General features: G+C 51.7%; 2 protein-coding genes and 1 long non-coding RNA gene across 4 annotated transcripts in view; all 3 read left to right on the top strand.

Moving 5' to 3' along the window:
- The window catches only part of MFSD11 (major facilitator superfamily domain containing 11), an 18,205-nt gene extending 17,179 nt beyond the window's left edge, over positions 1 to 1,026 (top strand). Inside the window, exon 14 of the mRNA XM_068209443.1 lies at positions 1 to 1,026. This exon is cut by the window's left edge and continues 2,368 nt beyond it. The gene's annotated coding sequence lies outside the window, so the exon portion shown is untranslated.
- Positions 1,027 to 1,555: 529 nt separating this feature from the next.
- LOC137485322 (uncharacterized) lies at positions 1,556 to 2,702 on the top strand. The gene is made up of 2 exons (XR_011005271.1): positions 1,556 to 2,122; positions 2,275 to 2,702. It is a non-coding gene; the product is annotated as an uncharacterized lncRNA (long non-coding RNA).
- A 25,743-nt stretch (positions 2,703 to 28,445) lies between these two features.
- MGAT5B (alpha-1,6-mannosylglycoprotein 6-beta-N-acetylglucosaminyltransferase B) lies at positions 28,446 to 96,480 on the top strand. 2 transcript variants are annotated; one of them, XM_068209441.1, is made up of 17 exons: positions 28,446 to 28,702; positions 35,520 to 35,632; positions 54,039 to 54,183; positions 65,097 to 65,209; positions 66,269 to 66,342; positions 67,764 to 67,934; positions 68,702 to 68,866; positions 69,833 to 70,002; positions 78,563 to 78,694; positions 80,011 to 80,144; positions 81,613 to 81,743; positions 84,008 to 84,163; positions 85,151 to 85,297; positions 87,406 to 87,522; positions 94,012 to 94,086; positions 94,523 to 94,797; positions 95,862 to 96,480. In XM_068209441.1, the coding sequence occupies exons 1-17, from the start codon at positions 28,635 to 28,637 to the stop codon at positions 96,058 to 96,060; spliced, it is 2,385 nt and encodes a 794-aa protein (XP_068065542.1). In that variant the 5' UTR covers positions 28,446 to 28,634; the 3' UTR covers positions 96,061 to 96,480. The 2 variants fall into 2 exon arrangements, with proteins under 2 accessions (XP_068065542.1, XP_068065541.1); XM_068209440.1 differs by having other exon boundaries at positions 81,613 to 81,749.
- Positions 96,481 to 140,146: the final 43,666 nt, after the last annotated feature.

Raw genomic sequence — 140,146 nt, 5'->3', positions numbered from 1 at the left:
TGGTGATGAGCAACTTGTAAGTGCTTTTTAAACAATGTCATTTAATTGAGTGGCTTATGGCTCTCATGGAGTTGTAAATGGACCCCTTTTAATGATATGATGTTCATTTGCCATATAAGAATTGTATGAACGATTTTATTAGAAATTAAAAGTGCTAAAAAAAAAAAGCATTTTGAAACCACCTCAGAGGGATACTAATGAACAAGGACTTGTGGATTTTCAGTACCTCTGTGAATCTGATGCTTTACTTCTTTTCTTTTGCTCTGTTCTGGTCTGATTCAGTATCAGATAATCTTAGAAGGCTGCTCAGGACTATTTATAGGGTCATTAAAGGGAAGTATTATTGCTCTGTGACAAGTTTTTCAAGAAGCCATGACACTCTCCAAGCTGTATCATGGATAGCTATTCTTTTTTACTATTAACTTTATAATACTGCTTTTGACATTTGCTCTGAAGAGAGAGGCCTCAGTTATTCAGGCTGCTGATGACATATGATTGCTTTTCACTTATTCATATTTCTTTAATATGCCAAGAGGTGAAAAATCCTCTCCAATGTACACAGCTGTTCATTTGGTTGAAATTTTTGGTGTAGCAATATAAAGAACAGTAACACTGACATCCATTCATGATTCCATCTCTTAATCTGTTAAATCAGCATTTACCAGCCATGAGGCTGCAGCCCCTTCATTTCACCTCAGTGGCCTTTGAACAATTTCATGTTAATCTGAATTGGGAGCTCACTGTTAAATAAAGAGGGATTTGAAAAGAAGGATTTTGCTTTTTCTGTGGGTTTGTTTTATATTACAGATTTCATCTTTATAAGCAGAATTATACATGGAGTTGCTTTGGTTTATTAAAAAGTCCTCTTTCATTTTTTCCCCCTCGTTCTTTTAGGGTGTTGCTAAGGTTTAATATCTTGATTGCATATCACATCCTCATGTTTTTCAAACAAATGCTAAACAGGAAATGAAAACTGCTTTTCTTGACAACTGAGTGCCAAATAAGCTGCTACAAATTAGTCTTCAATTAATCTCATATAAGCATACCTGTATTTTGTCTTGCCAGTTGGTTTTCATTTTGATACATGGATGCATGGACTGAGAATTTCCAGAACTGTGTACTTCCTTCCTAATTAATGATGTGGTTTTACTTTTGTGTAATTTAATTACTTTTGTGTTAATTTAATTAGGTACAATCTATGTTAGCAAGCTGAGATAAGGAAGAGTACCATTTATAAAATAATTTTTTAAAATAATTTAAATTTATAATTTTCTGCGGGTATTGGCAAACTATTAAAGGGGTATAAAAAAATCCCAAACAACCAGAACCCCCAAAATTCCTTAACCAAGGTCCCTGTCTTTGCAGAAACCCTTCTGTGGTACAGTTATGAAAAACAAGAAATCTTGTGCTGGTAAGTTCTTCGAATGTTTGTGACCATTTTAAAATATACTGTAGAGAGAACTTTCTGGTGGGGTTTGCTGTGCCTTTATGGAAAAATAATTCAAGTGTTGAAAGCCAAAAATTCAGGACCACATGTCACTTAAGCAGACAAAGTTCCTCTGGACCTTCTTGGAATTCCACAAGTTTGCTTCAGCTGATGAATGTGGTTCCCTGGACTCCAGCCTAAGGGTCAGCAATTAATGCACAGAGTGGTGTGTGAACAGAGCACTAAATTCTGTATTTTAGGGCAAACATGAATTGTTTGCTGTCAGTATAAATAGGAAGCGCAATGTTCAGCATCATGCCAGGAGCCACAACACCCACCTTGGACCCAAACTTTGCCAGTGTGTTAAAGGCACGACCTTTCAACCACAACCATTAATTTTCCTGGTGAAATGTGTGTTTGAAGGATTTATCCACACCTCTGTTTTCCTTGGAGACCCACAAATGTTAATTGAATGGCAGCAGCAGTTAATACCATGTTTTCCTTGATCCCTGTCTAACATGCAGGTAGAAATAATAAAAAATGGGATCATTTAGAGATGGAGCTGAACTGGGAAGTTTGCTGCTTTACAAGGACCTTGCCCTTCTGATAGGACCATGCTGGTTCAAAAGCAAGATTGAGACTCTTGATTACCATGGATAAATTCACAATGGTGCCTTGATAAATTTATTTTCAGAGGTTGAGTTAGTACTACAGAGTAGCACCAATAACAGTGGGGAAAACATTAGATAAATTCATTAAAAACAATAAAATAAATAAATAAATTCATTAAAAACAATGAAAACATTGGATAAATTCACAATGGTGCCTTGATAAATTTATTTTCAGAGGTTGAGTTAGTACCACAGAGTAGCACCAGTAAGAGTGGGGGAAACATCCTTAAAATGCAATAAAGAGCAAATCTGGAAGTGATAATTAGTCTCAATGGGCACATGAAGGGGGTGCTTTGTTCAACTGAGTTGGTGCATTAGAAATTGAGATTTCTATTTAGTACATACTGCCTCTGTTAAGTTGGTTATCTCAGCTCTTGGGAGTCTTCCTCCAAGCTCTCCTTTCTCTTTTATTTACATTTTGACACTGTGCAGAAGTCCAAATGATGGCAACTTTTTTACCTTGAAAAGGTGTCCTTGGGTTGGAATTGGTGGTAATTGGGAGCCGGCTCACACAGCGATTATCCCTAATGGAACTCTGATTTCAAGTGAGTGTACTGACTCTTCCTTTCATGGTCACAGGCATGCAAATAAAAGCGAATTACAGACATTTTTTTGTTAACACACTCGTTAAATAGTCAGGATTGCTCTGGTCACTGTTTTAGGAGAGGGAGACACAGTCTGAACCGATGGCGCCTGGAAATGCTTTGTAAGAGCCAGCCTGGGGAAGTGTTTGGTTGAGGGCTAAGTAGACCTTTGGAAATGCTTCATTCTGGTTTGGACACACCAGTGAAGTGTCTCAGGGAAATCGGTGGCTGCTTCAGCCTTGGCCTGTTCCCTTGGCCTGTTTGAGAGTCCATCTTAAGGAAACTCATGCTGTTGTTGAGAGGAGAAGGGTCTAAATGTTGGTTTGGGTTTTTCTTTTGTTGGTTTGTTTCCTTTCCCAGTATCCTTTCCCACGATTTCTTTATAACTCAAGTGGTCTTGTCTGAAAGACTCCAGAAAATCAATCAGATTTGTGGAGTGTTTGTGTCCTGTTTATCTAAATTTAAATGTGGCTGTGGAGGGCTTTGTCCAGGCTCAAAGTCAGGATTCAGTGCAGGCTCCATCATGCAAGTGAGGGGAATGGAGGGAGCAGCAGGGAACAGCTCTGCTGCCTCTCATTTGGCTGGGTAATACGTGAAATAATTAAATTGCAGAGGTGAAGATGCTCAGGGTAACAAGGAGGAGGCCAGTACAGATGAATTCTGCCTGCTGCAGTTTTCCCTCGAGATTTAGTAATTTGCAGATGGGCCAAAATCCACTGTGGTTTCACCAGTGTGATCTTTGAATAGCCTTGTCGTTCTGATTTCTGAGGGAAAGAATCTGTATTCAATACCTGACTGTACAACCCTTTATCTGAACAAATAGAAAAGAACCTTGCAGGTTAACTTTCACTGTGCACAGCCCTTTGAGTCTTGGATAAAAGGACATTCAGGAGTTTGCACTTCAAAGTTAATCATGAAGGGAGGAAAAAATAGAAGGTTTGTGCCTTAAATGAAAAAAAAAATTAGTCATTCTGTCATATGAAAAGGAAATTGCTATTTAAGGTCACTTAGTGAAATTAGCTTCAATTAAGCATCCTTTCTAAATGCAGTGCTTGTTGTCAGAGCCACTCATCTTGTGGTAATGCCTGACCTACTGAGTTTATGATTATTAATCTGTGTAAAAAAACCCCTAAAACCAAACAGGTTATTATCTGTGTAATCAGCTGTTGAAAGGAGCTTTGCCACCATACATCACTATTTGTTTTGTGCTCACAAAATTGTGACTGACAGAGCATTTGTTTCACAGCTCCAGAGCTGAGTGATGGTGCTGAGGAGGTGTTTCCTCAGCTGGAAATCCCTCTGAGCTGAGTGCTGGGGGCTGAAAGCAGAGGCAGTGGAGAGAATCAGAAGCTGCTGGAGTGTCCCTGCTCTGTTCCCAATGTGTGACTGATGGAGGAAAGCACAGCAGGGAGTGCTCAGCCTTTTCCCTCACTGGAATCTCTCCAAATGCTCATCTAAAATTTGCAGGTCAAACTTCTTAAACTGCCTTTCTTCCCATTATACCTATTCCTATAAAATATCTGTTAAAAATACACCACTGTGGTGTCACTGTGCGCAGCCTGACACGGGGCAAACCCAACAGGCTCAGCTGCTGCTCCCATCACAGTGTTTTCTCTGTGTCTAGGTGACCCAGCCATGGAACTGGCTGCTCTTCCTCCCTGCAGGGCTGGGATTCAACAGGCACCTGTGCTGTAATTGGAGGTTTTGGAGAAAACAGGACATGAGTGAGCCTGAAAAATGAGTGTTCCAGTACTTGCATTCGTCTGCCACCCCTACCCTGCTGCAAGTGAAAGAGAGCAGCGATCACAGGCAGATCTTGATGACATTTATGAATAATTATAATAATTATACTTCATAAGAGCCTAATTCTGCTGGTTCTCAGATGTGTCAGTGAGACACGAAGCGCTGCCCTTCTTAGGGAGAGGCAGAGGCAGGGACAGGGCTGAGCACCCACAGGCTTTCAGCAGGATCAGTGTGGGACTGTCCCTGCCCACGCTCCCAGTTCCACAGATACAGGTGTCTGCTAAGGAAGGCAGGAGCCTCCCTTGAAATAGAAAATGCAAACCCTCTCCCTCTGAATTGTAATAATTTTGAAATTAAGAGGCTCTCAGGCAAAGATATGGGAGTAGGAATAACAGCTCTTTACTAGGAAAATTAAAAATACAAATGCAATGGTACAAAAGAGAAAACAAGCCACTGCCAGAGTCAGAGCAGGCCCTGGCAGCCTGTGGGTCAGGGTGGTGGCAGCAGTCCCATCCCATGGTGGCTCAGCCCTCCTGCAGTGCCAGCTGTGCTTCTGCTGGAGCAGGGATCCTGCACAAGGCTGGAGTTTTCCTCTGAAGCTCCAGGGCTGGTGTGGATGGGCCTGGGCTTCCTCTGGGAATGCAGTGGGGAAGAAAGCTGCTCCTCTGGGAATGCAGTGGGCAAAGGCTGCTGTGGTGCTGCAGGAGTCAGATTGGATCCAGGTAGGAATGCTTGGCTCCTCCCCTGGGCAGAGCCTCTCCCCATGGATGATGGAATTTTCTCAGCCATGCAGGGACACTCACTGGCCATGAACAGAAGAGATCTCCTGGAGGGAGGATTGGGTGTGGAAGAGATAAAGCAAACTGCCCAGTGAACCGACAGAACCCACCTCTGACAGATGGCAAATAAAATACACACATTTCTTACAATCTAGGACAATAGGAAGGAAAATTACTCCAAGGGAAAGAGAGGGCATTATGCACACAGGGCTTTACTTCATGCAGAAAGCAATTGGATTTTAAGTTTGCTAGCTGGTAGAAATGCTTATGATGTTGTGCAGCAAACAAATAAACAACCGGTGGTGGGAATTGCGAGGGGAGGATGGCTTAAAATGCTTCAGGGCTGAAAAGTTCATGTTCAAGACTTCTTCTTTGCTGGATAAAACACCTTTGTGCTGACGGACATCCTGGTGTGTTTGTAATGCTGTTAGTGAAGGTGCTTGTTTGGGTACCCTGTGCCCTTGCTGGGGGTGGCACAAACAGTAAAAATGGGCTGGTCTGGTGTTGGCCAGCTCCACCAGCCTTGGTAGCCAGGTGTGCTTGGAGAACCCGGTGGGTCAGGCTGACGGATGCATTCCCTGGGCTGGCACAAGGCCATGGACTACCAGACGCTTTTTTTACCCACTATGAGATTTTCTTTCACCAGGCAGGGGAGGTTTTGCTTGGCATTGGTGACTGGGCTGGTGAAAGGGTTCTGAGGGCATAAACTGGGCAGTTTTACACACCCCAGTCTGAACTGTGGGTGGAAAAAAATATATATAGATGGTCTTTCTTGGCTTTCCAATACCAGCTCACTGTCACTGTGGGTCTGGATTCACTACAGGATCAAAGCAAAAGATTTCAGTTTGCGAGGGAGCCAAAGGTTGCAGCAACATGTGGTCAGGGCAGGTTGGTAACAAGCCAGGTGAGAAGCAGAGGGGAGTGCTAAAATATGTAGGAGGAAAACAAGAGGATTATTTTTCATAGTCAGGCATCCAGGAGTTCTGAAATGATGATGTGATGATAGGTAGCAACACTGAGGGATCAGCAAAGCTTGGGTTCTGCTTGTCTGTGAGGATGAACCTGCGAGCCAGCCCTGTGCAGAGCACAGAAAGAGCTCTCTGTGTCTTCACTGCCTTTTGAACTCACAGCGTGTCATGGTGTGGTTTGGTTTTCCTCTGTGTGAACATGTGTCACTTCATTTGGAAGGGAAAGAAAGGTCATGTTGCTCCATTAAAAATTAAACTTCTTTCCAGCCGGTGGTGAAGCCGTAAGGTGGCAGGTGCTCAGGCTGTGGAATAAAGGAGTGGGAATGCCCTGGGTAGTTTCAAATAGCTGAAAGTGCAGTTTGATGGTCACTATTTTCCTGAAGGGCTACATTTAGCAAGAATGATAATGTTCCCAAGTCATTGACTGAAACTCTCAAAGGGACTTGCTTTGTTTCTGGTGGAATTAAAGACTTAGGATATTGATAATACTTAGATGTGGAAACTGGTCAATATTTTCTACTGGAAAATACTGCTGGAGAATACTTGATTTGTTTTTCCTCTATTAATATATTCCTTTCCCCAAAAAAACAACTTCATGTGGGAAATAAATATTGCAGAACAGGAAAATTTTGAAGCAGAAAGGCAGTGGTTGTGCCTAAGGCAACAAGCAGCCTCAGAGGAGGAGCTGGGATTAGCAGCTGGTTGCTCCCAGCTAATCCAGTTTGTAAATCCCCAGTCAGCACCGCTGTCCTGGGAGCTGCCCGGAGCTGTGAACAGCCCGGGGCTCTCCCACCCAAAGCCAGAGCCCACTCTAGGTCTGGGCTCTGCTTGTGGCTGCAGAGGGTGCTCTCTGCTCGTGTGGTGGCCGTTCCCACCCTCTGGCACCCTCCATGGGGCCTCCCCAAGGTGCCCTTTGGATCTCGTTCCAGCTGGCTCCCAATTAAATCCAGCTCAGGTCAGCTCTTGACAAGCAGCCTCCCTTGTAACTCAGGGAGGTTACCAGCCAGCAGATTCTTGAAATGCATCTTAAAAGAGAAAGGTTTGGGCTGTGAGCCAAGATGATTTTCTGCCTTTCTTTATATTTTTTTCCTCTCTCCCCCTTCCTTCTCTCCAGCAAGTATTTTGGCAGAACTGTGGCTCAGCTGGGAGGCTGTGAGGACCAAGAGCACAATGTTAATTAGCTGTTGTACCTTCCAGCTTGTAAAACCCTGATAGAGACCCAGTTGTCATAATTAATGACCACAGAAATAGCAGAAGGGCTCTTAGACCTTGTGCTGAGGGATGTGAGCCAATTCCTCGGCACTGGAACCCAGGAAGAGGCTTGAGTGAAGGCAGGTTGTCCTGGGTGTGTGCAAAGGGTGTCCTGCATCCTCCTGAAGTGCTCAGAACGGGATGTTTTGTGGGATGCAGCAGCTCCCAAACACGAGGTGCTCTGGTGGAATTTCTGAAGTTACCTCTGTGTCAATAATTATAATTGGTTTTCATTAATACATTGTTTGGTGTGGCACAGCAGAGATGGAAGAAGATGGGTTTAGTTTATAATTGAGTTCTCTGTAGCGTGTTTTGTACAGAGCAAAAGGAAAGGAATGGAGAGATGTTGCTTGCTTTGAGGCACTAAGTGTGGACAGTCCTGTTCTGCTGTGACAGGACACAGAGCAGGAGTTGCTGCTGTGCTGGGACAGCAGCTCCCTGTGAGGAACAAATACAGCTGCAGCAGCACCCAGGTGTGTGAAGGTAACTCCCTGCTCCAGCTAAGAGCCAGCAGGAGCTGCTGTCCCTGTCTGAACGGCTGTGGAGACTGCAGGTCCTGCGTTTGGGGTCAGCTCAGGTGGGACACCAAGGGAGGAGCTGGAAGAGCTGTAGGGCTGACCTGCTCTCTGCTGGGAAGGACTGGATTTTGGAGCAAAGCCTCCCAGCTGCAGAGGACATGTTTCGAGAGGGAAAGTGTAAGAACACAGAAAGGATGGGGAGATGTTGTGGATTTTGTTTCAGGAGTTCATGGCCAGCTGGAAGGGGATCAGTGGGCACGATACTGGTGTGATTGGGCATTTGAAGATGTCTTATGCTGGAAATGCAAGATGTGCTGGGGGTGTGTGTTCTATTCCCATCTGTCAGAGGTGGGGAAGTTCTCTGCTGTTCACTGGGCAGTTTTTTCTTTATCTCTCCCATACCCAACCCTCCCTCCAGGAGATCTCTTCTGTCCATGGCCAGTGAGTGTCCCTGCATGGCTGAGAAAATTCCATCATCCATGGGGAGAGGCTCTGCCCAGGGGAGGAGCCAAGCATTCCTACCTGGATCCAATCTGACTCCTGCAGCACCACAGCAGCCTTTGCCCACTGCGTTCCCAGAGGAGCAGCTTTCTTCCCCACTGCAGTCCCAGAGGAAGCCCAGGCCCATCCACACCAGCCCTGGAGCTTCAGGGGAAAACTGCAGCCTTGTGCAGGATCCCTGCTCCAGCAGAAGCACAGCTGGCACTGCAGGAGGGCTGAGCCACCATGGGATGGGACTGCTGCCACCACCCTGACCCACAGGCTGCCAGGGCCTGCCCTGACTCTGGCAGTGGCTTGGTTTCTTTTTTTACTATTGCATTTGTATTTTTAATTTTCCTAGTAAAGAACTGTTATTCCTATTCCCATATCTTTGCCTGAGAGCCCCTTAATTTCAGAATTATAATAATTCAGAGGGAGGGGGTTTGCATTTTCCATTTCAAGGGAGGCTCCTGCCTTCCTTAGCAGACACCTGTCTGTTCAAACCAAGACAGAAGCCTCTTCTCACTGGCTACCCCTGGCAATCAAACCCTGAGCGTGGCAGCATCTCTGTTCCCCAAGGAATTGTATTCCACCCAAGCCAGACCCGTGGCTGGGCTGGCTGAGCACACAGCACTGGTGTCATCCCAGCCAGGCTGGCTTTAGCAGCACTTGCTGGCAGAGTTCATTCCCCTGTCGGTCACATAGAGCTCCTGAAGCAGCATTTGGTTCCCTCTTATCTACAGGAAAGACAATTCCAGCCTCTGTAATGAATGGCTCTGTCCTGCCAGGGTCTAGGGTGAAGCATCAGCACAGGAAATTGGCTGGGCTAAGTGGTGCCTGTGCCTGGATCTGGGCTGCAAAGGCAGCCTCAGCCAGCTGAGATGAATTGTGGCTGAGTTGCCGAATTCATTTTTCATCCTTGGGTCTGACAGCAACACAGGAAGAGCTCCTGTGCAGCCTGGTGTAACTCGTCCATCTGCAGCCTCATTTGTTGCAGATATCCCATGAGCTGATGGAGATCCAGGGCTTGCTGGGCTCTGTCCCTGGGCATTACCTGTGCTGGGGTTTTGCAGTGGCATTCAGGGACCGGAGAGTCCAACACCACTCCTCAGGGAGATCAGGTTACAGGACAAGGGGTTAATTCTCAGGGAGCTGCTAAAAGGCAGCACAACTGCTCTGAGCTGACCTAGCACTTGGTGAATCACTCAGCTCTCCTTGAACATGGGTTCTGAGGTGCTGTCAGGCTCCCACACATGGTGTGCTCTGTATCCTTCCTCTCAGAAAAAGCTAATTTATTTCACCTGTAGTGAAGTATAACCATACACCAGGAGGCTCCTGCTCCTGTACACCCGTGCTCACCTGCTTTGCTCTCTCTCCTTTATTTTCCTTGCTTCTTGTCTCCCTCCTCCTTCAGTTTATCTCTTTCCCTCGCCCTTCCTTCCCCTGTAGCTCCTGCTTGGCAGGGAGCTGTGGTCACCTCTGTCCCAAAGGTTCAGCAGTGTCACCTTGGGCTGTGTCCAGGTGAATCAGTCTGGTGAGCTGAGCTTTAGATTTCTAATCCTGGTTCCTTTGCCTTAGGACAGGTTTTGGCTTCCTCACCTGCAGGGTGGGATTGTTGCTGAAACAGCCCGTGTCTGGGGCAGCGTGAGTGGATCAGTGCTTAGAGGATCAGGTTCAGGGGAAAACAGGTAAAAATGGGTTACTCAGACTTGCTGGCCAGCAACATGTTCTTCAGTTTCAGTACCTTCCCTGGGCTGGGAGGGATCCCTGCAGGAACAGCCCAGCCTTAGGCTGCAGATGGATACACTGGGGGCCAGGTAGGGCTTCCAGATGTGACCCCTGGCTCCAGGCAGCCCAAATAATCAGCCTTGCACCCAGGAGGGGACTGTGTGTGTGTGTGCCCTGAAGGACAGCTGGGAGCAGGAGATGCTGCTGGAAGCTCTCAGGTATTTTTGGAGGCTGTCAGGTAAGTGGGGAGCATCCAGTTCCTCCCCAGAAGCTGTGCCAAAGCCTTGCCTGCCAGGCAGACCCAGCTGCAACACCTCCCTGGGCGTGTCAAACACAGTCTTTCCCCTTACACAGACACCTTTGGAGCTCCCGTCTCCTCCCCAGCCCTGGGAAGAGCTGGGAGCCTGTGCCCCGTTGCCAAGAGCAGCCAGGAGGAGTTTGGCCCTGGGGTAAAGCTGTGGCAGTGCTGGGGATGCTGGGGACAAGCTGCACCTCCCCTCAGGTTCTTTTTCCTGGCTTTTAAGGCACTTATATTTGCTGTTGTTGGCACATAAGGGCTTTTTGGAGGCTGCTGGGTGGCTGAGGAAGGACAGCAGCATTTTCCCATTGCTGTGGTGAAAGAGCAGCTGGGAGGGAAGGAGCAGATCTGCTGGAGGAGGAAGGGTGCTGAGTGCTCTCACATGGGGTGGCTTTCAGCCGGTGCACATGAGAGGGAAAGTGCGTTTTGCAGGAGTAGCTTTTCCTGGCATTGCACTTCATCTTGTTAATAAATCTCTTATAATGCCTCCCTGCAGAGCCCCTCAAGGAACTGGCTAACCAGGAGAAAGTGGAGATCCAAGAAAAGCCTCCTAATCCATTAGCAGCAAATGCAATCAGACTCTCCATCTGCTATCCCAGGCCCCTGCAGCCCCACAACTGGGAGCCAGCCCCTGCTGCCTCCTGCACAGATGTTTGGTCACGGTGTGCCTTCGCTGCCTCTCTCTGGACTCAGCCTGGTGCCACCTCCGATTAGTGGGCTCGTGCTCAGAGGCTGTGCCTGCCCTCGGGAGGAGCCAGGTAAAGCTGACAGGCTGAGGCAAGCACACCTTGGCTGGAAAACAAGTGTATGCTAGAGGTTTGCACAAATGAGACAGGACTGCTGGGGTACCTTCCCTGGGCTTTACTGCAGCACCAGCCTCATTGCGTGGTTGAGACGACTGAAAAATGACAACAGCTCACCTGTTGCCAGCAGCAGCTAAAGATGTCTTTGTTACAGAGCATCTTAAAAGCTTTCTAGGCAATAACATATTGCTAAAGCTTATTATTTGAAGATAATTTGTTGTGCTAGCTCTCTGGTCACAGAGAGCAACAGACAACTTTCCCAGGCATCGTTCCGGAAAGGCTGTGAGAAGATCAGAGGAAAAAAAAGAGAAGCAATTCTTATCTTAACTTGCTACACCTAGTATTGTGAACATGTGGAATGTGTTATGGAGATTTGTTTACCAAAGGGTGGTTTCTTAATTAACCAATGGTGATAGTGTTTTAATTAAAGGACCAATCAAGTCAACCTGTAACAAAGTAGGGTATAAAAACATGGGCTTCCTAATAAAGATTATTATTAGTTTTCTGTAAATGCATAGAATCTATGTCATTTATTACCTGGTCCTGGCCCGTTGCACTAACAATAATTGTTCTAGCCAATCCCCAAAAACACAACTACACCTGCTTCACACAATGCTTGTTTATATGCTTTCTATTAACAATACACAATACTCCATTATTAAGCTTAAAACCTTCTACTATCTTGCTAAACATATTTTTCTACAGTCTTAAAGTCTATATTAATCAAGTCTAAAACTCAAACTATTGTTTCATAATTTAATTTCATAGTTATAAGTCCTTACTTGCTGTACTATTGTAACTTTTCTACTTTTAGACTTTGCAGCTACAGCTAGCTCTAAGTTCTGTGCTCTTTCTGTTTCTGAGGCCTACTTTCACATCTTTCTGAAAGTCTTCTTACCTTTACTATTTCCCACCCTGGTAGTTCATGGAGCCACGTTAAATTCAGTGCTGTGTGCTCCCGTGTGGGAATGAGTGCCTTGTCTTGACCAGGGTTGCATTGGAGAGAGTCTGCAGGAGGAGGAGACAGAAAGAGCCTCCTGTGGTGGATGTGTATGAAGGACACAGGTGGGAGTCCTTGTTTTTCCTGCCCCTGCCTCTGAATCACCGAATGATTTGGGTTGAAGGGACCTTAAGGATCATCTCATTCCTGCCCTGGGTGGGGACACTTCCAGCAGACCAGGTTGTGCAAGGGTCCCATCCCAGTCTGTGCTTGGACACTGACCTCAGGCCTGTTCACAGTGGAACACTGGCACCTCAGGATGAGTGTCAGGTCTGTAGGTGGTCACCCAGGGGACAGTCCCACCTTGGAGGAATCTGTGATCTAAGCTGGGGACCCTTCTTTGCAAGGAGGCCACAAAGGTGTGACCTGACTGCTCGATGGCACCTGAGCGTGGAGCCCAGATTTGCAGGCAGGGCTGTGGTGTGGTCCTACAACACCATCCCTCCTGCTCCTCAGGCTGGACATCACAGAACCCCAGAGGGGCTGAGGCTGTTGCCTCAGGTTTTAGCTTTTCTATTTTTCACATTCTGAGCTGCTTTAGTGTGTGGGGCTGAGCTTCATATGAGGGGATGGTGAGCTCTCTGCACAGAGCAGGGAGACAAAACAATTCCTTCTCCAGCTGGGCACCAAGGACAAATGATCCAAATCTCAGCCCAGGAGCACAAACAACGTGGGCTGGAGAGAGAAACACAAGCAGGATGGGACTGCATGGGCTAAAGCTGGAATGGGACAATGAACTCCAATGTGCCAATGGAGCAGAGCTGATCACAGTGAGAGCCCCCGGGAGCGCTCGTGCATTTTGGGACCATTTGGGTTCATCTTGGGTGCAGCCCTGGCTGGGCTCTGGTGCTGCCCAAGGTGGATCCATGGAGGAGATCCTTTTAATAAATCCCTACTTTATTCTTTAGCTGCATCCAGCCTCGGCTCTAGGTCAGCCTGCACAAGGCATCAGGTTGGAAAGGACCTCTGGGTGTTGCCTGGTCCAACGCCCTGCTCAAGGAAGGCCACGACCAGCAGGTGTCCCAGGACTATTCCAGTTGGATTTTAGACACCTCCAAGGATGGCAAACACCACCTGTCTCCCCTCAGGGGATGGGTTCACTCCATGCACAGCACAGCCGTGGGGTTCAGGGGGCTGGGCCACCTTTGTACCTGAGCTGGTGGCCCTGGTTTGCCTCGGTGGCAGTGCTGGGGCAGCAGAGGGGTGGTGGGATGGAGATCTGCCAGCAGAGCACCTCCCCCACGAGGACACATTTCAGTCTGTGCCAACCAAGCCATGCTTTGTCCACCAGCCCCATATTAACATCTGGGCATCTGCTAGCATTTCCTACTTTTCCTCTTTTTTCCTGTGTCCTTTGAAATATTCATTATCCAGGATAAAAATCTGTCCCAGGTAATTTCAGGATTCAACTGCACAAAAATGAGAAAAAGAGCCAAAGTAACAGCAGGTAAAGAATGGTTTAATTTAGTAACTAATTTTCTATAAAGTAATTATTTCTTTAAAAACCTGGGATTTGCTCAAAGTATCCCAATTACTTTTTTCATTATGGCTACAGAATGAAGTGCTTGTTTAATTGGTAAACATTTGGCATGCCTTTAAATAGGTTTTTAATTACATTAAAGGGACACTGTCAAGGTGTCTTTCATAATTTTTAATAGACCTGGATTTCTTTTTTCCCCTCGCAGTTGGATGCAACTCCTTAGGTTTGATTGGCTGTTCCAGACAAAAACTGGAGAAGCCATTTCCCTGGAAAAGATTAAAAAGAGAGCCTCATTTGTGGGTTTGGAGCTGAGCTGTGGTCTCTCCACCTCCTGTTTATTTAACTTGCTACCAGCAGGGCTTTTAGCCTCCTTTGCAGTCCAGAGGGTGACCCTGTGCTGAACACCCAGAGCTAAACCAGCAGCTTTTGCCCCCAGAATCTCCCTGTGCTGCTCCCTGGTGCAGCAGATGCCTGTTCTGCAGCCTCACAGCTGCTCCCAGGAGTAGCTCTGCTAATAAATCACCAGTGCTCTGACTGAACTTGATGCGAGCTCCTGGAGGAAATTTGGCTCCGGGTGAGCCCCCGGGCTCCTGCTTGCCTTTGGATCCGCAGCCTGCTCCTTCCCTGGGCTGGGAGTGCTGCTGGCAGAGGCCAGCCCTGATGGAGCTGCTGGTGCTGGGTGCCGCTCGTGCCCTGCCCGGCGTGGGGCGGCTGGACGTGCCCGTGGTCAGAGTGAGATGGCTCAGGCTCAGAGCAGCCCCCCGAGCGTGGCAGGGGACGTTTGTCTGTGTCCCCCCTCTCTGCTCATGGGAGCGGAGGCCTCTAGTGCATTTCTGGGGATGGTTCATTAATTGAGATGGATGGGAGTTGCTGCAGGCAGAGGCAGCTGGGATTGAGCAAAGGCTTCCTGAGGTGTCCCCAAAGGGAAAGCAAACAGAACCAGAGCGTGGGGTGTGTGACACAGGGGCTGCCTGGGGACATGTGCCAGTCCTTTCTGTCCCCTCTGAGTCGTGTCCCCGCTCTGCTCCACAATGGTTCACAGGCTGAACAAGCAGACTGAAATGCCTCTGGCTGAATTTCTGCCTGTGTTTCAGACAGCCTCGCTGTCCTCTGAGGAGCAGGAGCTGCAGGGTGTTGTAGATGTCGGCGAACCCAATGGGAAGAATGATGATGTCTGACTTAGTTCAGAAGGCTGGATGATTTCTTTATTATAATTATGCTATAATACATTAATATACTATATAAAAGAGGATACTAAAAACTACATGCTACTTTCTCTATCATATCTAACTAACTCACAACTCGTGACCCTGTTTGCCAGAGTCCAGCCACAGGTGGATCTGAGTGGCCATCAGGCCCAAACAATCCACCAGGATCCAACCAAGTGTTCACTCCAGGTAAACAATTCTCCAAACACATTCCACAAGAGAAAAACAAGGGGCAGAAATAGAAATTGTTTTCTCTTTCATTTCTGTCTGTGCACCTTTTTGAAAAATCCTGAGAGAGAGAGAAATGTGCTTGCCACAGCAGGGAATGAAAATATCCAGTGTCTTTGCTTTAGGATCATTGACTTTCTCCTCTGCTGGGTCCTGGCAGGCTCCCCTGAGGCCACACCTTCCTCCAGCACTCTCTGAGCACCTCTTCTTGGTTTCCTCAGATTTTCCCCTTACTCCCATCTGTTCTCCTCCTCCCTGTCCACCTCCTGCTTGTTCTTCCTCCTGCTCTGTTGGCTCTCCATGAAGTCCTTTGCTTTTCCTGCAGTGACTGTCAGCCTCCCATGTGGCACTGATCCCTCCTGACCCCAAAGCAGATGGAGATGTGGAGCACTGGGGAGCTGTGGGAATGGCTCGTACCCCTCCACAGCCTGAAGGATCCCTGGAAGGAAAGTGGCTGCCCTGATCAGCTCTGTGCCCTGTCCCCAGTGCCACAGGGAGCTGAGGTCCCTGAGGTGTAATTTCCACTCCAGCTCTCAGCACCCCTCACTGACGGAGATTTCTGGAAGGGAGCAAATGGTTGTGAGCATCCATGGCTTTGCAAGATTTCCATAAAATATGAATGCATGACAGCATCTGCATAAATTATTCAAGATAATCAGGATGGGGGATATTTCCCTGGTAATTTCATGGAGGCTCCTGGAGCTTGATTGCCCCACCCATGGGGTGTGTGCCAAGCCTCCCTAAGGCAGAAATGGAAAGTCCTGAGCATCCCAGGTCTCCCTGCTCCTCCCCTCGCTCTCCTCACATCGCCAACTGCTCTCCCTCCTGCCTCCATGTGCTTTCCCCCAGCTCCCAGTGCTATTAACACCTCTAATTAGAGCTGCTTATTGATGTACTGCTGTTTATCTAAGTGCAGCTGATCAAGGCAGAGAAGCTGTGGAGCTGAAGTGAATCACACCCTCCTGCAGCAGGCACAGCCAGCACGGCGTTCCCGGGGCTGGGGAGTGAGGAGAGCAAAATCCAGACAGGAGCAAGGGTGTGGTGCCAGCCTGCTGTGACTGGGCTGGTCCCTCTGCAAGTTACTCCAGGCAATGCTGGCATTTTCCTACAGGAGCATCCCTCAGGAGAAGGGTGTCCCTTGTGTCCATGCCTGCAGTCAGTGTTGTCCCATCCAGACTGCCTTGTGTCAGGAAAACCCCATTAGAACGGGGGGGTTCTCCATGGAGGAGGTGTTTTCGTCTTCCTGAGGGGTCAACCAGAGCAGATCCAGTGTGGATGGATGGGTGGATGGATGGATGGACGGATGGACGGACGGACGGACGGATGGATGGATGGATGGATGGTGGATGGATGAGGGGTGGATAGATGGATGGATGGTGGATGGATGATGGGTGGATGATGGATAGATAGATGGATGGATGGGGATGGATGATGGATGGATGGATGATGGGTGGATGATGGATAGATGGATGGATGGGGATGGATGATGGGTGGATGATGGATAGATAGATGGATGGATGGGGATGGATGGGTGGGTGGATGGATGGGTGGATGGATGGATGATGGGTGGATGGATGGATGATGGATAGATGATGGATGGATGGTGGATGGATGGATGATGGATGGATGATGGGTGGATGGATGGATGGATGGACGGATGAGTGATGGGTGGAGGGGTGGATGCTCACCACAGAACACTCATGAACACAGGCATCATATGGGTTTGAGCACTGAGGCAGGATCCAAACCCCCAAAACCAGCTGCACACGGGGTTTTACCCCACACTGATGTGCTGGGGGGCACAATCCTGCTCTCTGCTTCCAGGGCAGGGAATTGGGGGCCCTGTGTGTCTTCACTCCATAAAGCCACCCCCAGGTGAGAGCAATTCCTGGTGCCGAGGCAGGGCTCCAGGCACCGTCTGCTCCTGGTGCGAGCAGAGAGAGGGAGGATTAGCACAGCTCTGTGAAAACACACCCTTGGACTCTGCCAGTGGCTGTGCAGTGACCTGTGTGTGCTGAGCCAGCTTTCCTGACTCCCTCACTGGGTTTGGACCCGGCATCTCCTCCTGAGCCACCAGCACTGACAGAGGATGTTGTCACTCAGCTCCAGGAGGCAGGATTTGGCTGTCCCTAAAGCATGGCAGCCCCCTGGCACCTCTAACCAGCCATCCCAGGGACAAGAGGAGAGGCTGATGTGCACCAGGAATGCTTCCCTTCCCCCTTGCCATCAGGGTTTATTAATTCCTCACTCGGTGAAGTCTCTATTAATAATGGCTGCAGGATCTGGCTGGGAAGCTGCGTAATGAGATCCTCTGCTGGCTGTTCCTGGGCTGCTGTGATTGTGTTTGGAGAACAAAATTCTATGTGGATTAATTAAAATAAAAAACAAAAGGGAAAAAAAAGCAGGGCTGTTTGAATTATTTACTAGTTTCCAGGAGACAAAGCAGTAATTGCAAGCATCTTATTGCAGGTGTTTGGAGAAGGGATGCTCCCACCTCTGGGCAAGGAGCAAAGAATGGTTATTTACTGGTGTGGAGGAGACTTATCAATCCTCTTTAAGCCCAAGTGCAGCTCCAACTGCTCCTCAGTTTGCTGATTCTAATTTTCTCCTCTTCCTTTTGAAAACTCAAAAGACAGAGGCTCTGAGAGAGCTTTGATGTGGGTAAATGTGGGAACAAGCTCTGCCAGCAGTGTGCTCTGAGCAAGGCAATGGAGACAAAAAACCTCAAACCATTCTTCCCTGAGGAACTGCCTGTCCTCTGTTGGCTTTTCCCCCTGCCAGGGCCCCTCTGGTTTGCACAAATGCCACCGTGTGCTCCTTGTGGTGCCACTTTCTGGATGCCTGTTGTGCCTGAAGGAGTGGAACCACCCCATGATGGGGCCAAATGCCATTTGGGAATGAGGTCTTGTCCCTACTGGACACATCTGGGCTAGATCCAAGCCCAGGAAAAAGCCACCATGTGCTGTGTCCCAGCTGTCCCACGGCACTGGGGTGGCTTTGGCTGCGTGTGCCGGCCGTGCCCTGGGAAGGAGGGCTGGTACAAAACCAGCTGTTCAAATCCTGGCTTCCTTCACAGAGCCTCTTAGCTGATGGATCAGCGGCATTTTAGGGAATTGCTCTGTGCTTTTACTGCTCTTTTACTCAAGTGCTGCTCCCCTTGATTGCCTCCGTCCATCTCTTTTCAACCCAGGGCCTCGGGAGCTGCCTAATTGATTTCAAAGGGAACAGGACTTGCTGGAAATTGAGTTTTGCATTCCTCCCTGCCTCTGTGACAGAGCACCTGGCAGCTCCAGCCTCAGCTCCTGCAGCAGTTCACCTTCACTGGCTTGTCTGTAGGAGAAGAACTACAGAAAAGAAAGAAAAATGAGGGAAAGAGGTACAAAAAATTCTATTTAGCAATATAGGGCGTGACCAATATTCCTTTGTCTCCATATTCAAATTGTGATCCTGCTGAGCAGAAACAAGTGGAGCTGCCTTGTTGGAGATGAGAAGTTAATCTTTAAAGCCAATAAAGATTTAGGGCAGTGTAATCGCTTTAAGATTTGATGCTTAAGACTATTCAAACTTTAAATTTTTAACCAAAAGACCTGGATCCTTGGCAATGGAGATGAGATGAGGAGCAGCGACACCTTGAGAGGGAACCTGTGGTGCTGCTGTGTGGCCTGGGATGGGGACCCTCAGGAGGGACAGGGGACAGCTGGATGCTACCTGTCCCCAAAAGCACCAGCAGTGAGTGGAGAAGGTGAAGAGGAATGAGATGGGAAGAGGAGATGTTCTGTAGGAAAAGGGGACCAGCCCTTATGGGGGTGGCAAAGCCCATTCCCTCCCCTGCTGGATGGAGGGCAGAATTAAACCCCAGTCTTTTCCACTGTTGTGATTTTACAGTGTTGTTACAGGAAGGGAGCACATAAGGGATGAGGTAGATCATTATGTGCTTATATTATCAGCAGTAAAGCAAAGTCTCTTAATTCCTAATTCCACCATTGTCTGACACATCTCTTTGTGAGTTTCCTATTCATCCATATTTTTTCCCCCTTGGTCTTCACTAATAGAAATTGCTTTGTTGTTCAACTCAATTTCACTCTTGACTGAATTGAAATATGCTTATTTCCTTTCTAAAATAATAATAATAATAAAAATCTAAAATTATTTCCACTCATTGTATGTGAATATCGAACATTTCTCTTCATGAAGTCTCTCAAGTTTGAATGTCTGAGGGTTTCAGAGGTTTACTTTCTAACAGTCTAATTGCATGATCCCAGCCCATAGCTGGGGGCTTTCCATTTGTTTCATCATGAATTTGAATAATTCAGGACAGTTTAGGATTTCCTGGATTAATTTTGAATTCTTTGGCAGAGATGGGGCTGCAAAATGAGACTTCTCCCTCTCAGCCTCCTGACACAGCAACAGGGCTGTGAGTGCTGTGCAGCAGCCTCGACCCTCCTGAAGTAATTAAAAGGCCGGAGACCTCTTGCTCTTCTCACCCCTGACTTGATTTTCTTTAATTACAGCTGAAGCTTGATGTATCTTGTCCCTCTTAATTTGCCTAAACCTTCCTCCAGCTGGAGCACCCTGCTGCTCACTGCAGGGACTCGCAGCTCTGGCACTCCCCAGCCCCTTGCAGGGGGTGTGAGCCCTGCTGGGCTCATTTTGGGGTGTTGAAGTGAGCCCTGGGTTGCTGCGTAAGTCCTTGTGGATACAGGAGCCTGACAGGGGGGTTTCAGCTCTCCCTTCTTCCTTTCTTCAGCCCCATGTGGAGCACTTTTCACCTTGAGCTCCACCACGTCTCCACGCTGTGAATGGTGATGCCCCCAGGTCAGGGGGCAGGGGATAAGATCCATCCTCATCCTGTGGGCTGGCTTAGGGAGCTCCTGGACTCTGCTGGGTTTGTTCCCCAGGGGATAAAATCCATCCTCATCCTGTGGGCTGGCTTAGGGAGCTCCTGGACTCTGCTGGGTTTGTTCCCCAGGGGATGAAATCCATCCTCATCCTGTGGGCTGGCTTAGGGAGCTCCTGGACTCTGCTGGGTTTGTTCCTCAGGGGATAAAATCCATCCTCATCCTGTGGGGTGGCGTAGGGAGCTCCTGGACTCTGCTGGGTTTGTTCCCCAGGGGATAAAATCCATCCTCATCCTGTGGGCTGGCTTAGGGAGCTCCTGGACTCTGCTGGGTTTGTTCCCCAGGGGATGAAATCCATCCTCATCCTGTGGGCTGGCTTAGGGAGCTCCTGGACTCTGCTGGGTTTGTTCCTCAGGGGATAAAATCCATCCTCATCCTGTGGGGTGGCGTAGGGAGCTCCTGGACTCTGCTGGGTTTGTTCCCCAGAGGATAAAATCCATCCTCATCCTGTGGGCTGGCTTAGGGAACTCCTGGACTCTGCTGGGTTTGTTCCTCAGGGGATAAGATCCATCCTCATCCTGTGGGCTGGCTTAGGGAGCTCCTGGACTCTGCTGGGTTTGTTCCCCAGAGGATAAGATCCATCCTCATCCTGTGGGGTGGCTTAGGGAGCTCCTGGACTCTGCTGGGTTTGTTCCCCAGGGGATAAAATCCATCCTCATCCTGTGGGGTGGCTCAGGGGAGCTCCTGGACTCTGCTGGGTTTGTTCCTCAGGGGATAAGATCCATCCTCATCCTGTGGGCTGGCTTAGGGAACTCCTGGACTCTGCTGGGTTTGTTCCTCAGGGGATAAGATCCATCCTCATCCTGTGGGGTGGCTTAGGGAGCTCCGGGACTCTCCCTCTCCGGGGAGGCAGCACTTGCTGCAGGAGCTCAGGATAACGTGCTAACAAGCCTGGGAGGCTCCTCCAGAGGATTTTTCTTGTCCTTTCGATGCTAATCCAATGGGTGAGCAATGTATTGTCCTCCTGGGACCGCACCGGGCTGGGAAATGTGCTCAGCTGAGTGTGACAGAGAGGCATGGGGGGGAGGCAGACCTGAACTGGCAGCTCTGAGAATCTGCCTGGCAAAGGGGCAGATCCAGCCCTCGGGGCTGACTCTTTCCCTGGTCCCCTTCCCGGTTAGGGCTCTCTGGGATGTTTAGCCTCAAATAACCCTACCCAAAGGGAGGAAGGATGCTCTCTGCCCTTCAGGAGAGGTGGTTCAGCGTTTCCCACCCTGCTCTGCTGCTCCCCGCTGCCCTGGGCTCTGTCCCTTCTTCTGCCTCTTCCCTGCCTGGATGGAGCTGGGCAGAGCTGCCCAGTGAGGGAATTGTGCTTCCTTGGGGAGGGTCAGAAGCTGCCCCTTAATGCACTGCAGCGATCCCAATGCACCTCCCTTCTCTGCTGCACACATCTTCCCCTCTCTTTAATTTTTAATTGCTGCTCATGTTTCCTCTGAGCTTCTCCCTTTGCAGCCGGGGAGCCAGGAGCCCTTTGTGACCGATAAAGCTGGTTCAGGTTTTCCTTTCACCTTTTGTGTTTGCTTCTCGGTGAAGCCGGGGTCGTTGCTGGGTTTAATTAACATAGTAAGAAAAATGCATGAGTTTATTTAAGCGGGAGGAGAAAGGGAAATTCAGCTTCCCCGCTGCTCTCAGAACACATAATCCTATTGGGAGCTGAGGAGTGATCCCTACATCGATTATTTCCCTCTGCTGAATTAACGAATTAGCAGCTAATGGAAGTGAAGGATTCACAGTGCTGACAGGCTGGAAGAGCAGGAGCTTCTCAAATTCCCATGCCAGGCAGCGCTGACAGCCCTGTGCTGCCGGGAGCTGGAGAATCCCGTGTTCTACACCTGACCTGGCTGTGCTCCTCCAGCAGCACCTGAGCACAGGACGGGTCCTGGGCTGTGCTGCCAGCGCTGGGGGCTGCAGCATCCCTGGGGACCCAAGGGCTGGAATGCTCCTCCTGCTCCCCGGTGGATGCTCCCGTGGGCTGAGAGCCCATCCTGACTGCTGAGGGCTGAGCCAGCCCCAGCCCAGCCGGATCGGCCCCCGGGGATGCCTTCAGGCAATGCAGAAGTGCTAAACATCACCACTGGGCTCCCAGCTGCTGTCCCAGGGCAGGAGGGGACAGAGATCAGTGTCTGCCTGGTGGTGCACCCCAGTGAGGCCTCAGCCATGCAGCTAGCTCCAGGGAACAGAGAACAACTCCAGTGAACAGCTCCAGGGAACAGAGAGCAACTCCAGTGAACAGCACCAGGGAACAGAGAGCAACTCCAGTGAACAGCTCCAGGGAACAGAGAACAACTCCAGTGAACAGCTCCAGGGAACAGAGAGCAACTCCAGTGAACAGCTCCAGGGAACAGAGAACAACTCCAGTGAACAGCTCCAGGGAACAGAGAGCAACTCCAGTGAACAGCTCCAGGGAACAGAGAGCAACTCCAGGAAACAGCGCCAGGGAGCAGAGAACGGCCCCAGTGAGCAGCTCCAGGGACCAAAGAACAAATCCAGAGGCCAGAGAACATCCCCAGGGACCAGAAAACATTGAGAAGAGCTCCAGGAACCAGAGAATATCTCCAGTGAACAGCTCCAGGGACCAAAGAGCAGCTCCAGGGGCCAGAGAACATCCCCAGGGACCAGAAAACATTGAGAAGAGCTCCAGGAACCAGAGAATATCTCCAGTGAACAGCTCCAGGGACCAAAGAACAAATCCAGAGGCCAGAGAACATCCCCAGGGACCAGAAAACATTGAGAAGAGCTCCAGGAACCAGAGAATATCTCCAGTGAACAGCTCCAGGGACCAAAGAGCAGCTCCAGGGGCCAGAGAACATCCCCAGGGACCAGAAAACATTGAGAAGAGCTCCAGGAACCAGAGAATATCTCCAGTGAACAGCTCCAGGGACCAAAGAGCAGCTCCAGGGGCCAGAGAACATCCCCAGGGACCAGAAAACATTGAGAAGAGCTCCAGAAACCAGAGAATATCTCCAGTGAACAGCTCCAGGGACCAAAGAGCAGCTCCAGAGGCCAGAGAACATCCCCAGGGACCAGAAAACATTGAGAAGAGCTCCAGAAACCAGAGAATATCTCCAGTGAACAGCTCCAGGGACCAAAGAGCAGCTCCAGGGGCCAGAGAACAGCCCTGTGAACTGAAGAACTGCCCCAGAGAACAGCCCTGGGGAACAGAGAGCAGCCCCACGGAGCAGAGGACAGATTCTGGGACCCTCATGATCGGTGAATCTCCCCAGGGCAGTGGCAGGTGCCCTCTCACTGCTGCCTGTTAGCTGAGCAGTGTTTCTGGATTTCAGGTGTTGAAGGGAAGTGTTGCACCTTCTGCAGGCTGCGGTCACAGGGACTTTAATCTGGTGGATGGATCTTCAGCACTCACATTTACTGCTCTGGCAGCAGCAAGGCCACCCGTGCCCAGGGTTTTTGCTGATTCCTCTTGGTCCCTTTCAGCAGTCTCGGGGAGCTCCTGAGCATCCCGTGTGTGGGGATGCAAAAATGGCTTTAGGGCACTGCCATTCCCTCCCTGCTCTTTGCCCAGTGTTCTGAGGAGCAAATTTAGGGTTTTTTTTTGCTGCCCCTGGCTGGTGATGCTCCTGGCACAGGAGGTCCCTGGGGGCCTTTCTGTCCTGTTGTTACAGGGATGGGCAGAGGAGTGAATGCAGCAATTGAGGCTGAGCCAGTGGTGGAGCCGAGTTGTTTCGTGTCAATAAAAGAGCTCCCTGTCCCCAGAAACGTCGCCTGGGGGGACAGAGGAGTTACGGTGACTAATTGATCCTAATGCCCAAAGCATTTGGGCATTGCAGCTCCTGCAATCAAATTACCTCTCTTATCTCAAGGGCAAGGCTGCGTGCGGGAGAACTTAAGGAAGTGGCTTGTCACAGCACATTACAGCTCCACTGTTTGCTGTCATTTTCCCCCTCTGGGATCATTGTTTTTCCATGAAGACCAAGTAGCTTGAAGCTCAAGAGGAGACTCCAAGATGAAACATGGGCAGATCCAGCCCCCAGGCTTTGGAAAACACTGAAAGAGGGTCCTGGGCTGGAGTGAGGAGGCTCTGGAGGGTCCTGGGGTGCTTGTGGATCCCCAGCACATGGGCACTGCTCACCAAAAGCCCGGATAAATCCTGTCACTGTGGCTCCTCTGGAGGTGCCCCCAGCTGGGCAGTGATGCGTGTGTGTGTCTGTGACCTTTGCAAGAATGTATTTTAAGCTTTATTTCTGGTGGGTTACAGCCCCCCTGCATTTATTACCCCTTTCCTGCAGCTGTGGTGACCCAGTCCATGACGTTCTGTGCAGCCACGGCTGCTTAGGGAGCTTTGGGACTCGGGGCTGCACAATTACCAAGGATCAACTGAAAATTCCCAAGGTCTTTTGCCAGGTGTCCCAGGGTGACTTTATGATGCTTGTATCCCCAATTGTCTGTTCTGTTTGTGCTGGGTATTAAGTTCTGCACCCTTAAGATTGATTCTGAGAGCAAAGGGGTGAGAAGTGTGGAGTTTGTTAACAAAGTTTATAACAAAGTTAATAACAAAGAGTGGTTTGACACTCTTTGTTAAGCACGCTTATTTTTTAATAACAGAGTTAATAACAAAATGTGGTTTTCAGAAACTGCACTTGCTCCTCTGCATTCCTTCTCCTGGACTGTGTTGTCTGCAGCACGGACAGACAGCAGGACAGAGCTCTCCTTGGCTTTTAATTAGTCTTTAGCTGGCTGAGGCAGAGAAGTTCCCTGGACTGTGTTTTTTCTTTTTCGTGGGAAAAGAAGCCCTGCTCTGGACTGAAAACTCAGACAAACACTGTGAGCTCACACCTGTGGCCCACTGGGGCCTGGGATGCAGCATTTTCCAGCACAGGAGGGACTGATAAAGGGACTGAGCGAGCCCAGCCCACCCCATGACAGAGACTTTCTGAGTTCGCCCTCTCTTCAGAACAGCGAGAGGTTCCATTGTTTGACATTATTCATTTTCCATGTCTGTGAGTACTTTGCTTGTTAAATAAACAGTTTTTTTCCACTTCTCTCGAAGGAGGTTTATGTCTCCCAAACCAGTAGCAGGGAGGGGCCGCTTAATTTGCTTTCTACAGGGACCCCTTTCAGAGGTTTCCTCCCAAATTTGCCCTAAACCAGGACACTGGGCCAGTGGTGCAGGGTGAGTCCCATCTCCCAGAGGATGCTCTGGTGTCGGAGCTGGAACTTTGGCCCTGCCCCAGTTACAGGCAGAGCTGGGGAGGGGCAGCCTGGAGCCTGCTCTGGGGATGCTCCATGTCTGCCTCTGGGTGGGCAGGGGCTCTAATTGGTGTGAAACTGGTTTCTTTTGGGCCAGCTGGCTGCTGAGTTGGTTCTCTCCATTCCCTGCTGCTGCTGAATTCGGAATAACAAATGTGTGTGTGTGTGTGCAGTATAACTTCAGCATATTGATTTTTGGGGCTATTGCTTCTCAGCTGCCGAAGAAGATAATTCACTGCTTTATTACCATCCTTGGATTTTAGATTTATCCCTCTAAACAGCGAGCTGGTAGTTAATTAAGCTTTTGTTTCAAGCAGCAGCACAGGGAAAGGACTAGCTGCTGCAGCGCTTCTCCTCAGGGATGAGGGCCCTGGGGGGTGGGGAATGCCACATTCCCATCCCTGGGGTGATGGATCCTGCATGGCTGATTCTGGTGGGAATTGGGAGCTGCAGATGTTGCTCCCTGCCGACCCCAGCACCCTGCCAGGATGTGCATGGAGATTGACAAGAGCAGATTTCTGTATTTTATTTTATTTTATTTTATTTTATTTTATTTTATTTTATTTTATTTTATTTTATTTTATTTTATTTTTTATTATTTTATTTTATTTTATTTTTTCACTTCATTTCATTTTATATTTTATTTTATTTTAATTTCCTGGTCAGTGCTGCAGGTGGCACCTGGAGGAAGCCAAGATGGCTGAGCTGCCTTCTGCCTGCCCAAGAAACATTCAAACCCTTTGGGGGTATTTTCCAGCCCAGGATCAGCTCTGGAAGAAGGAATGGGAGGACACCATCCCTTTTCCCCTCAATGTCACACACCCTTAATTCTTAAATAATTAATGTGTGGTGCTTTTCCACACCCCAGGCTTTTCCTGCTGGGAAGCTGCTGCCACTGGGAAGAGCTGGATTGGTACAATCCAGAGCTTGTAGGATGCACAGAAGGACCTTGGCATTATCCTTATGGAGGTCAGAGGGTCCCACCCCACAGAACTGACCCCTCACTGAGCTCTGGTCCCCCCTGCTCTGCACTCCTGCCTGGGATGTTCCCTGTTCCTCCCAGGCTCTTGGGAAGGCACAGCTGGATCCTGGCACATGCTAGGCAGTGGCCTGGCTGCTCCACCACCCACTCCATGCAGTGTTTATGTGCACTAGGAAAGTTTCCAGCCCCACAGAGCTGAACTGATCTTGGAATGAAGGGCTCTGCCTCCTGCTGCCGGCTGGAGCTGGGCTCTGGAGGGCAGCACCAGATTTTGAGGTAGTTTTAATAGCTCAGGTGAGCATCAAGAATTCCTGTCAGGAGCTAGGAAAGGAGTGAGCGGGCAGGAAATCAGGGGCAGCAGGATCCCCACAGCACCTTCACTAGGCTGCTGCTCCCCTCCTTGCCCAATGGGCAGGTGAAGAACGCCAGGCGGCTTTTCCAGAGGAGGCCAGGTGCTCCCAGTGCACCTAAAATAGCAGGGACTGAGCACCCAGCTGGTGTTTGGGGTCTGTCCACGCACTGGGGCTGCCTGGTTGTGTCCATAAGGTCCCCACAGGATGGGCTCCAGGGAAGGGTGTCCTTGCCAAGATGAACTGAGGGCTTGGCTTGGCAGTGCTGGCTGCTGCTCCTGAGCCACACTTCCTGCAAATTCTCAGTCTGTGCATCCCTCTGCATCCTGCTGTGATCCCACCCAGACCTGGTGTGGCAATGACTCCTTCCCTGTCACCAACCCACGAAAAGCGTGGATGAACACAAAAATCCTCCTGCGTTGCAGAAGTCCTGGAGAATACGGTTTTGCCTCTCACTTCTGCTTGGAAAAAAAGTGCTGTTATATGGGGGAAAATTCTGGTTTGGGGTAAATTTCCAGCCGCTGTCCCTGAGCTCACTTGTGGCTGGTGCTGTTGCAGCTTTATGCTCCCTGGAGCTTTGCTGACCAAGGCCATCCCTGGTTTCCACTGGGGAGAAAGAAGCAGTGTGAGCATCTGGGGTGCCTATTGAAATGCTGTATCACAGCAGCATTTCCTCCTCCTCAGCCCCACAGGAAAACCCTGGGATTACGCGCAATCAGGGTTAGTTTGTAGAGGAGTGGGTGGCTGGTGCTGGGAGGGCATTGGAGTTGCTCAGCACTTGAGGTGCAGATCACTAAGCCAGGCCAGGCAGGTGGGGCTGGAGGGAGGTTTCTCTCTCTGGAGGAAAATGGGACGGAGAAAGGCTGAGGAAGACCGTGGAAGGACAGCATCCCACCGTGGGGAAGGCAAAGGGACAGCTGTCCCCCGGTGTAACCCTGTGCTTTATGGTACCCACGGTGGTATCCAGAGCAAAGAGGGGCAGCCAGCCATGGGGCCAGTGTGGCATAAGGGGGCTCTGTTGGCACCACAGCCCCCCAGACCATGGCCTGGCCCTGTCCTGTAGCCTGGCCAAGGGGGAACAGTGTTGTCCTTCCAGCCACTCACCCCGGGGTGCTGCATCCCTTCCCTCACCCCCAGTGGGGTGCACCCATCCTTGCTGGGGCTCTGTGCACACTTGGGAGCCCCCAACTTTTGGGAGGCTTTTTGTGCTTGTCACCTTCCACAGGAGATCCGGAAACACCTCTGCTGAGCTCAGCACTGCTTCTCCTGCCTCAGCTCTCACGGCCCTTTGTCTTCCCAAGGACACCGCCCTGGTCCTCTTGGCAGCACCCTGGAACACTCGGGGACTTTGGGGAGCCCCATCGTGGCTGTGACTGTGCCCCCCAGAGAGAAAACAGAGTGATGGGGCCGCAGAGCTGCAGCCTGGTGCTGTCAGAGGCTCCAGACCCACCTTTCCCCACAAGGGAGGTGTGTCCTGCTCCTAAACCCCCCCCAGATCAAACAGCACCCGGGCACGGTGCTCGGTGGCATTTCTGGTCTGACTGCCCCCGCCAAAGGGCCATCCCTGCCTCCCGAGGTCCCCACGCCGGGGGCTGTCACCTGCGCGGGGATGCTGCCGCCCTCTCCGCCCAAACCCGGTTATCCCTCCCCCAAAACGCCATCCCCTGACCTCGGGGGGCTGCCGCACCCCCACATCCCCTACCCCCCTGCCCGACCCCCCCTCTGCGGGGCCGGGTTGCCGCTAGATGGCACGCGGAGCCCGGCGGAGCCCGGCGGAGGCTCCGCGGGGCGGTGCGGGGCGGAGCGGAGCCGCAGCGCGGGGTGCGCGGAGCGGAGCGGAGCCGAGGGGCCCGGCCATGGGCTCGGCCGGCAGCGGGCAGGGGCGAGGGTAGGGCGGGGGGGACGCGTGCCCCGGTGCCCCCGCCATGCGGCCCCGCGCAGCCCCGCGCCCCGCCCGCTGAGCCCCGCTCGCTGCCGCCCTCGCTGCCGCTGGGGGGGTGCGGGGCCGCCCCCTGCCCGCAACTTTGAACGATGATCACTGTCAACGCGGATGGCAAGATAATGGTCAGAAGATGCCTCGTCACCTTGAGACCCTTTAGGTAAAGTTGGTGTTTCCTTCTGGCCGCTGCCGCCTCGCCCGGCTCCTGCGGGCGGGGAGCGGCCGGCGGGGCGTGCGTGGGGCGGGGGCTGCGGCCGGCCGGGCTCGGGCTCCGTGTGGGGTGTGCGGCTCGAGCCCCGCTGGGGATGGCAGGGCTGCGGGCAGGGCTGCGGGCAGGGATGCGGGCAGGGCTGCGGGCAGGGATGCGGGCAGGGCTGCGGGCAGGTCTGCTCGCGGGGCAGCGTGCGGCTCCTGCAGCTCTCGCTGCCTGCCAGCTCCCGGTTCGCCCCGCCGCCGGTGTCTCTGGGGTTATCGCGGGGCTGCTCGCCGCTGGCTTTTTTGAGAATGGTTCTCGGAGATGTTGGTATTCGGGGGGGGGATTCGGTTCCTCTGGTTTAAGCCTGCTGGTGCAGCTGGGGATTTCGAAACCCACCCTGAGCTGGCACCGGGGCTGGGGTGGATGTCCAAACCTGAACCCCTCCGGCTCCAGCACACCCGTACCCACCCAGTGCTTTTCCCCCTTGCTGTAACTCCCCATTTTCGCTTACATACATTCGCTTCCCTTCTCCAGCCCCTGCTCTCCGGCTTCTTTGATTTACTGGAGATGTGCTTGGGTTGCTCCCGAGCTTGAGACACACGGGAGATGTTGGCATGGTTTTTCCATGGGGAGAGGGACCAAAACCCCTTAGAGATAGCAGCGAACGTGCCGGGGGACGAAGCTCAAGGTGGGGCGAGCCCAGCCCAGCAGTTTCCAGCGCTCCTCGCTGTGTTTGGAGCTCTGGGGTCACCGGAGGGATCTGCTCGCTGCCTTTTTGCTTAGCCCAGGCTACCGCCCGGCGTCGGGAAAAAGGACAGGCTGGGCTTGCACCGCTGGCTTGCTCTCAGGTGTGGAGAGGTTGTCTGCCTCTCCTCGGGAGCTGCTTGGCTCTGCTTGCCTGGAGCGATTTCTGCTGCCCTGGGACTGGGGAACTTGGCCAAGGGGATGCCACAAATCGCTGGCAGAGGTGTGAGGGTTCCCACAGCTCAGGAGTGGAGCAGGGAGTGACTGCGAGAGACACGAGAAGGGCACACTCACCTCGGGGAATGCTCTTTGCCTGGCTGTTTGCTCTCTTAACTGGGTTTGAATTGCACAGTGAGGAAGTGACTGGCTGGAGCATCCCTGTGCCCTGGGCATCACCCCTGAGGCAGGGGGGCCCCATCTCCGGCAGTGACCTGGAGTCAGGGTGGGAGAGCACAGGGAGTGCATTTCAGGGTGATGACAAACTCCCATTAGGGATGAGGATGTGTGTGGATGAGGGGTTTGTGATGGCTGGATGGTCTCTGGTGTCCAGGTGGAGAACTTGCACTGTCCTGGCCATGTGCCCTGGGCTGGCTTCTGCTCTCCAACCAGTGCAGACCAGTATTGGTGCCACTGGAACCAGCAGGGTTACCTTGTTGTTAACAGGCTCTCCCTGTGCAAGAGGAGGAATTCCCAAGAGCCTCTCCTTACTGTCCCACAGTGTCCAGGACCTCTGCACCTCCTCCCTGCTGCTGTCATGCTGCATGTGACCCCCCCCATGCCACAGTCCTGTGTCACCTTGCTCCCAGCCCAGCGTGGGTGAGTGTTGGCACTGCCCAGCTCCATCCTTAACCCCGGTGCAAATCACCTCTGCTCTCCCAACATCAGCACCCCACATCCTCAGCTGCTGTGGGTCAGGGATAACCTCCAGCAGTGGGAGAAGGTCCTGGCACTCAGGATGGGTCCTGTAAATGGGCTCCCTGCTGCTGGCTGGGCAAAGCCTCGCTGCTCAGGGGAATCCCGTGGTGCAATCCCCTGCCTAATGTGGATTGCTGCCATCGGAGGAGAGGTGCCATCGGTAAACAGCACGCAGGAAACCTGATCCTGTGCACCAAAACATTTCATTAACCACCCTCCAGACACGCTTAGCAAAGCAATGCAGAGCCCTGAGCTGGGAGAGCGCCTGCAGAGAGGGAGCAGATCAGTCTGGAAAACCACAGGAATGTCCAAGGGTGGCTCTGACTTCATCCCAGCAGCAAAGGGGGTCTCACTTGTGATGGTGCTGGATCCAGGCAAGAATTCATTGAGGAGCCCTGGTCCAGCTCGCCCAGCTCTTGGCTCTGTAGTTCTGTTTGCCAGCTGGGAACCAAAGCCAGGCTTTCTGTGGGATGTAACAGTGGTCAGTGAGAGTTCACTCTGGTCCCTGCATGGATCACGGTGCCCATGGCTCAGCATCAGTCTGACAGCACCACAACCCTGTTGGGCTCTAAGCAAAAAGTGTTTGAGGGAGAGGAGTAGTTCATTAACCTGACCTCTGCTGGTAGGAATGGTGGCTCAGCTTTTGGGAGTTGAAAACTTGTCTAATAAAAGACGTTTCCTGACTCTGTAGCCTTGGTTTCCCCCTGCACCTGTGTGGGATTCTCCCTGTGGGGGCAGCTGGGTGATATGGCACCATGGGCACAGTCCCAATGTCACATTCCCAGTGTCACAGTCCCATCCTGCTGGGTGCTGCTGGCCTTCCTCCCCCCACCACATCCCAGCTCAGCACTCAGACCCTCTTGGTCACACCCAGCTTTCAGTTCCATGGGCCACAATCCTCCATGACTGGGGCATCACTTCCAATTTTCATTAAAGACTTGAGGAATTTCACTTTCTTTTCTTTTGGGCACTGAGCCAGAGCCCAGAACTGTGAACATTTCAGTTTGGGGAGGATGTGGAGAGGGACTTGGCACCAGAACTGTGCCCGAGTGATTAATTAAACATGACAGGCAAAGCCAGCATGCAGGATAGGTGTTATTTGGTCCTTGGAACTCCAGAGTCACCAGGGAGTTAGGTTTGATTTTAGGGGAGAGGACCCAGTGCATTTGGACCACCTGGGATCTGGTATGTTTTACCTACTTTGTGGTAAATTTGTTTTCTGTATAAGGCGTTTCCACTCAGATGAGTCTGGGCCAGGCAATTTTATTCACCTGGAGAACATCAGCAAAAGTAAAGGAGTTGGGGTTTTCAGGCTGAGAGTCCAGCCCTGCACCATCCCTGCTCCCTGGAGCACTGCTCTGGGCTGGATCCACCAATCTCCCAAGGACAGCAATTCCAGTAAGGCTCCAATTTCTCTCTCTCTCTTTTTTTAAATTTTTTTTTTTTAAGGAAAAAAGCATCTTGCATCTCCCCTACTCACTATGTAATCCAGTCAAAATGAAAAAGGTTTCATTTCCTAGGGAGATGGTAGAGCACAGATCACCTTTGTATCTTTTTCTTCTCTTCCCCTTTTTCTTTCTGCTCAGTGTTTAACGATCCCTCCTTGCCAGACTATAATTATGAAGATTAAAAAGCGTCAACAAGGTCTTGCATAATGATGAAGATATTGTCAATAGGAGGTGTAAGAGCAGGATCAGAGCTGAGTATTTTTTCAGGTGATGCTTTGTTAAAATGCCCCTTGGGGGAGGGGATACCAGGACAGGGCCTTGGGTGGGTTTTGTACCAGGATGTGCTCCCAGGCAGGACCCTGGGGTGCAGGACCTGCCTGGGCTTTGACCTCCTTCAGCTTGCTTGTTCTCCAGCCTGCTGCTGTCCTCTCCTGCCAGGGAAGTGCCATGGCAGACAGCATTCCCTAAGGGCAAATTCAGCCCTCCAAAGCCAAGCTGGGTACAACAATCCCTTCCAGAGTGTTCCTGAGAGCCTTTCCCAGAGCCAGCAGTGCACTGGGCTCAGGCTGTGAAAATGGCAGATAATGCACTAACGTCCCCAGATCACCCCCTCTCCAAGCTATTTATGGGACACCATGCTACTTTGCAGCATCAGGGACGCTCTGCTGCCTCCACAATCACCTCCCTGCTGGAGCTGGACCATGGCTCCCTGCAAACCCTTCTCCCAGGTCTGCTCTGGGGAAGGGCTGAGCTCTGTATCGTGTCTGTGTGCAGAACCCACAGCTCCATGGTTCATCAGCATCTGCTGGGGAGGGGGTGGCTCTGCCCCACTGCTTACTGCTTGTGGGGCTGTGTCTGTAGCCAGGCCTTTAGGGATGGGAGCCTGGATTAGTGAGTGCACAGTGGTTTATGTGTCTTGTAGAAACTGCTTTCCACCCCTCCAGGAGCAGCTCATTCGGAAATAAAGGGACCTGAGCTGGTCCAGGCTGCATGGGGATGTCAGTTTTAGTGATGAACTTCAGCATCCCCTCTCCCAAGTGGGTCAGCTCTGCCAGGTGTGTCAGCTCTGCCAGGAGGATCAGCTCTCCCAGGGGGATCAGCTCTGCCAGGTGGATCAGCTCTGCCAGGTGGGTCAGCTCTCCCAGGGGATCAGCTCTCCCAGGGGATCAGCTCTCCCAGCTGGGTCAGCTCTGCCAGGTGGATCAGCTCTGCCAGGTGGATCAGCTCTCCCAGGGGATCAGCTCTCCCAGGTGGGTCAGCTCTGCCAGGTGGGTTAGCTCTCCCAGCTGGGTCAGCTCTCCCAGGGGATCAGCTCTCCCAGGTGGATCAGCTCTGCCAGGTGGATCAGCTCTCCCAGCTGGGTCAGCTCTCCCAGCTGGGTCAGCTCTCCCAGGTGGTTCAGCTCTCCCAGGGGATCAGCTCTGCCAGGTGGGTCAGCTCTCCCAGGTGGTTCAGCTCTCCCAGGGGATCAGCTCTCCCAGGTGGATCAGCTCTCCCAGCTGGGTCAGCTCTCCCAGGGGATCAGCTCTGCCAGGTGGATCAGCTCTCCCAGGGGATCAGCTCTCCCAGCTGGATCAGCTCTCCCAGGTGGGTCAGCTCTCCCAGGCCAGCTCTGGTCTGGCTGCCAGGGAGGGTTTGTGCTGGTGCTGAGTGTGCTGCTGGCAGAGCTCATTAGTGCTGACAAGCCCAGGGTGTTGCTTTTCCCCTTGATTAGGTGGGAGGTGAGAAGGGGATGGGGAGCTGTGCTGCTTGTCCAGAGCCCAGGGACGGGGCAGGGCTGATCCATGGGGATGTGCAGGAGTTCTCTGCTGTGAGCAAGGCTGATCCTCCTCGGAGCAGGCAAAACAAACCCTTTGTTCTTGAGCTGGCTGCTGCTGAGAGTGAGGCTGCCCTGGATCTGGGCCTCAGGTGTGTGCTGTCTGTGTGACAGCAGCGTCAGAGCTGCCTGGATGGAGGTAGGGAGCTCGTGGGATCCCCTGTAAGTGCCGTGCCTTGCCCAGGAGTCTCTCCAGGCAAGGAAAGCCTGGCTGTGCTGGCTGGGACAGTAAGGAGTTGCTCTGGGAGCTCCTCCACTAGATCTCCCAGGGGAAGCCCAGCCCTTCTTGAGCTGCTTGACCCGGTACTTGAGCTCTCCACAACATCTCCAGTCACTAACGAGGGCTTTGAAGCAGGTCACTTTATTTGTTAGCCCTTTCCAGCAGCAGATAATTGCACTGCTGGCGTGCTGTAGCCCAGAGTTGAAGGCTGGTTCTTACTCCTCTGCCTTTTAGCTGTGTAGGAATGCTTAGGTGGAGGGCTGGGGGCTCCTCTGCATCTGGAAAAGCCTGGGTGGCTGTGCTGTGGCTGTGTGCAGCTCCTGAGCCCTGTGGAGGATGCTGTGAGCTTGCAAAGGAGAGCTGCAGGCTTCCTGCCCTCTGTGGTTTGCTTCCCTTTGGCTCAGGGATGCTGAGAGGCAGCGATGCCAGGGCACCCTGAGGGCTTCCTCCGCTCCCTGTCCCACACAGGATTTTCCTGTTGGAAGACAAACCTGTTGTTTCTCGAGGCTGGCTTGGGGTTGTCTTTTCTCTTTCTCCTCGAGATTTCCCCTGGGTTTGGTGGCTGAGCTCACGGTGCTGCTCCGGGAGCTGTCACACTGACACCTGGCAGTGGCTCTGCCAGGGCTTTTCCCTGTGGCTGCTGGAGGCTGCTGCACCTCCAGGGAGTCCTGGGGATGATGGCAGCGTCTCTGAGCAGTGGAAGGAGGCCAGACATCCATCCCTTGGCTCAGAGCACTCTGCTGTACACTCCCTGGTGCACAACGGCCAGGCTGGCACTGAGCTCTTGTCTTCAGCCCTTCCACCCCCAAAAGAGGGACTGGCCTGAACTTGGGTTGAGCAGGAGCAGGGCTGGGAGCTCCTGCCCCTCCTGGAGGTGACATCCTACCCAGTGTGTCCCCTGGGAGCCACTTCCCCCCCAGCCCCGTGAACAAAGCAGTGATGGGGTGGCCCCAGGCCACATGAGTGCTACCCTGCAGGTCCCTCCTTGTCCCGTTGTGCACAGGGGACACAATGGCAATGCCAGTGGCCAAGTTACGGGGGGAACAAAAGGCTTTGTATAAAAAACTAAAAGGGTTTTTTTTTAGCTCCTTTGGGAGGAAGGGAAGGTAAAGGTCTCTCTTTGCTCCTCTGTCCCAGAGGAACACAGGTATTGTTTATTGTAGTGGTTCCTGTGGTCTGGGTTGTTGGGCTGGACCTGGTGGAGCATCACAGGACAGCTGTGGTCTGGCTCAGCTTCCCCGCTGAAGATGCAAATCCACCACTGCCCCTTGAGTGCAGTGGAGGATTCCTCAAGGCCTGTCTGTTGGAGAGGCTGCTGGGATGTCAGAGGGGGTTTTCAGGCAAAAGCCCCCTGCTCAGTGCCAGGGTTTGTGTCCTGGGCTCTTTGTGAAGCACACGAGGGTCTGGCGTGGCTGGGGTAAGGCACTGGTGGGGCTGGGGCTGCACAGATGCTCCCTGCCAGGGCTGGGTGGGGTGGTGGGCCACAGGGATGGAGCTGGGATTGTTCCAGACACCTAAAGCCTCTCCTGCTGCTGTGCAAGGGGATTACCCCAGGGGCATGGGGTGGTGGGGCTGGTCCAGCAGGGAGGAGCTGGCTCCTCATCACACCTTGCTCCAGCTCTGATTTCTTTCCTGCAGGATTTTCGTGCTGGGCATTGGATTTTTCACCCTGTGCTTCCTGATGACATCCCTGGGAGGGCAGTTCTCAGCCAAGCGCCTGGGGGACTCCCCCTTCACCATCCGCACCGAAGGTGAGCACGGCTCCGAGCCCAGCCTGGCCCACTGTCTTGGTTTGAACAGACAGGTGTCTGCTAAGGAGGGCAGGAACCTCCCTTGAAATGGAAAATGCAAACCCCCTCCCTCTGAATTATTATAATTTTGAAATTAAGAGACTCTCAGGCAAAGATATGGGAGTAGGAAAAGAAACAGCTCTTTACTAGGAAAATTAAAAATACAAATGCAATAGTACATACAACAAAAAAAGAGAAAACAAGCCACTGCCAGAGTCAGAGCAGGCCCTGGCAGCCTGTGGGTCAGGGTGGTGGCAGCAGTCCCATCCCATGGTGGCTCAGCCCTCCTGCAGTGCCAGCTGTGCTTCTGCTGGAGCAGGGATCCTGCACAAGGCTGGAGTTTTCCTCTGAAACTCCAGGGCTGGTGGGGATGGGCCTGGGCTTCCTCTGGGAATGCAGTGGGGAAGAAAGCTGCTCCTCCGGGAACGCAGTGGGCAAAGGCTGCTGTGGTGCTGCAGGAGTCAGATTGGATCCAGGTAGGAATGCTTGGCTCCTCCCCTGGGCAGAGCCTCTCCCCATGGATGATGGAATTTTCTCAGCCATGCAGGGACACTCACTGGCCATGAACAGCAGAGATCTCCTGGAGGGAGGGTTGGGTGTGGGAGAGATAAAGCAAACTGCCCAGTGAACAGAGGATAACTGCCCCACCTCTGACAGATGGGAATAGAACACACACCCCTATTTCCAACCTAAGATCCTCATGTGGTGCCCCTACCAGCACGGTCCAGCTTTCTGATGAGTGGCAGGGATGCAGGAGGAAGGTGCTTGGATCTTCCATTCCCATGGGTCCTTCCTGGCCCTTTTTGGGATTTTCAGGATGGCTCAGGGTCCTTTGGCCTCTCTTGCCACGTGTGGCTCTGCCGTGTGGCTCAAACCCAGCTGTGCTCGCATCCAGAGATGTGACAGGTGGGGATGAGTGCTGGGGCGTGGACGCTGCCCCTGGCTTACAGCAGAAAAGGGGGAAGCAGCGGGATCAGAGCCTCAGCTGGCAGCGGTGTGGGTTGTGTGGGCTGCCCCTGGTCTGACGTGTGGAGGATCTGGCTCAGGTGCTTGGAGGTCTCAGTGGGTTTGGGCACTTGTGGTCTGCAGGGAGTGGGAATTGCTCCTTAGGGAAGGAAAAATAAAAAGCCTTTGTGGTTTTATGCAGGTACTGAAATGTAGAGAGAAATAGTCTCATTTTTAGCAAGTGTGTATTATGCTGCATTTAACACCTCTTTTGGCGAGACACGACGTCAGCTCAGGAGACACTTCTGTGGTGGGACAGTCATGGCCTGCCCCTGCTCTGGGAGGACACTGCTGCCATGGATTGAGCTTGCCCTGACTTTTTCTCTTGAGATTCCAGTCAGATGAAATGCACAGAGGGATCTGCCCAGCTTGAGCTCCCCTGAGCAGTGTGAGATAGGCTTGGTCAGGCCACTGTGGTCTTCTCCTTCTCTGTACCAAAGCCATGGAAGGATCTGATCTCCACAGCCTCACCTAGGATGTGATTTTGGAGCATTAAATCTGTTTCTTGAGATGCTGGAGGAAATTCCAGCTGCTTCCCTACAGGAGGAGAGGGATAAAGTGGTGGTTTCCAGAAGCTGGGTGGTGTTAAACCGCTTAGTTGGCTTTCCAAGATTGGATTTGCAGCCTGTGGCAGCTGGATCTGTGTTCTCCCTGTGGATGGAGGACACGGTGGCTGATGTTTCTCCCCCTCTGCTCCCCTAACTGTTCCCATCACCAGCTCCCTTAAAGCCCTTTCCTGAGGACTGGTGTTTTCCTGGTGGCCTCAGCCTGGAGCTGGTGGCAGGGTCAGAGCTTTTCAGTGTTTCTGCACTTGGGCAGGGTACGTGTCCCCGTGGGGAAGGTGTGCTTTATGTTCCTTTCCCCAAGCCAAGCACTTGGCTGGTGAGTGAAGTCTGGTTTGAGGGGATTTCTTCCTTCTTGGGATAAGAAGCAGCACAAGGAGAGTGGGCAGAAGCCCCCAGACCAGCACCTTCTCCAGAGCTTCTCTATACCTGGCTTTTGAGGAGATGGGTTCTGAAAAGATTGCTGAGTTTGAAATGAAAGCTGTCACTGTTACAGCTGCCCTGTGGCCCAGAGGACCCCCAGAGTTCCAGAAAAGTTTGTAGAGAACTGAAAGAAAGGCAGAGACACTGATGAGCTGTGGGGCCAGCTGGGGTGTGGCACAGGTTGTGCTGCAAAGAGCAGCAAAGGTTTCCAGAAACCTGCAGAAGCAGCTGGGGTCACCCCAGAGGGCTCTAAAGTTGGGATGAAATAATGGAAACCATTACTCAGCTCTTCACCCCCTTTCTGGATGCCTTGGAGTGGCTTTTCCCATCCTTATCCTTAATTTAACCCAGACCTTTGAATGCACTGACTGCATCCTTGCCTGTCTTGTTTCCTGGGAGCAGTGTCATCAGAGCCCTGGAGCTGCGTCAAAACAAATCTCCTTTTTCAGGCCCTACACCTCAAATCCTCCACATTGAGGGGTTCAGGTGATTAAATCAAGGTGTGTAAACGGGTTCACCCTCTTGCCTGACCCTCTTTGGCTCTGCTGAGGGCTGTGAGCCTTGCTGTTGGGAGAGATGCTGCTTTGCTCCGAGGTGGTGCAGGTTGAATGTTGCTTCTGGTAATGCCTGACTGGTCTCATTCAAAGAAGAAAAGAAGTAAATTATAACCTGGGTCCTCTAATTTTTCAAGGTTTTGGTCTCTTAGCTTTCTAAATGGGTAAGGCAAATCCTGCTTTGTTTGAAAGCTCAAAAATTCGATGCAAATCCATTTTTTTTCCCTATATTCAGTGGCTTTGCCAAACAAACTATTGCTTCCAGATGAATTGCTGCACATTTGGCTGTTGTTGTGCTTCTTATTGGGGAAGATGAGCTTCATTCATGGCCTCACACACTAGTTGTAAACATAAAGCATCCTCTCTCCTGTCTCTGGAGGAAGGTTGTGTTCATTGTCCCCAAAGCTTGGCAGGCACAGCCTGAGAGGCTTTTTCTCGCTTTTTAACACCTGGTTCAGGTTTTGGGGTTCAGCCTTTCCTGTTACACTGGTTTGTAGGGACTGGCTGTGCCCCAGGGTGATGTAGCTGTTCCCAGGTGTGCGTAAGCCCCAAAGCAGAGTGGGACCAAGGTTCAAGGAATGTGCTGGCCAGGAGCTGGCCAATGTCACCACAGACCTCCCTTTGTCACCTGGGAAAGGCTGTGACTGTTGGGGGGAGGATCTGATGGTGGAAGAACCAGCTATCCCACCCATGGCAAAGGCAGGAAGGGTGATGGATCCTGGGCAGCCTCCCTGGGAAATGGGGAGTCACAGCCTCTGGGGAGATGGGAAACTCCATCCCTGCAGACTCTGAGAGCACACCCAGCTGAGGTGAGGCTGTGGGCAGGGCTGACCCCTCTGCTTGGAGCAGGAGGCTGAGGAGGGCACCCAGAGGGCTCTCCTGGCTGAGGGGAGGTGCAGCTCACGTGGAGTGAACATCCACATGGGGAGGGAGGGAGCAGGAGTGGATGTGCCGCTTATTAGCGCTGTGAAGTCTCCAAAGGTCTGTTTGAATAACAAACTGGCATTTAATTAACATGTGTTCTGGATCCCAGGGAAGCCCAGGAAATATTCCTGGCAGTTATGGTGGCTGTTAAGCACACAGTGCTGGGCTGGAGGCGAGCTCAGAGGAGCAGGTTAATTGTGCTGGGCTGATGAGCTCTTGGTGTGATGAAGAATGGGAATCTGCTCAGGTTCATGGCCAGTGACCTGGGGAAGAGTTCCTGGGGTGTGGCCCCAGGTTTGCCATGCCCAGGCCGGAGTGTTTCCCAGGAATGGGCTCCTGGTGGGGAAGGAGCCTGGTCCCTGCTGCTGTTCCCTGCTCCACCTGGACTCCTGGAAGGGCCCTTTGGAGCATTATTCATTAACTGATGGATGTTGCAGGGAAGCTGCCAACATGCTCCTCCACACGCTCTGGGCTGGGCTGCCCTGCAGTGCAGCTGGGGTAGAAATGGGGTGGGCTTGTGGTGAGTGAGTGTCAGCTCCTGCAGTCCTTCCTGGGGCTGATCCCAGCTTTTGTGGCTGTTTGTGCTGCTCCTTGCTCCTACGTGTCCTGCCAGACCCAGCTGTGCAGGGGAAGCTGCCCCTGCCCTTCAGTGCCTGCGGCGTTGGGGTGGCTGCAGAGAGCTGGGGGATGTCAAAAAATCATTTGCTATAAAATCATCTGCATCCAAAAAATCCTTTGGGTTGTGGATGAATGCTGAAGTTCATGGTCCCTGGTGCAGTGTAGGCTGGGGCTGTTCCTCTTTCTCCCTGAGTGACCTGCCCAGCCCAGCCGTGAGCCTGAGCTATTGCAGTCCAAAGGGAGACATGAAAATGCCCCAGCCCTGCCCAGAGCTTTCCCGGCTCCTGAAGTGTGCGAGCAGCCAATCATAACCAAAATAAACATAGATGTGAGGCAGGAGCATGAACAGGAGAAATGGATAATGTCACAGTCCAGAAGTTAATCCCATTTAAAATTTGATTTTTTGTATGTGAATACCTTTCTCGGAGGTTCTCTCCAAAAGCCAAGTTTCTTGGTGTGTGCCAGAAATCATTCCTCAGATGGATTCTCTGCTTGGTGATTCGCTGCAGCAGAGGCTTTGCATCTTAACAATAAATAAGAAAAGCTCTTCTGAAATGCAAGTTATTTTATCCTAATCCACTGCTGTCAAGTAAACACAGACAAAGGTTCCTTTGTTTTGAAATGGCCACTGAAAGAATTTATTCTGCAAACAAAGATGTAGATAGAAAAGGGAAACAGAGAAGTCTATAAATTTTGAATGTGGGAGATGCTTTGGGAAGGGCTCTAGACTCAGGAGATTGAGTTTTCTGTGCCCTCTTCTCTCCTCTCATTTAGAATTTAATATGTTTGATGATCCCTTTTTCCCCCCAAGCATCTTTCTTGCAGTTGTTTTACTGCTGGAGTCAGGGGGCAGGAGGCTGCTGCTGAAAAAGCACCAAGTTCTGTAATCATGGTGCTGGGGAGGATTTGGCTTTGGTTCCTCAGCCCGTGGCTGTGCCCCAGGCTGGATTTGGTGGGATGTACATCCCGCTGGTGGAGCTTGCTGCTGCAGGGGATTAGCCAGGGAAAATAGGTTATTAAATGTTAAAACGTGATTAGATGTGGCTGGAATATTGCCTGCAACTGCTGTAGCTGGTTCAAAGAATCAAAAGCCTTTGGATTCCTCTTGCTGTTGATTCCTGCAGGGTTTGGTATGAGTTGCTGGAGGAATTGGCTGCAAACCCAGGGGAGGTGTAGGACAGGTCCAGAAAGGGCTGGAGCAGAGCTCTGCCCTCGTGCTGGGCGGCTGCTTCCCGCAAGAGGGGCCTGATTTGATTTCAGCTGACCTTGCTGGGACTTTGACAGAAGCATTTGAAGTGGTTCACAGGTATCTCTGTGCCTGGGGTCACTGCTGCAGCAGCGGTTCTGGTGCTGAGGTCCTGGAATCCTGCTGCTTTTGGGAAGTGGGGGTTTGCTGAGCGGCTGGAGTTGTGTGCTTGCTGTTCCCATAACTGTTTTTTCAATTTGTTTTTAAGTGTTTCCTGCTGCTCAACTGCAGAGATCAACACCTGCCTTTTCCCACCCCAGCATCTCCAGCTGGTTTCCTGTGGCTGACCACAACTGGGCTCCTGTGCTGTGTTTCCTCCACCGCTTTGGGAGCAGGATGGGTGGGAATGGGATGAAGGAAGGACAAGGGTGGGGGAGAGATGATTTTAGAGCACAAGTTGGAAAATGGAAGCAAGGAGAGGTGAAGCTCCGCCTCTGCAAGGCTGTTGCACTTTGTCCTGGGTTGCTGAGATGTGTTTTGGGGTCTGATCTCGGGGCTGCAGGATATGGACCCTGATGGGGTGATAACCAGCTTGTGGGCTAGAACAGGGGTTTTCCCAGTCCTACAGCACTGGGACATTGCAGCTGGGCAATGGTAACTCAACCTCGAATCTGCCTGGAGGTGGGCAGTGCAGCAGCCCCTGCAGGGACTTCCTGTGGTCTGTGATCCAGCAGAATTGCAGGTCACCAGAGAACAGCTTCTGCTGCAAAAATATCTGGTCATTTACATTCATTTTGGAGGGAATAAAAATAAATGTGGAAAAGAAAAGAAATGTGCAAGCCTGCCCTTGCTGGCTTGGGGTGTCTTGTCCCACATGCAGACCATGGGGAAGCTGAGCACTGGGGCTTGCTTGTGGTGTCAGAGTGGCTCTGGTTTGTCACATTGGGCTACAGGACTCAGGAGAGATCCAGAGCCAACAGCCAAGGCATGTTGTGCTGGAGATGGTGTGTAATGTCACCTGGCAGGAATCCTGCCCTGTTCTTCTCAAATCCTTTCAGCTCCTGGAGTGCTCTGCCTCTCCTGCTGCTGTTGCTTGCTCCAGTTCCTGGAGTCTCACCTGCTAAAATGATTTCTTCCATCAGTGAACACAGAAGAGGAGAGAGGGAGATGTTTAGGGCTGTGCAGCACAGCTGTGAGCTTTGGTGTTTGTGGCTTCTCTTTCTCTCCAGAGCAGGGATGTTGTGGAGGGGTGGGAATTGTGCTGCAGATGATAATGCTGAAGGTTGCTCGGGGTTTTGTAGGGCATTTTCACCATTTCAGAGGCACAGCACCGTGAAGCAACGGGATCTCATTTCAATGCCTTGGATTACTCCCTGAGGAGCGGAGCAGAGAGGCCAAATAGAAATGTGAGAACCTACATGATCTCCTCAGAGGGGTCCTTTGCTCCTGCTCCCAGCTCTGTTGCTTTTCCTTCTGCTCCAACAGCGTCCCAGCTGGGTTAACATGGCCAGGTAACATCACCATTTGTCCTCACAGAGGATGCAGAAAGGTCAAGCTCGGATTTGTTAACGATCAGAGTGAGCTTGAGTAACTCTGTTATCCCCCCTCGCAGTCAGCTGTGCCGGGAGGGCAGGAGGAGGAGGAGGAGGAGGTCTGTCCATGATCCTGACCCCCTGTGTACTCTCGTTGTGAGGGCTGACAGCAGAGGAGGGCACAGCTCAGTTCAGCTCCATCCTGGCTGCACTGAGATGCTGCTCAGCCCAAGAGAGCTTTAAAATAAAACACAGATGTGTTCACCCTCCCTCTCCCTTGGGAAAGGTAATTTTCAGGACCCATTTGCAAATTTGGGTCGCTGCCACTTGTGACAGATCCCAGTCAGCTTCTGGGCAGAGCACACAGTTCATCTGACAGGAGCTTGGGTTGGGCAGAATACCCAAAAGTTGCTTTGTGGCTTTGGGAATCCCTTTTCTTACCTGCTCTGGCTAGGGAGAGCACCCGGCAGAGAGGGCTTGGGCTGCTGCCTCCTTGAGACGGCCCACAGACGTGTGGTTCCAGGGATGTTCGTGTTCCCTTTGCTTTTAAGAAGTCATGTGAGTTATAAATTTATATCTTGCTGCCTGTAACGCTCAGCGGAGGCGACAGGAGAACCAGTTGTGAAGACTCGTGTAAGCAAGTGACAGTGACAGGGGAGGGAGGGAGCTGGGCGGGCTCTGCTCAGCAAACGGGGCACTAATTATTCCCAGTTTCTTCCTGAGTGAGTTATAACCCTCTCCCGGGCTGCTGGTGTCATGTTTTGATGTTGTCTGCTGAGCAGCCCTGGATAACCGCAGCGCTCATGAGCAGCTTGTCAGGATCAGCGGATGCTGCTCCAGGAGGAGGATGAGACTCTTCTCAGGGCCTGAATCCAGAGTTTGCTTAGGTAAAACTCCCTCAAAAGACAGCAGGTTCCCCTCTTGTGGGAAATGAATTTGTAGAAAATGTTTAGAACTCGATAGAAGGTTTATATAGCGTGTATTTGTATATAAATTTTAAGATAACAAATGTTATGGAATAGGATAAATATTGTTAAGCGTATTAAGAGTAACATTATTGTTAGTGTTTTTTAAACACCTCTCAGCTACTCCATCTCTAAAAAAAAACCAAAAAAACCTTAATCCAGCATGCTCTCCCATCCCCTCTCTCTGCCCTGCCTGTGGGGTTGTTATCCAGGCTGTTTTCCCAGGTGCCAGGTGTGGGTCTGAGTGTGGTGTCACCTCCTCAGCACCAGCTGGGACCTGCAGATCCTGCACATCCTCAGTGCTTCATTTTCCTGCTGCTGCATGCAGAGCTGAATTAGACTCTCCTGGAGCCTGTGGGTGCCAGCCAGGGGGAAGCCATGTGGAGGAGCGTGCTGGGCAGCTCTTCACTGCTTGGGGCTCACTTCCAGCCTCTCTGCATCCGTCCCTTCCAAAGCCACTCCATGAATCTCGGAGGCTGGAGCAGCCAGCTGATGCTGGAAGAAGTTGTCTGCTTGGTGCCAAGTGGAGCTGGCTGGCTCTGGGAGCATCTCCTTGGTGAGGAGCTTTGCTGGGAGCTGATGGGTTTTTGATTTCTCCTGGAGCAGCAGGGTTGGCTCTCGAGCTCCCCTGGAAATGCTGAGCTCGACACCATTCTCCTCCTTCCTTGTCCAAGCATTGGTGGGGAGAAAGGAGTTAGGGGAGACACCAAAGCCGGGCAGAGCCCAGCTGCAGGGTGAGGGCTTTCTGCCCCAAACATTGCCTTCTGCCAGCTCCTGCTGGATGCTCAACTGCCCCAAGGGCTCTTTGAGCAGGTGACACAACACCCACGAGTGCCATCAGCGTCACCGTGCTGGGGTTTCACCCCCATGGCCAACACAGGGGTGTCCTTAATCTGCATTTTTTTGGGAGCAGACCATTGTTTTTCCTGGGTGGAGAAAAGTTCTGTGATGGCTGCCCGGGGAGGTGGTGGAGTCACCATCCCTGGGTGTGTTTAAAACAGCCTGGATGTGGCACTGGGTGCCAGGGTTGAGCTGAGGTGTTGGGGTTGGGTTGGACTCGATGATCTTGAAGGTCTCTTCCAACCCAGAGATTCTGTGGAAATGAGGGTTGATTAAAAGCATGTGGCCTCTCCTCCTTCTGCTGGTGTCCCAAGCTCTGCATCCAGTGTTAGGTGCCCTGTGCTCCCATCCTTGACCAACTCGTGGAAAGGGAGTTTAAAATGGAGGTGTAAAACTTTACTGCCCTTATTAAATTAGTGCTGCGGGCAGAGAAATGAGAGCCATTGAAATAATGAAAATAAAGGCATCCCTGGGGCTTCACATGACACTGGAGGTTCCTGCCCACTTCTGTGGGGATGTGCTGGGGGAGCAAAATGCAGACTGGTGCTTTGCAGGGCACAGAGGGGTAAAGAGAAGTGTCAGGGCTGCTGTTGTAGTGGTTAAGGCTTAATTCGCCCTGGGAAAATGTCTCTTCCTGAAGAAGTGCCTGTTTCATGCAATTACTGCTCAGAATTGAACGCCTGCAGGCTTAAAGAGAAGAAAAAAAAAATTATGCCACCAAACTTACTGGAAAATGGAAGTGTGAATTCACACATCTTGAAGTGGGGCAGTGATGAGGACCTCGGAGCAGGGATGTGTGCTGGCCCCTTCCCTGCTGGCCCTGTGTCGGAGGAGGCGAGAGAAGCTTCCTGCTGCCCTGGCACTCTGTTATCTCCATAAGCAGGGACACCCAGGGAATGATTAAATCAATTAATTGATTTTCTATAGCTCATAAGGAAGTCAAATGGCATTTCCATCAACTTGTGATGAGCCAACACCCCACCATGGCCAGGAGGAATGTTAATGGCTCTTTATGCTTTTATTACCCCTTTTCACTCCTAAATCAAAATTCATCCTGAGCCTGGGAGGCAGCAGGTACTTCAGAAAATAAAACTAGCACAGTGGGAACCATAGCAGCCTCTGTAAAAGCTGGGTTTTCCCATTGATTTATTTGTTTCTCTGGCTTAAACGAGAGAGCAGGGCTCAGTTCAGCTTGAGAAGAGATTAGCTGAGGCTCATCCTGCAGCTCTGCCAATGCCCCCCAGCTCTGGGAGCCTGATTTGGGCTCTGCTGCTGCTTGGAGGAGTCGGCACCTGGGCTCGCTGGAGATTGATGGGTTTGGAGGAAGGTATGATTTATTTGCCCCTGGAAGCAAAGTGGCAGGATGCCCAACACTGTTTGGCCAATCTTCTTGGCTGAAGGAGAAAGGGTGATCGTTTTAGAAGTGGTAAATGAGTGAGTTCTGCTGTTCCTGAAGCTGAACCTTTCGGGGCAGCCGTGAGTGTGGCTGTGGGCTGGATGTGCAGGGCTGGAGGGTTGATGGGGGTGCTGAGCCTCCTGGAACCTTCCACTGGCTGGTCTTGGGCTGTGCGAGTGCTGGGTGCCATCCTTGCTTTCCTGCAATCCATGGGGCACTGGCTCCTGGCAGTACAGTTGTCCCTGGATGAGCAATGGGGAGCATCAGGAGGAGAGCCAGGTGAGATAAGTGCTGGTGCCCTTGGAGAGATGCCTCTTGTCAACACCAAGAACCCACACGAAGGTTGGTCCCTGGCTCGTGGGTCTGTGGAGTCACTCTGGGGTTGTCCCTGTCCTGTGGGACCTGTGTGTGCTGCTTTTCACCTGAAACTGGGGGTCTCAGCTGCAAGTCCAGGGTCCAGTTTGCCCCCAGTCCCAAGAGCATCCACCCCAGTGTGGGGTCCAGTCATGCCCCAGGAGCTCTGGTGTCCTTTGGGCTTTGCTACAGCAGCTGCCCTTCATCCATCCCTGTGCTGGAGCCCTTGTGTTTTAGGAAGCAATTTAAAATCAATGTTAATATTGTAATTTGGAAGCCTGTCCTGCAGTGCGAGGTGTTTGAAGTGCTGCAGAACAGCTTAAAATGCAATTTAAAATAGTGCTGGCTGGCAATAGAGAAGCAACTAAAAACTCCCTGCTGCTGCTTTTTTAGAAGAAAAAGTGAAAGGGGGGGTGAGAAGGAGGAAGAAAGATGCGTTAAAAGTTATATTAAAACAAATAAAAGCTGAACTGCAGCTTGCGTTGGGGTTGTGTGTGTTCATCTCTCCTTCCCCAGCTTCCCAACTCTCCCCTTCTCTGGGGGCTGTGGGGGAGAGGAGATGATCCAGCTGCCTTCACCTGCAGGGATGGCTCATGGCAGGGCTCCTGGGACTGTCCCCGTGTCCCAGAGGGGACATGAGGTCTCTGGTGTGTGTATGGCAGGGTAAGAGTCAATAAAGGTTGGGGAGAACAGCCCTGGGCTTTCCCTTGCAGCAATGAAACGCTCCTGGACAGGGAGTGTGTTTGTATTGTTCATTTTCCTGCTTTTTCTTATTTGTATGGAAATAGGGAGCAGACATGTTTGGGTGGAGCTGCAGGCTGCTCCTAAATGCTTTCCTTTGGGATGGGAGGGACAGAGGAGCTGCAGGGGTGGAAAAGCATCAGGACCCACTTGTGCAGGCTCACTTCGGAGTCCTGCAGCTGAGGGAGGGAGGAAGGAGACCCCAGAGCCAGCAGGGCTGGGACAGGGACACCTTGGGGTGGTTTCCTCCTCCAGGAAACCTCCTGGGGCATCATGCCAGCCGGAGAACCCGCAGTGTGAGGGGCAGGGGCTGCGGGAGGGGAGCAGAGCTGCAGCTCGTTGCTGCTGAAGCTGTTGGCTGTGCATCCCAAGGATGGCTTTGCCGTTGTTACAGATGAGTAATGAGGTGGTTGGCTCTCACAATTCAGGGGTAAATGGTATGTATATGTTAAGAGAAGTTTTGTAGATGTATAGTTACGTTACTGTGATATGTCCTCACCCCTTGTATTGTTATCATGGGATGGCCTTGGTAGTTGGGGCATTTGGGGAGGGTTGGCTTGTTGCTTTGGTAACACCTGAGCTCCAACCAAGGTGTAAAAAAGTGATCTCCACCCCTGGACAGCAAGGAAGGAGTCACTGACAGGAGTCCTAGAGATATAAAACGGGGAGCATGTATTTTGAAGAGGAGCACCTGGCTGGTAGTCATGGGGACTCCCAGTGCTGTAATTTTTCCTTATTTAGTCCTTTTGTTGTTGTTTTTGTTATAGTTTAATAAAATCTTAAAAAGTGAGCAAACATTTTTCACACTGTAACAGTCTGGGAGCGGGATGGGCAGAGCAGTGCCTGGCTGTAGGGTTGGCATGAGGCCTCCAGGAGAGATTTTTGGGGCTGAACTGGGTTATTTCCCACTGCTGGTGCTGCTTTGGGCAGCAGGGCACAGCTGGGTCTGGCTCTCAGCAGGGAACTCCCGCAGCTCATTTGTCCCCTGGTGCTGCGGGGGGCTGCAGGAAGGCAGGGGCTCTGAGCCCAGGGAAGGGTTGCAATTGCTGCTGTGACACGGCTGCACCTGCAGAGCCCTGGGTTGGGTTGTTGGAAGGGCACAGAGGGTCTGACAGGCTCTGCCTGCCCAGGGATGCAGGGAGAGGGAGGGAAAACACCCCGAGGCTGCCCATTGCCACAGCAGTGCAACAGGGGAGGCATAAATCCAGGAGTAGGTGAGAGCAGGCAGGTGGGACATAATCTACTTTACCAGGCAGTGACTTAAGGCTGCTTAATTTGGCTGATTAGCAGGGAGCTGCTTCGCTGCCGGCGCTTCCAGGGCTTGGCAGCAGATCGATGGTGCAGCTGGAGCTCTGCTGAAGTGTCCACTTCACCAGCAGCCCCTGAGCTCCTTCACGGGCACCTCCAGCTGCGTGGCAGCTCCCTGTGGGCCTCCTGGTGCTCTCTTCCTTTGGGACACTGGCTAAGCAGGTCTGTATTTTCTCTGTATAACTTAAATTAGTAAATCTGGAGCAGTTTAACGGCAGATGTGGGTGGATTTGCTGGCAGCAATAACTGGCTGGGAGCCCATGCTGGGGAATGGGTGCCCTTAAGGGGTGCAGCCACCCTGAGGGACATTGTCCATCCCTGGAGCAGCTTCCCCAAGGGGATGGAGACAGGAGGGGGCCATTGGTGCCAACCTGAGCCTGGCCTTGGGCTCTCTTGTTTCCAGTTAGAGCTGGGTCTCTGTGCTGTGATTGCAATGGATTATGTGTCAGAGTTAGTCCTTGGCTAGTTGGCTCTTTGGTCTTTTAATCTGCTTGAATCAAAATCGATTGTGAAAGTAAATAGAGGAACATCAGAGGGGCAGGCAATCGAAGGGCTGGGGCTCTGCTCCCTGGGAACGTGCCAGGGTGAGTGCCCTCTCGGGAGGATGGGATCCCCAGGACAGCCCTGGGTACCACCCCGAGGAGCTGGGCATGAGGTCTGGGTCTGCCTCAGCCCCACTGGAGATTCTCTGGTTTCCTCTGCAGTAAATCTTTCAAGACTGTGCTGCCTTTTTGAGGGGTTTAAGTAGCCTGGAGTCATCCTTTAAAGGAGAAAACCACAGCAAATGATGCTTTAGATAGAAATTAATTCAGCTGGTATTTTCAATGGACATAGGTAATATCTCACTCTGTCTGAGCTCCAGTGCCAGCAGGGGATTTGCTGTTGTGGGATGGCCAGGCAGGGCTGTGACAGGGAAGGGACCAACAGCCAAGCAGCCAGGTTCTGGATATTGGGAATACAGTGTGGGATTGCATTTTAAAGGAGACTCAGGGGTGACCTCATCACTCTCTGCAGCTCCTGAAAGGTGGCTTTGCCCAGGTGGGGCTGGGCTCTTTCTCCAGGCAGCACTGGCAGAACCAGAGGACACAGCCTCAAGCTGCACCAAGGGAAATACAGGTTGGATATTAGGAATAAGTTTTTTTACAGAAAGGTGATAAAGTTCTGGGATGGCTGCCCAGGGAGGTGGTGGAGTCCCCATCCCTGGGTGTGTTTAAAACAGACTGGATGCCAGGGTTCAGTTGAGGTGTTGGGGCTGGGTTGGACTCGATGATCTTGAAGGTCTCTTCCAACCCAGAGATTCTGTGAATTCTGTGATGCTCTGATCCTGTGGCTGGTGAGGCTGTCTCCTGCCCACAGAGCTGGGACAGCCCCTCTCTGAGAGGTGTAGAGGGGACATGGGGGCAGGAAAGTTTCTGTGATAGATAAGGGAAGATAAACAACCTTGAGAAGCTGATCCTACACATTCAGACTCCTTTGGCTGCACGGGCTGGGAAACAAGGACTTTTACACTCTCGGGGTCATCCTGACACACAGAGACACCGCAGACACCGAGATGCCAGCACCACTTCACATCACCCCTGCTGGTCCCAGCCCTGTGCTGGACTGCCCAGCAGGGTGTCCCCTGCACTAGAGATGCTCCTTTCTCAGCTGCTCTCCACTCCTGCATGGTCAGAGAACCGCAGAAACACAGAGTATCCTGCTCTGGGAGGGATCCACGAGGATCACCGAGTTCCAGTGAACTTCACCTTTGAGGTCAGGTTGGCACACGCAGCACAGCTCCCCTGAATGCTCATCCAGGCTCCCATTCTGGAGGTTCCAGTGGCAGGTATAGGCAGGGGGTGACGCCTGATCACGGCTGCTTTCACTCCAAGCAGGTATTTTAAAGACAAGTGCATCATTAGTGAATTCCCTAGGGTTTCAACCCATCCAAATTTGAGCATATTGGCTGTTGACTATTGCTCAACAACACTGCTAGTTTCACAGAGAAGCTATTCCTTCTTCCACAAGACATCACCCTTAGGGGTTGCTTTCCTTTTTTCCCCTGATTTCATCCAATTACTTAGCTGTGTGCTCTTCAGAAGCCCCATAAATAATTCTCCTCCCTCTGCTGTGTTTACCAGCGTGTCTCATGAAATCCGGTAAGATATGATTGATTGCAATCATTATTTCCTAGTGCTGCTATGAAAACCTCTGTCAGTTCAGTGATTGCCTGGAAAGCATGGCTGCCACTCAGGAAAACTGTCAAAACCTTGTCATACTTTAACAAACTCCAATTAATCTATCAGTTGGGTTTACTTGTATTTTCTGTCCCATCATTGCTGATTATCAGGGGAAATTAGAATATTTTTCCTTTCTAATTAGCAGCTTGGTGGCTTTGTTTTTTCCAAAAAAGTGGTTTTCAGCACTGTTTAATTTTTCAGAACTGTTGTACTGGGTTTTTGTGCTGTTAAAGTGGGTTTGGGTTTATCCTGGCTGCCTGCAGTGCTGTGGGTAAAGTCTCCTTTGGGGATCTTCATCACTGGCTTTAGGGAGAAGCCTGAGCTCCTGGCCAGGATCTTCTCCATCCTCTGGATCCCCATGCCTGGCTCAGGCAGCTGAGCAGCCCTGGGTGGGAGTCTGAGTCTCTGTTTCAGGTTAACAAATTAATCCTGGCTCTTGCATTTTTAAAAGAGTCGCTTCAGCACTTTTCCTCCTTTCTTCTGGTTTTAATGAGACACACTTTCCAAGAGATGTAATAATCATTGCCAAAAATGTCAAGTCGTTGTTAGCTTCCTTAAGCTGCTGGAAAAACAACAACAACAACAAAGACCAGGAACAGAAAGAGAGAGGTGTTGATGCGGAAGAGCTTCGACTTCATCTCCAAGTGCCAGGGGAAGGCTGGGGGAGATGTGTCCTGCCACAGCTCTGCTTTCTGGCAGGCTGCCCCAAAAGATAATGCAGGGAAAGCTGGGATTTTTTTTTTTTTTTTTTTACTATTTTTACTTCGTATTTGGGATTTTTTTTTAAATTTCTTTATTTGAGAAGGAATATCTCGGCTCACTGTTGACAGCAAAGCTCAGAGCTCTGCTCTCAAAGCATCCTGCAATGGCTCGAAACCAGCTGGGGATTAGATGTCGCAGTGACAGGAGGGGAGATCTCAGGGAAATTCAGGGAAGCCACTGGGAATGTCAGGGGCCAGGCTGGTGGTGGGTGCAGAGCTGGAGCTGTGGCTCTCTGGGATCCACAGGGAATGGATTTGTACCCCGATGGGAATATCCTCGTCCCTCATTAGTGATTTGGGAGCAGAGCTGTCTTGTCAGCTGTGCTTCTGTGCTGAAGCCTTGCAGCAGGTGTCCTTGCCTGGACTGCCAGGAAATCTCCATCTCCATTGCCTTCCCAGGCACAACCTTTGTGTATTCCCAGCAAACCATTGCAACCTCACCCCCCAAAACAAGCTGGGATCCAAATCCCCAGGCCAGGATGGACTCCATGGGAACCTGGGGGTGGTGGTTTCAGCCTTTCTGGCCAGCTGTAGGGGTTGGGTCAGGTCTTTTTCCTGACCTCCAGTCTCACCCACTGCAGCACAGGAGCAGCCAAGAGGGATTGGTAATCATTGTCTCACACGAAAACTGAATTTAAGGTCTAAGCTCTGACCTGCTGGTCATGCTGGGATGTCAGAGCAGAAGCAAATTCTGAGTATAAATCCCCATTGGGGGGATGGTCAGTCCTGGGATGGACAGAGGGTGCTGGGGGCTGCAACCCATGAACACAGCCCAGCTGTGGGAGGGATGTCACTGGAATGGGCTCAGTCTGTGGACAAACAAATAAAGTGGATTTTCTGATTTAAGCCCACGTCAGAGCTGTTGTGTTTCCCTTGGCTGTGCCTTTTCCTGTTTTGCTCAGCTGTGTTTGGGGCAGCCCTTGTCAAAACAGAGCTCCAGGTTCCAAGGTTCCACTTTTTTACCCCCCTATAGCATCTTTTAATTGCAGGCTCATTAGTGCTGCTGCTGTTCAGAGGGACAGGCTGTGACTTTGGTGTCACCCAGGGGACAGGGTGACCTTCCTGGTGGGTTGGGCACAGATGGCTCCTGCATTCCCAAACCCACCCAGGAAGGTTCGGGGCAGCACAGGACCTTGGGCACCCACTGATTGAAGCAGAAGTCACTGACTTCTTGCCATGGAACTGAGGGAATGTCTGGGGAAGAGCCCAGTTTCAATCTCCATGAATGGTGGTTTGTCCTCTTTCTCTGAGGAATTGCTTTGGCTCTCAATGTTTCTTCTGTTTTGTTAGATAGCGTCAGGAAAAGTAATGTGCTGCTGATAATCTCAGCCAAGCGTGGAAGGCAGCCTTTGGCGAGGTCTGGCTGGCCCAGTGTCAGCTTTTGGAGGGGTTAAGGGTTGGCTCATTACCCCGTGTTTGTGTGCTGTGCCACAGTGATCCGATGTTATCCCAGTGCCCACCGGGCTGAGAACCTGCCAGAGGGGCTGGAGCCTCCAGTTCAGCTGCAGTGCCAATGCTGCCTTCCCTGGGAAGCAGCCTTCCCAGCCCCTGGGAGCTCTGGCTGAAGAGTGGGTGAATTCCTGGGGAGTGGGGATGGAACCGGGGCTGCAGCTCTGCAGCAGCAGGAGCTGTCACAGTGCCCCTGATCCCACCACGGCCACACCCCGCTCTCATCTGAGCACCCAAACACCCACACCGAGGCCTCCGTGCTATTTCACGTCTTCAGTCAGCTCCTGTGGCGAGGAGAAGCCCGTGCCAGGCCTGTCCCTGGCACACAATGCCATTGGGATGCCTGATCCATCCCACCGCCCTGGCTGTGCCGGGATAGGGAATCCCAAACTCCCTCTGGCTTTGCAAGACTGGTTGTGCATCTCTTTGGAGGTGCATGAGGTGTCCCTAAGTCCTGATGGCCACCCAGGACATCCAGCAGCTGCTCGCCTTCCCAGTGCTGCCCCCCTGGCTCCTGCTGCTCCCTGAATTAAATATGTGCTGCCTTTTGGAAAGCACATGAGAGTGGAACGGCAGAGATAAGCTAAACGGGAGAGGTTCAGGGGATTATGCACTGATTAAGTTATTACCAATGTGAAATGAGCCGAGCTGAGATGAAACAGGAGCTTTATTTTCTGTTCCCTGGCTCCAGGCTCACTGCCTGTCACTAGATGGCAAATCAAGCTGGGAGCCAGGAGCTCCTGGATCCCCCTGTGCTTTCCATGTGGCAGCAGGTCAGTGCCATGCAAACCCATAGGAAACAGTGTTAAACAGGGCTGGGAATTGGGGCCTTCCATGCTGGGGGGGTTTCTGAGATGCAGCACTTGAGCTATATCCAGTGCTGGGTCACCCACCCCCATTGCATGGGGGGTGCATGCATTCCAGACATGCATGGTTGCCATGTCTGGAACCTGCCCATTGCAGATTTGGGCAGAAAATGTCTTCTTTTCTGTAACAGGAAACTCCAGTGCTGCTGGGAGGATGTGTTGGGGGAGCACCACCCCTTTGATTAGTGTCCCGTGTTTTTCCTTAAGCATCCTCTGCAGGCTGCTGCCAAAGGCAGGATGTTGGGCTAGGTGGAGGGTGAAAAGGAGAAGTGCCAAAGGAAAGGCTGTTAGCTTGGTGCTTGGGAATAAAGTCAGCTTGCCATAGGCCCTTGGGACAGGCTGGATCAGGTGCATAAGTCAGGAGTACATGCCTGGTGAGGGGGCGGGATCCAGGCTGAGATAACCACTGGCTATCCTGAGCTGGAGGAGCCCAGCTGGATTTGGGCAGGGATTTACCCTGCTTGGGCCCCTGATGGGGCTGTGGGGCAGAGCCAGGGCGGGGACATGGGGACAGCAGGGCACCGAGATGGTCCATGCACCACTGAGCCCACCCGTGGGCGTGGGGAGCACAGGACCAGGGGCTGGAGCAGGGGGCAGGGGGCCCGTGGGTGGGACGGTCAGTGCCAGGCGTGGCCGTGTCTCAGCTCTCTCTGTGTGCTGCAGTGATGGGCGCGCTGGAGTCCCGAGGGGTGCTGCGCAGGATGAGCGACATGCTGGAGATGCTGATGAAGAGGATGGACATCCTGGCCAGGCTGGAGAACAGCACTGACTTCCACAAAGGGGATGAAGCACGATTCCCTCTGGACAGGTCAGTCAGACCCTGTGGAGCAGCGCTGGGCGTGGGGGCTTTGCAGGAGCAGAACACCCCAATGTGCTGAGCTGCTCTGAGGGTGGTGGGACCCAATGGGACATGGGGCTTGGGGAGATCTTTTACAGTCTCATTTGCCATGTCTGGAACCTTTTCTTTTGGAATTTCTGAAGTGACTGTGATTCTTAGGATTAGTGGTCACACTCCCAAGCTTGTCAGAGTTCAAGAAGCATTTGCAGTACGTTCTCAGGCACACTGTGTGATTTTTGGGGCTGTCCTGTGCAGGGCCAGGAGCTGGACTCAGTGATCCTTGTGGGTGTTGTCTAACTTGGGATATTCTATGATTCCATGATTTGCTGAAGCAGCTGTCCCAGCTGCAGGTGTGGCAGTGTCTGCACTGCTGTGCTGTGGTGCAGCTGGAGGTGAGACTTGCTGAGCAGTACCTGGTGTCTGGGATGTGCTCCCTGAGCTCAGGACACTTGCTCTGTGCCTGTACTCCTCCTGTAGTAGCTGTGGAGCTGGTGATTGTTCGAAATCCAGGGCTGATGTGCTCAGCCTTGGAGCTGAGCAAGGTTTAAAATGTGCAGAAGGGCTTAAAATGATGCCCTGGCTCCCTGTGATGCACATCTCAGCTGGCAGTGTGAGAGATGCCATCAGCCTCCCTGTTGTGGCACACTGATTTGCTAAAGAGACATTTCCCTGTGCTCTGGGAGCCTTTAAACATTCATTGATACTAATTTGAGTGTCAGTGCACAAATGGTAACTGGTGGTGGGGGAACAGAGATGAAAAACCACAGCGGCAGCACTTGGGACAAATTCGGCAGTGTGGAAAACATGCCAGTGTGGATTTTGCTCAGGTGGAGCCTCGGGTGACACAGGAGAGGTGAATGGCAGGGATGTGACATGCAGGGGTCACCCCTGCCCTGTTCTGTGCTGACAGTACAGGAGCTGTGCTGCATCCTGCTGGATCCCTCATAACATTCCCACCTCCACCTCCTGCCGTCGCTGTGCTTTTCCCTGCTCCCATCAGCATTTCCATCCCTCTCCCTCGCTTTCCTCACGAGCCTCTTTTGTGCCTATAACAGAAAACAGAGCCAGTGAGCCTGTAATTAAAGGCTGAGCTCTGCCACAGTACCTGCACACCTGAGTTGGAGCTGCACGGGCAGCCATGGAAAGTGTGGTTCTGCCTTTTATGTAGCATCATTTCCAACAAGAGAAAATATAATTTGCCTCAGCCATGGTAGGTGCTGGGATTTTGTTGTTCGGAGGCTGGCTGGTACCCAAGCGAATGAGATCACCAATAATCCCAGAGAGGAGTGGACAGGACTATTACAGCCAGCCATTGGAAGGTGCTTGCTCACATTGAACGATTTTCTTGGCCAGTCTTGTGTTAAAAGAACCAGCAATTTCTGGTGATGGTTGTTTCTCTACACCAGCAGCCAAGAGAGAAACTTAAAAGCATTTCTGTGGGCTGGCAGCAATGGCTGCAGATGGGGATTTGGTGTTTCAGATCTGCTGCAGGAGTGATGGCTCTGGGGCCATCACCTGGAGAGAGGATGGGAGCTGATGGACCCACATCAAAAGAGCCTCAGGTTTTGTGTGTGTGCTCAGATGGGCCTGAGTGGTTGAGATCACAGATGTCTTAATTCGCAGGAACAGAAGGCCAGGGGCAATGAGTTTATCACCTTTTGCTCCTTATAAGTCACCCCGAAAGAGAAATCAATTCTCTTCACCTGATTCTGCATCCAAACCCATCTGTCTCCTCTCCTTGAAGATCCCGTTCTGGTCAGGGGGCAAAGCGTCTCCAGGTGGAGCAGCCACCACGGGGGAGTTCCTTGTGGGTGGGATTTTGCTGTGGCAGTCCCTAATGAAGCACTGGCAGCATTTGCCAACATTGGGAAGCATTTCCTGAGTGCTCCCTTCCTTCCCTGCAGCCCTGGGTCTGGCAGAGGGCTGTGCCAGAGGAGATGTGATGTGTTGGAGGTGTTACAGCTGTTCTGGGTCTCAGCAGGTTTGAGTGGCTCCACTGCTCCTGCCACACGTGCTGCCTCATCCAGGGTGACCTTTCTTGGCTTGTCCTGGTCCCTGTTGCCCTTTGAGGGGTGCGTGAGGCAGCTGGAAAGGTTCAGAGCCGTCCTGCTCTGAGCAGAGCCTGGCTCTGTGCTGGTCCCACAGGTCTGGATGCTCTCTGGAGCTGAGCAGAGCATCCCAGGGGGAATCCAAAAGCAGCTGGTGTGAAACCCTGTGGAGTCTGGGTGCTGAGGTCCCTGTCCCTTTGAGGGTAACCAGCTGCAGTCCTGGGGACCCCTGTGCTGAGGTGGGATTGGGCACCTCCAGCTGCACCTGGACCCAGCAATTGCTGGACTTGGATCAGCCCCATGGAGACACCCGGGTGCTGTTCCTTGTTAGGATCCTGGGATTGTCTCCTTCCCTCCCTGTCTCTGTCTCTTTGATCACCAGTGACTGAGCTGAGGCTGTCAGGGGAAGATAATACAATTAAAGGGTGGTAATTTCAAAGGGATTTTAGTCTTCAAAGCATCTCCCTGCTTGGCAAGGCTGCTGCCTTCATCTCCTTCTCACTCGGCACAGCTGCCAGCGTGGGCTTTGTGGTTCCAGTTGCCCAAAAGTGGATTAGTTCTTGTTTTTACAAAGTGCTCTCCTGCTTAAGGCTGGATCTCCAATGGAATCAGGAGGGCTGGGTTTTGCAGAGCTCCAGCTGAGAGGAAGGAGGTGAAGGCTTTGCTGAGCTTTATGGAATAATGTGTTATCGGTGCCGGGATGCCCGATGTGCGGGAAGAATGATGTCTGAACTCCAATGATTTCAGAAGGCTAATTAATTATTTTATTAAACTATATTATACTATAACTATATTACACTATATTACACTAGCAAGAACTATCACTCACTAGAAAACCCATGACTCTCTGCTGAGAGTCCCAACACAGCTGTTGGATCCAATTGGTCCTTGAATCCAAACAGCCATCACCAGAATCCAATCAAGCAATCACCTTGGGTAAACAATCTCCAGACCACATTCCACATGGGCACAAACACAGGCACAGATAAGAATTGTTTTCTCTTTTTCTTTCTATGCTTCTCCAGGAAAAAAACCCTGAGAGAGAGAATTTTGTCTCTCTGTTCAGAGAATGTGAATGCCACAACCTGTGAGCACTGTACCACTCCAGCAGAGGCTTGGGGTGGCTTTACCCCTTGGAAAGTACAAAGAAAATCTGTGTATGCAGGGTGGCATTAATGGCCTGCCTTGGAAAGCCTCCCAAGCTGCAAAAATCCTTTTTTTTTTTTTTCCAGGCTGCAAAATCTTTCTTGCTCCACTGGGGCTGTCTCATTGAATACTCCACAGGTGCCTCCATTTCCAGCCCACCAGCCCCTTGCAATGCTTTGGATAAAACTCTTGGAAAACCCAAATGTCCCACTCCAATTTTCTTCCCCTTAGAAGAGCTGCCCAAAGGTTCTGTGGGATGTCACACAGGCTGCACCTGTGAACCCCAGGGGTTGCTGGATCCCTTCTCCAGCCCTGCCTGGGCTCCCTGCATCCTGCCCACACCCTGCCCGTGCTGGGAAGGGAAGGATGGGTTCCCTAATGAGGGCGAGCAGGCTGCCAGTCAGCTGCAGGAAAATCAATACTGCTGTTAATTGAATGCAACCCTCGTAAATCATCAGAGGGGAAGGAAATTAGGAGTACTTATGGAAGCCTCCTGGAGAGCTGTTTACTGGGCAAGGGAAATATTAGTTTGCAGGAGAAGTGTCGATCTCTTGCTGAAAAGTGCTTAGGAGGGAGGGGAGGAGGGGGTGTGAAGTGGCTGACCCAAGCTGGCACTGTAACCCAGCAGTGCTGGGGCTTGGAGAAGCCCTTTTCCAGGAGCTGGGCTGCCCCTGCCCACCTCATCCCCCAGGGACGTGGCAGAGGGGGAGGCTGGGGACTGCAGCACTGGCATTCCTGGTCATCCCTCTCCCCACATGGTGGTTAGCCTGGAAAGGATGTTATTTGCTAACTCCTGATTAATCTTCAAGCTTAATTACTGCCAAGGCTCAGTTAATTTCCACACACTTTAAGTATTTGTTCTTGTAATCATTACATGACTCCATATTCCCCCAGTAATTAAAAGTCTCGCAATATGACACTAAATGGATGATGTTCCTGCATCCTGCCAGCCTAGCTCTATTAATTCCTGAATTGCTGCTGGTGGAGAGCTGGCTGCAGTGAAATCCCTGCCAATGCTGTGGTCTCCTGCTGCCCAGGTGAGCCTGGAGCAGTCCAGGACCCCTCTGAGCATTGTGTCCCCATCTCCTGAGGGGCTCAGTGGGGGCAAAGCTGTTCAGAGCAGCCCAGGAGAGCTAAGACCCGTCCTGTGGTCCAGCCTGGCTTTGCTGGGTGTTGGTCCTGCTGAGCTGAGCTCTGGGGGTTACAAGGCCAATGAATATCAACTGCACAGCTGAGCCTCCTGAGCCACTGCTGCCTCTCATGCTACACCTCCTGTGTTGGGATTGTCCCTGTCAGGGGATTGGGACGCAAATTTTATACAGAGCATCAGCCACCCAGTAACCCCCCTCGGTCTGTGTTCTGCCCTCTCCCACATTGGCAGGACATCCCTGGTTTCTGGATTTTTGGATACAAGCCATCTCAGAGAGGATGTGGAGATACAGACCAGGGCATGGATCTCCCAGAAATGTTTTTCTTCCAGCATGGATGAGTTTTACCAGCATTCTCTTATGTTAGTGGAGCAAAGCTTTTAATTTCTCCATCTTCTTGGGCATTTAAATGACCAAGCAGGGGTGCATCAGGAGACAGGAGCCTTCCTCCCCAGCACTCACCTTCCTCACAGGTCCCACAGCCCATTCGATCCTGGCAGAAGTGATGAGTTGTTTCTTGCCAGCTCCTGAGGATGTCTCCAACCTGGCCCTGGATGATTTCAGTGTTACTTGGAGGGATGGGCACACTGTAGGGACTCACTGCTGGTCTGGAGTCTTCTTGGACATTTAAATTATTTTTTTCTTGTTATTCAGCACTCGGATGAGGACTTTTCCCCACATCCCTGGGACCCCTCAGCTTTCCAGCCACTGAGTTGGTGACTTCAGAGTTGGGTGACTTGGAGTGTTTTCCATTGGAGGGGGTTGGGGATGAAGGGACAGATGGGTGGATGGAAAGAGCAGCCTGAGCCCTCAGGGTGACCTGCTGGAGATGCCCTTGGGGCTCATTTCTCCTGGAGATGTCCCAGCTGTTTGCACCTCACAAGCTGCAGCAGGAACCAAGAGGATGGGGAAGATCCTTTTCCCCTGGCATTCCCTTTCCCTTCCCTGTGGGATTTCAGCTCCCTGTCCTGGAGACTGAGGCTGCTGTGGGGTTGGATGTGATCTGTGTCCCCAGAGCAGTGAAACAGCAGCCCCAGCCCCGCTGCTTTCTGCTCTGCTTTGGGTCTTTGGGCAAAAAACTTAAAAAAATATCTAAAGAGGCAAATGGCAGCACAGACACTGGATGTCAGCAAGTGGAAATCCTTGGGTAAACTGCTCTGTGCAAATGCTGAATTTGTTGATGTATTATCTTCAGAACATCTGCTTTTCTCCATCTGTATTGGTCTTCCCAAAGCCATGGCTTTCACAAGTTAATAGCAAGAAATATCGGATGAGCAAGCAAATATGTTTAGGGCTTGTATTATGAAGACAACACACAAAGAGAAAGAGATTCATCTTTTCATAATGCCACTTTTATAAAAGGCAATAAAAATACAGTGGCTTGTAAAGGGATAAACAGGCTGAATCCGAGCTGGTGCTGCGGAGTTGGGGACAAGAGCAAAGTGAAGGGAACCAAATTAATGCATAAAAAAGTGACAGAAAACCCAACCTCCGGCTATATTCTATGGCAAATGATCTGTCAGTGGGGAAAGATACATCTTAATAGCAGTTTTTGAAAGGACATGAATGCTGTATACAGAGCATTATAAGGCACAGTGTGATCTGAATCTTAATCAACAGGGGGAAATATAAATCTGAAAATAATAAAGACGAAATCTATCTTGATGGTTAGGAGTAAAATACTGTATTTGCTGTAGTAAACGGTTTTAAGGTCCCAGGGAAAAAATTGTTCAAGGAAAGCTGTGGTAATTTAGTGTAGTTTCAATACCTGGCACAGTGCCAGCACATTTTGGTGGCATTTAGCGTGTCGCTATGGAAAAATTTAAAAAGCAGGAAGGGAAAAAGCACAAAGCTGCTCCCTGGGCAGTGGCGATGCTGGAAGAAGGGAGATTCTTTTTCTGCTGGGCTGGCAAGGGCTGTGCTGGCATCCTGGCTTGCATACAACCACGTGGAGGGGTATTCCTGCTCTGCTGAGCTGTTGTTGAGCAGAACACACCACTTACCTTGTCCTTCCTGGTGTCTCCAGTTACTAATAACACAGCATCGAACTCCTACGAGGCACACAGAACCTTTTCATACCTTTAAATGCCTTATTTTCTTGTCCCCTGCCTGGGTGACATATCGCTGTGCTGATAGTTGATGTAACTTATGCTTAACCTGCTTGTCACCTCCTTAATGCCTTACACGAAATTTGCTGCTCCCGTGATGGCCTTGTTACCCAGCAGATACAAACACTGGCACCCGTCACTGCTCTCAGCTGGGAGCGTGGCACTTCTCCCCAGGTGTGAAATCCCTCGCTCAGAAAAACCTCATGAGGGTTGGAGGCATCCAGTTTGACATGCAAGGGTGAGGAGCATGGGAGATCTGAGCCTGGTTCTGTTTTGAAGGAACATTTCTATCTTTCTCCTTCTCCTTTTGATGCCTCAGGTTTTGGCTTTTATATTTTTCAGATTCTGAGCTGCTTTGGTGTGTGGGTCTGAGCTTCATATGAGGGGAAAGTGAGCTCTCTGCACAGAGCAGGGAGACAAAACAATTCCTTCTCCAGCTGGGGACCAAGGACAAGTGATCCAAATCTCAGGCCCAAGAGCACAAACAACGTGGGCTGGAGAGAGAAAAACAAGCAGGATGGGACTGCATGGGCCAAAGCTGGAATGGGACAATGAACTCCAGTGTGCCAATGGAGCAGAGCTGATCACAGTGAGAGCCCCCGGGAGCGCTCGTGCATTTTGGGACCATTTGGGTTCATCTTGGGTGCAGCCCTGGCTGGGCTCTGGTGCTGCCCAAGGTGGATCCATGGAGGAGATCCTTTTAATAAATCCCTGCTTTATTCTTTAGCTGCATCTAGCCTCTGTTCTAGGTCAGCCTTCACAAGGCATGACTTTCATATGTTCCAGGAGTCATGGTGGACATTTTTAGTGTCCCTTTCCAGTAATCCTCTGTGTTTTGGGGAAAGCCATGTGGTGCTCATGCGATGCATGGCTTGTTTGGAGGACTGGAGTGTGATGCTCAGAAATACATTTTGTGTCTAAGGGCTTTAAGGTGAAATCTTTGTATTTGGGGAGCAGCTGTAGCTTCACAAGAGCTGGGCAAGCTGGCACAGAGCCTGGGCCAGCTCCACCAGCCAGCACTGTGGCTGCCTGGCAGGACAAGGCTGAGCTGGAAGAAAGCCATTTATTTAGGATAACAATCCTGATTTTTGTTTGAGCATTTTTGTGGCTGCCCAGTGCTCAGCCCTGGCTGAGCTAAAGTCTGGAGGTCATCAGTGAGGAGGTGGGGGCTGAGGTTGCTGTTGATTTTTAAGGCTCACCTTGTTCCTTGGGTGTTTGGAAGCAAGTGAGGATTGGGATAGCTTCTGGGAAGAGGCAGAAGCCGGACTGTGAACTAATCTAAGTTCTCTGAAGGGTGAGAGCACTGCTGCCGTGGCTTTGGTCATCCTCTCTCCTTGCCATGAGTGATGGAGAAACCTGGGGAGCATCTTCTCTAAGCCCAGATCCTTTTCCTGTTGCAAACAGGAGTTTGGGCTCACTGGCTCTAAATTCACTGCATCCATGTGATGTTTCCTCCTAAACTGCCCATCCCAGGTGTTTACTGAGTGCCTCTGCATCATCTGTAAGGTCTGAGGTTGCTTGCTGGTGGAAAAAGAGTTGCAGAAATGGGGGTTTGCGGGCTTTCAGACCAGGACAATTTTATCTCCTTGGAGCAGAGCTTTCTCAGGTTATTTTTGTGCCCATGTTTTCCCAGGGCCTCACGAGCAGCCTCCCTGCTGCAGCAGTTACAGCAGGATACCTGGGGTTTATTCTCTGCAAAGGTTGGAAGTGACTTGGGGGCAATGGTGTCCTCTGCATTTAATTATTATTTCTTAAAAGTCCAAGATCAGTGGCTCCCTGTGGAGATATGCACATTGAATATTGATGGTCGTAAACCATGCCAGAAGGAAAAATGTGGGCTGCTCGCTGCTGGCAAATGGACTTTAAATCAACAACCGAAGCAGTGTCGGTTAATAAAACCAGGATTTTTTTAGCCTTGAGGACAGAGGTACTTTAAATCCCAGCCTTCGGGTTCACTGATCTGCTGGAGAACAAACATAAAACTTCACCAGGAAGGACCTGACATCAGCACATATTTTTTGTGCCACGAGTATTCAAGGTAGCCCTTTTGGTTTTGCTCACTGCCTGTGACATTCCCTTGTATTAAAACGACCTCGGCGACAGCAGGAGGGAAAACTTATGACCCAAATATTGCAAAAGGGTAAATTATTTACTGGGATATCTCGTGGAGACGTGGTGGCTGTTTGTGGTGGAAGTGGCAGGTATCTTAGGCTGGAAATGCAAGATGTGCTGGCTGTGTGTGTTCTATTGCCATCTGTCAGAGGGGGGGCAGTTCTGTCTGTTCACTGGGCAGTTTGCTTTATCTCTCCCACACCCAATCCTCCCTCCAGGAGATCTCTTCTGTCCATGGCCAGTGAGTGTCCCTGCATGGCTGAGAAAATTCCATCATCCATGGGGAGAGGCTCTGCCCAGGGGAGGAGCCAAGCATTCCTACCTGGATCCAATCTGACTCCTGCAGCACCACAGCAGCCTTTGCCCACTGCATTCCCAGAGGAGCAGCTTTCTTCCCCACTGCATTCCCAGAGGAAGCCCAGGCCCATCCACACCAGCCCTGGAGCTTCAGAGGAAAACTCCAGCCTTGTGCAGGATCCCTGCTCCAGCAGAAGCACAGCTGGCACTGCAGGAGGGCTGAGCCACCATGGGATGGGACTGCTGCCACCACCCTGACCCACAGGCTGCCAGGGCCTGCTCTGACTCTGGCAGTGGCTTGTTTTCTCTTTTGTACTTTTGCATTTGTATTTTTAATTTTCCTAGTAAAGAACTGTTATTGCTATTCCCATATCTTTGCCTGATGGCCTCTTAATTTCAAAATTGTAATAATTCAGAGGGAGGGGGTTTGCATTTTCCATTTCAAGGGAAGCTCCTGCCTTCCTTAGCAGACACCTGTCTGTTCAAGACACAGGAGAGGCGTTGGAGTGGGAGGGCTTGCTCCTTGTCAAGGTTGGCAGGGCTCCACTGCTGATGGATGGAATTCTCTTTGCCTTTTCCAGCTTACACCAGGTTTTAATTGACACCCAGCCTCTTTACAGGGCTCTGTTTTCCTGTTCACACAGCATGTTCCTTAGATCAGTTCAATGGGGCTGTTCTCCCAGGATGGTGTTGATTCCACGTTTGATTCCATGGAGGCTCGTGCAGCAATCCAAGCTGGTGGGATCTGACCTCAAGCCTTGGTGGAAGGTGCCCGTGGGCTTTGCTGGGGCTGCAGACCCCAGCTCAGCCCTGGCTCCCTGTCCCTGCACAGCCCTGGCTGCTGCTCTGTGGGTGCCAGCCTGGTCAGGGAGAGAGAAACAGCAATTTTTTTCTCACAGGGGCTTGTGAGAATTTTTAGGGAGCTGTCAAAATGTGATAACTTGTTAGTCTAAACAATCTACAGGTGGTATTTTTCCACCTTGCTTTTCTGTTCCTCTCAAGGATGGTGTGTGAGAAAGATGTTTTTATTAACTAACCAATCGTACAGGTCTATTTAAGCCAAAGTTTTCATTCCATTCCGTTCCTTTCCATTAAAGGCTTCTTTTCCTTTTTGCGCTGCGTCTCTCGTCTGTTCTTGTGTCATTCTTGGCGCAAGGGTGACACTGCTCCTTGTTGGAAATCCACTCACCTGAATCTCAGAATCTCTGAGGTTGGAAAACACCTCTGATATCATCGAGTCCAGCCATTAACCCAGCACTGCCAAGCCCATCACGAAACCCTGTCCCTAAGAACCACATCTGGGTATTTTTGGGACACTTCCAGGGGTGATGATTCCACTGCTTCCCTGGGCAGGCTGTTCCAATGCCTGGCCTCACTTTCAGTGAAGAAATTTTTCCTGATATCCAATCTAAACTTCCCCAGGTGCAACTTGAGACTGTTTTGCCTGATCCTATCACTTGTTCCTCAGGAGGAGAAGCTGATCCTCGCCTTTGGTGGATGGGCTGGGCTGGCTCAGGACATTGACGTGTCCTGTGTGTTTTCCATCACTCTGCTCCAAACCCATAAACTTCCTCAGCCATCCTCAGTTTTACTTTATTTTCTCTGTATTTTTATTCTTTTTCTCCTTTTTTTTTCCCCCAGCACAGCTTCCTACTGCAAGGCCAATTATCACAGCAGAGGATTTTCAAACACAGCACATCTGAAATAAGAAAAACCATTTTTTTTCAGTCTATTTAATATTTTCCCCACATAAAATGCACAGGTGAATCCATGTTTAACAGCACACTTCAAAAAATGGCAGAATATGTATAAAACACTAATTTAAATAGGTTTTCAATCAAACCTCCTGGAAGGCAGTGACTTCTTTGCCTGTTAAATGCTGCACCAGGCATTCCCATGTTTCATCCTGGAGCTAAGTTCAATCTGCTGGCAGTTTCCAAGGGCATGGATTCTGCTTTGAGCACCTCTGAATGTCACCAGTGGGAGACATCAAGTTCTCAGGGTTAATTTGGTTTCTTTCCCAGGTTCCAGCCAGCAGCTGGGTTGATGGAGAGGATCCAGGCCATAGCTCAGAACGTGTCGGACATTGCAATAAAGGTGGATCAGATTCTCCGGAACAGCCTCCTGAATGGGAAAGGTCAGTGGCCCCGGGGCTCCCTGTGCTCCAAACCCCCTGGGTGTTGTGCTGTGCCCATGGGAAGGTCCAACCATGACAAATTTGGTAAAAGTCCCAGAAATGGAGGCTGATCTTGAGGCTGCCTTCCTTGGGAAACTCATGCCTGCCAGGGGGACAAATGGTGACAAATTTGAATGGCTGTCAGGAGTAAATGCCGGGGAATTAAATGTAAAATTAAAGGTGAGGAACAGGGCCAGCACAAGCACCTGGATAGAAAAATTTGGTGGTTTGGATCCAGATTCACAGGGGCTGGGATTCAGCACCAGGAGAGACATTCCCATCCCACCGTGGCACTGCTGGGAGGGCAGCTGGGCTTTCCATATGTCTCACCACATGCCTGCGTGGTTCTTGGGGGTTTAGGCTGAAGATCCTTCCACTGCCTCTTGCACCTCATGCTTTTCAATTATGGGCAAGGGAGGGCTTAGAGGGGGGCTGGTGGCTTTTATTGACCCAGCCATGAAGGGAGAAAAAATCCTGATGCCATTTTAACCACTTTATGGCTTATTCTGGAACTCAGCCTGGGGGCTGAATCTTCTTCCAGCAGCTCAGCAGGACAGTTTTTATTGCAAGTTTACAGCATAAAGGCTTTCAAGTACTTCCCTAGATCCTGCAGCTTGCTTACCAGAGTGGGGATAGGTGGAACTTGGGGTCTGGACCAGGCAGAGGGTGCAGGGAAGTGCTGGAAATGGATCTGCTGAGATTTAGGGAAAGAGAACATTCCCAGCATTGAAGCAGGGTGGTTTCCTCTGTTTCTTCCTTGATTTCGGAAGTATACGCTTCACAATTTGATGTCCTGCTCCATCCAGTGGGATGGGGTTGTCTCCCAGCCAGCTGTGGCACCAGTGAGCATGCCTGGGGGCTGCGAGCCCCTGTCCCATCCCATCCCATCCCATCCCATCCCATCCCATCCCATCCCATCCCATCCCATCCCATCCCATCCCATCCCTCCTCCTCACAGCATTTCTAGCTGCTCCTGTGTCGTGCCCCAGCTCTCCCCATGCCCCAATTGTCTCTCTGCAGTGATGGAAGGCAGGAGAGATCAGTGTGAGGTGCCCAGGGACCCCAAGTACCCCGACTGTGCTGGGAAGGTGGAGGTGAGTTGGGGTTCCCTGTCTGGGAGAGGGTGTCCAGCTGGGATGGAAGGGCCCAAAGCAGTGACCCTGGGGGTTAAACTGGGAAGGGGAATGGGGAGCGGGACGTTTTCCAGAATAAAATGTTTGTTCATGTTGGAAAGGTGCAGCCCATTGAAGGAGGAGGAGCAGAGCCAAAGGTGTGGAAAGCAAAGCAGGGCTGTGCTTTGAAGAGAAAGCACAAGGGAGGTGTCCAACCTTCTCTGGCAGCCTTTGCTACAAAAATGGGATTGTTTTCCTCCAGTAATACCTTCCCCAAATGTACCTTTAGCTGGAGTGGTACAAAGCACTGAAGCCACAGGCTGCAGCAGAATTCAGCTGTGACACCAGCTCTGCCTGCAGCTCTCTCTGCCTGCAGTTTGTGTTCAATGCCAGAAGCACAGCGAGGAAGAAGCTCTGTCACACCATCTCTGGATATCTGGAGCATTCCCTGGTGCCTGGGGAATAAGCCCAGCACTGCCCAGAGCAGCACCTCGTTCAGGTGGCCAGGACTTCCATCTCAATCGGCCCTGCCTGACCCCACCTGCTCTTCATACTGGAATGCAGCCTGGCACTTGGCCCAGAGCATGATGACTTTGTCAGAGAGCATATTTACATCAGCTAATTAGAAACATTGCCCTTTTCCCTCCTCTTCCCATCCTGCTTCAAGTTCAGGCTTCTGCAGGGCCCAGTCTCCCTGGAAAGATGTTGAAGGGTATGAGAAAATGATGTGGAGGGCTGGATTTTTCACTTCCAGGGGTGTTAGCCATCCTTTCCTTCCATGATTTGAGTAAATTCAGGATGTAATGCAATTGTGGAAGGCTGTAATCCCATCTCCCCTCCTGGTGATGGCTGTGCTTTACAGATTGGGCACAGCAACCTGTCCCTGAGCAGATTTGTTTTTGTAGTTGAATTAGGAAGAGGCTGGCAAGAGCCGTTGAGGGGGATGATAAATCGCTGCTCTGGTCCCTGGTTACTCTCCTCGTTTGAAATCATCCCTGGGGACTGCTGGCAGATCTGTCTCCTTCCCTGCTGCTCCAGGGGCGATGAGATCAGCAGCTCCCCAGCAAAGCCAGCCAGAAGAAACCCCTGTGGTGCATAATTTCATGGGGATTAATGGCTGTGCCCCCAGGGAAGGCTGGAACCAGTGCTAGAAACCCAGGGAGCCCCCAGCAAACCTTCCTGGCTCTTCCTCTGCCCCGCATTCCCTGGAGGCCCCGAGTGGGTGAACACCAGCCCTGTGGCACTGGGGCTGGGTTTGCAGCCCTTTCTCCACCCTCTGCCCTTCATTTTTATCTCCCAGACAGAGAAAGGGGATGGAGAACAGAGGTTTTCCATAGCAGGGGTGGCTGGCGGGGCTGGCACATCTCCTCCGTGAGCCCCACGAGTCTCTTTGCCCCTTGCAGTGGATGAGGGCCCGCTGGACCTCTGACCCCTGCTATGCGTTTTTTGGCGTGGACGGCACCGAGTGCTCCTTCCTCATCTACCTCAGTGAGGTCGAGTGGTTCTGTCCCCCCCTGCCCTGGCGAAACCGAACGGTGGCCATGCCCTCGCCGCCGCCGCCGCCACGGGCACAGGTAAGGTGGGCCCAGCGTGGCTTCTGCTGAGCCAGGGGTTTTGGGGGAAATAAACATTCAGTGTCAGCAGGGCCATGGTGCCTCAGGTGGGTTTTCACAGAGTCACAGGGTGCTTGGGGTTGGAAGAGATCTCTGTGGGCAGGGAACCTTGCAGTAGAGCAGGTGGTTCCAAGCCCTGCCCGACCTGGCCTTGAATGTTTCAAGGGATGGAGCATCCACCACCTCTCTTTGCAACCTGTGCCAGTGTTTTATCACCCTCACCACGAAAAGCTTCCTCTTCATATCTAGTCTAAGTCAGCTCTCTCAGTTTAAAGCCATCGCTCCTTGTCTTGTTGCAACAGGCCCTGCTAAAAATTCTGTCCCTGTCTTTTTATAAGTCCCTGTAAGTATTGAAAGGTTGCAAGAAAATCTCTCTGGAGCCTTCTGTTGTCCAGGCTGAGCACCTCCAGCTCCCTCAGTCTGTCTCCGCAGCAGAGATGCTTCATCCCTCTGATCATTTTTGTGGCCTCCTCTCCTCCACTCCAACACGTCCGTGCCTTTCCTCTGCTGAGGAATCTGGGTTCCCATGAGGAGCCCTGGGTGCCTCGGGGTCCCTCTGGGATTTGGGGTGTGAAGTGGAGGAGCTACCACAGCTCCAGGGGAGCAGGAAGGGCTCGGATCAGCTCTGCTGAGATGGACAAACCTCCCCCAGGCCGCGGGGCAGCCCAGGGGCTCCTCTGGCGGCCGCTTCCCCTACACTCACCGTGCAGAGCGTGCTCCTTCCCTAGGCAGCTTTCCGGAGGGACCTGGCTCGCCTGCTGGAGCTCATCGGCACGGGCAAGGAGTCCCTGAGCTTCATGAAGAAGAGGATCCGGCACCTGGCCCAGCAGTGGCTGCGGGCGGCGCGGCGCCTCGAGCAGAGGCTGGCGGGACGGCAGCGGGACCAGAAACACGTACGGGGCGTTCTCGGCAGCTGAGCCCGGGACAGCTGGGGGGAAAATTCATTTATGGGAGCATGTGGGTCTCTAGGGTTGGCCTGTTGTCCATGGACATGACTCCACAGGTATTTGGGATGTGGCAGGGCTGGTGTTGCTGAGCAGTGGGGTGGATTTTGGAAACGGGTCCTGGTGGGTGGAGATGGTGTCCGGCTGCCATTGGAGTGTGACAGGTCTCCTCTGAGGATAAGCTGAGGTTCCTGGCCCTCCTGTTGGTGTTTCTGTTGGGCCTTTGGCCCCTGTGTGCTGGGAAATCCAGCTCCAGCCCGTGGTTCAGACTGTGATGTACATGGAGAGCACGAGCCAGGCCCCGGGACACAGAGTGGCAGTCAAAGGGCCAGGCTCTGGCCATTGGGTCTGTGCTAATTGGACATAGATCATTTGTCTGCACACCTGACTGAGCTCTCTGAGTAATTACAGCCTGCAAAGGAGCTGGAGGGAATCAGGGACCATGAGTCATTCTGGGCTGGAAAACCCCAATTGTCCCTTTCCCCAGAGCTGAGCCCTCTCTGTGGCAGCACATTTCTCTCTCTCTCAGGATTTTTCATAGAGTTGCACAGAGAGAAAGAAAGAGAAAACAATTTCTATTTCTGCTCCTTGTTTTTCTCATGTGGAATGTGTTTGGAGAATTGTTTACCTGGGGTGATTGCTTGATTGGATTCTGGTGAGGATTGTTTGAGCTGATGGTCAATCCAATCCACCTGTGGCTGCACTCTGGAGAACAGGGTCACAAGTTGTTAGTTAGATATGGTTGTTAGAAAAGTAGGTTTGTAGTTTTAGTATCCTCTTTTATATAGTATATTAATGTATTATAGCATAGTTATAATACAGAAATCATCCAGTCTTCTGAACTGGAGTCAGATGTCAGCATCTCTTCCTGTTGGGTTCATCTGCATTTTACAATACCTCTCCTTGTCTCTGCAGATCTTGGTCCATATTGGCTTCCTGACAGAGGAGTCGGGGGACGTTTTCAGCCCGCGGGTGCTGAAGGGAGGCCCTCTGGGGGAGATGGTGCAGTGGGCTGACATCCTGGCTGCCCTCTTCATGCTGGGACACAGCCTGAGGGTCACGGTCTCCCTGAAGGAGCTGCAGAGGTGGGTGCTGGGTTGCATCGAGGTCTTGGGTGGAAGCACCAGGTCTGAGAAGGCTGGAGGAGGCTCTTTGCCCACCTGCATCTCAGACAGTGCTGGTGCTGTACTGCACCACCAATGTTGTGGCTAGGAGAGATCCCATACTTCTACATCCCAGGAAAGTGGGAAGGACTGGTGTAAGGTGATGCTTTGCATGGAGCTGATGTGGATATATCTGGAGCAGGGCTCTGCGGTATGGCTTTTGCTGGTGGTTGAGCAATTACTGTCCTTCCCTTCCCTTCCCTTCCCTTCCCCAATAAGAGATGGAAAAAGAGGGAGAAGCTAACAGCAGGCCTTGTTCCCCTCTGCTGATGCTGTTCTGTTATTACTGGGCTGACACTGCTGCCTTCTGTCACCTCATAAGGTTTACAAATTAGTTGGGTTATAAATCAAGAAGAGCCTGAAGCTGCCTCGGGGACCGGGCAGGCTTTGGGAGATGCTAAGCCAGCATTGGCCACAAAATGAGCCATACTGAAAAGGGAGTGAAAAAAACCCAACAGTCCTGGAGAAAAACAAGAAAAACCCCCAACCCAGCCATTGCAGCATTCAGAATTAATGGATGGAATTAAATCCTGGCTAATTAACTAAAAAAAAAATCCTGGTCCTAATGCAAGAGGCAGCATCTCCTCAAAGAGGTGGGAGTGACATGCTAAATAATACCCGTGCAGTCAAGGATGAAAGGAGTTAATGGCTGGGAGGGTTGTGTGGTTGTTGTTGTGTGGTTCTTGTTTGTGTTTTGTAATGACAAACCTCGTGGTGGTTGTTCAGGGAGGGGAAGGAGCTGCCGGCTCTCACGTTGTGCCTTTGCAGCACCAGTTTCCCTCTGTGAGTGACTCTGGCCAGAGCTGCCCTGCTGCCTGTAGTTATTTTGCCTTTGCCAGAAGCCTGGGAGCTTCCACGTCACTTCTCAGCGATGAGAGCTCCTCCTCTGACGTGGATTTGGATATTTGGATGTGTCCCTTGGGACGCCTGGGAACGGCAGCTCCGTCTCGGTAGCTGAGATGGGAAGTGAGCGAGCCGAGCTGGGGCTGCACATCTTGCTCTTCTCTATGTCCCAGAAACTGTCCCCACCTCCCCGAGCACGTGTCCTGTGCCTGGCTTTGGTGATGTTTTAAATGCTGGACACCCACATGGAGTGCTCACTTTCATGTTGATGGGCTGGGGTGAGTGGAGGCAGGAGCTGGGGATGTGACCACGTCCCCTCTGTCCCTTTGGAGACCCAGCCCAGCGCTTGGAGGGTCAGCACTGGCACCTTCGTGCAGCCCATCAAGAGATGGGTTAATGTGGGTGTCACGAAGGGGGCAGAGGTTTTGTGCCAGGGGAGGAACGAGTGGTGCCAGCAATCCTGGTGCTGGATCCTGCAGATCTCTCAGTGACATCCCTGCTGCTGGGCTGCTGCCTCTAAGGAGTGCTGGGAAAAGCTTTTGCCTGACCAGCAGCGAGTGGGAGGCTTAGCAGAACATGAGTAATTAGTCCTGAGGTGTGCTAAGAGTTAATCTTGGGCTCTTCCTTAAAGCCTGGAGGTGTTTTACCTGTAGCCACAGCTTTGTCAGGGGTTGCAGAGAGCCAGGGATGCACAAAGGGCTGGAGTTGGGCTGGAGGGATGCAACAAAGCTAAATCCCTGTCCCTGGGGAAGTGGCAACCCAGGCACTCTGATTCCTTATCCCTCCTGCCCCCTGCACCCTCCTGAAACAGCAAAGCTTTGCACCTCTGTTGACTGAGCCTGAATTTGTCTTCTTCCATCCTGGCTGTCTCTTGCTCACCTTGCAGCAGTGTTGGGGTGGGTTTGGGGATATTTGCTCCAGCAGTGTGAAACGTTGAATCCATCCTTGTGTATTTTTCTTTGGCAACCCCTGCTCTTTTCATGGCTGGGAACTGTAGCTGCTCCAGCCCAGCAAAGCCTTCACTGGAGCCCATAAATTATTCAGCACAGATTAACCTCTCTCCTGGTTTGTTTCTTTTTTTGTGGGTTTTTTTGGTTTTTTGGTTTTTTTTGGGTTTTTTTTTTTGTCTCTTCAAATTTCTGAGCTGATTTTTCTGCGTGTATTGATCATTGGCAAGGGATCACTGGAAGATTTGCCTGCATACACTTCAGCCAGTGGTTATCTGAGAGCTGTTCATGATTAGCATCTGTATTGATTGCAATGCAGCAGTGCCTGGAGGTGGTGTGGAGTGGGTCAGGAATGCTGAGGATCAAGAAAATGAAGGAGGAGAAGTAAGGCCCTGGTCAAAAAAGCTGGTGATGGAGGGCTGGGGGTGAAAACATGTTGGCCATGTGACACCCATGGGTGTGCTGGGCACCTCTCCCTGCCCAGCAGTGAGGAGGAGGGTGTCAAATGCTTCTTCCTCTGGTTTAGGGACTGATGCTAATCTGGAACAAAGCTAAGGAGCTCAGGGAATCTGCAGGCTTCATGCCCAGCTCAGCTTGGCACTGTCCAAATGTCCCTGTGAAGTCTGAGACCACAGACTGGTTTTTCAGGGCCAGTTTATTTGGGTTATCTTTTACCCACTACAGACTTTCAACATCTGTGAATTCCACTGCTCAGTCCTACCAGGGGCTATTTTTTCTCCTGTAGTTGCGCTAAGTGCAGGTGTTTATTCTCCTTTGAACTCCCAGTGAATTTGTGAGCTGCTTCTGGTGCCTCTGGAGAGGCAAGGGGTGAATCACGGGGTTATCTGTTCCCTTCCAACCCAAACCATTCCGTGATTCTGTGTGCATCTTCCCAGCAGGAAAACGAACTGCCGAGCTGGAGCAGGGAGCCAGGAGCTGTTTTCTCTCTGAGATTTGTGCTGGGTGGGAAGCCAGCAGCATTTTGAGCCTTGTCTTGAAGCAGGGAGGGAAGAAGCACCCCAAATCTGAACAGCAACACTTGATTCTTGCTGAAGACCCCTGGTGCTGTGTTGGTAGCCCAAAAGTGCTTTCAGGGAGGTGAGAATCCAGGCCAGTGTTGGTGGTGTTGCTTGCTAGGGGAGGAGTGGGAAGTGCCTGAAAGCTCTGAGCTGGGTTGTTAATGAGGCAGCTCATGAGTAGATGCTGGAAAATTACAAGCAGCACTTTGGAGCAATGGCTGTGCCCACAAAAAAAAAGCTTTAATAAACTGAGGCTTTTCCTCTGGAGCACCCGTGCCCTGGGGTCAGGCAGGAAGGATCCTCTCAGCCTTTTTCCCTGGGAGAAGCAGCACAAGGGCCACTCCTGGATGCTCCAGCTCCTACCCTCATCCTTGAGCCATGAGAGTGGTCATCTTGGCATGTCCAGCTGCTTTGCTGGGGCTAAGGGAGAGGCTGGGGGAGAAGGGGCTGCAGAGCTGTGAGCTGCTGGGGACTTCAGAAAAGCACTGAAAGGTGATTTTCTCAATGGTCCCCTTGAAATTAACTGCTCATAAAGCAGGACAGAAAGTCGAAGGAAATGGGATTTGATGCCTCTTGGGGTCAGGGCTTTACAAAGTGTTCCCGGAGCTTAATTGCTCCTGTGTCAAGATCTGGACTCTTAATTCTAGTCCTGGCAAAGCGCTGGATTTGAAGCACGTGCCTGTATCCTGTGCTGGCAGCTCTCTCCTGCTGTGGCCAGCATGTGGTTTGGGTGCTGAGCCACCCTCCCTGTGCTGGGGTGGGGTGGATGGAGCCTTGGAGCTGTGGTGGGACTTGGCTCTGCTCCCGCTGCCCCCATCTCCTCTCAGTGCCTGGCACACAGTGAGAGCTGCGATTTTCCTCTTTCCGTGCTCACTGAGGTGTGCTCAGGCTGCAAAAAGGGCTGTTCAGATGGAAACACGATGTCCAGGAAGCACATTGCTGATTGTCTCCTGGCAGATTAAAGCCATCTTTCAGTCTTGCATCTGCTCACATTAAAACCTGCACCATGCCCAGGCTCTGGCTTCACTCCCCTCGCCAGCTGGCAAAACCAGCCCTGCTGTTGTGTGGGAGAGAAAGGAGCTGCTTGTGGAAACAGCCAGAAGTGGCTGGTTCCATGTGATCCTCATGGAGCTGCATGGGAAGGCTGTGGATTGATCAGCTCTGCACCGCTGGGGAGGAACCTTCAGCCTTTAGTGGAGCATCAGGTGCTCCTGGTACTCGAGTCCAACCTGGCTTTGGGCACTCCCACGGATGGGGCAGCCACAGCTTCTCTGGGCAGCCTCTGCCAGGGCCTCACCACCCTCACAGGGGAGAATTTCTTCCCTTTTTTGAAGCTTCTGGAGCAGCTGGGACAGCAGGAGAACAGCCCATCTGTCCCAGGGTCTGCCCAGGCACTACCAGCACGAGTGCTCTGTTTCTGCTGTTCCCTGCAGGAATCCAAGTATTGATTTCTCCTTTCCTGGGAAGTTCCTTCATATTTGCTTAATCTCCAACCAGAAAGAAGTGTTTGTTCTGGCACCGTCCTGTGTATCTCCAGGTCTTGGAAATAAATAAAAGGACTACTGGACTTCCTCCCTGGATGGGTAGGGCTGTGTCATACAGGATTGATGATGGACCAGAGAAACAGTCCAGGTGCACCTTGCAAAAGTGAAACCATTGCAGGTGCTGAAATTGCTTGGAAATCCTCATTTCCAGTGAGTGTTTATTCCAGCAGGGGAAGAGCTGGAGGCAGAAGGTAGGTGGTAGGATGTTCATTTTGTGGACTTAGATTTGCACTTGTTGGTTGTGATGGGGTTGAGACCCCTGGGAGCTGCTCAGGCCTGGCTCTGGCACCTTCCATCCCTGGATAACATCCCTGTGCCTGCTGGGCTCTTGCAGCTGAGGGAGCAGCAAGGACAGGATCCCTGCTCTGTTCTCAGCCTTGCTGATGGCAGCAGATGTGGGCAGAGAAGATGCAATTAAATATAATACAAAATATTGGCCTAGGCTGCCAGGAGATGCCCACGAGATCCATTTAGTGCTGGACTTCTCAGCACCAGGAGTGATAACGCAGAAAGAAACGTTGGGTTAATTTGAAAATAGGTCAATGGGATGTAAAGATAACCCCGCAGTCATCTGACTCCAGAGCGCCTGCACCATGCCCAGGGAGGGAATGGTCCCCTGGCTGATTAAAGTACCTCTGAGAGGAAAATAGCAGGACAAGAAGCTGCTGGAGATTTATTCGGGAGTAGGCACAGCTGGTGGAGGCAGCTGGCGGAGAGGCGAGCTCGGCATCCACTTGGATCGGAGCCGCTCCGGCTGCTCCCTCCCAGAGAGGAGCCAGGGCTCAGCCGATGCTCTGATCTGGGATTTGGGATGGGACAAACCCCTGGACCACCAGCCAGGGGTGCTGAGCTGGTCACCACCCATGGCTGGTCTGGGAGGGGAGGTTTCCCCAGCAGATCCCTGGGCTGTGCTGGCGGCGAAGGCGGCGTTTGCGCTCATCAATTTTATTTGCGTAATTTCAAGCGCCATTAATAGTACATGGCACAAGGAAAAATCAGGGAAATTGCACTCCAACCATGAGTGAAATTGGGTTTAGTAGAAAATTAGTTGACTTAACTGGCAAATGATGAAAGCCTGAATAAAGAATGTTTAAATAAGGAGGAATAAAAAAAAAAAAAAAACTTCTCCCCCCACCCCCACCTCAGAGGTGCAGGCTGGATTTGCATGAGTGGAATATTAAAATCAGTGGTTATAAAGTGTTTAGGGAGGATAAGGGGGATAAATGAAGAGATGTTCTGCTCAAAGCCACTGCTCCTGCTCTCTGAGCTATTCCAGCCACACAGCCATGGCACAGGGAGTATAAATGGATGTGGCAAGTCCTGAGCACCTGGAGAGGGGATGTGTGGCAGATTGTGGTGCTGATGGGAGCTGGGAGAATCGGACTTGCTCTTCCCAACTGGTGGGAACTTTTTTTGAGGCTTCAGTATGAGTTACACTAATTGCTGCCTCCTGCAGCCCCTCGTCAAGCTTGGTTAGGGCTTCCTTAAATTACAGATTATTTTGTAGTGCAGTGGCCTGTGTGACACGTACCAGCTAGAGGATCGTGTGTGCTGCAAGCACAGTGTAATGGTTTGGGGATTTTTAGTTAAATACAGGTTTTATGGATTGGTTCCACCACAGTGCAGGTTGGTGTAAGTCACTGTTTGTCTGATGGCTGGGGAAAAAGCAGCACTGTGTGAGCAAATGTGTTGTTTAAAATTCCATCTCTACAAAATCCTGGTTTAAAAATTCCCCTTCAGCCTTCCTGGGAGGTTGAGTCTCCTCGGTGCCCTATTTATTGTGCCGAAGTGGCTGTGGGAGGTGAGAGCCTTTCTATTCCTGCCATCTTCCCAATCATTCCTGTTGTGTAAAATTGTGCATAAAAGTGACAAAACTGCAACCTGTTCCCCCTGTGGCATCCCCGGCCAGGCTGCCCTGAGCTGGTGCTGAGATTCTTTGTGACAAGAGCAATGAAGCAGCTGCAAAAGCAGCTCTTTGACTTAAATTGAAATTCTTTGTTTTTCCTGGCTTTGGCCAGCAAGGTTGTTCCACATTTACACATTTTCTGGTGTCCCTGTCATGGTCAGGAGTTTGGGGTGACCCTGCACCGCTGTCAGGTTGGGATGGGGCTGGAAGAAGGATCTTGGTGCTCAGTGCTCAAGGGCTTGGAGCCATATCAGAATCATAGAAAAGTCTGAGTTCAGAGGGACCTTTTAAAGCTCTTCTGGTCCAAACCCCTGCAATAAGCAGGGGCATGTTCCACCAGGTCAGGTTCAGAAGAATAGGGAGGTGTGACCAGGAGCCAACCAAGAGCCCCTTATCATATTTCTTATGGCCAACAAACTTCTGTGTAGCCCCTTCTGATGTTAGTGAGAGAATGGAGAGCAAATCCTTGTGACAATTGTGTCCCTTGGCCTTCCCTGGATGGGAAAGCCATCGATTCCCTCTGGAAGCAGCCATGGGATTGACAGGTGAAATGCTGAAGGGCTCAGCAAGGGCTGAGGACCTTATGGAAGTGCTCCTCAGAGGATGGACCCTGGGACCATGGGTCCATTTGAGCTTCAGCTGAGGAACAGATTAGCCCCAGGTGGGGCTGGAAAAGGAATTCTCAGGTTCAGAAGGGAAAATGCTGAGAAATTGAGAGAACCAGTAAGAGAGGTCACAGAGAAGGAAAGACTCAAAGCCTGGGAGTGTAAAGCCAGACCAGAACTTTTATACCTTAAAGAAGAGAAAATACCTACAGGCATAGCTGGGATAAATTCCCATCTCCAAATAGGGGTTTGGAGTAAGTGAAGAGCCCAGAAGAAAACAAAGACAGACGTCCTGGCAGGCAGGAGCTAAGGGTGAGATTTCACAGTGTCTGAGCTCAGACTTGTGAAATAAAACAGGAATTCCTCAGCCTTGTTGGAAAGACTGAGAACGGAACGGAACAACTGCGTGGTGGGAGTGAGACAGCCTGGGTGGACCAAATCAGCTCAGCGGTTTGGTTTTCCATGAGGATACTGCTGCTTTTTGGGTGTGAGTAGAGCTATGAGGATGAGGAATTATCATCTTTAGGAGGAAAAACAAAATACAAGAGCATTGAAACTGCGGAGTGAATCAGCCTCTGAGCAATTGGCACCGGGAAATCACAAGTACAAGCAACATGGATTTTTAGAAACCTGCTGAAGCTGGAAGGTGTCACAGGAGGTTTTTTTCTGAGAAGGAGGAAACATGGTCCAGACAAGCAGATGGGCTGTCAGGCTGACATCAGTGGTACACTTGGTGGAGCAGCTTTGGAGAGATTCATCAGTTCACAGAGGTAATAGGAAATGGAAGGAGACACGCCACAGGTTTACCAGCCCTGTATCTTGCTGGATTAATCACATGTCACCCTGGCAGCGAGATAACTGATGGTCTTGATAAAAAGATTACAGTCAGTCAAGTTTGTCTGGATTTTCATAATGCATTTTATCCACTGGAAGAGGGAAGAGGGGCTGAGTGTGGCTGTTTGTAAGGAACTGGCTGGAAAACCCCTGAGTGAGACTAGGGCCCAGCTGCCCCCTATTTTATGGAATTATTTCATAAATGGGACCAAAAGTGAGAAATATGAATTAAATGTGTCCAACATCCAAGGACAGGCATTGCCAGCAGAGTCAAGGAGAAGCTGATAGTGCTCTGGGATGTGGTGGGTAAGGACTGGAATAACAGAGACATTCCAGGGTGTGCTGGGAGGGATGTGGAGCTGGGAACAGGGAGCTTTAGGCTCAGCTGGGAACCCTGCAGGCAAAGAGGAGAGGATAGATGTGGCTTTACAAGTCTGTCACTGGTGTGACTGCAATGAAAGTAAACGAAATCTGGTGTCTTCAACAAGAGAGGTCCAAGGGAGGGTGTGTGGGGACTGGGATGCTGGTGAGCCCTGGCTGGGAATGTTGTGCCTCACAGTCCATGTGGGAGGAGCAGGAACTCAGCTGGAGCAGGTGCAAAGATGGGGAGGGACCAGGACCCTCCAGATCTTCGGCCTGGGAAATAAAAACCGGGGTGAGAAGAACCGTCTGCCTCGCCCTCCATCAAAGAGGAGCTGTTTGATGGCTCCTGCTCAATGCCCAGCAGGCAAAGGAGTGCTTGTGCTTCAGGGCTTTGGGGCTGATCCCTCCTGCTTTTCCCCAGTCACTTAGGGGTGCCTCCAGGACGGGGGAACTGCCCCTTGACCAGTCCTCTGCCTTTTGACCTGATTTACACCGACTACCACGGCCTCCAGCAGATGAAGCAGCACATGGGGCTCTCCTTTAAGAAATACAGGTAAGCAAAGCCACTGCCTGCTCTTGGTCTCCATTTCATTAATTAGCAAGCAAAGAGTAATGCTAATGACCAATCCAAGGACCCAGACCCTTTGATTTTACCTTTCATTTTTGCCTGCCTGGTGCCTTGCTGTGTCCCCTGCTGCCACTGGCACGAGGCATTCTGAGCCTCAGGTATTTCGGATAAAAGCTCAATAAAAGAGAGAGAGTTGGGGAAAGACCAAACCCTGCATGTGCCTGCAGTGTGCTGATGCGTGCTTCCATTCCATTCCTGCAGCCAGGGGTGGGCACAGCATGGAGGGGAGGGTGAGCCTTGGGAATGTGTAAGGAGCCCTGTCCCTGGCTCCTTGAGCATCAAGACAAATGTCATCATCCCCTGGTACATCACCAGCCTGGAAAATCTGTGGTTTAATTTAGTGCTGATAGACCTGCTATTTATTACATTTTTTCCCATCTCTTCCACTATCCTACACAATTTTATTAGAGAGAAAAATGACAAGCAGCGTTATTGCTTTTATTATAAATGCATTTGCTTTTGCATTCAGCTTGTTTTGCTTTTCCCTTGCTTGTTGATCCTCTTCTGTCCTCAGCCTTGTGCTGGTAGTGCCTGCCTCAGCATTCCCAGGATATTGGGAAAGGCATTAATAAACTTTTGGGAGGTTCATCATTCTTGCAGCTGTCTGGAAGCTAAGGGTCCTGCAAGGGGAAATTGTCCTGTGAGGAGGGAGCAGTGCTGGGAAGGGCTCCTTGGGATGCTGCTGCACCCTCTTGTCAGGAAAATTAATCCACAAACATCAGAGGAGTCCTTTTGCTTTATTCCAATAAAGGGAGAGGCCACGGGGCATTCCCCTGGGGTCTCTCCAATTTGTGGAGGATGCAGCCTCCTCTTTTATCCCAATTTCCTGGCTGTGTTTCCCTTCTCTCTTTCCCCATTGCCTGAGGTACTTGAGAGGTACAGACTTCCTGAAATGCCTGATACCAAAGATTTCCCTCTAATGTATAACCCTCCCCTTTAAAATTTAATTCCTATAGAATTTAGGGTTTCCCCCCATTGTTTCTTTCATCTTTCAATATCCAATTCCATTTATCAGCGAACCTACAGTTTGTTTGTAAAGCCAAGTATCTTTTTTCCACTCATCACTCAGTGGAATCCTTCCCACTGTTTCTTTTACCTCTCTGTGCTGGTTTTATCTACCAGCAGACCCACAGCTGGTTTGTGAGGACAAGCCCCTCATTCCTCTCACTCTGCTCGGGGTGCAGATAAGGGACAAGGTTCCTGGGGACAGCAGATGTCCTCAGGGGGTGTGTGCCCTGCAGGTGCCGAGTCCGGGTCATCGACACGTTTGGGACAGAGCCAGCCTACAACCACGAGGAGTACGCCACGCTGCGCGGCTACCGCACCAACTGGGGCTACTGGAACCTGCAGCCCAGCCAGTTCATGACCATGTTCCGTAAGTGGGGATGCCTGGAGTGCCTGCCTACAACAGGGCTAGACTGAGTTAGAGAACAAAGTGGGTATTTATTAAAGGCCTTCAATAGTTACACCTTGGGCAGTGCAGGAGCCTCGCAGAGGCCACACCCAGGATGGACGATGGTCACGAGTTTTTCAGACAGATGTAAGTTTGGTCTTTTTGCTTATCAGGGGTTAATGGTCCAATTACAGCTTCAGGTAATGAAGTCACATTCCCCAGTTTGCTTCTCCCCAATTCACCTTTGTTTATATATCGGAATAAGTCACACGGGATTCCATTTTCTTCATGGTGGAAAAGCCCATTCTTTATTCACATAACTCCTTTTTATCCAGTTTTACAGACCTCGTGTGGGACTCCAGTTGGTCAGGAGCTTTCTTGCCAATTACTTTATTGGTCAGTAACAAGTTGTTTCCCTGTATTGATTGGTCACTCAAACCCCGGGAGTGTATGTGCTGAAAAGTTGTTTGTGAGAGATAGTTTTCATTTTTGTAACGGTGTAAAAACAGTTTATACAGGTGCTAGTTGTTTTTCACCCAGGAATAGATTGTTATGCCAGCTAACTGCTCATGCCAGGATTGCTTTCACATGGGAACTTGTAAAGTGCCAGCTTGACAAGGCCAGCCACTGATACAACAGAGCAGGCCTGATTTTATAAGGCCTTTTTCTTTTAATTTTTCTACCTTACTGCAACGTCTATACTTTTCGGGGCCTGAGGCTGTGATGGTGACCCTGGTTCTCAGGCCTGGAAGGATTGTTTTGTCTGACCAAACTGAAGAGAGCTTACTAACACTCTGTATGGAGCTCAGAGTTATACACTACTGCAGTACAGGATCTGAAAAATGTAAAAGCTAAAAACTTAAGGCATCAGTGGGGGCCTGCCAGGTGGTTCTGGGGCTCTGAGATCCTCCACGAGGTGATGCTCAGGCAGTGATGTCCTCCCCAGCTCTGCTCCTGCTGGGCCACCTCTTGGGCTACAGAATGATCTAGGGAGAGAGACCAGGCTCCTTCCACTGGTCCAGCACAGTCAGGGCACAGCCAGCAGCTTCCAGCTGGGGTGGTGTTGGTTGCAGAGCCAGCTTTGCTTTCAGCTGGGATTCTGAAGGTGAGAGTAGCTCAGTGGTTGGGATTTGCCTGTGGCACAGACAGATGTGCATGTCTGGAAGGAGCCCAGTGTCCCACTGGCTGCTGGGTGACTCAAGCATTCCATTTTCCTGGCTGGGTAAAGCCCCTCTGGCAGCCTTGAAAGGCCTCACGGTGTGAAGAGCTGCTCGGGTGGGCTCTGAAGCCTGGATTCCATTAGCTGCTTGGATAGGGATTCAAGCTCCATTTTCCTCCATGCTCCAGCAAGACTCTGGAGCTGGGCTCATCTCAGGCTGTATCCCCACCCATGGGGACAGCCCAAAAAACATCTCTCCAGCCACCTGTCTCCTCCCCTTGGTGCCCACAGCTCACACCCCTGACAACTCCTTCATGGGCTTCGTGTCAGAGGAGCTCAACCAGACTGAGAGGCAGCTCATCAAGGCCAACAAAGTCAGCAGCATGGCCGTGGTGTATGGCAAGGAGGCCAGCATCTGGAAGGTGGGTGTCCTTGGGCTGGTGGGGACAAGCCAGGCAGGCAGGGGTAGGCACAGGCAGAGCTGGGAGGCAGCCCCAGCCTCTGGATCTCACCCTGAGCTGTGGAGGTGCAGATCTGGGTGTGTTTGTGGAGAACCATCCTTGTGTCCTGGGGGAGTGATGTGACACATCCAGAACCTCCAACAAATGGAGAGGCTGATGGGGCACCATTCCCTGCTCCTTGCTCTGGGTGGTGCTTCCTCTCAGCAGGCTCTGAGGCTGAGGATTTTGTATTGATGATTTTATGTAATTAATCATAATCATTGCCACTAATTAATTGCAGTGATTGCTGCATTATGATGGGGATAATTTGTGTCTGCTTTCAAGCACTCTGTGAAAAGGGGTCGTGCTCCCCGAGTCTGGAACACCTGGGGGAGAGGGGTGGGTCACTGCATGGGGACAGCCCCTCCAGCCCCCCAAAACACCCCTCTGCTTCTCCAGAGGGGCTGTGCATGCTCCCCCCATCTTATCCAGAGCTAGCAAGCTGCTTTTCCTTCCAGGGCTGTAAAAAGGAGCTAATTCTCTTTGTCTGTTGATTTATTTCTATTTTTCCCTCCGTGCACCGCCTGGGGCTGCTCCAGTTGCAGGTACTGTACCACACCAGCTGCTGCTGGGCTTTGACTCTGTGCCTCTCCTCCGGAGAGAAAAGGTTTTTGTCAGAGTCGACTTTGCCTTGACGTGTGCTGGGTCCTCTGGAGCTGCTGGGATTGATGTGGGATGATGCAGTGGGGGCTGTACCTCCTCCCCTTCCCAGCTTTCCTGATTAGCAGCTGCTAATTAGCAGGGAGGCTTGTGGTGAGCCAGGATCCAGCCACGACATCTCCTCTTTACCTGTGTTTGTGGGTTTTCCATCACTGCCCAGGTCTAAGAGCAAATCCCCCCAGCCTCTGCCCAGCTCGGGGGCTCCCTAAAAGCCCTACTGAAACCCACTAAATCTCATTTTAGGAGAACTGCAACATCTTGTCTTATTTTTCTGCCATTCCCCTGCCCCTTCTTATCCAGAAGTTTCCTTGGAGCTTAGCTGAGGTAATTTGGGAAGGCAATAAAGAGAGTTCAAACCCCAGAAAGGACATTTCCCTCCACCCAGGGTGCTACAGGCATTTGCTGTTTTGAGTCAGAACTCACAAACAACATCAGTTTTCCCCACACTGCATATTTGGGGTCATTTATTGCTGGGTGAAGAGGCTGGGGCTGGGCCTTGCTGGTTCCTTGAGGCCAGGCTGCCTGGCCTTTGCATCCCATCTTGTACACTATGGAATAAAAAAGGGAATAGAGGAGTTTTTCCTTATTTTGAGTGATTTTGAGGTGTAGAAAGGCAAAGACCACCTCCATCTTCAGGAGCCAGGTGCTCATTTACCAGCCTTGGACCAAACACCCTCTCCAGAGCAGGATGTTTTTGACATTTAGAAACATTTCATTAAACCTCCCTTCCCTTTATTTCTCATTTCCTACCCCTCTGAACTTCTTGCCTCTGGCTCACAATAGGAGCTGAAGTTTTAATAAGCTAGGAAAGCCTTAGAGCCTTGGAGGATTCCAGGGATCCATGGGTGAGGGCAGAAATACAGCATTTGAGGAGGCTTTAAGGCAACATACAGAGTTTTCTCAAATTCCCCATTTATAACTTCTTATTCCCTCTGGTCTTTACTCTTTTGGGGCTGTTGCAGCACTGGAAAACCCAGCATCCAAAGGATGGGCCCTTTGTGCTTTTTTCAAGCAAAAAAAAAAAAAAATCTGCAGTAGAGAAATTGTTAAAAAGAAAGGCTGCTTGGAGGGAAGCCTCCAAGAGAAGAAAATTGATGACCCCCTTCATTCTCCAGGTAGTGAAACAGGATTAAATCTGAATGAGAAAATCCTTGGAACTTGTTACTTGGAATAAGAGGCTATTAGCAAGCTCTGGTCTTTGCAGACTTCTTTCTGAACCCTCTGAAGCCTTTAATTCAGCAGCTCCAGAGTGGAAGCTGGCCTTGGAGGGGACGAGGAGGCAGGAACCTGATGATCAGAGTGATGGATCCTGAAGCCATCCAGGCTCTCCAGGAGCCTGGGGCAGTCCAGGATGTGTTTCCAAGGAATGAGGAGGGACAGGTGGGGATTTTGCACTGCTGTGGGTCTGCCTGAAGCATGGAGGGTGCTCTGGGACAGCAGTTTGAGAGTTAACCCCCCCCCATAACCATGGGGAGGAGGTCAGACCCATCCTTTGGTGTAGTTCACATGTCTGCCTTCCTCCCCAGGGCAAGGAGAAGTTCCTGGCCATCCTCAACAAGTACATGGAGATCCATGGCACGGTTTATTATGAGACACAGAGGCCACCCGAGGTGCCGGCGTTCGTCAAGAACCACGGGCTGCTGCCCCAGCACGAGTTCCAGCAGCTGCTGAGGAAGGCAAAGGTAGGTCAGGGCATCCCAGGACCTGTCCCCCATTTTCTGTGCTCCTCCCAGGCCTGCAGGCACTCCCAGCTGGGGTAATTAACCATGAGCCTCTCAGCCCAGGATGATTAGGCAGGAACCGAGCAGAGCACATTTTGGATCAAGATGTGTCTGAGGAGTTTCTCCTTGCAGACTGTCCACAGGCAGAGTGCAAAGTTTCCTCATTAATTCATTTATTGCTGAGTGGGTGTGGATTTTTTTTTTTCACTTTATAGCTGTGATAAAAATAAACGAGATTCTTGGAGTGTGTGGGCGTGAGCGCATCCCTGTCGCCTTCAGCTGGTGCCTGGGGGAAATATTCCTGATTTACCAACCCAAACAGCTTTGGCAAAGCAATGTTGCTCCATGCAGGGCCAAAGTGATGGTTGTAAGCACCAAGGGGGGTCTTGCAGCTCCTGGACACTGCATGGCTGTGCAAAGTGGGCTGTGGTTGATGGACTGGGGTTGTGTAGCCCGGAGAAAAGGAGACTCAGGGGTGACCTTATCACTCTCTACAGCTCCTGAAAGGTGGCTGTGCTCAGGTGGGGTTGGGCTCTTTCTCCAGGAACTGACAGAACCAGAGGACACAGCCTCAAGCTGCACCAAGGGAAATACAGGCTGGATATTAGGAAGAAGTTTTTTTACAGAAAAGTTCTGGGATGGCTGCCTGGGGAGGTGGTGGAGTCACCATCCCTGGGTGTGTTTAAAACAGACTGGATGTGGCACTCGGTGCCGTGGTTTAGTCGAGGTGTTAGGGCATGGGTTGGACTCGATGATCTTGAAGGTCTCTTCCAACCTGGTCATTCTGTGAATTCCGTGGAAAGGGGGAATTTTCAGCATAATTTGTTGAACCCCATTAGAGGCTTGGTGCGCAGGAGCAGAGCAGCAGCGAGGAGATGCTGCTGGGTTTATCTGGGAGGTTTCCCCGTGGGGAAGATCACTCAACAGCACTGTGTTTGTGCCTTGCAGCTCTTCATTGGCTTTGGGTTCCCCTACGAGGGCCCAGCCCCGCTGGAGGCCATCGCCAACGGCTGCGTTTTCCTGCAGGCGCGCTTCAACCCTCCCCACAGCTCCCTCAACCACGAGTTCTTCCGCGGGAAGCCCACGTCCAGAGAGGCAAGTGTGAAAAACAGCGTTCACTCTCCTGCAAACATTTAGAAGGTTTAATAAAGTACAATAGGAGACAAAGACAATAAAGCAAAGATATATAGTGGGTGCCTCTTGGCACTCCACCAAGAGCGCACCGGTTATTTCGGAAACACCCTTTATAGACCATTTCTGCTGCATCAGCCTGTTACATATTCATAAACAATAGAAATATGATAGTAAAGATAAAACAATATAAATATAATAGTAAATATACAAGAAAATTGATATATAAAAATAGTGAACTTTCCCCCAAACTAGTTACATATTCCAAGAACTGTTTAGCTCCTCCTTGGGTCTGCCTTTCTAGAGCATGTGTATTCCTTGCTTGGGGTTTTAGTTATTTTTTATCACCACCTTCAGTTTTTGGGCTTTGGTCCATACTTTCTACCAATGGTAAGTGTTGGTAGTTGGCATAGCAGTAGCAGGGTCCTCAACATATATTACTTGGATATTATCCCATCCAAGCAGGCATTTTAATACAAGCTTATCTATATCAGCCATTTCTAAGTTTTAGTTAATAACAGAAATAAAAACTGTATCTTTATAGCAAAGCTACTTTAACACTACACATATAGAATCCATTTTAGTATTTGCAAAAAGCCAATATTATAATATGTATCTGCAACACGAGATTGGTGTGGGGGCTGCATGGAGCCACCCCTTTGGCCCCAGGCCTTGGGCCAGCCTGGAGAAGAGCAGCTGCCAAGCTGAGGTTACTTTTTTTTCTGCAAGATTTCCTCTGTGGATGTCTGCAGATGGGATTCCTGTTTGGGATTTGCCTTGGATAGAAGGGGCTGTGCTGTAGGTTTGGGGTTTCCAAGGAGAAGGTTGTGCAGGAACCTTCTGCAGACTCCCAGCTCCTTCCCCACCAACAGACCCCCACATCCCCACACCCTGCTCCCAGCCCAGGGCAATGCCCCCTGCTCATCCCTTTGTCCCCCCAGAGGGACACCAGGACCTGCACAGTGTGGCAGGGCTATGAAATCCCTCCCAGGCTTGCCCAGCACTGGGAATTCAATCTAAGTAGAGCAGGAGCTCTTTAAAAGTTAAAGGCTTGGGAAAATTGCCTCTTTTATTATTAATAAAGTGGATAATTCAGTGCAAGGCTCCCTTGCTGAGCAGGGAGCGAGCTGGGGGCTGTGCAGCTGGACGGGGCTGTCCTGCCTCCCCTGATTGCCCCATGCACCCCTGAATTAGGTGTTAGCACCCATTTGGGTGGGGCTGGAGCTGTACCTCAGCCTGGAGCCAGGGTGAGGGCTGTGAAATGCCTCTGGGTGTTTCTGTGCCTGAGGGGAAAGAAGTGATCAATCCCAATCCTCCGGGAGAGAAATGAGGAAGCACAGCAGTGAGGGGGATAAACCACACAGCTCTTCTCCAGCTGGTAGGGGTTCAGGCCCTGCTCTGATGTTTTGTGGTGCCCCCAAACACATCCTCTGCTCAGCAACCTCTCTCTTCTCCTCCCAGAGGAGATCAGGGCTGAAAAGGCACTTCAGGGCTGAAACAAAAGAGGTAAATCCTCAAAAATCACCTGGGTGGGCAGCCCAGGGAAAAGCAAGGATGTCAGTACCTGTGGAGTACCAGTGTGTGGGCTGCCCGTGGCATCAGGGTGATGCAGCTTCCAGCACCGCTCTCTCCCAGAGCCAGGCTTTCCCAGCCTCCAGTGGCAATGGATTTTCTCCCTGCCTTGTTTCTAGAGCTGGCGAACCTGGGAGATGTGGTGCCTTCACACACCTTTCCTGCTTTGGTGTGTTTTTACCATCCAGATCCACAGACTGGCTCAGGCCAAAGTTAAATTGTTCCTGTGGTTCAGAGATGGAGATATTGCAAGCTGCCAAAGGAATTCAGTGTTGTTGGGAATGGGGCATCCCAACCCAGTGGGAATTATAGCACATCATCCTGAGGCTGGGGAGCAGATGGATCCAGAGGCAACCATTTTCCAGCACTCCCTGTTGCAGTGGGTCAAACCCCCCTGTGTCTGTGAGGCTGCTGCTCCTCTCTGCCATCCAGCTGTGAGCAGGAAGCAGCGGCCATTCCAGCAGGGATTGCAAAACCCAGCTGGCACCGCTGTGTTTCAGGTGTCCTCCCAACACCCATATGCTGAGGACTTCATTGGGAAGCCCCACGTGTGGACTGTTGACTACAACAACTCTGAGGAGTTTGAAGCTGCCATCAAAACCATCATGAGGACACAGGTACCGCTCGGAGCAGTTTTGGGGTGACCTCCCCGCTGCTGGGTTTGGACAAGTGTCTTGGTTTGAACAGACAGGTGTCTGCTAAGGAAGGCAGGAGCCTCCCTTGAAATGGAAAATATAAACCCCCTCCCTCCAAATTGCTATAATTTTGAAATTAAGGGGCTCTCAGTCAAAGACATGGGAGCAGGAATAACAGTTCTTTATTAGGAAAAAGAAAAAAATAAACAATACAGTAATACAAAACGACACTGCCAGAGTCAGAGCAGGCCCTGGCAGCCTGTGGGTCAGGGTGGTGGCAGCAGTCCCATCCCATGGTGGCTCAGCCCTCCTGCAGTGCCAGCTGTGCTTCTGCTGGAGCAGGGATCCTGCACAAGGCTGGAGTTTTCCTCTGAAGCTCCAGGGCTGGTGTGGATGGGCCTGGGCTTCCTCTGGGAATGCAGTGGGGAAGAAAGCTGCTCCTCTGGGAATGCAGTGGGCAAAGGCTGCTGTGGTGCTGCAGGAGTCAGATTGGATCCAGGTAGGAATGCTTGGCTCCTCCCCTGGGCAGAGCCTCTCCCCATGGATGATGGAATTTTCTCAGCCATGCAGGGACACTCACTGGCCATGGACAGCAGAGATCTCCTGGAGGGAGGGTTGGGTGTGGGAGAGATAAAGCAAACTGCCCAGTGAACAGAGGATAACTGCCCCACCTCTGACAGATGGGAATAGAATACACACCCCTATTTCCAACCTAAGACAACAAGCAGCAGCAGATGTTGGAGCCTGGCTCTCCTTTTCTTTTCCTTTCTCCTTTGGAAAAGAAGAGAATTTTTTTGGTTCCTTTCTGCAGCCCCAGGGCCACACGTTCTCCCACCTTCCTTTGGCATTGTAGGTGTTTCCCCAGGGCAGAGTTGTGCCTTTGAAGGATCCCCTGGGAATCCTGTGGGTAGGCCTGGAGCAAGGGAAGGCTGAGATAAAGTTTGGCAGCAGGAGGCTGAGGTTGCTGGAGGTGGAGAGCAGTTCTGGGAGCTGGTTGATAACAAAGATAAACCCAGAGAGCTGCAGCCCTCTGCACCTGCCTTTCTCCCACTTCACTGATCATTTCCTTTGGATGGAGCAAATCGATGGGAATGACTTCAGGAGTTGCCTCTGTTAGAGATGTAAGGAAGGGGAGAACCCCAGGAAGGGCAGCACTCCTGCTGTGCCCGCTCTGGAAACACTCCCTCATGAATATTTGTCTCCCACCCAGCGGCAGGAGCCTTTCAAGTTGTCCAGATTATTAAAGTCAAGTTTTCCTGGAGGGGAGGAACGTGCTGATTGCCATTTTGCTGGCCATTGGCTTCACCTGGGACGAGCTGTCCTCTCTGGAGGACAGGGTGTGCTGTGGAACCCGGGCTCTGCTGGGGCTGGGTGGGATTTGGGTGTACAGGGGCGATGCTGGTCAGAGAAGGGTCATCCTTGCTTTTCCCTGCATTAGAAGCTGCAGAGGTGGGTGCCTGTGGCAACCTGGGGACCTGATTCAGGTAACGAGGCCATGCCATCACCCTGTGTCTCGCCTCCTCCAGGGTGGTCACTGCAGCTCTTCACTCATTTTCTCTGTGAGTTTGTAAAGACTCATCAAACCCGACTTAGGAAAACAGTTGTTGTTCTACACATTCATTCCTGTATCTCGATTAGAATTAAATTAAAAATAATGACATCCCTGCTGCTGTGCTGCCAGGCCAGCTGTCAGAGCTTGACCCTCCACCATCTGGGCTGGAGACAGCCCTGAAGTGAAGGAATTGCTGTGGGTAGGAGACTGGGAGCTATTTTGGGAGAGAGAAGGAAATTTTCTGTTTTTCCAAAGAGAAGAAAGAAAATAGTGAATCCTGGTGCTGCTGTGCTGTTAAAATAATTCAAGACTGGTGAGATTGAGGCTGGAGGAAAGGGCTGTGCTGGTTCCTGAGCAGCTGTGTTCTGTTGCTGCAGTGTTCACTGGATGTGCACCAGGTCATTTAGGTGCCTAATGGTCTGGTTAAAAATTAAAGAACTAGAAAGGATTTCAGGGAGGGGTTTGGTGGCACGATGGGCACTGGGCAGGAGGAACTGGTGTCCAGAACTGGGCACACTGGAGTGTGCAGCTGCTGTGCCCATCCCTGGTGTGCTCCAAACCAAGCTCCTGTCTCAGGTCTTCTCCTCATTCCCACTGTCAGGAAAATTAATCCACACATCAGAGGTTTATGTGCAAAAAGGAGACAGAGGAGTCCTTTTACTTTATTCGAATAAAGGGAGAGGCCATGGGGCATTCCCCTGGGGTCTCTCCAGTTTGGAAGATGCAGCCTCTTTTTTATCCCAATTTCCCACCTGCATTTCCCTTCTCTCTTTCCCCATTGCCTGAGGTACTCGAGAGGTTCAGGCTTCCTGATATGCCTGATACCAAAGATTTCCCTCTAATGTATTTTTCATTTTTAATTCCTATAGAATTTAGGGGTTTTCCCCATTGTTTTTTTCATCTTTCAATATCCAGTTTCATTTATCAGCAAACCTACAGTTTGTTTGTAAAGGCAAATATCTTTTTTTCCATTCATCAATCAGTGGAATCCTTCCCCTTCTCTCCACGCTGGTTTTATCCACCAGCAGACCCACAGCTTGTTTGTACAGACAAATCTGTCATTCCTCTCACCACTGTGGGATCAGGACCTCCACTCTGCAGTGCCCTCCCATAAAGCATCCCAGCCTCTGGAATTACCCTCAGCTGCTGGAAGTCCTAACTCTGCCTCAGATGAACAACTCCAGTCACTGAGGCCTCATCTACATTGCCACACGAAGTCACTCTGGAGAGGAGGGATTCCTTCCCACCAAGGAGTTAATCCACAGCTCACCTTTCTGGGGTTTTAAAGAAAGTGTAGAAATCCTCCCAGAGCAGAGCAGGGAGTGAGTGTGAATAACTTACAGCAGCCTCTTTTTTCTCCCCCCACCTTTTTATCTTTCAAATAGAAAGGTCTGCTTTATTAGGGATGCTGTCAAGGCAATTAAGCCTAAAAATTGACCCGCCTTACAGGTTTAAAAGCCTTATTATGGTCTTTGGCTCCAGGAGTCCATGAGTATCTTGTCTTTAAAATACTGTTTGTTACAGCAGGAGTTGAAAACAAGGGCATTAGCAGGAGGATCAGCAGAAAGATGGTAGCTGGGCAATTTAGTGTTCCTGTTCCCAGCCAGTTACTGGAGTTTGGAGAAATTATTTTATTGACTCCTTTTTTTTTTTTTTTTTTTTCCCCAAAGGCAAAATGGGGTGTTCTGTTATTGGAATATCTAATAAATTTGTCTGTGTTTCAGAATAACCACCATCAATTTATTTTTTTTCTGTCAAAACATTTCATTTCAAAATTACTGGAATGAAATACTATGGTTTTGTTTCCCATCTGCCTGCCTTTGTTTGGAAATACCCTGCCAATTTATTGAAAGGAATTTTGGATCTGAAATTATGCATTTCTCTTTGCTTCACTAACTCAGACAGATTGAACCTGAAACACAACATTTTCCCCCTCCCTCATGGGTGAAAACATTGAAAATTGAAAACTGACCTGAAATTGATTTTATTTAGGGATTTTTTTTTTGTTGTCGTATGACTGAAAAATCACATATCCCGCAGATGCTTTGCATCTTCTAGGCCAGAACTCAGTAAGACGTTTTTGGGGATATGGCATCTTGTGGGAAAACTGGCTCTGCCATCAGGTGGAAGCTGTGCTGGGCACCAGGATGCTGGGAGCCTGTCTGGGAATTTGGGAACTGGCTGATGAACCTGGCAGTAATTCTGGTGTGGTCGAGCTGACAACAAGCTTTGGTCCCAGGGGGATTTGCTGATTCCCAGCGGTATTTCAGTGTCCCTGCAGCACCCCAGTTTCTCCTGCTGACCCCCAGGGCTGCAGCTCGGGGCGGGCTGTGCCATCCCAGAGCTCCTGCTGGGCTGGCAGAGCTCCCCAGGCGCAGGGCTGGCTGCTGCCTGTGTGCAAACAGAGCAGTTGGGATGCAGCCGGCGTCCCTCCCAACCTAGTTCTGCCTGAAAGAAACTTCTTCCTTCTGGAGGCAGAGCTGAATCATGCCTGGGACGTGGCTTGGGTTTGCAATCTGTGTTTTTCGCCCCAAGAACAGCCCTTGTGCTGCCCTCTCTCATCCTTTTGGAGGTGACACCCGTTCCAGGTCACCCTCCAGCTGCTGGGCAAGGTTTTTGGCAGGCTGTGTCTCTGCCGTTCATCTCACTGGGAGCAGTTCTGGGTTTCCCTGATGGTTTGCATCCCTGAACTATTTATAAGGAAGATTAAAACCAGGGAAGCACCAAACCCCTCTACCCCAGAGATCAAATCTCAGCACAGGGACAGGGAGCAGAGGGACAAGCGGTGTCCCCTTGGGAAAGGGGATGCTGCAGGCTTGTCCCAGTGATGGATTCCATCTGTTATCCTGGGGTTAGAGGCTGGAGAAGGAGAGGTTTGCAAGCACCACCATTTTCTGGGCCTTCAGCTTCTCCCATTGTCAAAACCAGTCCTCACACAAGCAATTTAATAGACCCAATATTCTGGTGTAGTGAAGGGAGGAGGCTTCATTATATTAAAGTCAAACATACAGGGCCATAATGGAAAATTATACATTTCAGACTATGCCTGAAAGAGCAGCACATTAAACATCACAGTGAAAATAGCTGGTTAAAATGTTCCAGCCTGCTGTTACGTGCCAGCACAGAATTGCATTCTTTTTCTACTTATTTGTCTGATGACGTTCAGATTTTTTTTCTGCCCCGCTTTCTTTTCCTTTTGAATGAAGGAGACTTCATCCTCCCTTCCAGCTGGAGACTCTAAATGCAGGGCTCTCGTGGTGGCATTCCCAAGGGGACACCAGTAACTCCCTGCCTGGCTGATGGAGAGAGCACTGGGGCTGGGAAGCTCTCCCACCTGAGGGAAGGATGGCAAAGTCCATCTTACCAGCCCCTCCATTCCCTCCCATGCCATCCTGTGCATCATTCTGGGGTGGGATGCAGTGATCCCCACCTCAGGATCCCCCTCCTCCACCTTCTCCTCCTTCTCCTCCTCCCTCCCAGGGCTCTGGGGACATCCTGAGCTCCCCGATGTGAGGAGTGCCATTAACAACGTGGCTGTTGAGAAGAGGCCGAGCCTGTCAGATTTTAATTAAACAATTATCTTCTCAAAATTGGCATTTTCTCAGTCCTGAGTGCACGAGCTGAATCCTAACAAAACCTGGAGAGGGGAGCAGAGGGAAGTGAGAGCCTTTGGGGTCCCCCTGAGAGGGAAAGGAGCTGGAGGAGCAGGGAATGCAGTGGGCTCCAGCCCACTCCTGATCCCCAGGGATCCTCCAGGGCCCCTGGGAGCCTGTGGAGAGGTGGGATTGCACCTGGAGCATCACCTCTGGATACATGTGCAGGCGCAAGGAGGGTTTGTGTGATGTGCTGTAGTGTTTTGGGGGATGAGGCAGTTCCTGGGATTATGTCTGCACTATGCCTGGCAAAAGGGGGTCCTGGGAAAAGCCCCCCATGGAAGCAGTGGTGAGATGAGACTGAGCACTGGTGATGCTGAGCAAGGGGTGGTTTGTCTCCTCCAAACCGGTGCCAGGCAGCCCCAGCGTGGCTCTGAAACCAAGACAGGCAATTTTGCTTTCAGAGGACTCTGCCCCAGTTAACTGAGAGCCCATCAGGAATTCAGAAGCAGGATTGGTGCCTGTCACTGTGTCAGCCCTGATTAGCGTGCACATCTGTAATTAGATGAAGCAGCTGTGATTTCCAGCCTGGCTGAGATCTCAGGTGGGATATTTATGGCAGGGAGATGCTTAGAGGGTTCTCAGCAGACTGAGCCTTTGAGCTTGGTTTTGACAGGTACTTCAAAAGGAAATAGCTATTTTGGAGGTGCAGAGCTCAGAAAATAGAAGCAGCAGTGTTTTCTGGATTAATTATCTTTGGGTGGTTTTGCTTATAATCCTTCTGAATAAAGCTCTGTAGAGATACACAAGGGGAAAGGAGGTCCCAGGACTGGCACCTCATGCAACATCTCTCTGGAAAAATAAGGGAGTGTGGGAAAATATGTCTTCCCAGGGCAGAAAGTTCCTTAAAAAATATTTTTTTTAAAGATTGCTCCTCCCTTGCCCACAGCTGCAGAGTGTTTTGTGGGCTGGAACAGTTCATGCTTTAGTTTGAAGTGACCTATTGGATGAAAACTGATTTGATTACTTACTAAATTACTGATTTGAATTACTGATTACTGCTTTGAAACTTACTAAAAGTGGAGAAAAGGGAGATTAAAGTGGAATGGGGTGATTTTGTACCCAAAGTACATCTCTGTCTCTCTTTATCACTTTATGGCTTGTGAGCTTTCTCCAGCCCTAGGATTCTTCCCTGCTTGCTTTGTTGGACAGACACGAGTCGTGGGCTTTGGTGGGTGGGAGAGCCATGCCCAAGGTTCTGCTGTCTCGGGGGCAGGGCAAGGCTGTCCCCACCTGCTGCCTGTGCTCTGCTCTTGCCCTTCACAGGTGGACCCTTACCTGCCTTACGAGTACACTTGCGAGGGGATGCTGGAGCGGATCCACGCCTACATTCAGCACCAGGTTGGGGAGAATCCCTGTCCTCCCTGGGGAACCAGCTCTGTCCTCGTGGCCAGCTTTCTCTCTTCTCCCTGGGGAGCATCTCTGTTCTCCCGTGGGCATTGTGCAGCCAGTGCCCTGACTGCAGAGAGCACCAGGAGATGGGGCTGGGGGAGGTTTGTCATGGGCTAAAGGTGCTGGGGGTTGGTGGAGGACACCTGGGGGTGCTGGGGCTGGGTCAGGGCCTTTCTGCTGCAGGGAATAAGGCAGCACTGGGAGAAGAAGAGGTGAGAGAAGCAGAGGTCCCTCTCCCATAGCAGGAGATGCCATCTGTGCATGCAGGTGACCTCAACCTGACGAGCAAAGTCATCATCCCAAGTGCCCTCCTGTCCCACCAGCGGCCTCCCTTCCCCACTCTTAACATCTCAGGGCACTGACCCATTATCTTCTCTGCCACCAGGATTTCTGCACCACATCATCTCTTCCTCCATCTCCCAAGACCAAGAGTCCTGCTATGCAAAGCTCTCCAAGCCCGCTGGCCCTGTCCCCCAACTCCACCCACCTGGTGTGGTCCCCCAGTGCCGGGTGGGTCCCCCAGGCGTGGCCCCCGGTGGCCTCGTTGCAGGTGTGGGTGTCGGAGCCCCAGCACACGTGCACGGAGACGTGCCGGCGGCATGGGCTGGTCTGCGAGCCCACCTTCTTCAGGTTCCTCAACAAGGAGGAGGTGTTTCTCCAGTGAGTTGGGGCCTTCTCAGGGAGCTTGTGGGGGGCCACCAGCCAGACGATGTTCTCTTTGTTCCCCCCATCCCCTGCACCCTTTTTCCTCATGTTCCCCCTCCCAAAATCCCAGTGATGAGCCCTCATGGCCAAGGCAGTGCAGGCAGCACCCAGCTTCACTCTTCAGCAGGCAACAACAGCCTTTCCAGGCATGGTTCAGCCTCTTTCCAACCCCATTCCTCTGCACCTCCAGCATGCTCTCTCCTTTTTAATGTCTCTCTCTATAAAAGTGCTTTTTGAACACACAGTGGTGAAGTTTTAATAGAGTATAAATCTGCCACTGGGCTCTGTGCTGCTCTCCGGGCAATTTAAATGCGAGCGTTGCCGGAGCTGTCACGCTGGTCAGGCAGGCGCCGCATGTCCCGCTGACATTTTTATGTGATAAATTACAGCTGGGGCCTGGCTTTCACTCTTTCCCCCTGCACGTCCTCCTCCAGACGTTAAAACGAGCTGGCTCAGGGACTTGTCCGTTGAGAAGGGTTGGTGGGAGGGCAATGCCAGTGCTGCTGTTCCCTCTGGGAGGGGACGAGTGTTAAAATCCACACTGGGCATTTCTGCTGCTCCTCGGGGCTTTTGCTGATGCCCACCTCAGTTTTCTGCCTAATCCCTGCTACCAGGGAGCATGTGGGCATTCACTGATCCCCTGTCCCTTCCAGGGAATGCTATCTGCAGTAGGAGGTGTCCACAGAGAGTTGGTCAGCAAGGGGCTGTAAGAGAACCATTGAACTTCATGAGCTGGAAGGGACCCACAAGGACCAACGAGTCCAACTCCTAAGATTTGGGTGGGGTTTTGTGGGTGATTCTGAGCCATCTGTGGGTCGGGGGGATCTCTGGGCTGCAGGGTTGAGTTGCCAGGGTCTCCCCTTGCTGCGTGGTGTGTTGGGCTGGTGACGAGCACTCACGTGTGGCCAAGGGGTGGCAAACACAGATCAGCAAAGGAACCTCCCCAGCAAGGACAAAACCCCTCAATGACCCCCCAGCAGGCTGCTCACCTGACCTGACCGCCTTGCCTTGGCCCCCAGGCTCAGCATCGCGTGCGACAGCACCGAGTACGAGATGAACCATCTGTACCCCGCGGTGGCCGAGAACGTCCGCGAGTGCTACCTCCAGAAGGAGCCGCTGCTCTTCAGCTGCGCCGGCCACAACGCCAAGTACCGGCGCCTCTGCCCCTGCCGCGACTTCCGCCAAGGACAGGTGGCTCTGTGCAGGGACTGCTTGTGACGCGGCATCCCCACCGCCTTCGTGACGCCGGCAGCGGGTGGCTTCTCCTCAGAACTCCGCAGCAGCCGAGGAGCTGGGACAGGTCCCTCCCGGTGGGTGAGCCGGGGCTGTCAGACTCTGGGGGCTGTTTTGTCCACCAGCCAGCTGTGAGTGACCACGTCCTGAGCTTTGGGGTCATTTTCTTCCCGAGGAGCATCGTCTGACCGCATCCGAACCCACCTGGACCTGGTGGCGCTGGGATGGGGTGGTGGGGAGAGAGGGGCTGGGGGCACCCTTCCCCTCCTCTGGCAAAGGGACAAGCCACCAGCAGACTGCAGTTTCAGGGTTTTCATCTTCTTCAAGCATCCTAAGTTGTTTTATTTATTGATTTTTTTAACCCTCCCCCTGACAAGTGGTAAATTAAAGGGGAATCCACACCCAGCCCTTCTGTGGGAGTTCTTGGGCAGAGCTGCATTGTGGGGGGGACAGGGGTGATGCTGGTGGCTGTTGTGGGTGTGGAGCTGGGGGAGGACAAAGCACAAGAGTGTGGCTGGGTTAGATGGGCACACTGGGGACTGCAGCCCTGGTGGCTCCAGGAAGAGCCAGAGTGGGTTGGACGGTGGTGGGATGGGGCTGGGGCGGGCTCCTGGGACAGCTGCCCCGGGCAGGGCAGAAGTGCCCAAAGTGATCCCCCCCAGCCTCCAGGCTGCTCTTCACCCTGCTGGGCCATGCACGGAGCTGAACATCCCCCCAGGGATGGTTGGAGGTGGTGGTGAGGGCACAGGGGCTGCTCAGGGTTCAGCTGAGCGGGCAGAGGGGATGATGTGCTGCAGCACCTGAAAGGAATTCCTGGTGGGCACTGACTGAGGGCAGAGCAGCTGAAGAGCAACATCCTGACTTCTCTGTGCCCCAGATGTTGCCAGCAGAGCAAGGGGTGAGCTCCAAGCAACCATCTTCCATAGAACTCTTTACTTCTTCAGCTGTCCTTAGTGCTGTTCCTCTTGCTTTGGGGGTGGTTCCCCCCCACTGCCAATGTGTCCCCTCCTGGCACGTCCCCTGGCTGGGTGGGAGCTGGCTGGGGTGACCTGGTTTGTTTTTGTAGGGTTGCTCACCAGGGCAGGGTGTTGTAAGGTTGGTGCTGAGCCCTGCTGCTGTTTGCAAGGTTGAATAGGGAGATTCCTGCATGCCATAAAATGAGGGGCTGGAAACTCAGGGGCTGGAAACTCCTCCTCAGCCCTTCCCTGCATGGAATTGCTCCTGGCCTGGCTGGCGAGGGAGGCTGGTGGGGTGGCAGCCTGACCTGGCACTGTCAATGCAGGATCCCTGGCAGAATTGTCCCCTCTGGCTCGCAGTGACTGATGGAGAGCAGTGGCAGGATGAGTGCAGGAGGTTGCCCTGGAGCTGGAGCTGTGCCACACCCCTGGCACCTCCAGCCTGTCCTCCCTGTGCCAGACTTTGGGAGAAACTCCCATTCCTTCAGCTGAGCTGCAGCACTGAGCAGAGCCCAGCCACCCTCACCGTGTCCCTGCTGTGTCACACAGGGTGCTGTGTCCTCTGGGCACCCCCAACGTGAGCCTGGCCACATCCTGCCCTGGATGAGCTGGAGACACTGCCGTTATCCCAGAGCAATTTATCATCTTCAGCTCCAAACTGTGTGGGCAGCCTCCATCCTGCCTGTGACGCCGGCCGAGGGGAAGGATTGATTAAGCAATTTTTGTGTCTTGCAGCCAGCGTGTGTCTAAATAAAAGCAGCACAAGCCTCTCTTTGCAGACCTGAGCAGCAACACCTCTCCACATCACCTTTCATCTCATCTCAGCATCCCAGGGTGGGCAGGAGCCAGCCTGGGAGAGGCACGGGGGTCTGCCAGCAGGAACCACCAGCAGTTCACTTCCCAGGGTTGTAAAAGCCAAATAAAACCAGATTTTATAGGAGATCTAAGCAAGTTTTAAAGACCAAGAGGCTTGGGATGCCTCGTGAGGCAGCACTTGTTACACATCAGCTCCCTGGGCAGCTTTTTCCACAGTTTCTGCTCAGCTGCTTTTAAAATAGCCTTCACCTTTCAGCAGTGCAGCGCTGCCTCCCACTGCAGAGAGCCCCAATTATCCCCTGGCAGGAGAATTTTTCTCCAGGCTGAAATAAAAGGTGGCTGGCTCACCTTCGCTGCTGTCATGGGAAATAATGATCTGTCTGGAACCTGGCTGGATCTCAAGCCAGCCTGTAAATGTGGGTGATGGGGCTGAGTGAGGCTCTGCTATTGCCTGTCGTGTCTCTGCTCCATTAGTGGGCACCGAGTCCTGCTCAGGGGCTGCCTGGGCAAAAAGCTTCTCCTTTGGCCTGTTGGTGATGGAGCATCACTCGTGGATGTTGGATGTAGCAGGGACCAGAGTGTGGGTGCTGGGGCAGCCCCTCCTGCCACATCCCACATGCTTTGCTCTGTAAAATCCCATTAATTGCATCCCATGGGGCAAGCTGGGGGCTGGGCTGCTTTGGGAATGCCAGTGCTGGGTGTTAACACCACTTTTGGGTGCAGAATTGGCATAAAAATATTTGTTATGTGGGGGGTGTGTGTGTGCCAGGGGCATAGTGGCACCCTGATGTGGAGGTGGCAGCAAGGAATGGAGCTGCTGTGGAACAGAAGGGACTTCGTCACCTGGAAATGCTTTTCTCTGCCCTGGCTTGTGCCTGGTGATCACTGGGGCATCCCAACTGCCTTCCCAAGCTCTTTCTGAGCAGGTCTCCAGCCTGGTCACCCTGGCCAGGACACATTTCCATTTGGAAGGGAGATCTGAGGATGCAAACATCAAATTCACAGTTTATTAAGCATGAAAGAGATTTGAAGGGAAGCAGAGTCACTGCTATATGAAAGAGGTTCTAATTCCCACAGCTAATTGCAAGGAATAAACCCCCAGTTGGGAGGGGGAAAAGAAGGGGAAATGGTGTCAAAACTGTGAATAAACCCAAACAAAATGGAATAAGGAGTTGTCAGCTTCACTCTCCGGTGCTGCTGGCTGGGACAGTTTGTTTAACAGCCAGGGTGGGTGCGTGGGGAGCCCCTGGGGTCCCCTCAGGGTGGGGTTGGACCTTTTCATTTCCAGATTTCTGGTAGCATCCACCCAGGAGAGTCTGCTGGAATGTCTTGCATTTTTTTTCCTAACCTGCTTTCTGGCAGCTGTGAAACCAGGACAGGCGTGTCAAAAGAATGATATTGTTCTGGAAATCCATTTTCCTTACCTAGAAATGAAGCCAGGAGCGATTTATGTTTCTGAGCCTCACTCTTCTTCTAAATAATTCCACCCAGAACTTTCTTTATGGAGTTGATTTGGGGTTTTTTTTTTTCCTCCCTATTTTTAATGTCGCTGGCACCAAACCCTTCCCGTGCCAGTGCAGTGGGGGGAGGACGGGTGGTCCCTGCCCTGTGTCCCCCCTCAGCATCCCGGCACCTCTCCTGCCCTGCGGAGCCAGCCCGGAGCAGCGACCGGGGCTGGAAATCGCAGCCGGGGGAGCTCAGGGGGCTGCTCCGATCTTATCTCGGCCTTTATCAGCAAATGCTTAAAGGAGCTTTTCCCTCCTGATCCTCTGCTTATCAGCGGCTGGGTAAAACGGCAAATCGCATCGCTGATGTGGACGGTCCGGGCAGGAGAAACCCATTTATTTCCCCTAACGGGTTTATCAGCAGATCAAGGAGCTGCTGAAGATGTAAGCACCGCGGTTATTTCCCCAGGTGATGGATCTCGCTGCCACACAGCCTCCGGGAGCCTGACAGGGATGGCTGATGGAGCCTGCTCGGCACTGCTGCCTCGTGTATCTCAAGGTCTTGCTTTAATTGAGGCCTGTCTCCCTGATGGCAGGGTTTTTCCTACTTTTTTTTTTTTTTTTTTTTTTAATATTTTTCCCCCTTTAGGATGACTTTCCCAAAATAAACGAATGCGTTTAATCTCCTGTCCCCTTCCCTCATCTCTCTCTCCCTGTGGCAAACCCAGAGCTGTGAAGAAAGTGAACAAATTGAAAATCTGTCCTCAGACTTACTGGGTGAAAGGAGCAGCAAAATCTTCTGCTTTTTTTTTTCATTCTTTCTTTTTCATTCTTTATTTTATTGTATCTTGTAGAAGGGACGTGGACTGGGGGTGAAAGTCCTTTTCAGAGCAGTGGGGGTGAGCATTCCCATTTTTATCAGCTCCAGCAGTGGTACCACTCATTGTGGCTCGTTAGTGGAAAGCCTTTAAAACTCGGGATCGATATTTTCTCAGGAGAGATAAGGCCCATTCAATATTATTCTCCGAGGCAGGCAGAGAAATACCAAGAGCCATCCCTAGAGCAGAGCAGAAATGCTGAGGGAGCAGCTTCTCCTGCCCGCCTGAGGAGGGGACAGGATGGGACATCCCCCAGCCCAGGGAAGGTGGCAGCTGAGCCAGAACCCAGCCCTCAGCATCCAGCTCCTCTGGAGACGGGGGAAATTAAATTTAGGGAGGATGGGGAGAGAGGGGAATGCTTGGGGGGGTTGGTGGCTCTGTAGGGTTTGGCATCCAGCCAGGACTCCTTGGCACAGGTGCCACTGCTGCCTGCAAAGGGCATCAGGAGGGCAAAAATAAAGGAATGGATGAAGTGTCCATTCCCAAGCCCAGGCTGCTGGCTCAGGAATGCCAGAGGAAAGGGGATGGTGAGTGTTCCCATCTCCTCTCCATCTCTCAGAGGGCTCCCACCACCCTTCACCCTCTGGAACTGAGGTTCCAGCAGAGACCAGTTAGAAACAGGAGAGAAGTTTGTTTTTAGAGAGAGCTGCCAGAGGTATCAGCTTCTCTCTAAATATAAACCAGAAAACAGGAAACAACGATCTGGCCTAATTTAGTGCCTTTCATCTAAGGATTCAAAGCATCTGACAGCATCACTAAGAAATAAGGGAAGACTTCCCAACCTGCATGGAAATGCAGCCACGCCAGAGCTTTGTGTGCAAAGCATTTCATTTTCATTTTTTGCTGAATGTTGCATTGCAACCCTCACTCCCAGACCCAATTCCTTCCAAAATTCCCCCAGTTTGCTGTCACTGGGACTGGGACCTGGAAATTCAGCCTGGCAATGAGTGATATTCTTGCAGCTTGACACCGTGCGCAGCTGGCTCAGAGCGTGGAGGAATGTTTATTTAATGAATTAATGGAATTAATTAATTTTCAGGAGAGTGCTGAGAAAAATAATAGGGATCTCCAGCAGCTCTGCCAGCTGTCTGGCTGTGTGCAGCAGTGGGAGCAGGGCAGGGTCTGTACATGGAACAGGGAGCACAGCAGGCCTGGACAGTGCTGGGACAGATGGGAATCACAGAATCATGGGATGGTTTGGCTTGGAAGCTTTAAAACTCATCTCATTCCACCCCTGCCATGGGCAGGACACATTCCACTATCCCAGGTTGCTCCAAACCTCATCCAGCCTGGCCTTGGACACTTCCAGGGATCCAGGGGCAGCCACAGCTTCTCTGGGCACCTCTGCCAGGCCCTCACCACTCTCACTATAAAGATTTTTTTCCTTACATTCAGTCTGAAATGACCGTGTTTTAGTTTAAAACCATCACCCCTTGTCTTATCACAACAGTCCCTGCTAAACAAAGTCTGTTCCCATCTTTGTTATCAGCTCCCTTCAGGCCCTGGAAGGGGCTCTGAGCTCTCTCTGGAGCCTTTTCTTCTCCAGGTGAGCACCCCCAGCTCTCCCAGCCTGGCTCTAGAGCTCCAGCCCTAGAGCATCTCTAGCATTTCTGGACCCACAGGGACCCCCCCATGTCCTTCTGCAGAAGCTGTAGCTGGGGAGATCCTGCTCTGCACTTCCAGCAGGGCTTTCCTCAGGGAAAGGCACCCCCAGCTGCTCTGGCTGCTGCACAGAGCCTGGGCACTGGAGCCGCTGCTTCTCCCTTCCCTGGCATTCCCAGTCCTGCACCTTTGCTGCCCACGGAGCCCCTGGGTGTGGTTTGCCCCTTGTCCCTCACTCTCACCAAATCTGGCACACCAGGATTTCCTCGCATGGTTTGCTCTGGAAACAAAGGAGGGTCCAAGCAGGTGTGGGGATTTTACATCCCATGGCTCTGGAAGCAAATTCCCCTAGGTAAGAGCAAAGGTGTGCTGGGATGCTCCCACAGGATCTTCCTGAGCAGCAGAGGAGCGCAGGGAAGAGGCTCCACCAGATTTACCTGCGAAGATCCTCAGCCCCTCAGGGGGCAAGAAGATGTTCCTTGGCTGTCCCCAGGCTCCTGTGACATTCCTGCCCCTCTGCAAAGACCTCGTTGGCACTGAGGTCTCAGCCCTCTTGGTTCCTGTCCCCACCCTTTGCCATCTCTGCTTCTGGGTCAGACAGTGGCAGTGGCTGGGTGCTAAAGTGGAGCCCCCCTGGCTGTCAGCAGCAGTGCCACCACAACCTCTGTGTCACCACACAGCAGTGACAGCCCTCTGCCCTCCCAGCTGTGCCCAGGTGTGGCCAGGCTGGGACTGGGCTCGGGAGCAAGTTCATAAAAGAAAAGTGGGAGGCAACAGATTTCTACACATAATTAACTCACCAAATTAATCCCAATTAGGAGCTGTAATTGGGGTTATAATGGTTAATCAATCATCTTTCCCCCAAGCCACAGCTGCACTGTCTCTCTTAACTGCAGCAGGATGTGCAGTGACGTGTCCCTGACACCAGAGCTGCCACCTGGGTGTCCCCTTGGCGAGGGGATTGGGTCTGGTCCCTTGACCTGCTGCTCCCCAGGGTGAGGGACAGGTGAGGGGACACCCCTGTGTGACCCAGTGTCCCCTGACTGAATTTCATCATCACCACTTTTTCAAGAACGCTGCGAATTCCACTGCTCCTGCTCCTGTTTGAGCAGGCTCCTACCAGAAAACCAAAGTGCAGGGACATTTCAGGGACTTCCCCACTGCTGCTTTGTGCTGCCAAGAGCCTGACTGAACACATCTGCTTGTCCTCCTTTCTCTGGGCACGTTAACGCAGCAGTGCCAGGTGGCCTCAGCAGGGATATGGAGCAGCCCTTTCCTCCTGCTTTGTTCTGGATCACACGAGGGGCTCTGGACCCCTCTGATCCCAGGGGCAGCTCAGGATTGTGCCCAGCCCTGCCTCCAAACCCTCCTTGCTGCACTCCTGCTCCCTAAATCCCACCAGCAAAACCCCTAAACCTCTTCCCTGCACCCCTCTCCTGCTCATAAAGCTCCTGTGGGAGCATCCCAGCACACCTTTGCTGTTACCTTGGGGAATTTGCTTCCAGAGCCATGGGATGTAAAATCCCCACACCTGCCTGGCTCCTCCCCGGGCACTGGGAAAGATTCTGCCAATGCTCTCTTGAAAATTGGCCAGGAGGCTGAAAGATGAACTCCTGGAGAGGCTTCTCCCCAAAGGCTGGCTGCCAGCATGGCCACAAGGGAATCTTGGATGCCCAGGGTCCTGGATGCACCAGAGCAGTCAGACAAAGCTCCATTAAATACACCAGAAAGGACAAATTCACTGACAAAAACACACTGCCAATATTCAGCAGCACAGAAAATAGAGGATTATGCTCCTTACATTTGGCTCAGCATCATCCAAAGCTGCAGAGAATTGTGCACCACAGATCTCGGGGTTATCTTCCTTCTGCTGCAGAGGAACGCTTCTTCTCTTCCTCCGCCTCCTCCTCCTCCTCTGGCCGCCCCAGCACAGCCAGAGCCTTCTCACCTGCCCACCCCCAGCTCCTCCATCGCCCACCAGGGGCTCAGCCAGTTTTGTAGCTGCTATTTTGGCTGGGTGTTTTTGTTGTAAGTGTTGTTGAACAGGAAAAGTAAAAACTCGAGGCCCCCGGTGGTATTTTTAGTCCCGTATCGGTGACTCGCTCAAAAGCCTCAGCAGGACTGTAAAATAAAATTAATCTGCATCTGCCATGCGTCACTTTTACAAAGCTTGTCTCCTTCTGCTGCCACGGGGATGGTTTGCAACCCTCGGCTTGGGGGAGAGCCAAGTACCTGCCAGGCAGCCCCAGAACACAGACAGCACTGGGGAACCAGCAGGGATGGGGTGAGGGGCGGGCAGAGGGAAGGAAATTGGATTTTCCTGGAGTTTGCAGGAAGGTTGTGCCTCATCCCTCTGCTCAGGTACCCCACGGGCTCTGTCCGTGCAGGTGGAGTGAGCTGCACTGGTTGTACTGGTTTGCTGGCAGGGCAGAGTGCTGGGGAAACTGGGGGATCTGCTGGGGTGCTCTGGGGAGCCCTGGCAGTGCCCCACCAGCCTGGATGCAGCAAGAGTTATTGCCATGGAGACTGACGAGAGGGTTGGAAACTGACTGCCATGGAAACCATGGGAGTTTATGGGGGCATCCCACCGGTCACGGGTGGGGGGGATGGTGTTCCATGTGGCATGGGATGGCTGGGGTGGTCTGAGGCTTCAGAGCAGGGCTGAGCCCCACTGCATCCCCCCCGTGTGGGTTATCAGGGGCCACACTGGAGTAACAAGTGCCCAAAGTGGGGAACAGAGCAGCCCAGACTGGGGTAATGTGGTGGGCACAGAGCTGCTGGGTTTTTCTGGGCACAGAGCTGCTGGGTTTTTCTGGGCTCGCAGCCACCCAACCTGCAGCAGCCAGGCCTGGGAGCTGCACAGGAACACGAAAGCAGCTGAGGGTGGGATTGCAGCACGAGGCACCTCCCGAGAGGAGGCTGGGAGGCAAGAGCAGGACTGGGATGAGGGTCAGCAGGAGCAGCAGGAGGGATGGGGATGCTCTTGGCCTGGCAGCACTGAGGTGATGGGAACAGCCCTGAACTGCTCTTCTTCTCCACCCAAAGCAGCAAAACACCTCTGGTTTGGGTTTTGTGTTTGTTTCACTTCCTGAAATAGGACTTTGGGAAAACAGGAGAGGCCACGACACCTCTGGGCTGAGCCTCTCCTTCTCAAGAGGGAGGTATCCTCAGTGGGGACCGAGGTGGCTTTTGTCACCCTGCCCACGGGCCAGGCTCCCTGTGCCACAGAGTTTCAAACACTCCAGGATGCCTCTGGGCCTTCCAGCATTGCTCCTGGTGATGCCTTGTGCAGGCTGCCCTAGAGCAGAGGCTGGACAGAGCTAAAGAACAAAGCAGGGATTTATTGAAAGGATCTCCTCCATGGATCCACCTTGGGCAGCACCAGAGCCCAGCCAGGGCTGCACCCAAGATGAACCCAAATGGTCCCAAAATGCACGAGCGCTCCCGGGGGCTCTCCCTGTGATCAGCTCTGCTCCATTGGCACATTGGAGTTCATTGTCCCATTCCAGCTTTAGCCCATGCAGTCCCATCCTGCTTGTTTTTCTCTCCTCAGCCCACGTTGTTTGTGCTCTTGGGCCTGAGATTTGGATCATTTGTCCTTGGTCCCCAGCTGGAGAAGGAATTGTTTTGTCTCCTTGCTCCATGCAGAGAGCTCACCATCCCATAATATGAAGCCCAGGCCCACACACTAAAGCAGCACAGAATCTGAAAAACATAAAAGCCAAACCTGAGGGATCACTGGCACAGCTCTGGCTGGCACAGGGGGGGTGGGAAATCTGAGGGTCACCTGCCCAGTGCCCCCAGCAGCTCTGTGTCCTTTCCCCTCTTTTTCCCCACATCCAGCAGCTGGCAGAGGGATCCTCCATCTGCAGGTTTGAGCACCTCCCCAGGGCTGGTGATTCTCCAGCCTGCCCACTCCCCCATTCCATGGGCATGGAAACACTCACTGGCACTTCCAGCCCTTCATTTTCTGCTGTGGCTCTGCCTGGTCAGACACAGCACTGGCCGTGTCCCCTTTCCTTGGGGTGGGGGAATTGCCCCATACCAGGGCATCCTCCCACCCCAGACGTGCCCTGCAGGGCCAGGAGATGTTCTGGCTGCAAATCCCAAGGCTATCTCCCCTTGGGATGGGATGAATTGATGGCAAAGGGATGGAACTCATGAGACCTAAGGGAGGGAGGAGAGGAGGTTTCCTCACAGCTGTGGTACTAAAAACACCTCTCTGCCCTTATTCCCTATTCCCAGAGGCCTGGACACAGTAGGATGAGGCCAGGCTGGCCTCCAGTGAGCCCATTCCTTGGTGCAGGAAGGGTGGGAGCACCTGGAGCCTCTAAAGTGTTGTTAGAGGTAGGTGAGATTTGGGCTGTGCTGCTGCAGGTGGGGAGGCTCTGGGCTGAGCCTGGCTGCAGGAGCATGGATGGTTGTGGGGCCTGAGGTTCCTCTGGGAGTTGAAATCTCCACCCTGTGCCCTGAGGGGAGGTTTGGGAGGTGCTGACAGCCACAGGGGTGATGGTTTGGGGGCTCTCTCCTCAGGGAGGCAGTCTGGGCTGGGCAGGGCTTGTGGCCCAGACCCCCAGGTTTTGGGGGTAGATTGAGGGGCTGTGCCCCCCCAGTGCTGGGCTGGTGCCCAAGAGCTCAGCTTGCCCTTGCTGGGGCTGAACACCGCTCTCGTGTTCACTGTAACCTCAGGATGCCCTTTAATTTTTAATGCTTCAATAAAACAGTAATTACAAACACTGGAATTGGTGTTTTTTAAGCAGAAAGTATTAACTTCCCAGGGTTTAATTATTCAACAGAAATTAAGGAGAGTGGGGCTGGATCCTGCTGGCTCTCCTGGCTTTTCCTGGTCCCCATCTGTTTTGCAGGGAGGAGGGCTGGGGGCAGGATGGAGCCTGTCTCTGGTGTGTCAGGGCTCCCCAGTGCCTTAAAAATCCAGGGCAGAGGTGTAGGGGGGCACCAAGGGGCTGGGCTGGGTGAGGAGAGCTCTGGGGGGCAGAAGGAATCCCCCCCTGAATGGCTCCTTCTCTGTTCCCTGCAGGGCTTCCAGCCAAGGCAGGGCAGGATCAGAGCTCTCTGGGAGGTTGGTGACTGCTGGGATCTGAACTGATGCCACTGGGGTGTGTGCATTAACCCCAGTGGGGATCCCGGGCAGGTGGCACCTCAGGAGGTGACACCATCACCCAGTGGCTGCCCCTTGTGACCCCCATCCACTGCCTGCCCCCCTCCCCTGACCAGGAGGGGACTCAGGAGCTCCCAGTCTCTGTTTTCTGGAGTTTTCTGCGGCTAGGTTTTGCTCTGAGTTCCTTGGGAAGGTTTCAGGCTTGCTTTTAATTACTGAGCTCCAGCATGGTGAAGTTTAAAGCACCCGTGATGGGAATGGTCTGTGGAGACCAGGAGAGCTCCCAGGGATGCTGAAATACAGCAAAGCAGAGCTTTGGCAGAGCTTGTGGATTTGGGCTGGCTGGTTTTGGACCCCCACCCTGCATGGGGTAGCAGTGGGGTTGGGAAAGCCTCGATGGAGGAAGGCAAGGGGTAGGGAAACAGAGATAAAATATTCCCTGTGAGGAGTGGAGGGGATTTGGGGAGGGTCCTTGTGCTGGGATGGGACCTGTTGGGGTTTTCCAGTTTCTTGCACCCACATCTCACACCTCATCCCTGTTCTCACGTGCACAAAAGCCCTTTTCTGTATGGGGCACCTTTTGCATTATCCCATCCTAAGCCACAAATCCACACGGTGGTGGGCTTCAGGAGCTGGTGCTGGATGGTGATTTAGGGACCCACGTCCGCTGGAAAAGCAAGTTGTTCTTGTTAATATTAATAGTTAACTGCAGTAACTTCACTGGTGAGCAAACCTGTCTGCAGTGAGATGGTGAGGTGGGAACGGCTTTGTCAGGGCTGGGGGATGAGCTGAAGTGAGTGGGGTGGGGATGATGGCTCTGCTGATGAGGTGCTGGGGATGGGGAAGGAACGTGGGCTCATTTGCAAGGGAAATGAAATTATCACCTGCTCTCTCTGCTGTCCTCACAGGCAGAGCCTGATGAGCTGTGCGGGGAGGGGGCTGGAGGTGGTGGCCAAGAGAGCACCCTGGGGTGGGGGCCCTCTCACAGATGGGGCAGCTGCAGCCCCCCGAGGGGTCTGGGGTGATCCCCTGCCCTCCCTGAAGGGTCTGGAGTGAGCCACTGCCGTGGGGTGGCCTTGTTGTCCCCTTTGGCACCGCTCTGCTCGGAGCCTCACCTGGGGCAGGTGAGGCAGTGAGTGGGGTCAGTCACTCCTGGAAGAGGGGTGCAGAGACCCAGGGGGATCTCCACTGGAGCAGTGAATCCTGGCGATGCCCAGGGCTGTCACACTGAGCTGTCACGCAGGTGCATGTCCCCAGGTGGGTCTCATCACGTGGGATGGTGGCTTTGGCATGTGCTGGGAATGGTGGGGGGCTTCTGCCCGTGGCCTTCAGCAGGACCTTCCCTTGGTGCCTCCTCCAGGGACAGGCTGTGACCAGCTTCCTCCCCGAGCTGGGGGGGCTGCTCTGCCGCGATGCGAACCTTTTCTCATTCCCACCCCATAAAGAGGCCACCAGCGGTTCGCAGATGGGAGCACAACTCCCCGGGCTCTTTCTCAGGGTGATGTCTGCTGGCCTGGAAAGAGAAGGGAATTGGGCTTGAAGGAGGGGCAGGGAGAGGGAAGGGGCGATTGAACTGTCTCACTTGATGAGCTGTGGCAGTGCTGGCCTGGTGAGAGACCCGGCTGCTCCCTGCCGGCTGCACAGAGAGAGTTCACAGCTCTGTCACCAATCATTTGGGGCGTTTTATTCGGCTCTAACTTTGATTTAACTTCACTAGATTATAAAGAACTAAAAGTCATTCCAAGGCACTTCATTCAGAGGGGGAAAAAGAAAAAAAAAAAAAAAAAAAAGCCAAAACGGGGTAGTTTGATGTTGTCAGAATGATTTTCCACTCCTTCAAAATAATCTCACAAAACTGACCCAGATTTTACAAGGCACTCCAACTTTCAAAGACCTGCCTGCCTTTGCAGGAGATGGGTCTGTAAAAAAACTAATAAAAATATATATATATTTTCTTTCTCTGTCAGTAATTTCACAGAACCTGTGCCTTGCCTCATTCCTGGGGGATCCCTAAAGCCGTGATCCAGCCTCGTGGCTCACCCCAGAGCTGAAAGCTGCTGTGATGCTCCCAGGAATGAGGTGAGATGTTCTGGGAGAGGCTGCAGAGTGGGAAGAATGGAAAACCACAGGTCACAGCAGGTGTGGCAGCAATGCCCTGCCCCAGCTGCCTTGTGGAAGAGCCTGTCCTTGGTTTTTGGGAAGCTCAGGCTGACCCAGGTGTGGGTGGAGCTGAGCAGAGGGTGAACGATAACTGGTGATCTTGTGCTCTGGAGCTGCCTGGAGCAGCCAGGAGGGCTGTGAGCTTCCATTTGGGAGAGGCTGGGCAGCAGGCTGATGGAGAGGCCGGGTTAATTGCTGCTTCCTCGTTTATTCAGTTGATTGGTTGGGTGCTGGAGAAGGAGGAAAAGGCAGGCCTGGGCTGAGAATCCAGAGAACCAGCAGGGCTGGCTGGCTCTGTGCTGTCCACTGCCTTGGCTGGCCATTGTTAATATTAATAGTTCATTTTCATGCGTTGTCCCAGTGTCCCGATTTCATGTCCCAATTTTCCTGAGTTAATGATGATTGTGAATGGATCTGGCTGATCCTCGCGGGGTCCTGCAGCTGTGGAGGCTGGGTGGAGGAGGGCAGAACAGCCCAGCTCATCCCAGGGTCATCAATCTGTGGGTGCAGAGTGGCACAAAGCACAGCTGTGGGGAGGTGTGAATGGGCATGGTGAAGGTCTGGGGGCATGTCCCAGGCTGCTCTGTGCCCCACTCCCCCACCTGGGCTGTGTCCTGCTCAGGGGAACCCAAACACCGCGTTCCCTAATGGAGATGGAGCCCAGGAGCACCAAGGGGACTTTTGGCAGTGAGGTGGAGGGACAGGACAAGGGGCAATGGCTTCAATGCCAGAGGGCAGGGCTGGATGGGATGTTGGGAAGGAATTGTTCCCTGTCAGGATGGGGAGGCCCTGGCACAGGTTCCCAGAGCAGCTGTGGCTGCCCCTGGATCCCTGGAAGTGTCCAAGGCCAGGCTGGATGGGGCTTGGAGCAGCCTGGGACAGTGGAAGGTGTCCCTGCCATGGCAGGGGTGGGATGAGATGAGCTTTAGGCTCCCTTCCAACCCAAAGCACTCTGAGATTCTCTGGCAGGATTCTGCCTTTAGCAGCTAAAGATGCATGGATGTTTCCAAAGGAGGTTGCTGTAGGCAGGTGCAAAGTAGGCAGCTACCTTCCAAAAATGGGGAAGTGCAGAGAGAGAGGAAGATAAAGAGGAGCCAGATGAAAGCAGGGACTGTGCCAAAAGTGCCTTCTATTTATGATCGCACAAGGTCAACAATAATCCCCACAGCTACGAGCACATAAAAATTGATTCTTTCCTGAAGAGATTGATGGATTCGTGGTCAGGACACATTCTCTGATCCTGCTGCCCTCGACACAGCTGGAATTTATGGAGATGGTGTGTGTTCCTCTGTAGAGGTCTAAATAGCTTCTCAAAAAGCACTTTCAGTTCTGACCTGGGGTCCCGGGAAGTTGCTGTAAATAAGGGAAATCCCTCCTCCAGCTGCTGGGCTGTGTATCCACAGCTGCCTGCTGGGGGTTGAGGCTCTTTATCCTGCTCTATGCCAGCCTGAGGTGAGTGGGGTGATGCTCCTGCCCAAAATCTTTTATGCTCCTGCACAAAACCTCGGCACGTCAGGGAGGTGACATTCATGGGGGTCACATCCCACAGCTGTGTGATGCAGACCCTGTGAGGCTGAAGGCTCTTTCACTCTCTCCCAGTGCTGCTGTGGCAGGGAAGAAGGGCTGAGCATTTCCAAAGCCTCCATCTCCTTCCCCAGCTCTTCCCAAGCTCATCTTGCTGCTCAGATGTCAGCTGGAAATCTCCCTCGCTTCTTTATTTTAAAAATACCCAGCTTTAAAAGCCGTGGTGTTTGAAACCACTTTGTTTCCCACAAGTGGCAGGAAGCTACCAAACAAAGCCCATTTATTTTTCACAGTCTCATCCCTGCAGCTATTAAATCCGGAGCACTCCTCAATTCCTGGGAAGTTTGCTGGGTGGTGCCAGGACCTGCGAGCAAAGAGCACGCTCTGCAATGTCCCTGTGAGTAGTTCGTGCCCTCTGTCTCCCATCTGGTGAACAAACAGCTTTAGGTGTGCTCAGAAGGCCTTTCTGCAGGTGCCTCTGCAGAGTTTTGATGCATTTTGAATGTGTTACATAAACTGCTGCCACACAAAGGGATCCCAGCGCTGCGGTTTGGGAGGTCAGGGAGGGATGGGCTGGCGGGGATGTGCAAAGAGAATCGATGCCAGGCTTTTTAACAACCACACAGGTATTGAACAAAGCTTTTTAAGGGCCTTTCAGGCAGCAGTGGGCTCCCCCTGTGTGATGTGATGGGAATAGGGACCTGTGGAAGTGCTGGCTGCCATGCTCAAGCCTGTTTGGTGTTTGTCCTGTGTCCAGGGTGGTTCTCCAAACTGCAGCGTGAGCTTGGATTGTGGTGTGATAGATGAGTGATGCCATGGTTGACTCTCCCAATTAAAGGGCAAATATTATGTATATGCTAAGAGAAGTTTTATAGATTTATAGTTATGTTCCTCCCCGCTTTGCATTGTTATCAGGGGCTGGCTAGCCTGGGCTTGGGACATTTGGGAGGGTGGCTCGTTACTGTGGCAGCACCTGACCTGCAATCAGGATGGCAGGAAAAAATCTCCACCACTGGACAGAGAAGATTGACAAAACTTTGGGAGGGGCCAAAGGGTTAAAAGACAAAACCTCCATTGTGTGGATGAGCACGTGGTGGGGAAAATCCTCTGCTTCCATAATATTTTCTCTATTCAGCCTTCTGTTATATTTTTTCATAAGGTTTTAATAAACCTTTTTAATTTTTTGGAAGTGAGTAGCATTTCTCACAGTGGCACTGGTGGAGCTGCTCTGCTCTGGGCTGTGGTCCTGCACTCCCTCCCCTGCCCAGGGCTCTGCCAAGGAGGATCCTGGTGGACTTCCTTCACCTCTGGCGTCCGTGCTGCCTCCAGCCATCCCCTCGTGCTGCTGGAGGCAGAGCACCCCAGCGCTGTGGTGAAAGGACAGGGAAGGCAGGACACGGGGAGAGGAGCCCCCAGGGTCAGCTGGAAAGCAGCTCAGAGCCAGGAGAAGTGAAAAATGAAGCGGCCTGAGCATGGGCAGGGATGTCAGGTTCAGCAGTCTCTGTGGGAGATGTCCCTGATGCTCTGACAGTGAGGTGCCCCTCACCTGCCAGCTCGGTGTGGCCCCCCAGCTCTGCACACCTGGGGCTCAGGGTGCTGGATGGGACCAGCCCCATCACGTCCCCCAAGCTGCCCTGGAGCAAGGATCCCTTCCCGTGCCCAGGGAGCCTCCAAATCTGCCCTCAGGTGGGGGGAAGGCAAGCAGCTGACTTGATCTCCTCTTTGACCCAAATTCCAGCCTCCTTGCAGCAGTGCTGAGCAGTCCCTGCAGAACATCCTCAGTGGCATCACCTCCTCCACACACCCAGCTGCCCTTCGGCTCCGTGGGACCTGCTGGGAGGCACAAGCCAGGATCACAAAGAGGGAAATGCCAGGGAGCCCCGGGCAGCCTTAGGCTTTAAAATGCCATGTTTTCTCATCCCCTGGTATCCCCCTGCTCAGAACAAACCTTTGTGCTGCTGAGCAGCAATCCCACACAAATCCTTTGGGGTAAAGCTGCTTCCCAGAGGGCGTTTAACAAGCACTGGATGGAGTCTGGTGATGCCTGCGCTGTGCATCCCAGCACCAAAACCCTGTATTTCCACCTGCCCTCGGGGAGCAGCTCTGGCAGGGGTGAGCAGAGGTCACCAGTTCAACTCAGTGCTCCCAGCCAGGCTGGTAAACAGGCTCTTGCTCCCAGTTTAACCTCCTCCTTCTTCCTGCAAGTGGTAAAACAGAGAAACTCTTTCCCCTTCACCTCCAGCCCCGGCTCCCTAGGCTCTGGCTGCCAGATGGCAGCGGGCAGAGGCCTTTCTGCCCCTCTGCTGCCAGTGTGTCACGACTGTGCTGCTGCCAGTGGAGGGGAAGCTTTTCCCAAGCCTCTCTCCAGTGCTTTGCACCATCTGCAGCACGAGCCCAGGGGCTGGGCCAGTTGCTCAAGGCTCTGCCTGAATAAGCAGCATCTTTGCTAAGTGTAAAATTGGAAGCAAAGGGGAGCTGGAGCAGAGGCAACGGGGGTGTGTGAATGCGCTGCCTCCCCTGCATGCAGCCAGGGCTCATCTCCAGAAGACTGACTCTCCTCTTCATCTCCTTTGGCGTTTTCCAGTGGCTTTTGATGGGTGTTAAAAGCAGCCTGGCCTCAGAAGATGCTGCACACAGATTTATGGGTGCTGTAAGTTTCCTGCTGCAGGAGCCCTAGCAGGGATGTTTGCTGCCTGCAAAAGCTGTTTTACTCATTTTCTTGGAGGATGTTGCAGCTTCACAGGGTTTTGATTGACCAGGGAAAGCTCAGCCTGGGCAGGATTGACCAGGGAAAGTTCAGCAGCTGTGAATCCTTGTGGGATGGCTGCTGGTCCCAACATCACTGAAGGAAGGGGACACAGGGGGGTCCTGCCCATCACCTTCCCCTTGGGGCTGAGCCCACAGCCATGGCCAGCTGTGGGGATGTTCCCGTGTGCTGTCACCCTGAGCCACATGAGGACATCAGGCCAGGACCACCCAGAGTGGGGAAATCTGTAGCCCCACCTTGGTTTATTTCCAGAAGGAAATAATCCAATTTGCCCCACTTGTTAAAATTTGATTCATTTTTGAACAGCTTTTTTCTAACTGAAAAATGGGGGGAAGCATGCTGAGCTCTCCCAGGGCAGGGGGTGCTCAGGAAATGCTCTGTGCAGTGTGGTGAGAGCTGAGAGCTGCCTTCCCTGGAGCTCAGCTCTGTGAGCAGCAGAGGGACCAGCCCCTGTGCTGCAGAGAGGATGGGGAGCCCTTCCCTGCTGTTTTCCCAGTTCTAAATGAAAGCTGGGCTGCTGGAGGAGACAGTGATGGGGCCCATGGCAGTGTGCAAAGTGCTGGTTTGGCAGCTCCCACAGGATCCACAGCTTCAGGGCTGGGACCCATCACAGGAGGAAAAACAAAATAGTGTCTGTGTCAAAAGCAAGAACTGAATCTGCTCCGCTGATTTCCCAGGTGAGGTTTCTGCCAATGTTTAAAAAAGATAAATGAGATGACCTGGATAATTACAGGGCTGTCAGCTCCACTTTGATCCCGGGCAAACTGATGGAGTGGCTGATGTGGGAATTGATTAATAAGGAATTAAAAGAGAATAACATCAGTAAATGAAAGGAAAGGCCTCAGTGTCTATCAACAGGTTGAAGGCAGTAGGAATTGCAAAAGCATCTTTTTGGGGGCAGAGCTGCCTGCTTTGGAGGGAGTGAGTTTGTGTGAGGTATTTCACTTGGAGCACAATCAGAGTGGACATCAGAGTGACCACCACAGTGACCAGCCCAGCAGGGCCACAGCTGGACATCACCATGGGCTGCCAGCTCCCTGTGCCTGTATCTCCATCCCATCCCAGCTCAGCCTGTGCCCCTCTGGACAAGCTGAGCTGCTTCCAGCATTGCCACATCCTCCTGGCCAGGTGTGGACACAGCAGAGCTGCTGCGAGGTGAGCAGGGGACAGAAAACACCAGGAAAATGTGTTCCTGCCCTGCTTGTTCCAGCACTGAGCATCCCCCAGCGCTGCTGTGGTCTCCTGGCAGCCAGGAAGGGATGTCAGCATCCAGGCAGGATCCATCCCAGTGCTGGCTGCAGTGCTTGCCTCCTTTTCCAGTTGCCATAGGAACAGACGAAGGCCTCTAAAGCATCGCAGTGGGGTGCGTGTCTAGGTCATGCTGTGGAGCAGGCAACCATTTTATAGTGATAATAAATTCAGGGAATTGGGAATTTGGCCGAAGTAGCACGCAAGGAAAGGACTTGAAAAGGCAGAATGGAGATAAATGAATGAAAATAATTTTATGACGAATGGGCACGCGCTGTGCTAGACCTGACTGAAATCCTTCTCCGGAGTTCAGGCGAGAGGAGCCGGGAACACAGATTGCAAGGAATTATTTGTCCCTGAAGCCTGGAGTTAGAAAGGCAAAGGCAGCACCTGAAAGTGTTTAGGGACTACTGGATTTCAAACCCCTTGGTTATCTTCAGTCCCTGCGCTGCCTGGCTGTGAATTACTGCTGGCCGAAGATTTACCATCCCTCCATTTGTATGACAGCCACCAGAGAGGCTCCAAATCATCGAGACGAGAGCTGGCCAAGCAGAGACAGCCCTGTGAAGGTCATCAAGAGTCTGCTGGACGTGTCTGCACAGGGGGATGGGGGCAGATGGCCTGGGTGAGCTCTGCAGGTCCCTGAAGGTCTCCCCAGGCACTGCAGGGCTGGGGGGTCTGGGATGTCCCCAGGGATCTTGGGGAGCTCCTGGGGCAGCTGATGCTGGGAGCAGGCTGGATTCTGGAGCTCTACCCATGTGCTCATACTTGGCTGATGTTCTCCTGCATGGTGGTGTGGAGCTGCTCTCCTGCTCCAGCCTGGGACCCTGTGTGGGTGCTTCCCACCATCCTGGCAAATTCCCTCCCTTTCATGCCAGATCCATGTGCTGTGCAACATCTTCCTGGCTTTTTTTTCCCCTGCCTGGTGAGGCAGAAGCAAAAACCCTGTGCCAAAATGTTCCTGGCTGACAGAGCCCAACCCGTCTGTGTTAACAGCAGCTTTAACACACCCAGTTCCTGCTGCAGAGCGTGGCAGCAGCAGAACGTGTGGGCAGAGGCTGTGGGAGGGGGTGGCAGGTCCCTGAACCATGGCAGCAGTGTCCTCGCATGCCCTAACGAGTTGGGGAGCTGAAAATGGGTGGAATCAGGCAATCTCTGTGTTTTCCCAGCCCTCAGAGCTGTGGGTAAATGCAGATCCCCTGTTTGCCCCAGCCTGGCACTGCTGGCATGGCACAGTGAGCTCTGGGAGGCCCATGCAGATGTCCCCCTCCCCAAAACCATCTGCATCCTTCCCCTAATTGGGCTGAGATTTGAAACTCCTTTTATGTCACCGTGTCCTGTTGGCTTGGAGCAGCAGAATTTCTCACACTGGTTTAATCACCTTGTTATGTCAAACAGGTTTGGGTTATTTTGGGATGGCTAAAGGGTGCCAATTTGTACCTCCTGGCAGCACAAGGCCCGTGTTTGCCTTAGCACTTGTTCTTGGCAAGACAAAGAAAGCCTTGAGCTGGTGCCTCATACGGCAAACAAGGCTCGTGTGGGACCTGGGACAGCTGGTGCTGGTGCTGCTGCTTTCAGCTGATGCCCAGTTTGGTTTAACAAGGCCATGGAAGAACTTGGAAGTGACTGAGCTGGGGTTGGCCAGAGCCCAAGTCAGGCAGGCACCAAAAGCTGCAGCAGCTCCTCGAGCAGAGACCCAGCTGTGGGCTCTGCTCCCTCCTGGGGAGGTGCAGAGGGGCCTCTGACCCCTCCCAGACACCAAATCTCTGCTTGGGTGCTCCAGCAGAGGGAATTAGACATTCCTCATGCTTCCATTATCCCATCCACAGCCCTGGCTACCAGGCACCTTTCCCTGAGCTGGCAGGAAGCATCTCCTCACTTTCCTGGGGGCAGGAGGATGATGAGGAGAAAGGCTGAAGCTCACATGCTCAGATGCTCCAAATGTGTCCTTTTGGAGCCATGGCAGGGGACAGATGGAGGGGACAGGGCAGGCACAGCTCTGTGTGGTCCCACTGCAGGCACTGGCTTCAAATACGGGCTGGAGTCTGGCCCTGCCTGCCCTGAGGGTGCCCTGGGGGCCAGCACAGAGCTTGGGGCACACGGTGACTGCTGTGGGCATGGGTGGCCCTGTCCCTTGGCTGTCCCCAAGCAGGGAGGGTCTGGAGCAGCCCTGGGCCAGCCATGGATTCCTTATGGTTGAAAGAGACCTCTAGGACCCTTGTGTTGATGCCTCAGGTTTTGGCTTTTATATTTTTCAGATTCTGTGCTGCTTTAGTGTGTGGGGCTGAGCTTCATATGAGGGGAAAGTGAGCTCTTTGCACAGAGTAGGGAGACAAAACAATTCCTTCTCCAGCTGGGCACCAAGGACAAATGATCCAAATCTCAGGCCCAAGAGCACAAACAACGTGGGCTGGAGAGAGAAAAACAAGCAGGATGGGACTGCATGGGCTAAAGCTGGAATGGGACAATGAACTCCAGTGTGCCAATGGAGCAGAGCTGATCACAGGGAGAGCCCCCGGGAGCGCTCGTGCATTTTGGGACCATTTGGGTTCATCTTGGGTGCAGCCCTGGCTGGGCTCTTGTGCTGCACAAGGTGGATCCATTGAGGCCTTTTAATAAATCTCAACTTTATTCTTTAGCTCTGTCCAGCCTCTGTTCTAGGCCAGCCTGCACAAGGCATCAGTGTCCCAAAGTTAACCCAGCTCAGCTCCTGGAGCCAGCCTGGCTGCTGGAATGTGGCTGCCTCTCCCAGAGGAGACGGAGGCGTTTTTAGGATTTCTCTCTCTGGCCCGGGTGACTTGCTCAGAGATCGCCTCTCCCCCACGCCCAGCATCTGCCAATGGCCTCTTGGGACGCAGCAATCGATGCCAAGCCAGGAGGCTGTGCCACCTGTGGGTGGGGGAACTGAAGTGTCCCCACTTCCCAAGCGGGTGTGACCAGGGAGGCCCTGGGCTCTCTGAGCTGCCCCTCTGAATCCTCCTGCCTCTTCCCAGCAGCTGCTGGGAGCTATTCCCAAGCAAACAAAAACATAGGGCACCTCACACCGCCCTCACCTGAGCCCTTTCCTTGGAACAGGAAGAGGGAAGGGGAATGTTTGCCCTATTTCGGGATTTCTGTGCTCCGGAAAGCTTCTCCAACTGCACAGAGTGGCTGCCGCTATTTTGAGGTCCCTTTCCTTCCCTGCCATCCCCAGAGGCTCCTCGCTGAGCAGTGGAATAGAAAACAAGATATTATTGCTACATTTTGCTGAGCTTCTCTGTTTCATGAAAGGAAGATGCGCTGGAAGTGAGTCAAAGCCAGAGATGCCAGGAAGGAATTGGATTTTTTCCTGAGTGTCTTCCCAGGATGCTGCCACAGCCAGTGGGGAGGTGCTCCACCACGACCCTTCATGTCGTCTGGGCTGCCTCGGGTCCTGCTAAAATCCAAAATTCTCTCTTCAGACTTCTCTCCATCCACTCCAAAGGGACTCCTCTTCCTCAAGAGCACGGGAGCCTGGCATGGAGGGATGTGGAGCCTTCATTGCTTCACAGCTGTGGGAAACCCCCAGGTGGTGGCAAATCCAGGGGGTCTTGGCATGAGTGATTCTGTGGGACTTTGGGATCCTGCATCGCTGGGCTCCCCACAGCATCCTGCCAGCGGTGGCAGCAGGAAGGTGGATACATCTCTCAAGCAGGAGGGATGTATTTCCAGCGGGGACACAACTGCTGCCCCTTCTCACCTCATCCTGCTGGTGGGGTGCCTCCTTGGGAGCATCCCCATTGACATTTTCCTACAAAACTTGCATATCCTACCATAAAAAACTTGGGAAAGGGTGGATTCAGTGGCTGCAGGGGGTCAGGAGCTCATCTCCCCATGCCAGGGCACTGGGCCACCCATCAGTGCTTGAACATCATGAGATGTGCAGCATAATGCAGCATCAACCATGAGTCTGCTGCTTTTCTGTGCCCCTGGCTCTCCCCAAATCCCAGCTTTCTCTCCTTGGCTCTGGGATTCAGGAACAGCTGAGGGACAAGTGTCTTTCCAAGCATGTGGTGTTTGATGGAGCTGGGACTGGGGAGGATTGACTAACCTGGGCATCTCTGGGCTCTTGTCATTTGGGTTTTTTAATCCATTCTAGGCATTTGTAATTTAGGGTTTTTAATCCATGAGAGTTCAGCACTGTCTCAGGTTACAAGATGTGCTGGGGGTGTGTGTTCTATTGCCATCTGTCAGAGGTGGGGCAGTTTCCTTCTGTTCACTGGGCAGTTTTTTCTTTATCTCTCCCACACCCAACCCTCCCTCCAGGAGATCTCTGCTGTCCATGGCCAGTGAGTGTCCCTGCATGGCTGAGAAAATTCCATCATCCCATGGGGAGAGGCTCTGCCCAGGGGAGGAGCCAAGCATTCCTACCTGGATCCAATCTGACTCCTGCAGCACCACAGCAGCCTTTGCCCACTGCATTCCCAGAGGAGCAGCTTTCTTCCCCACTGCATTCCCAGAGGAAGCCCAGGCCCATCCCCACCAGCCCTGGAGCTTCAGAGGAAAACTCCAGCCTTGTGCAGGATCCCTGCTCCAGCAGAAGCACAGCTGGCACTGCAGGAGGGCTGAGCCACCATGGGATGGGACTGCTGCCACCACCCTGACCCACAGGCTGCCAGGGCCTGCTCTGACTCTGGCAGTGGCTTGTTTTCTTTTTGTACTATTGCATTTGTATTTTTAATTTTCCTAGTAAAGACCTGTTATTCCTACTCCCATATCTTTGCCTGAGAGCCCCTTAATTTCAGAATTATAATAATTCAGAGGGAGGGGGTTTGCATTTTCCATTTCAAGGGAGGCTCCTGCCTTCCTTAGCAGACACCTGTCTGTTCAAACCAAGACAAGCACCACGCGATTTCCCCTTCCTGCCACTGTCCCAGCACTTCCAGCTGCATCCCTCAGCCTGTCTCACCCTTCCTAAACTTTTCCTGAGGGGTGAAGGAGTTGAAAGCTGAAAACTCCAGAGATGATTTATTTCAGCCACCTCTTTTAATGATGATTTGAATGAGCAAAGCAGAAAGCTTGGTTTAAATTGCCAGCTTTAAATCTTGTTTCTCATTTGTGTGTGTTTTATTTGTTCCCATAATTTGATTCTATATTGGTAACCTCCAGCCTGCAGCTTTGATTCTTCTAAAACTCCTCTGTTTTGCTAAACAGAAGAAAACACTTTGTATGTGCAAGGTTACTTAGGCAATTATGTAGCTTAATGTACATTTACAGCAATTCTTTGTGTTTGGATTTTATTATGTTATAATATAGGGAATGATGCATTTCCTCTTTATGAGATGATTATTAAGTTTGGACTCACACCGTGTGCCATGGTCTATTTCGATGGAAATTGCTTTTCAATTTAAGATGCCCAAAAACCAGAATCAAAAATGGGTTTATTAGTTAAATAAAACAATTTAAAATGTGCTAGCCACAGATTAAAAAATTTGCCTGAGCGTTCATTTAAAGCTGATTTCCTAAACAAGATAAGCACTATCCACCAGGAGGGAGCTGAGTGCTTTGTTCTCACTTTTCCTATTCTTCATGGGTTTAAAATTAATATAATACTTAGGATTTATTTGCCGGCAGGAAAACGCAAAGGACCTTTACTACTTTTCCTCATCCCAGATTCCTAGGGTTTGCAATGACTAAATTACTGGGAAAAGTTATTGCAGAAGGAATTTATTTTGCATGCAGTTTCAGAGGGTAAGGATGCTGGGAGGTGCTGGATCCACCCCTTCAGCCTCTAAAACTTCCATGGTTTTAGAGCTGCTTTGTAGAGCTGACAGCACCCACGTGCTGCCTGATGTTTTTATACAAGCTACTTAAATTACAGGGGAGTACATCTCAACAACAAATTCAATTTTTAATTAAAAGGAAAAAAAAAGTGTATTTCAGGTAAAGAGAAAACACTCTGAAACTGGAAACACTCCAAAAATAAAGGTGGAGAGCTGTGGCAGAGCAGGCAAGGAGCACTTCAGCCCCCAATCTTTCCAGGCAAAGAGAATTATTATTATTTGCCTTGCCACAGCACTGAGTCCAGTCCATAACTTCTCGTTCTCCTTCCTGGGAAGGGGAATTTTTTCCCATTTGCAGGTCAGAGCCGACAGTAATTGCCCACTACTGCCTGCTCGGGGTTCTCACTGTAACAATCCCACACAAAATAAATGGCTGTGTGCTGTTATCAGCAGTTTTCTGCCCAGCAGATCCGGGGGGTTTTGTTATCTCAAGGAAAAGAATTCCACATAAACAGGGACAGGGCCATGCTAATAAAGATAACGGATTATGTGCATCATGCCAATAAAAACGCCCCCAGGGTGGGTGAGATCTCCTTTTTGGAGAGGCTGGAGCTGTTTCAGGGCACATCCTGTGGTGGCTGGTGCTGGAGTGGCCTCTGGGTGAGGGGGAATTATTTGGCATTTCCAGGGATGCAATTCCGGTGAGCTCGGGGATGCCAGAGGACCAGCCCCGGTCCCCATCGCATCCTGGGGATGTTTTGGGAGCTCCTGGTGGGTCTGGCTGCAGAGGCACCATCTGCCTCCGTCCCTGGGCATCGCTCCCGCTGCAAAAATTTAATAATGAGAAAAGGCAAAAGAAGGAAAATAGGGAAACAAGGCACTTCTGTGCTTCCAGCTCTCCAGCAACTGGCAGCAGTTTCATGTGTATGTATCACTAATGCTGCTTCACGGGCTCCAGTCCTCCTGGCATCATTTTTTTAAAAACCCCTTTTCCAGAGTAATTGCTGTTTGTTTTGTCATTTCTCAGTGGACAATTACAGTTCAAAACCAAGAGTGCCTTTGAAGATTGTGAGCGGGTGGAGGCTTCATTAACACACTATTAATGCTCCATCTAAACTCACTTGAACTCCACCTGCCTGGGGCCTGGGACACAAAAATCTGGCTTTGCAAAGCGAGGATTATTTGATCTATTTAAAATACTCACAGTATGGTCTCCTGGATACATTTCAACGTCAGCAGTTTGGGAGGCTGAAATATCTCCCGTAGGTTTGTGCTGTTACTTATCACTCAAAAAAAAAAAAAAATCATTGCAAAGAATAATCCTCTCTTTTTCTCTTTTTTCCTGGAGAAAGGAAACAGAGAAACAAATCTGAATCTGGTTTGTCTCAGGATGGGGTTCTTCCCCTGGGATTAAAGCATTAAGAAGAACAGAACAATTTTGATTCAAACAAGAAGCTCCCCAGCCAGGAAGAGCTGGGGTCACCCCACCAAGCCTATCAGGGACTTGGTCCTTTTGGGAGTGTATTGGGAGAGTTTCCAAGGCCTGATGATGCAGTGATGTCAGGAGTGAGAAGAGCTGATAAAAATAAAAAAGAGAGAAAATCGGGAAGTTTCCTGCTTAGCTCATTTTTATAATTTTTACTGCAAGGGAAGCTCTGGTAAATCAGGGGTTTGTGGTGCTCACCACCCATGCGTGCATTCATCCACCTGAGGTTACTGGTGTTTCACTGCTCATCAGGAATGTTCTTCCTTAATTAATATTATCCATTTTCCATGAATAAGGCTGTTTGCTAGAGCTGGGCCCTGCTTCCGACTGCTCCCAGCAGGGCTTGGGAAGGTTCCACCACCCAGAGCTCTCAGAGCTCAATAATCACTTCTGTTAAAGCTGCTAACGTGGCTCTGGACTCATGTCCCAGGGCACAGAGATTTTCCTAAAGGGAAGGAATGGTTTTCTTTCTGTTGTGCTGATGCCTTAGGATTTTAGCTTTTTTATTTTTCAGATCCTGCAGTGCATTAGTGCATAACTCTAAACTCCATATGAAGTGTTGGTTAACTGCCTTCACATTTTGGTCAGACAAAACAATTCCTCTGGGCCTGAGATCCAAGGACACCCTACAGCCTCAGGCCCAGAAATGTATAAAGAAAAGTGAATTTGCGGGGGGAGCAAACTGGGGGAATATGTCTTCATTACCTGAAGCTGTAGTTGGGGGATTAACCCCTGATATGCAAATGGCCCAAACTTAAAATTATCTGAAAAACTCGTGACTGTTGTCCATCTTGTTGGCCTCTGGGAGCCTTTTGACTGCTCAGAGTGTATCTATTGAAGGCCTTTAATAAATGCCCACTTTATTCTCTTAATCTGTCCAGCCTCTGCTCTAGGCAGCCACTCCAAGGCATCATGCAAACAGGAAGGTGGCCCTGAGCAGGGGGGTGCTTGCCCAAGGCGTGGGAGCCGGCACCCAGCACTGGTGGGATCAGGGCAGTGAAGGGCTGCATCCCTGGAAGGTTTGTGTCCCTCCAGGGGAGCTTGGGCACGATGGGCCAGCAGCACCGGGCTTTAATTTGTGTGTAGGTGTGGATATTCTCAGTTCAGTCAGAGAGAAAAAGAGAAGGTTTTCTAACCAGGCGAGAGCCTGGGAGACAGTTGGGAAAGAATGTAAATAATTCTCTAATCTATCTTGTTGTTCACATTATTGATAGATAGGTTCTGCCACTGTGCGTCATTCACTGCACACCAATGGTGTGAGATGTTTTTACTCTAAGACCAATGAAATTAGTCCGCACGATGTTCTCTATAAATAGAGCGGTGCATTTGAAATAAATTGGAGTTCGTTCTCTTTGCCTTTGATTTGGAGTCATTTTCGTTCCCGTCCTGCTCTACAGCGACATGTAGGCACCAGATTTTGGCCACTTTCCTGTGATTTCCTACCCACTCCTACCGCAAAGTGCAACCCTGGAGCCCACTGAGCATCACCGGGCAGGGGATGGAAAAGGAGAAGGCAAAAGGGAGCTGCCGGGAAAGAGCTGCCATTAAGCCATTCTTTTAAACCTGGAGAAGCTTCCTCCAGTCCACCTGAGGAGGCTTAAGAGAGACTCTGTGCAGCAGGGAGGCGAGCAGCCCTGGAATTACGCCCTGGAATTACGGCGCAGTAATTGCTTGGTACTTACAGTCCAGGTCTAGAAGATCTCCAAGTCATAAGTCATTGGAAAGATATTGAGCTCTCATCACAAAGAGGAAATATGGTCTCTAAACAGGCAGCTAATGGTGTGCAATTTATCTGATGGCAAATCACCCACGTTCATTACTCTGCAGCACAGCCAGAGAGAGAAATATAAAATTAGCTGAAGGAGAGAGGGAAGGTGGGAAGGACACATTTCCTTCCAGCGTTCCTTCAAGGTGGCTTTTGGAATTAGGGTGGCAGCTCTTTGTACCCAGCACAACCCGGCCAGGAAATCCCCCTTTATGTGCATCTTCCTCCCTGGAGACAGCAAAAATGTTTTCTGTTGTTATTTCACACTATTCAGAGTTCTTACTGAGAAAAGCCTTAACATTCATCCAGGAAAACCTCGGACTGGTGGAATTTTTATTGTTCTTGCTCATCTTTGCCAGTGCTGTGGCTCCAGGGGTGAACAAAGACCAGATACTCTTTTATGACTTTCCAGCTCCTGAGAGTCCCCGTGCCAAGGTTGGGAATGCCTTCCAGCTTCCTCTGCTTTACAGCTTCCTTCCTCTCCACTTCTTTTACTCTCTTCCAGGTATTTCTGGTGGAGGAAATGGTTTGCTGACTGCACCAGGCTTTTCCTGAGGGGTAGGTAATGTTTTCTAAGCATTGGTGAGGGGACTGCTCTGCAGGAGATGCTGGGGGAGGAACAGCACAACTGGGCGCCCCCAGAAAACAACCACAGTCTCTCCATCCATCATCCTTTTTTATAAACATAAATCTAATTCATCCCTGTGTGCCTCAGGAGCTGTGGTTTCCCTTTGCAGTCCCCAGTGGAGGTGTCTGAAGCAGATGGGGAGGAGGGGGGATGCGCAGGGCTTTTCAAAGCTGGCCATGGTGCAGGACTGACAGACCATGGACACTTCTCCTTCCTTCTGCCTCAGGGTGGAATCAATTCCTTCTGCCTCTGCTTAGGGTGGAATTGGTAAGGTTGGAAATGGTCTCTAAACCCATGGAGTCCAACCATTAACCCAGCAGTGCCAGCCCACCACTAACCCATGTCCTAAGCATCACAGCTGCACAATTTTTGAGCTCCTGCAGGGATGGTGATTCCACCACAGCCCTGGGCAGCCTGTTCCAATGCCTGACCTTTCCATGATGAATTTTTTTTTCCTAGTATTGAAATAAACCTTTCCTGGTGCAACTTGGAGCCTTTTCCTTTTGTCCCAGTGCTTGTTACGTGGGAGAAGAGACTGACCCCACTTGTCCACCACCTCCTTTCAGGGAGTTGGAGAGCACTTGGAGCTGAAATGTAGCAAAACTCACTGGCTGATCCTGAAAAATCCTGCTTTGTTCCACGAGCTGCTGTGGAGAGGCCTGAAGGACTGACCCCTGCCCCACACCTTCCCAGGACCCATCCCCCAGCAGCAGCCCCTGGAATCACTGAGAATTTGTGGGCTTCACACACTGAAAGGAAAAAAAAAGAAGCTAATTTTAGTTAGCAGAGCAAGTGCCTTCATCAATTAATTATCCTTCATTGTAGAGTTATGGAGGAAGATTGGGAAAAAAGCTGTAGCACTTCTTAACTCTTAATTTGCCTTTTCTAGATAATCAGAGGGACACAGTGGCTTGGGGGATGTTTGATTGAGGTTGCTGTGGATTTTGCCTCCTCTGTTTTGAGGGCCAACAGGAAGTTATAAACCCCTGAAATAACCTTGATTTCTTGGGAAGGGATGCTTTTCTTCAAAGAATTCCTTCCATTTCCTCCCAGGGTGACTATGAGAATGCTCTAGAAACAATGTGAAATCTAATTTTCTGTTAGTCATACACATAGCGCATCCAAGTCATCGCTTCATGCTCGGAAATTTGTCATTTTAATGTGACTGGAGATCCTGTTGCAGTTCTGAGCTGTCACCTGCTGGTGCCAGGGCCAAATCCTTGCTGGGACTTTTGCTGCAGTGGCTCAGCCTTGAGCCCCTCTGTAACTCTGTAATTCATCTGATCTTGTGCCAGGAAAAGAAACCAACACCTCGAGGCATGGAAGGGAGGCACCTTTTCCTTCCTCTGCTTGGCCACCATCTGTTCTCTGCACCTCTCCAGAGAGGTGGCTGCTGTTTTCTGCTTTTCATCCCCTCTCCTCAGATTCCCAAACAATTCCCACCACCTTCCCCTGGGACAGGTGCATTTCAGTGATGGACAGATGTCCTTGGAGTCCAGAGATGGGAATTAATTTAAGATATATTTTGGTGATGGACAGACTCCCTCAGAGACCTGAGCTGGGAATTAATAAATGAGGTTAAATCTGGGGGCAGTTCTAACAGCCTTTTCTTGGAGATTTTCCTGGCAGGGCTGGCTGCTGGCAGGAATCCTGCCTGACTCCACATGGCACCAACCAAACTGCCCCAAAGGCTTCCCCACCCCACAGCAAAGACCTTCAAATTCCATCCCCATCTCAAAAATTCCTGCATAACTTTTAATCCCCCGGACTGGGGTTTAAGAGACATCAGCAAGGGGAGCAGAGGGACAGCCCAGGCCCTGGGGACTGCTGGGGAAGGCACAGGGATGCTGGCACCCGTGGTGGCTGTGTCCCCTCGTCCCAGGAGAGCTGCAGTGGATTCACAACAGGAGCAATGATTTGCAGTTCCGAGCCAGGAACATCAAGAATAAATCACTCATAACTGGGAAGATGATAATAACAGAAGCCTCTGGGGAAATCTGTACTGCTGAACAGCAGCTTTTATTATTTTTTTCTTTTTTCACTTGAAGTCACTTAATGAACCCTCATGTTGAAATCTTCAGAAAGACTCACCTTAGGGGGTATTGGGAAATATTGATAAATAGTGTTTGGCACTCCTGGGGTTCTCAGCGAGTGGCACCAATATCGTCACAGCAGATGGACTGGATGCCTCCAGTTCTTGTTTTCCCACCCTCTATGGCTCTTCCTTCCTGCAAGGGGCAGGCAAGGTCCAGCAAGAGGTCAGCAAGCCCCATCCCAGCACTCACACAGCCTAATTCCCAGGGAAAGGGGCTGTTAGCTCAGCAGGAAGATCCATTTAATCCCAGACTTTGCCAAGAAACAATATATTAGCTGTAAAACAGCTTCCACGCTTTATTTGAAGGTAATTTACAGCCCACACTGTGAGACAGTGCAATATTTGCAAGCAATTAAAGAGAGGATGACTCAACAACAGCCACCTCGGGTCGGATTTTCAAGTGTTCATCGTTCATAATTAAGAAGGGATTTGGGAAGCAGTGGCTGCTGGCACTGCCCTGTCCCAGGGGCTCCTGCCATCAGGCCTTGGGGACTTTGGGCGGATTTGCACTGGAGGAAAAGGAAGTGTTTATTAAAGATAAGAGGGATGGTCCCAGGGAGCTGTGGGCAGAGATGATCAGTACGAGGGAAAGTTTTGGATGGGTCTGGAGTGGTGCAAGCTGAGCCTTGCCAGGTCAGGGGGGTGAAGGTTAAGGGGCTGTGCTGGTTCTGGCACGAGTGGGACAAACGCAGGTGTCACAGCACATGTCACAGTTGAGACGGCCACGATACAAAGGGTGTCACCATACAATTCCAGAAGGCTTCAAGCATCTGCCCATACAGAATAACATCAGATCACTTCAGAAGGCTGCAAGCATCTGCTCTTTCTTGTGCTTTAGTCCAACCTTTCACACCCCTCATGTCCATGCACTGCACCCGTGTGCCCTCTGTGCCCTTGGGTGGTTGCTCAGCACACCTGGGCACTCCATGGCTCATTGCTGTCAGTGCTGCTCACCTGCTTCCCACAGCTGGAACCACTGGGGATGAGGCTGGGCCACAGCCCCAGTGCCAACGACACAAACTGTGTGCCACACAGCCCCAGTGACACAAACTGTGTGCCACACACAGCCCCAGGGACACAAACTGTGTGCCACACACAGCCCCAGTGCCAGTGACACAAACTGTGTGCCACACACAGCCCCAGTGACACAAACTGTGTGCCACACACAGCCCCAGTGACACAAACTGTGTGCCACACACAGCCCCAGTGACACAAACTGTGTGCCACACACAGCCCCAGTGCCAGCAACACAAACTGTGTGCCACACACAGCCCCAGGGACACAAACTGTGTGCCACACACAGCCCCAGTGACACAAACTGTGTGCCACACACAGCCCCAGTGACACAAACTGTGTGCCACACACAGCCCCAGTGCCAGTGACACAAACTGTGCACCTACAGCAGGGGGAATTCCCATGAAATCCTTGGGGCAGCTGCCCTCTCTCCTCCAGCAGCCTGGCACCTCCGACCACCCGTGTGGCTACCTGCTGCCCAGCAGGGAAGCCAGGAGGAACTGCTCAGGGTGGCTGAACAGAGAGCACAGCCTGGGCACGCAGCCCCTGTGGCTCTCCCAGCCGGGCCGTGGGGACACCGCGATGCTCGGGCTGGGAGCGGCTCTGCCCTCCCCGCAGCGGGGCTCTGCTGCCAGAGCTCATCGCCGACTGCTCTCCCCAGGAGACACGGAGAGCAAGTGTTTGACCCGGATTTACATCCCTCAGCAGAGATTCTCGCTGTTCTTTGGACGTGTCTGACAAGTCACCGCCGAGGCTGTGACAGCACGGAGCAGCCACGGGGCTGAACTGGGAAACTGAGGCACAGCTCTGAAGTGGCACCTTGGCGTGACCCAGCAGAGCCGGTGGCTGTGCCAGCAGCACCCCTGGATGTTCAAGTCCTGGACACAGGGCAGTTTTGCTGCTGGGTGGCATCCTGCCGGCTGGACTGCTCCTCTTCCATCTGAGGGATGTTGTTCCTTCCCTCCCTGCCCCTATGTCTTAAGCTGGGGGTGTGTATTCTATTCCCATCTGTCAGAGGAGGAGCAGTTATCCTCTGTTCACTGGACAGTTTGCTTTATCTCTCCCACACCCAACCCTCCCTCCAGGAGATCTCTGCTGTCCATGGCCAGTGAGTGTCCCTGCATGGCTGAGAAAATTCCATCATCCATGGGGAGAGGCTCTGCCCAGGGGAGGAGCCAAGCATTCCTACCTGGATCCAATCTGACTCCTGCAGCACCACAGCAGCCTTTGCCCACTGCATTCCCAGAGGAGCAGCTTTCTCCCCCACTGCATTCCCAGAGGAGCAGCTTTCTGCCCCACTGCATTCCCAGAGGAAGCCCAGGCCCATCCACACCAGCCCTGGAGCTTCAGAGGAAAACTCCAGCCTTGTGCAGGATCCCTGCTCCAGCAGAAGCACAGCTGGCACTGCAGGAGGGCTGAGCCACCATGGGATGGGACTGCTGCCACCACCCTGACCCACAGGCTGCCAGGGCCTGCTCTGACTCTGGCAGTGGCTTGTTTTCTTTTTGTACTATTGCATTTGTATTTTTAATTTTCCTAGTAAAGACCTGTTGTTCCTATTCCCATGTCTTTGACCGAGAACCCCTTAATTTCAAAATTATAATAATTCAGAGGGAGGGGGTTTGCATTTTCCATTTCAAGGGAGGCTCCTGCCTTCCTTAGCAGACACCTGTCTGTTCAAACCAAGACACCACCACATCTCCCACAACTCCTCTGTCCTTTAAGCAGCTCTGTTTGCTCCTCTGATGCTCTTTGCTAACCTTGCTCCAGAAAATGACTCTATTTACCACCTGCTTTTCCTCAGCACTGCCTGCAGCAGCCAAACAGCACCCTGGGAAGTGATGGGGGGCTGGAAAGGGAGGAAATGGAGTGGGACCAACATGGAAACACCAGCTGGGGGAGGCAATTGAGCTACAGGGGAGGGTGTGTGGGTGGGGAAGGGTTAATGGCCCCTCCCTGAATCAGAGAGCTGTAAAAGGGAGGGAAATGGGGTTTGCAGCTCTTTTCTGTTTTGGGGGAGGGAGGAGGTGCTGCTGGTGAGAAGGGCAGGGTTAAAGGCTCCCCCATGGTTTTATCCCCCCTGCCCAGGGCTTTCCCCAGCACCACGTTCCCAAGGAGCTTTGGTGCTGCTGGAGGCATCCTGGTGCCTTCAGCTGGAGCCACTGGCTCACGTCTGCCCTGGAAATGTGGAAACCTGTCTCTGGAAACATGGAGACACCCAGGGTCACACTGGTGCCTCAGGCACAGGGGAGAAAGCAAACACATACCCAGGTGAGCCGGCCCTGCTCTGCCTGGTGGCCCCTTCTGTAAACAAACGGCTTTTCACAGCCAGGGGTGAAGTGCTGGAATAAATCACAGCAGCCACCAGAGCGGGTACAGCTCCCTGGCCACAGCAGGTGCCAGGGACATCGTTACTGTCAGGGCTCAGCCCAGTTGTCCCCCTGGAGGTGGCTTTGTGCCATTCTCCTGGGAGCCCTGCTTTCCAGCCAGCTGGTCCATGGCACCCAGCCTGGCAACTTCCAGTGACTACAGGAAGTCCCAGAGCTGGTCCATACGAGAGCTGCTGATTTAACAGCTTTGCCATAAACCATTCTTTATTATCTGGGGTTTCACCAGATGACCCTGGCCCTGTTGAGGAAGTGCTATTTCTTCTGCAGTCAGCTGTATTTTAATAAGTTCCATTGTGGGTAAAATACCCCCAGAGAAATCCATGCATTGTTCCATTCATCAGCCACAGCAAGTTCAGGATAAAAATATTCCAAGGTGAGGTAATGTCCTGTGACACTGTGTAAGTTAATTTATAAGAGAATTAACTGTGTTTAGAAGAGAGGATGAAACTTTCTGCAGTCAGCCAGGGTTGGGAAATGTACTGGTAGAAAAAAACAGTTCTTCCTTAAAAGATGGGTTGGTTTGGGCATGTTTTTTTTTTAAATTCAGGTGCTAAAAGTGTAAGTGGAGGGGAAGTGCAGCTCCCTGAGCTGATCCAGCCAGGGAGCTGCCCTGCTGGCACTGCTGCCCTGCCTGGTGCCCTCCTGGCTGTCAGCTGAGTGATGCCAAGGGGAGCTCTGGGATGGGTGAGGCTGCCAAAGCCTTTCCTGGGCTGTGGCATCCCCGTGCAGCTGCCCTGGGACGCTCAGAGCAGTCCCAGGGGCAGGAGGGCTCAGCTGCACCAGGAGCTCTTGGGCTTCAGGCTTCTCCCAGCCAAAGGTCACAGGAATTTGGCCACCAGGAGCATCCCATTGGCTTTGAGGTCCCCAGGCAGGGAGGGGACACGCTGTGTGTGTCCTGTGTGGGCACAGGGAGCTGCAGGCTGTGGGTGCCAGCTATAAGAGGCCTGGCATGCCATTATCCCAGGAGATTTCCATGCTGCTTTTTGCAGCTGCACTTCCCTGGGTGCCTTTGGGACATGGGATCTCTGCTGTGAAAGTCCTGGCACCTCCTTGGGCCCCTGTCCCCTCCTCATTGGATCTTGGTCACTGCAGGCACAGGTAGGGACACATCCCAAGGTGACACCTGGCTGGGGACACACATCACACCCTGCTGGGGACGAGCCCTATGGCCTTTGGGTCTGGCTGCAGGGATTCCCTGGTCCTGCACACCTCATCTCCCACCAGCAACGACGGATGAAGCCAGGAAAGACCCTCCAGGCCTTTTATTCCAATGAATGTTTGCAAATTCTTCCCCCTTCTCTGGCAGCTTTCACCTCAGCTTTGCAGAAGCAGCGAGGAGTCTCTATTCTGTAGCTATTTTTCACCATAATGATTTATAATAGATGACGAAAATGAAAGTGCTGGAGGAAGAGAGGCCCAGCCTGGGCACTCGGATGGCCCTAATGAAGTCCCATCCAAGTTCCCATTTGTTGTCAGCTATTAATTCTCTCCCCAATTCAGTCCCCAAATTACTTTCCCGAGAACTGAGTCTAAATATGAAAATCAATTAAGAAGGGAACGAGTAGCTACATCTGGGAGAGGAGGCAAATATAATGACAAATCACCTGGTTCCTTTCGAGCATGCAAATTAACATTTAGAGTGTATTTTGAGGAAGGGGAGCTTGGAAATGCTGCTTCACAGAAACTGCTAGATCAATTTTCCAAGCCTGAGTGCTGGAGATTCTTCAAAGTTACCAAGGGCGCTGTCTTGGGATAAAAATATAAAAAAGGCAAGAAATCAATGCTGATAATTAATTTAGCAGAATCTATTCGTTCTTTCTCCTCCCAGTCAATGCAAAGAAAAAATCAAGCAGGAGCTGAATTTTACATTTCCACAGAGATTGTGCCGGGACAAAATGAATAAACGCTCATAAATTAGTTCAAAAGCTCTGCCATGTTGCTGAAATGGGGCTTTTTAATTAACTGCAGGAATTTGTCATCACTTTCCCCCTGCCCTTAAGAGGGGAAGCGAGTGCCATCCAAAGTGCCTGGGCAGCCCAGCCCTCTGGAGATCCAGCAGCTCCAGACTGAATGTGGAAGAGTTTCAAGCTGTGATTTCTTTGTTTCAGGTCTGGTTTCACTTGGTGCTCAGTCTGATGTGCACCTGACGCACTGCAAAGCCCAGAATCCACATCCCAGCCAGGATTCTGCTTGTGTCCTGCAAACAGGAGCTGGCTGGGAGTTTGTGGGATTCAGACTTTTTAGTAAAGCTTGTGATGGGACAGGAAAGATGTTTTTAAACTAAAAGAGGGTTGATTCAGACTAGATATAAGGAAGAAACTTATTTATGATGAGGATGGTGAAACACTGGCACATTTTGTGTTTCTGTAATTAGTTTGGAGTTTTGTAGGGTTCCTAAAGAGTTTAGAGGAGTCTTAGTAAATATTTGAGGAGGTTGCAGGATTGGTAAATAGTTCAGGAGGATTGCAGGGTTACCAGAGGGGCTGGGCTGGGATCCTGGAGCAGGGGCAGAGCAGCAGCACATCCTGTGCTCTGTCCAGCAGCAGGCAGAGAGGAGCCACGATTTAATTATTCAAAACTCATCTTCCCTCCCATTAGCAACAAATGGGAAGTGGATGGATTTTGGTAATGAATCCCCAGGAGGGTACCTGAGTTTAAAGCACAACCTGTCCAGTTAAATCTATCCTGTGGAAATGGATTTAAACGCTCTGATCCTCCAAATTCGGTTCTGTGGAAGCACACTGCCAGGGAGAAGGGCTGGGCAAAAATGTGAAAGTGGAAAATAAGAGGGAGAAATGGTCCTGGGCAGGTTTTGCCTTTGGTGTCAGCAGTGATGGGGGATGAGGGGAGCTGGGGACACGGGGCTGCGGCACCTGGAGGGATTCACCTGTGCCCTGGGAAAGGGGAAGGTCTGGTTTGGTGTTTCAAACCTGCTCAGTGACCAGTGGGCTGTGGCCTTGACCACGCTGGGGCTGGAGGAGGGATGTGACCCTGCAGTGCCAACAGGGACAAGGCCCAGGGTGCCTGTGGGCCAGGGGATGTGTGAAAAACCAGGGCTGGAGAGAGGAGTTTCCGTGGTTATGGTGGGTGATTGGCCCTTGCTCCATCTGCAAATGGTTGATGAGCTGATTCATTTCCATGGAAATATCCAGTTTATCTTGATTAATGCATGGCAGACTCAGGGGGTTTGCTGTCTGTGGGGTTTGTGGTCCATCCAGGAGCCCCAAGAGTGACATCCCTGGGGTGCTGGCCCACACCTCCAGCAAATCCAGGTTTTGCCCAATGCTCAGGGACTGCAAAATAAGATTCTGCACATATACAAACAAAACTTGAGGTTTTCCCTTTGCTCGTGTAAGAACACGGGGATTTTCCCCCTGCAGCCCAGGGCTGTGGGATGTGCTCCTGGATCCCAGCTCACTGTTATCACTTTGATAACATCCAGAAAGAATTAATACACAATATCAAAATCTAAATCCCTCAAAACAGTTTATTTTCAGCCTGGATATCCCAGTGAAGAGTGGCAGCTGCTCACAGATGTCACCCTTTAGGAGGATCTGGTCCCTGAGATCAGATTCAGATGCTTTGCTCCAAGCTGGGAAAAAATCCTGCTGTGCCAGGCAGCTGAACCTTCTGGGTGCTGGAAAGAGAAAAAAATCCACTGGTGCTTTAGAGCAAGGGATGGTTTCTGGGACAGGAAGGACAGCTGAGGAAAGGTTCATTTATTATCTTTGCCATGGATTTTATTAGCACAGATCTATTGTAGGCATTTTTCTCTTTCTGCTTGCTCTTTGTTTTTCCTTAGGAGTGGCTGAGCTGTTCTGCCCTGATCAGGTAATGAGGTGCAGGGAGCAAACCCCATTAATCAGAGATTGGGAACAGGGACATTGCCCATTCAGCCTCTTTTAAACCCTCAGTGCTAGAACAAACCATCACCCCCAGTCCAGCAGGAACCTGAGCCTCCCAGGACTGGTCCCAGTGCCCCCTGGTCCCAGTTCACTCCACACAAACCCCCACGAGCTCCATGTCTGGCAGCAGAACTGAGCTGTTATTTTCCCTTCCTGGGTAACAAATAAATCTCCTGGTGGATGATGTTTCTGTGAAGGGTATTGGCCATGATCCCAGGGGGGAGGCAATCATGGTCAATTATTTCATTAGCAGGACGAGGCTCACCCCGGTGAATCTGTGCAGCAGCTCCAGGCTGGGGCAGCAGCTTGGTGCTCCAGAGGGGTTGGATGCTGTTTGCTCCGGGTTTTCCAGCCCTGTCCACCCTCCCCAGGGCTTCTGAGCTGCCTCTTCCTCACCACTGGCCTGGACCACACAGCAGCTGCTTGAAATGAAAGAATTTCTATTTCCTCTTATGTTTCTTTTCCTATTTCCTCTGATGTTTTGGAAAAAACATAAATGATCTCTCTGAAGAGAGGATGATCAAGGGTTAAGTTTTATCGGACAGCTCGGTTGCTGTGTCTGTGTCTGGAGCTTCCCTGAGTTGTGCCCCCAGTTTGATTATCATCAAACCCCAGCACGTTTGTCATGGGGAAGGAGAACATAACTGACATTTTTAGGCCAGGGCCAAATTCATCACCTGCCAGGCAGCTCTGCAGCCGTGCCTGTGCATCTGGGGACACGGAGGGGATGCTCTCAATCCAAGCAGGCTCCTGTGGGGAGCAAGCTGATCCCACACTGCCCAGCGTGTTCCCTGTCCCATCGGCCACTGTCCCTTTGTCCAGTTGTCTGGACAGTTCCCTGTCCCATCGACCACTGTCCCTTTGTCCAGTTGTCTGGACAGTTCCCTGTCCCATCGGCCACTGTCCCTTTGTCCAGTTGTCTGGACAGTTCCCTGTCCCATCGACCACTGTCCCTTTGTCCAGTTGTCTGGACAGTTCCCTGTCCCATCGGCCACTGTCCCTTTGTCCAGGCACAGCCCGAGCCAGAGCGTGTGGGAGCTGTCACAGCAGTTGTTGAGCTGGATTCCTCCAGCCCGGGAGGGATCCTGTCCACGCTCTGGGCTCTGCAGGGATGAGGCTCGTGCCCAGGTGTCCAGAGGCTCTGCCTGCTCTCCCTGGCCCCTGCAGCAATGGAAATGTGTGTCTGAAGGTGGAGCCAGCTCGTGCTTTGCTTTCCCTGCACACACAGCCAAGGCAAAGACAAAACCCACTCAGGGGGTGTCACCAGGGCTGGTGAACCCACAGGGGCAGGACCCTCCCCAGATATGTTTTATCCTTTTTTTTCCTGCACCACCCATCCCAGAGGGCTCGTACAAAGCAGTTTTGGTCTCTTGGCACCCTCAAAGGAACCCAGTGAGCCCCCATGAGGGCCCTGCTGCTCCCACCCTGACCCCGACTGGCTGGAGGAGCCAACGGGGAAGGAGCTCACCTCAACATTGCCCTGAGATGAGCAGCAGGAGAGGAAATCGGGGATGCAACATCCTCTTAACAGCCTAAGTATGACATGCCAGACAGCACAGGGCCTGGGAAGCCAGAGAATTTATTGTAAGAGACATTGTCAAGCCGAATAGCATCAGAGGGGGAGGCACCGGGGCTCAGCATCTCGGTGGCAGCAGCAAAGTCTTGCTTTGAAGGAGCTGCTGCTCCCACACTCATATTTTGGCAGGTCAGTCCCACTGATTTTGGGAGTGTTGGATGGGTGCTTTGTGCTGGGGTTTGTCCCCAGGTGTGTGACACCTCCTCCCTCTGGGGTAGCCGTGGAGGGGCTGGGTGTTGTTCACACTCAAGGAAGCAGAAGTTTGGAAAATAAGAGCTGGTATAAGACTTGGTAAGAGGTCAGCACTGGGTGAATGCTCTTCTCCCTGGAGGGAATCCCTCTGTTGAAGCCCTGGGGTGATGCTCCTGCTGCAGCCAGTCAGTCCCTGCCCTGATCTAGGGTGATGCCAGCCCCAGGCTGCCAGCGGGGGGGAAATTTTTAACCCCATTTTAACACTTTCCTGGGTGTTATTCCCAGCAATCACAGCACTTTTTGGTGCAGCAAAGGTGTTCCAAGTGGGATCTGTCTGTCCCCTTTGCTCTGCCACCCTCACCCGCTTCCAGCCCCCTCCCTGGGCACACTGGGGTTGAAATTCCTGATCCCTCTCCTCAGCTCCAGGCTCTGCAAGAGGAAAATGGTTTGACAGCTCAGCCCTCAGCTCAAGCAGCACAGTGCTAACAGCAAATTGTTTTGGGACAATGGTTCAGGTTGATTATCAGGAGGAGTTTGTTCATGGAAAAGGTGGTCAAGAGTTGGAATGGGAGGTGATGCCCAGGGAGGTGATGGATAAACCCCAGGAGAAGTTTAAAACACAGCTGGATATGGCCCATGGTGGTATGGTCTGGTTGGCAGCAGATCAGGCAAAGGTTGGCCTCAATGATCTTGGAGGTCTTTTGAAGCCTAAACAATTCTGTGAAATGATCCCAGGGCCCAGGATCAGGGCTGGGAGTGCTGACCTAAGCCCATCCTTATCTGTGCCTCATTGTGCCATGCGTGGGACCTTTCTGGAGAGAGAATCTCAGCATCTCCCTCCTTTCCTGCTTCATCTGAGCATTGCTCTTGACTCTCCCCTGTCCAAAGCCCCCTCACAGGCAGGAAAACCTTCCCCTGCCAGCTCTGAGGTGCTCTGGGGCATCCAGGCAGTGCCAGAGTCCAGTCCAGACTGTGCCACAGGGTTCTACCTGCCACATGAACCTTTCCTAGAGTTTTCTCTCTGGTCCATCCAGCTCTCAGCCCACTGTCCATCTTTTCGGGGCATGAGGGGCTCTCAGGAGGGAGAGGGAGTGGGGGCATAGAGCAGGGCAGACAGAAGAGCAGTTTTACCTGCCACATGAACCTTTTCTAGCATTTTCTCTCTAGTCCATCCAGCTCTGAGCCCACTGTCCACCTTTTTGGGGTACAAGGGGCTCTCAGGAGGGAGAGGGGGCAGAGAGAAGAGCAGGAGGGTGCCTGAGAGCACAGGCAGGGCCTGTACTGGGTGATGAATGCACCCAGAGAAAATACTCAAAGCTGTAAATGTTTCCGTGAGCCTTTGAAATGCGTTTGCTCCAGCTGCCTTTGGACCTCTCCTTTGGGCTGGTGCTTGGGAAAACATTCTGGGCAAACAGGGACACCAGCAGGGAGCAGCACTGGAAGTGGCTGGAATAGTTCTTTGGGAAAGGGCCTGGGGGATTTGGGATGCTGGCGGCAGCAGGATGCAGCCTGTCAGGGCCATGGGGATCCTTCACTCCTTGAGTTCCTGGTGCAGCAAGGTCCCCACACGCCTTGCAGCACCCAGAGCAGCTGGGTGAGGAGGAAAAACCTCCCAGCTGCTGAACCTTCCCTGAAAGAGCTCTGCAAACAGCAAAAGATGAGGTTTACCCAATTAATAGCTGCGTGTGGAGATGGTATTTGCTCAGCTGTGCCCGTGCTTCTTGCTGCCTCAAAGGCAGGGATGCTCTGTGGTGTGGGCTCCCCGTGTGTCACAGCAGGTGTGGAACTGCAGCTCCATCCCTGCAAACCCCACCGGGGCTGGCACTCCTTGGTGAGCTCCCTCTGCTCTGGAATAGCAGAGGTGGTCCCTGAGACCACCCAAAAGACCAGCCCGGACCCCAGGCCTGATAAAAGTGACAAAAGCCAACCCTGGTGTGGGTGCTGGGAGCTCCCTGAGCTCTTTCTCCACCCTTGGGAAGATCTGTCCTGCAGGGGATGAGGTTGCAGGGCATTGCTCAGCCAGGATGCTTGGGCATGCTGACATTTCCCTGTCCCAAGAACCCACCTCTTCACCCCACTGTCATGGTTTAGGGTAATTTTGGGAGAAAAACATCTAAAGGGTTTTCCTCTTGAAAAGGAAACTCAAGTGGTCCCTCCCCCAGCTGGTTTGGGAAAAATATTTCCATGGAGAAAAGTGGAAAAAACTGGTTATTTAATAGGTAAAGCATTTATTAGCACAAAAAAAAAATGAATGATAATAAACAACAAAACCTCTTGCTGCTTCAAAAGAGATGATAAACTGAGAAAGGTCCCTTTGTGGGTTGCAGCTTGGTTTATTCAGTCTCTTATCAGTCTCTGGTGTTGGAAATGCCAGGCCCAGCCCAGGCCCAGGCCCAGGCTCAGGGGGTTATAGGTGTGAGTTGTTGGTGTTCCTCTGGGTGTCTTCTGGGCCCCTGGTTAGCCCCAGACCCCCATCCAGCAGCAGGGAGTGTCAGCAGGGCTGTTCTGGGCGTGGGATTTGGCTCCCTGGTTGTCGGAGTCCAGGACATCCTTCTGGCTGCCCTGGCTGTCTCCAGACCCTGGCAGGGGGCTCGGAGACCTTGGCACCAAGTCAAAAACATCTGTGGCTTTGATTTTAGCCCATGGAAAAAGCTGCCAACTTTGTGTGAGGAATTACAAGCCACAAGGGTTTGAGTAGTGTGGTAGTTGAGTTAACACAGGGTGAAAAAGTGGAATTTTGGGGCTTGTTTAGAATTGGGTTCAGGTGTACACGATGGAGGGATTTGGGCATGTCCTGACCTCCTTCTCCCTCCTTCTCCTTCTCCTTGCCCTCCATGCCTTGCTGTGATGGTGACACTTTTCTGTTGGTTTAAGGTACAGACACACTGCCTAACAAAAATGACAGATATTGGCGCGTTATTGTAACCATGGCACACAGAGTTTTTGGTATAAAATGGTAACACCACCCTAGAGGGCAGACAGAATGCCATGGTGGACCTGCTGGACAGAGCTCAGCAGGGCAGAGAGAGAATGTTCTAGATAAGGGAAAATAAACAACCCTGAGAAGCCGACCCTGTGCATTCAGACTCCTTCTTTGGCTGCACGGGCTGGGAAACGAGGACTTTTACAATCTTGGGGTCATCCAGACACACAGACCCCGAGACCTGGTGAAGCTGGGAGGGAATGGGAGGTGGATAAACCTGATCAGCACCACGGGCTTTACCAGTGCTGCTGGGCTTCCAAGCTCTGATTAAAAGCCTCTTGGGGAAACCACAAAAACCCAGCTTAAGTGGGCCCAGCTGGTGTCCTGCACATGGAGAGAGCCCAAATGAAGCATCTGCACCCAGTCCAGGTGGAATGATGGAAAACCCTGGGGCTCACAGGATCCCACTCGGATCCAGCACCCACTGCGGCCTCAGAGCAGTCACTTTCCTGGCTGTTTGTCCAGCCTTCTGCTCGGTTCAACTCAGGAAATGCAGCTCCAGGCTGCAATGCTGTGACCCCTTCTGAGTGTGTCTGTCCTTCACCATAGCCAGAAATTCCCATTTCCCCCACTATAAATAGCATTTATGTGTGTGTGTGTGTGTGTGCATTTATAGAGACAGCTTTGCAAGCTGATACCAATCCTGCAGTGCTGGCTTAGCAGTTGGACTCAACGATCTTTATTTTTTAAAATACTTTTAACTTTTAAAACTTTCCCTTTTCTGTGCTTCCATAATTACATACATTTCTATATAAATCAAACAGATTTGCAAGCTGATATCCAATCACACAGTGCTGAGTTAACAGTTGCATTCAATGATCTTAAAGGTCCTTCCCAACCTAAATGATTCTCTGCTTCCATGATTAAATCTATGTCTATATCTAAATAATATCTATATCTATATCTATATCTATATCTATATCTATATCTATATCTATATCTATCTATATCTATCTATATCTATATCTAATCTATATCATCTATATAATCTATCTATCTATATATATATATATATATATAACTATGTCTCTCTATTTTTCTATATTTGTATAAATGAGCACAGTTACAAGCTGATATCCAGTCATGCAGTGCTGGGTTAATGGTTACACTTGATTTTAAAGTTTTTTTTTTAATGGTTACACTTGATTTTAAAGGTCTTTTCCAACCTAAATGATTCTGTGCATCCACGCACGGGAGGAATCAGCAGTGGGATTTTGCAGTAGGGGAAACTGAGGCCCAAGCTGGCTGTCATGTACCTGAAGAAATGAGTGCTCCTCACATTAATTCAGTATTTCAGGGAAAGGATGGATCACCCTGACTGCCTTTGTGCCAGCCCTGCTCTGGATTTCAGAGCAAACTGCTCATTTATTTCCCAAGTATTCTCCAATACATGAAAAATGAGATCTGCATTGGGCTCTTGTGGGGGTGAAAGGCACCAGTGAGAATTGGGATTAAGGTTTTGGTTTGGTTGGTTTTGCTTCTTCCTTCATTTCCATGAGGGATGACAGCAGTAGCACTGTGACTGCAAAGGCTGAGCTTGCTTGGAGAAAATCCAGCCTGCTTTGACACTCTGTTGCCCTGAATGACAAGAATGAAATTCAAACGGGAGGAAAAAAAAAATAAAGGTGTGACGGGGGGGAGGTGGGGGGGAATGGAAAGAAAGAAATTCCAGCAGCCACCGCTCCTGCTCTGGCATTGCTAATCCAACAGCTGATGGTTTATTTGTACTGACTAAGCTAAAGCGAGCAACTTAATTCCTTTTTAATTCCCTTCAGAGGGCT

This window comes from Anomalospiza imberbis, chromosome 19 (assembly GCF_031753505.1).
Source record: "Anomalospiza imberbis isolate Cuckoo-Finch-1a 21T00152 chromosome 19, ASM3175350v1, whole genome shotgun sequence".
Lineage (NCBI taxonomy): Eukaryota > Metazoa > Chordata > Aves > Passeriformes > Viduidae > Anomalospiza > Anomalospiza imberbis.
This window is presented reverse-complemented; position numbering and strand designations above follow the sequence as displayed.

Bases quoted from the DNA above. Each gene is read 5' to 3' on its own strand.
- MGAT5B (XM_068209440.1), top strand. From the start codon at position 28,635: ATGATCACTGTCAACGCGGATGGCAAGATAATGGTCAGAAGATGCCTC. The intron at 28,703-35,519 runs GTAAAGTTGGTG...TCTTTCCTGCAG, and splicing joins GTCACCTTGAGACCCTTTAG to GATTTTCGTGCTGGGCATTG. The intron at 54,184-65,096 runs GTCAGTCAGACC...TTTCTTTCCCAG, and splicing joins GCACGATTCCCTCTGGACAG to GTTCCAGCCAGCAGCTGGGT.